The sequence below is a fragment of the Xiphophorus hellerii genome, chromosome 16 (assembly GCF_003331165.1).
Source record: "Xiphophorus hellerii strain 12219 chromosome 16, Xiphophorus_hellerii-4.1, whole genome shotgun sequence".
Taxonomy (NCBI): domain Eukaryota; kingdom Metazoa; phylum Chordata; class Actinopteri; order Cyprinodontiformes; family Poeciliidae; genus Xiphophorus; species Xiphophorus hellerii.
The window spans coordinates 23,877,301-23,999,948 of record NC_045687.1 but is presented as its reverse complement, the minus strand read 5'-3'; the positions used below and the strand labels follow the sequence as shown (position 1 = coordinate 23,999,948).

General features: G+C 40.0%; 4 protein-coding genes across 7 annotated transcripts; 2 read left to right on the top strand and 2 right to left on the bottom strand.

The window, feature by feature from the left end:
- The first annotated feature begins 37,942 nt into the window (after positions 1 to 37,942).
- Positions 37,943 to 101,426, top strand: LOC116735928 (syntaxin-binding protein 4). 4 transcript variants are annotated; one of them, XR_004342458.1, is made up of 22 exons: positions 37,943 to 38,354; positions 63,162 to 63,235; positions 69,778 to 69,873; positions 72,152 to 72,221; positions 72,324 to 72,398; positions 75,603 to 75,682; positions 76,919 to 77,039; positions 78,740 to 78,881; positions 84,730 to 84,836; positions 85,050 to 85,191; positions 85,499 to 85,571; positions 89,971 to 90,059; positions 93,159 to 93,255; positions 94,884 to 95,011; positions 95,840 to 95,932; positions 97,319 to 97,384; positions 97,539 to 97,733; positions 99,306 to 99,422; positions 99,810 to 99,859; positions 99,952 to 100,079; positions 100,164 to 100,230; positions 100,402 to 101,426. XR_004342458.1 is itself a non-coding variant. In XM_032588101.1 (21 exons), exons 1-21 carry the CDS (start codon positions 38,290 to 38,292, stop codon positions 100,434 to 100,436), a joined length of 2,043 nt encoding a protein of 680 aa, XP_032443992.1. In that variant the 5' UTR covers positions 37,944 to 38,289; the 3' UTR covers positions 100,437 to 101,426. The 4 variants fall into 4 exon arrangements, 3 of the variants coding, with proteins under 3 accessions (XP_032443992.1, XP_032443994.1, XP_032443993.1); XM_032588101.1 differs by lacking the exon at positions 100,164 to 100,230 and having other exon boundaries at positions 37,944 to 38,354; XM_032588103.1 differs by lacking the exons at positions 37,943 to 38,354; positions 100,164 to 100,230 and adding an exon at positions 54,122 to 54,251.
- A 2,464-nt stretch (positions 101,427 to 103,890) lies between these two features.
- LOC116735941 (lymphocyte antigen 75-like) lies at positions 103,891 to 106,412 on the bottom strand. The gene is made up of 3 exons (XM_032588122.1): positions 106,113 to 106,412; positions 104,477 to 104,733; positions 103,891 to 104,378 (listed from the first exon to the last, which is right to left on the bottom strand). The coding sequence occupies exons 1-3, from the start codon at positions 106,399 to 106,401 to the stop codon at positions 104,193 to 104,195; spliced, it is 732 nt and encodes a 243-aa protein (XP_032444013.1). The 5' UTR covers positions 106,402 to 106,412; the 3' UTR covers positions 103,891 to 104,192.
- Positions 106,413 to 111,063: 4,651 nt separating this feature from the next.
- LOC116735939 (multimerin-2-like) lies at positions 111,064 to 114,484 on the top strand. Its single transcript, XM_032588120.1, has 6 exons — positions 111,064 to 111,330; positions 111,444 to 111,485; positions 112,216 to 112,278; positions 112,473 to 112,556; positions 113,345 to 113,476; positions 113,583 to 114,484. The coding sequence occupies exons 1-6, from the start codon at positions 111,093 to 111,095 to the stop codon at positions 113,864 to 113,866; spliced, it is 843 nt and encodes a 280-aa protein (XP_032444011.1). The 5' UTR covers positions 111,064 to 111,092; the 3' UTR covers positions 113,867 to 114,484.
- Positions 114,485 to 116,005: 1,521 nt separating this feature from the next.
- Positions 116,006 to 117,990, bottom strand: LOC116735940 (C-type lectin galactose-binding isoform-like). The gene is made up of 3 exons (XM_032588121.1): positions 117,662 to 117,990; positions 117,089 to 117,345; positions 116,006 to 117,007 (listed from the first exon to the last, which is right to left on the bottom strand). The coding sequence occupies exons 1-3, from the start codon at positions 117,957 to 117,959 to the stop codon at positions 116,822 to 116,824; spliced, it is 741 nt and encodes a 246-aa protein (XP_032444012.1). The 5' UTR covers positions 117,960 to 117,990; the 3' UTR covers positions 116,006 to 116,821.
- Positions 117,991 to 122,648: the final 4,658 nt, after the last annotated feature.

Here is a 122,648-nt window from a genome sequence, read left to right as displayed (position 1 = left end):
CATTCAGGACTGCACTGGCCCAACCAGTCAGACTTGAAACATGGTGTATTTACTCTTTACTGAAAAATGTCCCTGTGTGTGTACATGTCACAGAGACTCTACAACACACATTGGTGAAAATATACCGCTAACACAGCAAAAGTTAAGTCAAAGCACTTTAAAGATCCAATTACAAACTCTTCCTCCAATTATTACACCAGTCAGATTCATGAGCTCACATGGATGTTTAAAGAGCTGATTGGATTAAAGTTTCCCTGTTGATAATCCCCCATCCTGCACAGAGCACTGAGAATGAGATGGCATGAAGGACTCCATTTTAACAGGAAGAGACTTCCACAGAATTGAAAGTAGGATTATTGGCCATCAGCTTTGAGGAGGTCAAGAGGTCAAAAGAGAGAGTTAGCTGTTTTTCAGTTGTGGAACCTCACCTGGCAATATTGTGATGTTTACTAAATTTTCAATGAGTATTAACTTAATTATTTTTTATATTCTGCTGAAAACCCCCCCCAGGTAATTCAACTTTTAAAAAGTTAGTTAATATGTTACAAGTTATCAATTTAAGTTTATTCAAGTAAATATGTCAAGCTTATTAAGTTGTCATGTTAAACAAATGTAAATAAATTTACTTTGATGAAACAAATTAACTTACTTTGATGAAACAAATTAACTAAAATGTATTTAAGTTGGAGCTCCATTCTGTCTGTTCAGTGTATTGTGTTTGAGATGTGGCATGTGGGTTTCCAGCCCACATGTGTCCTACTATGGCAGTATAATGAAACCTAAACTATAATTTTACACGGATTTAAAATTTCCCCCAGTCATCGCAACTTTTTTTTTGCAAATCTGACCAATTTCCATAATGTTTTCCATATTTCCTCTTTTTTTGACCAATCACTCCAACTCAGCTGAATTTGGACCAATCCCGTGACCCCTGTCTAATTGAACTTAATGACGTCTTTTGAAAACTGAACCTGCAAGAAGAAAGAAAGTGTGAGGCTAAGCTGTAACATTTGCCTTATTTTATTTTTGCAAAACCCATTTTGAGATGTTCTGTAGAATTTGCTTCTAACTGTGTAAACACTTCATTTTAACTTCAATGACCAATATGGAGTTCTGCTTTTGCACTTTAAAAATTCCTCAGTTCACGGTTTAATTTGTATTAAGTTGCGACTTCAAGAGGGTACTTGAAAATGCTATTTGCGATTTAAATATTAACTATGTTAAAATCCTGTCTTTTCTTTGAAAGGTAATTTGCAGCAATTTAATTATTTTGTAAGATCATATTATGGCAAAAGTAAAACTTTGCAACTTTGACTGCAACTTTTTGAAAAAAGTGCCACAAAATTTGGCATTTTAAGCCACAACCATTGCCAAAAAACAACAACGTTGCAACATCCTGGGTTGGCTGATTTATGGCAGCTATGGCCTCCCGACATTATGCCAATAATGTACAGGATGCCACACCTGAGACACTGTTCCAAGAGTTGAAATTAAGAATCAATTTGTGAAATTCAATTCTGTTTGAATATAAAAATTCGCTTGAAAGTTCCTTTATATAGGCGGTGTACACTTTGTCCTTGGTAGAGCTACTTGGCAGCACATTTCCACCACCATTACTTTGCTGCCATCGTAAAATGCAGAAGAAAAGCAGGCAAACAACATCGTAGATGCAGCGATCATGTTGCAGCAATAGGAGGAGGAAATATTGGCAAATGGCCACAGGCTGGATGGTGGGCCTGGCACTCTGTTCCTTTCTGTTTGGTGTAAAACACCAAGTCTGTTCAAGTCAAAGGGAACAAGTCAAAGTGAACCCACCACCAGGTAGTAAAGGCAAAGTCAAATTGACAGTGTTTTATGCAGCAAGTCGAGTCTGAAGTCATTAAATTTGTGTCTCCAACCAGACTGGATTCTAAGCCACATGACTCAAAAGAGGATTTTCCTACTTCTCCTCTTATGTTTCTGTTCTCTGTGCATTTTGGTTTTGACTCTGCTCATCTGAAGCTTTTCCCCTTTGGTTTGCACATCCTTCTGTGTAATTTAGTCTCCTTTTCTCTCTCTCCTTCACACGCTCCCACCGCCGCTCACCTGGTTTCAGTGTCGTTCTCCACCCTTGCCTCAGTATTTCAGCTCCCTGGTTTTCATTGTAACTTGCTAGATTCTTCCGTTACACTCCTGTGGGTTAAATGACCTGCTCTCCTCATGTTAAACCTGAAGGGTCTTCTTGTTTAAAATGGCTAGAGTCTCCACCAGAGACCGTTTCTGCTTTTGGGTCCTCCTTCACCAGTACAATCCATATTAGATCCAATATGGGCCATGTTTCAGCTGTCAGGCAGATGGCCACAACCTTTGACCCCAGAATAATTTTATAGGCAGTGAGTTCCTGATTTATTCAACAGCCTCACTAACAGAGTAGTCTCTTAATGGTCCCTAGAGTCACTTGGAACCAATGCTATTGCCCCCAAATTTGGGGCCTCTAGTGATGAGGGCTCAAGGCTCAGTATAAGCAGCCTCTGAGTATTTACAAAAAGGCTGATAGTATCCAACATTTAATCTTAATCCTTTGGAGTTTGGTGAAACTACCCATGGATAAAGTCCAACAATCTGCTCTGTCTTGGCACACATCCTGGCTAAAGTCTACAAAACGATGCACAGAACTCTAGTCCCAGGGAAGTTTTGTCTTAAATCTGCCAACCAGATGGATGCGCAGACCATGTCATTAGCTGCCTTTCCACTGGCCATAGAATTGCCAATTTCAAAAAAAAACTCTCGTTTTGGCACTTTTGGTTGTATCGAAATTGGTTTATCTTGCAAAACTGCAATGAAAACACATTATACTTGTGTGATATTTCACATCACGCAGGTCACATGACCAACAACCAGATGTTGCCACTGGCATAGAACATAGAAGAAGAAGACAACAGGAAGTGGTAAGAGGATAGTGGTGTGGCATGTTTTTCAATGACTTATCATGCGAACAAGATAATTCAGTTGTGATTTTAATTTCATTTCTTATTTAATGGAAACGCTGCAAATGCAAAACTGTCTTATCTCGACATTAGCAGAATATAGGCAAAGTTTTACACACAATTGTAATGGAAACACAGCTAGCGTTACATCATACCCTCAAGTCTTGAAGCCAACCAACCCTTACATTAGATGAGCATGACTTCCTCTTTTTGCAGCTGAAAGGCATGGCAGTGGTGGGTTGACTCCTTGTTTTCTCAAAACAATTTCCAGACTGATCAACAGCAACAATAGTGTGTCTTTTACATTATCACTTTTCAGTACTCTTTTACGTTGGTCGTTTTGTATGAAGGCGGGTTTTATTAGTACTTCCTGTGTCTTTGTTTTCTCTAATCTTGAATGTATGTATTTTTAACATGGAGCACTGTTAAAGAAGATTTTTTGTCACCTTTGGGTCAGACAATAAAGTATCTAATTGCTGTCTGAGTTCAGTCTGTTTCACAGTTTAACTAGCAGCACTTAGCTGCTACGTATTTACTTTATTCCACACTAAAGTTCAATACATTCTGTGCAAGAACAAAGAAATGAGTTATTTTACTCTTTTAGTAACTTCTAGAAAGACCTGAATCTCGTCAGCAGTCACTCTTTCCTGGATCTGAATGATTGGAAAGTTCCCCCAGAGAAGGCAGTGTTTATCCAACAGCTCCTGTTTCCATCCCACATCACAGATCCTGCAGAGTCATTTAGCTGCAGGCTCCTGAACCATGGAAACAATGACCATTATCAGCTGGAGGCAGGACAACCTCGCAAAGTCACACGTGTGTGTTTACGTGCATGTGTGTGTCCCCTTATTCTCATGTTTGGTTTAGAACATCTACAGTTTGATTGTAGAATCAACTTTTGTTGTCGTTGTCGTTTTGTTGTCAACAGGGACAGGAACAGGGAATCTGACAGTTGTGTGTTGGAACCTGTCATACATTGTTAGTGTGAATCCTGGGTAATAAATCCATTAAATTAATTTTTGGGTTTTGAGGATTTAATTTTTGGTAAATCTGGATTTTTTTCTTTACCAATGCTCTCCTTGTGTTCAAAAGCTCAGAGTGATGTCAGCATGCCCAAGGCTGCCATTTTTTTGACAAGCGTGGTTTACAGATTCTATTTATTTGGACTTTGAATTCAAGTCAACTCTATTGTGGAATAACATAGACAGGCTAAGCTTTTGTTTTAATTACAAAAATAAAGTCATAATAGCGTAGTTCACTTGTATGACAATGAAGTCATAATAATACAAAACTAAAGTTGTAATATTGTGCAATATTTGAAGGGGCAATGTTATGTAAAATTGACTTTTTTAACTTTACATTATGTTTTAATGTTATTCCATCAGAAACATACCTGGAGCGTTACCTTGCATGGTGGCGTTCCTTAATCTCCAAGGCAACCATCCATCTGTGCAAAACACCTGAAGGCGGGGCTAATTGACTTCCTGAAGGCAGAGTTTCAAAAAGGAAGGAGTTTTTAAAGAGACAGAGGCGCAATTTCAAGGTGTTAATTTGCAAAGTCAAATTTCTTTTAAGTCACATTTGATATATACAGCATTTTTATAATAACTGAAGGTAACATATTTGGTACATTTTGCTGTAAAATAGCCGTATGTGCCAGGAAAGTATGTGCCATGGATGCACAGACCACGTCATTAGTCATTTAGAAGACAGAGGGTCTTCTAAAGTAGACCCTCTGTCTACTTTGAAAGTAGACAGAGGGTCTGCCTGAGGAACTAAAAACTAGAAATTGGTTTTGCAGGAGAGGAGCCTGATGACTGAAATGTCGGCCTCCCATTCTACATTTAGAACCTGAAGGAACCAGCAGTACATAAAAAGACAAATCTGCAGTCTGAGAGCAAAATTGTCTTAAAATGTATTCCATCCATTCATCCATTTTCTGTACACCTTTGTCCCTAGATAGGGGTGCTGGTGCCTATCTCCAGCTAACGTTCCGGGCGAGAGGCGGGGTACACTGTGGACAGGTCGCCAGTCTATCGCAGGGCTCTTAAAATGTATTCTCCATTGTTAAGAAAGATTCCTGTTACCTTTCCTAGACTGATTGACAGCAACCATTGTTTCAACAGTGTCATTGTTGATCTGCTTCACAATTTGTTCCAGACCAAGATCATTTGAAACTTTTTTACCTTTTCATTTATAACATTTGCTGGGCAAATTACCCAAAAGTAGATAGAAAAGCATTGCATTATTGATGGAAAGGAATGTAACATTGCATGCAGACAGTAAACATTTCAGGGGTTAGGTCAGGTTTTAGAGAAGCAGTCGAGCGCAGAGAGGGCTGATTGTTGTGTTGGTCTTGTGAAAGGTCTGTATCTGTCCCTGATTTCATTATCTGACACTGTTCTACACAGGTAATGGTGATAATGTCTCTCCCCACCCACTTCCAGCATCATCAGTACATTCTTCCACCCCTCTACTGATAGTACAGCGAAAGTCAATGAATGTGTCAGATCAATGGAGAAAACAGTCCACTGTGCTTAAACATTAACAACATGCCTAACCCTTCCTGCTAACATACCTGCAGCTTAGAACCACATGAGAGAAACTCTGTTTATGGATGAATGGAAACCAGTAAGCAGAATAAATATGTTTAACAGTGAACTCAGTATAAAGAAATCTAAAAGTTGTTGCTCAGGGCAATGCTTGAGAAGGTGACACAACTCCATCATGGGTGTTTAAAAAAAGACCTAAATTTCATTTGTGGGTTAAAACAGGAACTGTCGGCATTGAAATAGGATGTGAGTTGTTGCAAATGAATGGAAGCTCTAGGACAAGGTGTAGCCTGATCAGGGAGCTCCACAATGGCTAGAATGTGTCTCAGCTGCTGAACTGGTCCAGCAGGATTCCGACTGGAAGCACAGAGATGATTCAGGCCAGGCTGTCAGTGCTGTCTGGGAGACAGACATACAGTGAGACAGGACAAAATGTGGACATGGTCTCATAACAAGGCAGTGAGGATATTGAGATAAACCTCAGACCCTGTTGAGATTTCTTCTCTAAACCCACTTCATAGCATTTGCAACATGAATGTTTCTCTAACTGAATAAATGGGTTTAGATCATCTAGGAAACAAGGTAAACTAAACATCCCACAACATTCTTTTGATGCTAAGCTAGCTTCTCCATTACGAAAACCGTTCAAGCTAAAAGTATAAAAATAAAAGCACTTTTGGTTCGGTTCATGCAGAAGTTATTTACTTCCAATACTTGTCATCTATGCTTTAAAGATGCAGTATGTAATTTTTATTTAAAAAAATATAGATTTTATGTATTTGTTGAAACTGTACCTGTGTTGTACGGCATGAGGCAGATGAAAGAAATTGCCTTCTCCCAGTGCTAACTAGAAACAACCAATCAGAGCCAGGAGGAGGGTCTTAGCGTTGTCAGTCATGGCTGTGTGCGCGCCGCTGCCCCCTTTTACCTTTACCCTATTTGCTCTCTACTACATTGCAGTTAGTATAGCTTATCATAAAGGCTAACGCTAGTTAGGATGGCCACTGATGGCAGCGGGTAAATGGTTTTTCTGTAAGGGTGGGATGTTTCTCCATTATTAACACTCAACTTTCAGGTACTTTGAAGAGGTCATGCTGCTGGGCAATGGTGTAATAAATTGCGTGGGTTAATACAGAAAAAAACAAATACTTTGACTGATCCACTTGCAGCTCCGGCATCCTTGAAGCAAAACAAAATGGCAGATTTGCAAAACTGGTCCATGATCTTGTTTATCGGTTCTGCAGCGAATACTGTGACGTCATCATAAAAAGAAATACATAAAAAATAGAAAAATGAAAACTGAATGGATTGAGAAATATGACTAAAATAGGAAATAAACATAACTATGTAGCAACGGGAGAGAATTAATTCATTTTCTGCTCTCGCAGAGACTCAAAGTGCACAACAAAATTTATTTAAGGGTAAAAAGTAAATGTTGCATGATACATCCTTGCTAAGAAAAGAAATAATCCTTGTTTTTATCAATTCAAACATTTAACAAAAAGCAGAAACATCTGTAACACCTTTCCACAACACTGTACCTGACTGTGAAAACATATGGACAGGGAAATGAGTGGCATATTGCTTTAAGGACGCAACATATATCCAAAGCAACACTGTAGGATTAATTAAACAGTTTAATGAACATATGTTTATACTGAATAGATGGTATTTAAAAATGATGTTTGCTGGTCTGACAAAGAAAAATATCCAGGGTTTGGTTATGCCCATATTCCGCATTCTTTTGTAAGGTGTGACACTGACAGGTGTGTCTGGCTGCCGCCCGAGTTTTTCTACCTGCAGCAGACTCAGCAGACTCATCCAGTGCTGGAATGACAAGTTTGACACCCATGGAGCTTAAAAAGACATTGTTTCACAGGGTGGTGCCATGAAAGAAAAATCAGTGACTGGCGTGGAGTTTTGCATTTTTCAGTTTCATGACTTGTTCAGGTAGCTCATGTTTTCTAGTATGTTGCCATGGCATTATTAACATTTTCCAGACGGAATCTCCATTTCTCCCGATCGTTAGGTTAGTGGGAAACAGCTGACACCAAACAAGTGTTTGGATTTTACAATGCAAGACAAATGGCCGACTTTCTGACCCACAACCGTCCAAAGGGCATTCTTTAACTGAATCTGGCATTTCATTTCACTATTATTTTGTTGCAGAATCAGACTATTTATATAATGACAACAGATGGTTTGGGGTTCACGCTGTTTTCTTGGCCAAGCTCATTTCTACGTTTGTAATGACATCATTGGTGTAAAACAGTAGCAGATCAGAGCAAGATTATTTTGGGAATAACTTTCAAGTTCATTTGAAAAGTGATTCATTGTGACTAATCACAATACATTTGTTAACAGATTTGCAATCAATTAGTTCATTTTTTATCAATCAATTAACAGCCCTAGTATACATACTGTATACCTACAAGGCAGTGTCTGATCAAAATAACTCTTTGACCATCAGATGCAAAGCACTTGTTTCTCTACGGTTAGAGCAGAACGGAGGGCGTATGCAGGCACCGCCTTTAAACAGTAGGAGTGGCCCACCATTCAGGTTTTAACAAACACATTTCTACTATGAGATATGCATTTGGCATTTGCACATGGACTTATTCTCTCTCTCTCTCTCTCTCTCTTTCTGACACACACACATCTAAGCAGACATTCCTAAGAGACAACACTCATGTTCAACTTAAAACGATGCCCTGCCCTTCTGCTGCTCTGCATTTTTGACATATTATGCAGGTAACCAGGTAACCCCACCTATCTATCAGTTTCTCCTGCTTAGGAGTATCTGTCCTTAAATGAGAATGGTCTTGTCACATTCAGAAACCACAGTCATCCACAATGGAATGCTACTCTTCAGCGTGGTTCACTCCTGGAAGTATCCATCTGAACACCATGACAAGGCATTAACACAAGCGCTGTACTGACCATACCTTCAGGCATGTTGTTATCTTGAATGCATGTGTATTGCTAATTACTAGTACAGCAACAGTTAGATAACACATCTTACTTGAGTAAAGGTGAAGCATACACAGATGGTAAGAAAAGAATATGGTAAAACAGTAAATTATTTAGCTGCAAAAACACAAAATCTTGGTGTGATTTCGAAAATTTCTCTGGTATTGGCTGCTTAAGATAGATAGATAGATAGATAGATAGATAGATAGATAGATAGATAGATAGATAGATAGATAGATAGATAGATAGATAGATAGATAGATAGATAGATAGATCTTTATTGTCACTGAAAGTGGCATATTAATTTAAAAGATGGGATGGCTTATGGAAATGATGATAATAATGTGACAAAAATCAATAGTTCTACCTTTAAAATACAGCATAGTTGTTGATGATATGTTCATCAGTGAATGGTAGCTTACTTTAGCATTGAAGCTAATTTTTAGCATCAGAACACTGGGCTCCAATCGATGGGCAGACTTTGGCTGGTCATGTTTAAATTTCTTCAGAAATTTTCTAGTTCCTTCTAAAATCCTGAGCCTTACATTACACTATTAACAGCGCAGGGAGAAAAATATCTTTTCTAACAATGTTTTTGGGTATAAAGTTAATTATGTCCTCCAACTCAGTTGAGGACAAGTCCTGCTGGTGGTGATGGACAAAGGGCAGGCGCAGAGGGAACGGGACTAAGTGATAACACCAAAACTGTATTTCTAAGGGACGACTTGTTAACTCAAAGGCTCATTATAACAGAATATGAGAGTCAGAAATGTCCTTTTCTGAGTCGAATTTAATTTCTTTTCGAAGCCGTCATGACATTTGGAATTTGTCCTTATCTGCCGTGCAGCCCTTCAAGGGAACTTTAAAATCACTCACCTGACACCTTCTGCTGCTCGGGCCTAAATATACAGTATCGCACACCTCTAGAGCAGACAGTGCCTCCCTAAAGTATTGAACTTATTAATGTAACATTTTGTAACATTCCAACTGCGGTCTTCAATGGATTTGATCACAGACCAACACAAAGAAGGATACTGACCCTTTACAGTTCGCAGCAGCCTTCTTTCAGTCATTTTTAACTTAAAAAGAATACATCATATTCCTTCCACTCTATAATTTTGCATTACTTTGTGTTGGTTTGCTGCTATGAATTCCAATAGACCACAGAGGTTTGAGGCTGTAACATGACACAAAGTTAAAAAGCTACAAAATTAAAGAACAGCACATGCCTGGTTCCTGTACTTAATCTTCATATGAGGATCCAATGGCTCTGCATGGAATTCAAAACAGATTCAAAGTCAAAATTCTCAGTGTACTTACCCATAAAACATAAACAAGAAAATTTGTTTTCCTTGGATTGCTTGTAAAATATTACTGTTCTGTGTGCTTTGTCCTGTGTGTGGGTGTGTGGGTGTGGGGGTGTGCGTGTGTGGGTGTGTGTTGGTGTGCACATGTATACACTACATATGAAGACCACTCTCACCGCTTTTACCCACAAAGGGAGGTCATCTGCAGAAAGCGAGGACTTTCCTGGTCCTCACTTTTTTCAGTTCTACTGAGCTCTACTAGTTTGGTTTAGAGGTGTGGCATGAATTAAGTTGTGAAAATGTCAGGGTTAGGCATAAATCCAGTCACTAAAATGAATGGAAGTCAGAACAAAGTTCTCAGTTTGGTGTTAGTACAAGGATGGGTGTATGTGTATGTGTGTGTGAGCACTTTTATCAACAGCTAACACTAAAGCTCCCAAACCCCTGCAAAGCCCCTCTTGACAGAAAACTGCTGCTCTGTCTGTTGGCTCTGTTAAGCCATGTAGAGCTGTCTCCGGTCACATCCTGATGTGACTGTTCTTGCTGTTTCCCAAGTTCCACACTTGGCTTCAGATTGTTTGAAAAATCTCCTTTCTCCAGTAAATTATTATCAGTAAAATTATTGGGACGCTTTCTGAGTCTGTCCAGAGGAGGGTGCTACAGTACCATCTGCTTCTGTGTCTGTGCTCACTTCTACAGGATTGAAGTCAATTAATTTAAACACATATTTAACTGAGACTGAAGTTGGACAACAGGGTCTAACCTGAAGAAGAACACATTTATTTGATTAACTCTGTTGTGTTTCCAAATTATATTCAATTTAGGTTAGATTTAGATTCATGGTTTAGTCAATATATAACTTAATCAGTAGAACATTTTTCTTAGATATAATGATTACGATTTGATTAAAATTAGTCTAATCAGTAGTTTTTATATTGTGTGTGGTTTTACAAAGAAAGATGAATAAATACAAATTACAATCCACCATGAACACAATACTCATTTTCTAGGTTACAAACATATTATAATCACATTACTTGTCTTTTGTTACTATTCAAGTTAAATAAAGTAAAAGAGAGCAACTAAACATAATATGTTTCACCATTTTAGAGTAGAAATTAGTTTGGCCTAGCCATCGCTTATTCTGGAAATCCAGCAACAGAAAATGTCCAAGGTACTAAAATACACATATAATGCTACTAAAACATAAATAGACTGTAGCTTACCACTTTTATGGACGCACACTCTAATAAAATCACAAAACTACCTGCGACCACAACGTCTGCTGACCTGTACGGCTTCCTGAACAGTATTTTTTGCATGTGAACAAAGTACACATGTAAAACGGTGTCAGGAATGAAGTCTTTAAGGTTGAGGATGAACCAGAAGGTACACTGCGACGTGGCATCTTGCTTTTATTTTCTTTAGTCGGAACACGAACAGGTCAACACTCGGAGCGACACTGGAATACATACATTAAACCCAGAGAAGAATCCCGCGCCACACATGGACGCAACTGAAACTTAAATCCTATGGGGAACAGGTGAGGGGAATAACTAATCAACGGACGCGGGTGACACACCAGGGCTAAATTAACGGGGAGCATTGGAGAATAACTTGGGTCAAAATAAGCCCTGACATCTGACAGGAAGCACATATGAAACAAAAAAACCCCACAACATACTGAGATCATGACAGAACTCTCCCTGCAAGGGCGGATACCAGAAACCCCAAAACACAACCCCACTACTCAAGAAAAGAAAAACCCAGCGCCAAAGGCCTATAAATCTGGGACCCCAGAGGGAGAGAGAGAATAAACTCAAAAACAACCGACCACGGGCGGGAGGGGGGGATCTTGGGCGGAGGGGGCGACCTGAAAATCAAAACCAAAGTTAACTGGGCAGCCAATAAATATTCACCCAACAGTCCAAAGGCCGGACGGCCGACCAGGCGGGTCCAGCAGACCACCATGCACACATGACCGGCAGCCCGAGGCATATCTGGAGGGCGACCGGAAAGCCGCAAGAGAGTCCGAAGCGCATCTGAGGGGTGACCGGATGGCTGCAACATTCCTCCACACCTATGCAGGAACCTTCTATGACCCCAAAGGCGACGAAGACAACGGCCATAGAGACCCCTTGTTGCAGGCCACCTGTGAGATCCTGGGACCCCTATGGTTTCTGATGCCGGAGCGAGGGCTGGAACCCCCAGAGCTCAAGCGAGGAGATCCTCTGGAACAACAGACACGACCAGTGGGACAGGATCTCACTGATCCTCCGACTGACAGTCTGCCATCCATCCATCCATTTTCTAACACCCTTGTCCCTGGTGGGGTCGGGAGGTGCTGGTGCTGGTGCCTATCTCCAGCAATAGTAGTTCAGGGAAGAGGTTGAGTAGATTGATTTTTTCACAGATGATCTGTCTCATAGCAACCGTCACGACATGGTGACAGCTTTAACAAATATGGAAAGAACATATTTTTTAAATGAAAGTTATATACTGCAGCTTAAACAAAATGCAACTACATTGGATTTTTGAGAAGTCTGGATTGCTTTATGTATATTTTGCACGTTATCTTTGACTGTTGTTGGTGGGGAGAGACATTTCAGTAAGCTAAAGCTATAATAATAAAAAAGAAACAACCTATTTGCATACAGTATGTGGACTGTTGCATTTAAAATTCACTAGCAATAAATATTGTGCTAGTATCAGTATTGGACCAAAGAAAGCAGGACAGTCACTTTTTTTAATTTTAAAAAGTCACAGGCCTTTAAAATTGTGGCTTTTGATGGGTCATATAGACTAAAAAAACTGTAACAGCAGGTGAGCAGGGGGCCCAATTTAATTTTTTGTCATGGGGCCCATGATTCCTGGCGGCACCCCTGGCTCTGACTCTCTGCTCGCTTACACATGGAACTGTCTTGTGGCACAGTCGCCTGGCAACCTCTCAACCAATAGAATGAAAGTGTTGTACATGGTGCGTTTGTTTCCTTCTAGCGGGTTTGCCTGTGTGGCTACTATCGACTGTAGCAACCTGCGCCACCCATCTGCTGTAACAATATGTTTTTAAAATTACCATAGATAATTAAACAATTTAAACATTTTTATTTAATATTGAATGGATCAAACTCAATGAGCTTGCTCTTTTCTGTTGTACCATCCATTAGTGTAGCTACTGTTTATGTTCTACAGTGTCCAGGTTTAAACGTTCCTGGCTGAACTTTACTACATATACCACTGAGCCTTTGATTGGGTGTTTTATTCTTTGTATGAACCAGTTTTAGTTTGAGTGTTGGGTTTAAAAGGACTGAAATATTGCACAAGGAAAATATTCTCCAGCCACATAAATGATGACAATGTTTTTCCTCCACTTCGTTTTTTCTCCTTCACTGGACTGAGCAGAAAGTTTTTATTTACTCTTGAAATCCTGAATCCTTTTCTCTTTAGGAAACATTTTTTGTATTGTGGCACAAGATTTGCAATGTGGGACGTTACATCCGTCCGTCCGTCCGTTCAATTAACTGACAACAAAATTAACTATTGATTACTATTACCGTAATTTTTGGACTATAAGCCGCTACTTTTTTCCCAAGCTTTGAACCATGCGGCACATAGCCTGGTGAGGCTTTTCTCTGGATTTTTCTTCAACCACCAGGGGGCTCTTTAGCAGGAAGTGAATCATTGGAAATTAAAATTGGAAATCAAAGAAGAAAGCTCTGATTTTCATTTAGAACAAGCACATGCTAGCAGCAGGCACGAAGGAGAAATTTATTCAAACTCATATGATGCAGCTTTTAAATTGAGGGCTATCGATCTGGCAGTACACAGAGCCGCTGTACGTAAACTCGGCGTGAACGAATCCATGGTTCGGGGTTGGAGACGCAGGGCTGCGTCCTTAATAGCAGATTTATTACGCTGCCCTCCGCTGTGTCCTTGAGAGCGGCGGAGATATCAGCGGCTTATAACCCAGTGCGGCTTATATATGTACGTTTCCGGTTTTTAAAAAAATTTTTTAGAAATTGTAAGTGCGGCTCATAGTATGGTGCGCTCTATAGTCCGGAAAATACAGTAGCTCATTCTAGTTTACGTCATTAGATAGAAGTGAGCCTGATTGGTTGGTGTTTGATGACATCATTTAGTGTGGCAACTGTTTGCTGCAACAGTTTTCTGGAACTTATGTAGTATGTTTGTTCACTATGAATTACATTTTAATAACAGGACTTTATTGTGTTAGACTTGTCACGTTCAGTAGTTTTTATTTAGAGGTTCATTGTTGAAGTACAAATGAACTGCTACTGTATCTTTGGACCTAAGTTTCAATAATTAGAAGTTCAGGGTTCTGCTTGAACTGCACTAAATATAAAGTACTACTGTAATTTCAATATTGACTAGTTGTCTCATATGTTTGTACATACAAATTAATAAACTTATTAACTAAGCAGGATTTTAGTCATTTTATGTATTTAAAGCTGCATTATGTTAAATCAACACAGAAATTCCATTGTGTTTGCTGATGCTGACATCACACCTATGGAACTTGTATGAATGCATGAAACATACATCACAAGCGTCTTGGAGTTTTTTCATCAAAGGAGAAATTTTTAACTGAATTTTCTCATTTTGCTTGCAGATTTCAGAGAAGAGACACGTCCAAGAGTTCAAGAGACTTTTACTACATTTCAACTGAAATACTGTAAAAATACAAGAATGAAACGTAAGTATTTTCTTTGAATATTTATCAAGGATAACTTGATCACCATTTTGGGAAGATATTATTTTTGGTTTGACAGAATTATTAGTGATTTGTTAATGAAGATTGTTGGTTAGAAAAAAGTTTTTTCAGTTTAAGATGGAATAGTTTTGCTTCTTGTTTTATGTAAAGATTCAAGATATCAGGACTGTTGTTTTTTAGTTTTTTTTGCATGTTTGATAAAGGTGAGATGGAAGAAATCTGGAAAAATTGGCCCCAACAGTTGACTTAAAGCTTTTTTGTTCAAAGTGATTTCATGTGAAAATGTGAAGATCACTGACTGTGATAATTGTCAGAAATAACACCGTGACTGGTTTGGCTCTAAACATGAAATAAATGAGAAATAAGTTTTTATAATTTAAAATTGAATAGTTTGTTTTCTATTTTATGCAAAAATATAAAAAAGATAGTTTTTAGTCTTGTATATTTGACAATTTGTTTGAAATGACCAAAACAGAAGGTCCAAATCTTGACAAATTTTCTCCAACTGTAGATTTAAAAGCTGTTTAAAGTTAAATTTAAATTTAAGATGGAACAGTTTGTTTTCAGTTGTATGCAAAGATAGAAGAAAAAAAAAATACATTTAAAAAAAAATAATTTTTTTTGCACGTTTGATAATGGTGACAAGAATCAAATCTGGAAAAATTGAAAAGCTGCTTAAAGTTATTTCATTTGAAGATCAATGACTGTGATAATTTCCAGAAATAATGCTTTGATTTGCATGGGAATAAAGTTCAAATAAATGATAGTTTTAAATTTCATGAATGGTTTTAGGACGCTGAAACTGATCAAAAGTTATGTGATCTTGTCATATGTTTGATCTGCTTTGTGTTAAAGTCACTGACCAACTTTCCATGCCTCTGTTTTGGTTTAGACATTTTGAGAAGAAGTGTTCGACTGGTGCTAAATGGTTACTATGGAGCTGATGGAAAACCAACGATCTCTTATCATGAGACCAGCATCAGGTAAACAGAATCAACAGAAGTATTAAATTCAAGACATGGCAAAAATATTTCTTCCCCTTTGAACTTTTTACTTCTTTTCATGTAAAAACCACAAACTCATGTGTACTATTTAGCAATTCAATCTGGAGAGACTCAGACGGAAAAACAGCGATTAAAAAGGTTTATTGACATGCATGAATTTAAAGTTCTTTGGCGCTCGGGCCCTGGCTGAGGACATTGAGCTGTGAATTGCGATTGTTACTGGCACCAGACCTAGGGGAATCTGAGCCAGTATCAAGCGGTGCAAAGGCACAGGAATCCTTTGCACCCAATTTCTGTGGATCACAGAGGAAGCGAGTTGAAACAATGTTACTCTGGCAGAGCTCATTTATTCTGAGCCGCGCATGCCCAGAGCCAGGAAACTCGTTCTCCTCGCTAGACCCACAGCGGCGCGAGAGCGCCCCCACTGGCAAGAAGACACACGCACACAACAAACACGTCTACACACACAGGAAAAAAACAAAGACAAAAGACAAGACCAACTCCGATAGAAAAATAGGGGGTGTATTTTCTATTTAGTTATTGATTTTTTTTAACCTTTTTTTCTCAACCCACTACACTCTCCCCCGTTTTAAAAGATGTCTCCAGACATCCGGAATAGAACTAACAAATATAACCATGAAAAGTCAGGTTTGTCGCTTGAAATGTCTATCATTTGTCAAAGTGTCACTGTCCTAAAATGTCCATATTGGCATACAGTCAGATGTAGCAGGGTAAGACAGTATGGGGCAAGGAAGACATGCAATCATCAGGTTTACTCCAGGTTGCAATGGGTGATAGGATGGTTGACCCAGATGGTCATATGTGAAGACCTCTCTAGGTTTTACAGCTCTGGCTGACCTCCTTACTGGCAGCACTTCTTCTGGTGTGTGCATGCCAGATTCAGAACTATCCCCTTGTTCCTCCAACCCTCCATTTTCCACCACATTCTGCATTAATTGTTCTCCATATAGTTCTTCAGTTAGTGGTGCCACTGGAGGTACAAATTCTTGTACCACCAACTGTGTTGAACTTTGATGTGGCATTTCAGCATTCTGTCCTAAATGTCCTGCAGGCTGGAACTCTGAAGCTCCTGCTCTGAGATTACGGTGGATATTTGGCTGAGGAACATAAACAGGAATAGTTCTGAGGACATAGTTGTACTCTTCTTCCTCGTCAGAATTTTCATATTTCTGCTCGACTGTCAGATTGTCATTATTCTGGCATTCAGTCTGTCTTCGTGTTTGGTTTGAGGATTTAATCTGTTCATCTTGATCAAAGGGCAATTCATTAACAGGTAGCAGTAGATTCCGATGCAAAACACGGAATGTTTTGTTTCCAGTTTCTGGTTGTACACGGTAGATGGGCCCATCACCGATCCTGTCAACAACTCGATGAATATTTTTCTCCCAATAAGCACGGAGTTTTCCTGGACCACCTCTCTCAGATAGATTTCTTACAAGAACCCGATCTCCTAGTTGTAATGCAACCCCTTTAGCATGGCGATCATAATATTGTTTCCCTTTTTCAGAGGATTTCGCACTGTTCTCTGAAGCAATTTTGTATGCCTCCTGCATCCGTGAAGCCCATTTTTGTGCATACTCATGTCTAGAATGTTGCTTCTCTTCAGATTTTAAATCAAAAAGCAAATCAATTGGCAAACGGGGATCTCTGCCATACAGAAGAAAGAAGGGTGAGTAACCTGTTGACTCGTGTTTAGTACAATTGTATGCATGAACTATGTGTGGCAGGTGGTCTTTCCACTCAGATTTTTTTTTTTCATGCAGGGTGCGAAGCATCTGAAGAAGAGTTCGGTTTAGACGCTCGACTGGGTTCCCCTGGGGATGATATGGAGTTGTTCGAGAATGGGTTATTCCTGCTAGTTGTTGGAGTCGGTGGAACAGATTGTTCTCAAACTCTTTTCCCTGGTCATGATGTAACTTTTCAGGGTAGCCAAAGCGGGGAATAAAGTCATAAAAAATCTTCTCCGCTGCCGTTTTGCCTGATTTGTTCTTAGTTGCATAGGCTTGTGCAAAGCGAGTAAAATGATCAACCAGTACCAGAATGTACTCATAACCACCTCTGCTTGGTTCAAGGTGCAAATAATCTACAGAAATGAGCTCAAAAGGACTGGTGGTTGTTATTGAACCCATTGGTGCTTTCTGGAGCTGGTTTGGTTGTTTCTGCTTGACACAACTGCACTGACGAATGACATAATCTTCAATGTCATTTTGCATAAAAGGCCAATAAAACCTCTCTCTGGCAAGCTGGATGACTTTGTCAGCACCAACATGCCCCATATCATCATGTAGCGTTTTTAACACAGTTTGCTTCAGTTTACTGGGTAAAACTAGCTGTTTTCTGTGTTCTGTCTGTCTGTACAACACTTCCCTGTCCAATGTTAGTCTTTTCCACTCATTTACAAGCCTGCGTGTCTCTCGACCCATCTGACTCTTATCTTTACTGTTTGGCTTCCACCCTTTCATTTTCAGGTTTATCACCTCACAGATGACAGAATCTTCCCTCTGTGCCGCACTAATATTATCTGGGGTAATAACTGGGGTGCCTTCAATGTTTGTGTCGTCATCAATGTGGTGCAAATTTAATGCAGCCACCCATGGTACATCACCATCTCTCATAGCTTTGTCCCCCTGCCAGGTTGCAGAGACCACCTCTGGGGGCATGACTTCTGTATATTCACTCGGATGATTCTCTAGAGGGACTGGGTAACGTGAGAGGGTGTCAGCATCAGCGTTAGTTTTTCCAGGCCTATACTTTATGGTGAAATGAAAGTCAGCTAGCTCCCCAACCCAGCGATGTCCAGTGGCATTTAACTTAGCTGTGCTCAGGACATAAGTAAGGGGATTGTTATCAGTGTACACAGTGAAGGTGGGTGCATAGTACAGATAATCCCTAAATTTGTCACAAATAGCCCACTTTAAAGCCAAAAATTCTAGCTTGCCGGAATGAAGATGGTAATTTTTCTCAGCAGGTGTGAGTGTTCTGGACCCATATGCGATAACACGGAGCTTGTTTTCCTGTTGCTGATAAAGTACTGCTCCCAGACCTTCATTTGATGCATCAGTGTGGAGGACAAAGGGTACATTAAAATCTGGGTAGGCCAATATGGGTGGACTTGTTAGCATGTCAACAAGCTGGGACACTACATTGCTGTGTGTTGTTGTCCACTTTACTGGGGTTTTGGATGGTAACTGGCCACCATTCTTAGACTTCGACCGGATTTCCGAACTAGCTGAGTCGGGTTTCTGATTACACTCTCTAGAGCTTTCTATGAGTTTGAACAGTGGTTTAGCTACCCTGGAAAAGTCCTGAATGAAAGTGCGGTAATAGCCTAGGAAACCTAGAAGGGCCCTAACCTCTCCCACGTTTTTTGGTTCTCTGTCTTTAAGTTGTCTCACCGCCTCAAGATCTTGTGGGTCAATCTGAACACCTTCACCAGTCACTAATCGGCCAACATATCTGACCTGACGTTTAAAAAACTCACATTTTTTTGGTCGCAGTTTGACACCGTGCTCTCGCAGGCGGCGAAGCACAAGCCTCAAATCATCAATGTGATCCTGGAAAGTTCTGGAAAAACAAAGCACATCATCCAAATATGGAGAGCAGCACTCATCCCTCAGACCATCGAGGATCCCTTCCATGCATCTTTGGAAAGCAGCTGGTGCATTAGTAAGGCCAAATGGGAGGCGGACCCACTCATACAAGCCCCAAGGTGTGCTGAATGCAGTCATGTGTCTTGAACTCCCATCAACAAAACCTTGATGATATGCACTGCCTTGGTCAAGTAGTGAAAACCACGAGTAACCCCCCAGATTGTCCAACAAATCTTGGATACGTGGAAGTGGGTGGCGGTCAGCAATAGTTCTTTGGTTCAGTTTCCTAAAATCAATACAAAGTCGTAAACTCTGGTCTTTCTTTCTGACGCAGACGACAGGGGACGAATATGGTGAGGTGGATTTCCTAATCCAATCATGGTCGAGAAGATTTTGTACATATTCTTTCACCTCCTTATATAAGGGTTTAGGAATTGCATTATAGGACATCTGGACAGGTGTTTCATCCTTAAGGTGAATTTTCAACTGCAAATTTGGAATGCAGCCAATGTCAGAGTCATGCTGAGCAAAGACTTCCGACTCCTCATACAACATATCCCTGACTAATTTCTGTTCATTCTTCCCCAAGTGAGACAAATCAACAGGAGGATGCCACCTCAGACACGTCTCATCTTGTGTCTCACTGGTTTCTGGTACTAACTGTACTGTGCATGAGGTTAAAGGAAGATGAGGGGTTGTCCATGAATCATTTTGGTTGTACTGAACTGGATTCACTTCTATGACCTCCTCTAAATTTCCTATAATTGTTCTCTTACCAAGGTAGATGTCACGTTTAGTGGGGTTTTGAATGGGGATTTTAACAACCGCTGTTAATCCACTGAGAACCTCAACAAGAGCTGGGAAAAGCTCTAGACCTTCAGGGCAATTATTCTCAACACTAGGCTGGAATAGCATTGAACCACCTCTTGGCCGTTCCCTAACTTTGCACTCCACTTCACAAATATGTCCTGCTGGGATGATCACACCTTTATTACCAGTCCTCACACTGCAATGGGTAGCCTCATCAGAGGTTGAAATCTGGAGGGCAGAAACCAAAGCCTCGACTGCTCTGTCAGTAACACTTAGAGTCTCTTTAAGTAAGGCAGTAATATCAGCTCCATTTCTTTCTTCTGTGTGGCTTTTAATAATCTCTGCAATTACATTACTGCCTAACAGAGGACAGTTAAGGCGGTCCTGACTAATTAATATTGGTACCTGTATGGTAACATGGCCATGGTTCACACTACAGATCTGAAGTTCAACATCAACCCAACCATCAAATGGGACATTGGTGCCATTTGCTGCTGCAATTTCTAAGTTCTTGTTAGAAATAAGGGACTCTAGAGGCTGAATCTGAACACCAGGAAGAGCTCTCTCTATCCATTCTTTCCCTATCATAGTTACTTGTGCTCCTGAGTCGAGCAGCATTTCAAGCGGCACCCCATTGATGGCACATGACACCATACATCTTTTACCAATGAGCTGTGCAAGATGTTTTCTTTGTGGAGGTTGACAGGTTTCATGAGGTTTGACAGGATGGGTGGTTTTAGAGTTGTGGAATGACTTTGGGGCCTCCTTTGTCATCCTGGTCACTGGTCGCCCCTCTTCAGTGACCTTTCTGCGTTTCCCGACATCTTTCTTTGCAGACAACCAACAGCACGATGGCCAGCTTGGCCACAGCTGAAACAATGAGGGCAGTTAACTCGGCCTTGCTCTACACAGTTGCTACATCTGCCTCTGGTGTCAGCTGGAGCTGCTGGGAGGTGATTTTTAGGTGGACAGGGAGGGTCAGACACGACCTTGTCATTAGTTTTCACAACCTGGGACAACTGTCTAGTTAAAGAAGACACCTGCGCAGTCAGCTCTTTAATTGCAGCACGATTAGCTTGCAATTCAATGTCAACTTTGTCCTGCTTTGAGTCAATATTTTCAAGTTGAACTGCACCTACAGTCACAGGCCGAGTCTTTGATGCTAACCCAAAACGTCTCAGTCTCTCTGCCTCTTCACTTGTAGACTTTGTGATCTGTTCTAACAGGAAGTCATCACTAACCTGCAAGTCACCGAGGAGAGGTTTAAGGTCATGCCTGACGTAACAGTTTTTTTCATTCAATCCTTGGTAGAGTGTGTGCAAAAATGTACCCTGTATCAATTTCTTATCATAGCTGAAATCTGCACCAGGTTGCTCTGACTCAAAAAGGACACGCTGTTTCAGTCCCATTATTCTGTACAGAAATTGCTGTGCACTTTCTTTCTCTTGTTGCCTTGCATTACTCAAATCTTGAAAAAGCTCAGTACTATTTTTATCTCTGATATGTGAGCGTAGGAACCTCTTAAGCTCATCGATGTTTAAATCACATTTGTTAGATAACATTTCTTTGAATGTACCTGGCTTCATTATCTTGAAGATTGTGCGGATTATTTCTGTCTCAGTAAAACCTTCCTGTAACCCTTCATCTATTTGTTTGCATAGATTACTGTATGACACATCAGAACCAAAATCAGAGATTTGTCCACCATAAAGCTTAAACTCTCTGCGTGGAAATAAAGCTGCAACATCATTTAACCTCAACATCTTGTCTCCTACGCTGGAAGAGGGGTTCCTCTTACCAACTTCACTTGCTGTCGGTGGTATGTCAGCAGTGGAGCCTCCTGCTGTCTGTGTTGGCTGGAGGGGAATGTCTGTTTCTGGAGTAGCTGTCTGCAGGCCTGAATCGATGAGGTCCAGCTGAAGAGAGGCAGGACCACCAGTCCGACCAGCTGACACATTATCAGTTCTTGAAAGTGTGGTTGGGTCATCTCCAGTTGCACCAACATCAGCGGCGAGCAGGTTACTAACCAGTTCATCCAAAAGGAGGAGCTGAGCCATGCCTTCATCCTCTGACGCTTTCAGTTTCTCACTTTTAACAAAGTCGACAATCCAATCATACAGTTCTGGTTCACTTAAATCGTGAACATGAATGGCACTTTCATCGTCAATCGAGGTCACGACTGTCTGCAGCTGCTGTGTACTCAATGTGCAAAGTTTTTTTTGTATCTTGAATATGAGTGCTCGCCGTGGATTGATGGTAGCCATGCTGACGTTTCACCGATTGCCTTAGCTCTCTGGATGACACACTCAATGCAGCCTTCCCTGAAGCCTCAGGAACCGTCTCTCGTCGTCTCCACACCAACCTCTCCTGGCAAGAAACTCGGGATCCCGGACGAGCCCCCAATTGTTACTGGCACCAGACCTAGGGGAATCTGAGCCAGTATCAAGCGGTGCAAAGGCACAGGAATCCTTTGCACCCAATTTCTGTGGATCACAGAGGAAGCGAGTTGAAACAATGTTACTCTGGCAGAGCTCATTTATTCTGAGCCGCGCATGCCCAGAGCCAGGAAACTCGTTCTCCTCGCTAGACCCACAGCGGCGCGAGAGCGCCCCCACTGGCAAGAAGACACACGCACACAACAAACACGTCTACACACACAGGAAAAAAACAAAGACAAAAGACAAGACCAACTCCGATAGAAAAATAGGGGGTGTATTTTCTATTTAGTTATTGATTTTTTTTAACCTTTTTTTCTCAACCCACTACACGATCAGCTCGGATGAGCATTCCCGATGTAGGTTAGGAATGTCATCCCCCGGGACCCGACACTGGTGGTGGGGGTCGGTGAAGGATGGGAGCCTGAAGAGTGGAGGTGGAGAAGGGGTGGAGGAGGGTTGAGCGCAGCTGGAAAGCGGAAGATGCCATGGATGGAGGTCCTTATCAACTGGGCCTTGGTCGGTGATTGGACGTGACGTGGCTTGGTCCGGCGTTGATAGGTCGGTGGTGATGAGCGGGACGCGCCGACTGGATGATGCAGGTGGGGCTAAAGAGTCTTCCAGTTTGAATTTGCGCCTAGGCTTCATTTTAGCAAATAAGAAAAAAAATTTTATTTTTTTGACAAATTTCTGTAGCAGTTTATTTTTCAGCCTTCCAATTGTGATGCCTCTAAATTATGATTGTGATGTATGTTCCATACACACATCACAACTGCCTTCTGATGTCACTAATTAGGATTCAGTTAGGAATAGACACAGTGGAGAAATTCAGTGTTCAGTGACTGTAAAAAGTATTTATCCCCTTGAATGTTTTACTGTTTTATTACTTTTGAAATAAATAATGTACAACAAAATTTGGATTGTGACAAAAAAAACAAAAAAAAAAACTTTAATGTTGGCTGGACCTTTGTTGAATTAGGTCAGTCACTTTTAAAAAGCGTGAATATTTATGCAGCCACTTTTTTTAGGTAAAATATTTTTTTTTGTTGCTATTATTTTTATATAGGTTAGTTTTCACTTTGACATTATAAGGTCTTTATTCTATTTTTTAGGTCAAAAATGCCCAATTTAGGTGAAAAAGCTTTAAAAAGATAAAACATACAGGGGGAGTGAGTATTTTTTATATGCACTTTACAGCAGTAAATTACAGGTAAAAGGACCTGAAGTACCTTAGTTTGAATGCAAATTCAAACTAACTTAAAAATATATGATGGGAAAAATAAAAATAAGAGGCTGTGCAGGAAGGGCTAATTTACAGCATAGGAAAATAATACTGTACATAAATTAAAATTGCAAACTCAGATCAAAAGAGATGTAGAACTAAGTATGACTGATAAAAATGTACAAAGTTTGTGTTTGTAATGTGATAACGTTGAATTATAACCCAAGTCTCCCTTGAATAATAGATTCTTATTCTCAATGGTGACTTCCTGGTTAAGTAAAGGGTAATTAAAAACAAGATGTGAAAAAGTTCAAGGGAAGTGAATACTTTTGCAAAAAGACTTTGCATATTTAACTCAATAATCGTAGGATCTATGAATCTGTTTACATATTTGTATTTGTTCTACCTTGGCTGAACAGGAAGTGGACATACCGTCGGTATAACCACGCAGCAACAAAAGAGACGTCTTCAGGAAACATCAGCTGCAGCAGCTGCAGCAGCAGCAGCAATGAGGACCTATTGAAGTTCACGCTGAAACGTTGTTTTGTCAGCGTCATATTTCTTGCCTTGTTTTATGGTAAATGATTTTCTTCTACAAACAGCAAAGCACCGATATTTCTAAGTTTTGTAGAGAGTTTTTAGTCTGAAAACAGTGTCACTAATCCTGCCACCTTCTTCTCATTTCTCCTCATTTGTCAGGATTTGCCTGCATTATTGCTCCTCTTTCCATGGACCCTCTGGTTTCTTCACCCCCCACCATAAACACAGTAAGCTTTCTGTTAATCAAAACCCATATATGAATGTCCTCTTTAGTGATATGACCCAACATCTAACTTCAATTGTGTTTAGGTTTTGGTCCCAGGATGTGAAGATAAAGGAAGACAAATACAAGAAGTGAAGGATGTTCTGATAGTCCTGCAGAATAAGATGGACTACCTTCTTCCATCTGCAGATTTGTTGCCCAACTTTGCTCTGAAATCACAAGGTAAGTCATTGCTATCATAAATCTGACTGAATGTTTTAAGCTTAGATGGTTTTAATTCACTTTCTGTGTGTATTTGAAAACAGGAGCAAAGGTTTTACAGTGGATGCCATTAGCCGCACATCCTGGCCAACTACAAAGATGCGGTTGGTTTGGGTTTGCACTAGAAGAGCCATTTATCCACCCAGACATTGTCATCCAGGTATGAACTGAACTGCAATCATAATGCAACATGAATACGAAGCAGAATGGTGTTTGTATGTGATGTAATAGTTAGAAGGTTGTTTGTTTATCATTTTAACATCCCACTGAAACTTTGAACTGGTTTTCTCTTCAGGGGAGGACTCGCCTAAATCCAGGAGAGTGCTGGGCTTTTGAAGGTTCCCAGGGACATTTAGCCATCGCCCTGTCCCACAGAGTCCTTATCAGTCACGTCACCTTGGGTCACCTGCCTAAAATGTTGTCCCCGACTGGTAACACCTGGAGTGCTCCCAAGGAGTTTTCTGTCTATGTAAGCCACAAGTATCTGAATATTAAACAGCAACACTCAGTCTAACTTTCAGACATATTTATAAGAATATTTGTCTAATTTTGTTTTGCAGGGAATGAGGGAACCTGAACAGGAGTGGACTCACCTGGGAACCTTCATCTATGAGGAGGATGGAGATTCGCTTCAGACCTTTGAGCTACCGGTATGTTTATCCCAGTTGCTTTTTTTTTATTGCTACTTTGCTTAATCACTTGCAACATATTTATACCCATTGAACTTTTCAGTGTTTTCATGTTAAAAATATAAACGTCATCATATTCTATTGGGACTTGATCAGAAAAACAAGCAAACAGAAAGAAGCTCATATTTGTGAACAAGAAAGAAAATTATACATGAAAAAAATAGCTCACGCTCAGTCAGTTTGAATATGGAGCATCTAAAAATTTAATTTTTAAAACCTTGCCAGATTCCGTTTTGTATTTAGGTCTGGACTTTGAGTATGAGGTGCTTGATCTAAACCTTCCCATTATATTGCTGGCTCTGTGTTTAGGGTGGAAGGTTTAACCTCTGACCCAGTTTTTAAAGTGTAACTTACCCCTTGACCCCTGGCAAATTTTGAAAAATAGCATCAAAGTGGGCGGGACAAGAGACACTTTCGAGTGTGGGGATGAGTGCTGAGCGGAGGGAGTGAGTGGGGCTGTAATCTGGCGAAAGAAGCGCTGTGGTAAACGTATCCACTTTGTTGCGATATTTCTAGATTTTTCAGGCTGGTCTAGGGACGTTTTCTCAAAACAGTTAGTGGTAAATCTAGAGAGTCTTTTTCTCTGTTGTTGGAGACTTTAATGGCGATAACTCTGTGTTGCTCGGCTGCAGACAGCTTGTCTGCCCTGAGCGAGCAACGAGAGCGGCCATTAGCTGCCAGAAGCTTCTCCGGCTTCCTCAGCTGGTCTCATACAGTCATCCTCAACACCAAACCCTCACCAACACTCAGAGCAGAGGAGACCCATCCCATTCTGTGTCCACATTGCAAACAAATCACACATTTGTAAAACTGAATAATGCTATCGGTCAATGCTTACCAATCGCCATGGCAACGCTGGCAACAACTCCTGAGTGCCACCGGTTTTAGGGGCGCTGTGCTTTGGTTACCTTAATGACAAAATTGTACCAAGCCCTACTGCTGCAACCAACAGAAAAATTTAATTCCCTAAGAGCCGATTGACCGATGACGATGAGACCAGTAATGAGATGATTTTAGGCAAATTAATGCCCAGTTGAAAGATTTGCACAAAAAATGTCCTTTTGCACAGAACATTCTATCTATTTAGATAGAATGCCAAATAACATATTTAGACAGTTTGTCAGCAAAAAAAAAGTTGATTTGGGGATGAGTTTCACTTTAAGTCTTCTGCAGGTTTTCTTCCAGGACTGATCTGTATTTATAGCTATTTCCATCAGCTGATGAAGATCACCCTCATCACCTTCCACTTCACAATTATATGCTTCTTTGTGTTGGACTATTACATAAAATACCAATTAAATACATGAACATTTGTGGACGTATGACAAAATGGGAAAACATTGAAGCAATGTTGGTGGTGCTCTAGCAATGCTTTGAAATCTCAAACTATTTTGCCTCTAATAAACTCCCTCTTAGCTCTACTGTACTATATTAAAACAATACATCATTTTATCATTACAGAGCCATGAAAAAATGGCCTTTAGCTCCATAAAGCTACAGATAAACAGTAACTGGGGCCACACAACGTACACCTGCCTCTACAACGTCAGAGTCCACGGAGAGATCGCATAATGAAGAGGTGGAGAAAGAGGATGGATAGAGGGTAAGTATGGACAGAGGTAAGTTTTGAGGCTTAAATTATTACATTTCTTTTGGAAAATTTTTATTTTTCAAAATGCCTGCCAATTAATTAAATTAATTGACAGACAACTTTTTCTACCCACAAAAACCTTTGTGAGTAGAAAACAATCATTTGTTAATGGGTAAAAATTAGAAGCAGAAGAAAGAATTAGGGTACAAAACAGGGGTTTAAAATTTCAACGGTGTAGACATCCATTTCATTCATACATATTTTGCATATCTGGACTACATGTGCCTGCATTTTATTATAACTACAACTAAATTATAGATATGTAGGCATGCACCTCATGTGGTCGCCGGGGCAGAAACACAATATCCATTGCTCTGGATATTGTGGGGTTGTGTTGGTAGACATGACTGCAACATTGCATGGACATCAGGGACATTTCCCCTGGATTGGCAGTCCGGGGTGGTGGTTCCCCTGTTCAAAAAGGGGGACTGCAGAGTGTATTCCAAATACAGTCGGATCACACTCTTATGCCTCCCTGGTAAGGTCTATTCAGTGGTTCTGGAGAGGAGGGTCCGTTGGATAGTTAAACTTTGGATTCAGGTCTTCATCCTGGTTGTGGAATACTGGACCAGCTCTACACCCACAGCAGGCTCTTAGAGGGTGCATGGAAGTTCGCTCAGCCAGTCTACATCTGCTTTGCGGACTTGGAAAAGGCGTTCGACTGTGTTCCTCTGGGAACCCTGTGGGAGGTTTGCTAGGCTCTCCCAGTGGGTGTCAGAGCTTGGTCTGCATTGCCGGCAGTAAGTCGGGCTTGTTTCTGGTGAGAGTTGGCCTCCGCAAAGATTGCCCAGATCCTGGATTCTGGACAGAATCCCTAGGTCCTTCTGTGGAGTTGAGGTATCCGTTTTGGTGGCCTTAGGATTGTGTCTCTGCTAGTTGCAGACGATGTGGTCCTATTGTCTTCATCAGGGCGTGACCTACAGCCTTCTCTGGAGCAGTTCGCAGCCGAGTGTGAAGCAGCCAGGATGAGGATCGGTGACCTGTTAGATCACTGTATGACCGGTGTCTGAGCTTGGTCTTCATTGCCGGCAGTAAGTCGGGCTTGCTTCTGGTGAAAGTTGGCCTCCGCAAAGGTTGCCCATATTCTGTTTCTAACTTTTATGGACAGAATCTCTTGGTCCTTCTGTGGAGTTGAGGTATCCGTTTTGGTGGCCTTAGGATTGTGTCTCTGCTATTTGCAGACGATGTGGTCCTATTGTCTTCATCAGGGCGTGACCTACAGCCTTCGCTGGAGCAGTTCGCAGCCGAGTGTGAAGCAGCTAGGATCGGGATCAGTGTCTCGTTAGGTCACTGTATGACCGGTGTCAGAGAAGTTTAAATATTGTGGGATTTTGCTCATAACTGAGGGAAAAGTGGAGCAGGCGATCAATAGGCAGATTGGTGCAGTGTCTACAGTAAAGAGGACATTATCTGCAAGCAAACCCAGATAAGCAAAAGAAAATGGATTGATGGATGGATGGATACAACTAAATTGAACATTCTCCACAGAATGTTAATATTTTTTATATAATTGGGTTGGGGCGGCGGGTTGGGGGTGGGGGCAACTGGGGAGGGGAGGGGGGTTATGCTCTTGGCAACCATTGGGCACTGTCTATGGTTGTGTGGGCTCTCGAGGCTGGTCGTCTTAGTTGGGGTATTTGGCCTGGTTTTTTCTCATGGTTGTTTGTCTACTCTGGTTGTTAATAGTTCTGGGTCCTGGAGGATGTTGCCTGGGTTATGTTTGTTGGCGTGTGTTTGTGTGTGTTGCATTAACTATTTTCAGGTTATGATGCTTTGGATCTGGAGCTGGCTGTTTTTTCTGTGCCATCCCTCTCTTCACCCCTCCACTGTGTGCTGCTCTGCTGCTGGATTTCTTCCTGTCCTTGTCATGCACAGTTGAGTTTTCTCTTTAATTTTGTATCTTGTGACTTACACACGCATCATGTATCAATATTCTTGCTAACTTTATGTTTTGTGTTTCTGCAGGTCCCTGTCTTTGTGTTTGTGTCTCTTTTCTATCATCTTTTTCTTCGGCCAGTCGAGGCAGACGGCTGCCCGTCCTGAGTCTGGTTCTGCTGGAGGTTTCTCTCAGCTCAAACTGAGATTTCCTCTCCACTGTCGCTATATGCTTGCTCAGGATGGGGGATGTCATCAAATTGGTTTCATGATCAATTTGATGGGGTTCGCCGAGGACCCCTCCGGGGAATCGTCACCTTAACGTGGTGGAGGGGTTTGAGTACTCCAGTGAACCTGATGGCTGTCTATTATTATTTTTATTGTATTTGAATTTTTGCTATTAGAGAACTTATGATCTCTAATGGCAAAAATTAGAGACCTAATGGTCCCTAATGTCAAAGATGGCTTCAGGGGTGGGGTCAACCAAGAACGATTCAAACTCTGTCCTCCCAAATGAATAAGGAGTTTTCAGCAGAAAATGATGCAAGCTTGAATTTATTCCTTAGGGGCCAAAATGAGGATCCCATGTTATTGACCATTCCTTTATGATATTTTGTGATCAAGATACCTTCTGCCTTTTCTAACAAAATTCTTCCTTCAATTGATAAATCGCTTTGAAGCCAAGAATTTAGTTTCTTTTGTACATTTTCTATAATAGGGTTAAAGTTCAGAGCACTTCTAGAGTTTTGATCTTTGTTGATCTTTATGCCGAGATACTGTAGGTGACAGAGTCTTTAACAGGAATATTATAAATGGAGGATGTGTTACAACTTTTAAGGGCTAAAAGTTCACATCTACTAATGTTAAGGTAGAGTCCAGAGGCTCTAGAAAATTTCTCAACTGTATTAATTGCTAAAGAAACGTGAGAAGTGTCTTTTAAGAATAAAGTATCTTTTTCAGCAATCGTGACACCTTTCAAATAGTTGAGTTTAATGAAATCTGAAAGTAATTGAGAGCAGATCAAAAAGAGGTATGGGGCGCCGGGCAACCTGGTCTGACTCCTCGCTTTAGATCAAATCTGGGAGAGGTACCAGTATGAAGCTTGATTGAACAATATATACATGGTTTTGATTGCTGCACAAAAGTGAGAGCCAAAACCAAATGTCTCTAATGTTTGAAAAATAAAATTATCTTCAATGGTGTTAAAAGCTTTACGGAAATCTAAAACTAATATAAGGCTGTCATCATGGCACAAACCTGCATAGTCAATCAGATCCAACACTAGCCTGATGTTGTTAGCTACATGTCTTTGGGTCATGAAACCATTTTGAGTTTCATCAATTATAAGGTTAAGAACACTTTTCATCCGCATCGCAAAAATTTGAGCTAGTATTTTATAGTCGTTAACACAAGAATTTTACGGTTGGTAAACTGCTCAAAAAACATAAGATTTCTTCTGCACTTTTGAAATGCTACTTATCTTACAGTGCTTACTACTTAACAAAAAATTTACAGGTAGTGAATTTTTCATTAAAATTAAAATGTTTTTAAATTGTCATTTTTCTAAATACATTATAAAACAGCCATTCAACAGAAAATTTAAAATCTGATTTATACTTCGTGGCAGTTTGTTATAAGAAAAAAAACGCTCATTGCTTAACATCAAATTAATAAGTAATATTGTTGTTTATAAAACATAAGCTCTTTTGAAATACTGCTCATCTACTTAGACACAAGAAATTTACAATTGGTAAATGTTGCAAAATTAAAAATCAGATGTTTACTTTATGGCACTTTACAAGGGAACATGCTCATCTCTTAGCAACAGATTAACAACCAATGGCCCTTACCTGACGGCCGCGTTTCATTGGCTGATGAACATTCTATTTTTAGCAGCTACCACGTGCGTGGCGTCTCACAAACACACTTAAGTCCAGCTTAATGGCAGAACTGATGCAACTTCTACACCTTGAAGCCTGTCTGCTACACAATCTTACGTTAGCTAAACAGATCAATATGCAATGTGTCTGTATCTGACTGTAAAATAGTGTGGTCAAGGAGCCACAAGGTGAACAAAAACAAACATCACCAGCCACCAGTTTCCAGAGTCTTCTGATTAATTTTTATTTGCTTCTTCACACTCTGATAACCACCTTTTTTTTTTTTTTGACCTTCCCAAAAACACTCTTTTTATAGCCAATTGGCAACACACCTGCACATGAGTGGACCAAGCCACAATTAAACAGGTAAAAAACAACAAAAAAACAAAGTCTAAACAGGAACAAACATACAATTATTAATCTAATTTACAAACTCATCTACATAATGAAATAGTCTGCAAAATAAACCCTGTAAGATAACTCAAAAAGCTACTTTAAAGAAAAACAAACAGATCAATATTCAAAGAAAACCCTCTAATTGGTAGAACCCAGCAAGGCAATCAGTGACATCATCTAGCCATATAAGCAGGAAATACTGGGCCGGCCCCTCCCATACTCCTGCCCTGCTGCAGATCTACAAGGGACAAACAATGGTAAGTAAAAACACAAATACCATGAATATATTCTGAAACAAAATAAACAAGTTCAACCAATAGCAAATGTATCAGAAATAAGAATAAGGGACACTAAAGATTTTATTTTAGCAGAAAAGGCTTTGGACTAAACTGTTACTCATGTTAGCCACTCTAGCACCAAGTACAGTGCATCAGGCCTAGGCACACTCACACATTTGCCAACAAACCACAGGAATCACCCACTGATTTCAAAAGTAGCCTACAAAAAGATGAATGCCCGACTTACCCAGCCTTGCAAGAACAATAGGCATCAGTGATCTTGTCCACAGCTATATTGATGTAGAGAGTGTGTGGATCTGCTGTTTTCCTCATCAAGCGAAAGCATTTTGCTGTGACGCGCACAATGTTCTTCCTTCTAGGCGCCATTCTGTTCGGTGGAACTAGCAGACCAGATGCATTTGGAACCAACACCTGATGAAGGATCTTGTTTATCCGAAACGTTGTGTAAGTTGGTTTTTTCATGTGACTTACCTTTAAATATTAAAGTTCCTTCGAACTGATTTATCGGTTTGTGTCTCTTTTCGCGTCACGGAAGTGATAGTTTTTTGTTATAGTTAGTTTTCGTTTGTCCACCATCCTACATAGATTTTATTTTTTCAGTTTTATTTCAGTTTTAGTGTATTTTAGTTTAGTTTGTACCCTTCCGGGTCTGCAATTGGGCAAAATTATGTCCATTTATTATGTTGAAGACCGGGAGGACTCGGGGTGGACGCGAGTAATTCGAAGGCCGCAGGCCCGTCCACTCCCCCACCGCCAATACTTCGATGACCCACGACGGGATTTTATGGAGCGGTTCCGGCATCGGCATTCTCCCACCTACGCCGACGCGGCCCGCGGGAACTGGACTCGCAGTACCGAACCTCTGAGGATGTCGCCGCAATGATGGCCGCCTCGACCCCTGAGGCCCGATCTTCAAGATGGCCGCGGATGGCCCAACGGCAACCTGGGCCACCAAAACAGACCGGTAGGCCATCAATAAGTTGGGCACAGACCGGGCCAGAATCGGAGATTGGCTCACGACCCTGTCCATGTAAACAGAACCGCACCAGGCCACCGCGCCATGAACCTGCGCCGCGACATGGATCTGCACCGCGCTATGCTAAGGGCTGGGAACCTGCACTGCGCAGGGAACCTGCACCGCGCCATGAACCGACATTGCACTGAGAGCTGGCACCGCGCCCTGAACAGCGCCGTGCACCTGCGCTGCGCAGAGCGCCTGTACTGCACCGGGAGCCAGCGGAGGAACCGGAGCTTACCGAAACACGGGGGACAGGAGCCGAGCGCGGCCCGCCCCTCTAAGGCCGGACGAGCGCTTCTCTGATGACCCGGGAAAAGGTTGCGGGAAAGGTCCGGATCATCCACCGGCTCATTAAAGTGGCTCACCACCTGGCGAACGTGGAAGCCGACAACACGCCCTCACTCCGTTGGCTTATGGACCACTTGGCCAGAGTGATTGTGTCGGCCTTCCTTTCGCCCGACACGGCCCTCAGGATCAGAGGGAATGCTAAGGACTGGACATGGACCACCTTATCAATCCTGAGGGACCACTATAAGGCCTGCCTCGACAGAGACCTGTTACTCCTGTTGGAGTCTGGACCAGGGGATTGGGCCCGTAGTAACTTGGGGCGTCGCCTCCAAGACACGACGGTGCTTCGCGCCGCACTTGGCTGGAGGAGAAGCTGCAGGCTCAGAGGCTGGAGCCTGAGTCTGTGGCCGGACCCTCCAGGGCCGACCTGCCTGCGGCCCCTGCTGGAGTTGCGGCGGTTCCTGCCCCCACGGAGGACAGTCGGGGACGTACCATGATGTCAGGTCGCGGTGATGAGCACCCAGTGCCGACTGGGTGGTCACCGTGGTCTGGGAGATCGGAGGACGAGGCGGCCGGGGACGCGGCTTCAGCCTCTCCGGACCTAGCGGAGGGTGTCCGGACGAGGCGCACCGCCCCAGGACAGAGGATGGAAGGACCCCGGACGCCTGAGGGACCGGTGGGATGCCGTCGTCCCACCAGACACATCTGCACCCCCAACAAACTGAGGGACTGGAGCCTCACCATCACGCGGAAGTGGGTGATTCTTGGCGATTTTAACGTTGCCCGTTTCCCGACGTTCGACGCCGAGGACCCCCAGGTGGACGCCTTTCCGGGGGCCAAGTGGAAACATGCTGAGGCGCTCCTGCAGGCAGCAACCATCTGGAGCCCTGTGGAAAGGCTCATTTTGTCCTTTGGCCTTAATAACAGGGGCCAGAGGGCAAAAGCAACACCCATCGTGGAGCTCAAGGCCGCCCTGCAGGTTCCTGGAGGCACAAATCCTGGTGCCGGAGGTGAACTTTGGTCCTCTCCTCAGCCACCGTGAGCAAGAAAAGCTGAGGCATTTGAACAGTTTTATCCCAGTAAAAATGATTAGTTCCTCAAGACAGTTGGGAGTAAAAATGAGTGTGCCTCACTTACACACTTTAGTAGAACAATTTCACACTGATTTTGAGTCATTGAACACCATGGCTGAATTGTGAATATATTTTATGTAATTGTTTACAACCGTTTCTGGCATGGTTTTTAATGACTTAGTCACATGTGATTTTAATTTAATTTCTTGTTTAATAAAAACACCCCAATTGCAAACTTGTGTTTTTTTGTTTGTTTGTTTTTTTATATTAGCGGAATATAAACAAAGCTAGCGAGGTCCATTAGAACCAGCCCTGTGGTTCTTCCACAGTCTGTATTTATGTGGATGTCATTGAACATTTTGACAAGGGTAGTCTGACTGTGGTGAGCATGGAAACCAGACTGAAAAACATCAAGGAGAAGGGTCATTAAGAAGCACTTCAACTGTTGAAACACAGCTTTGTCAGTATTTTTGATGATGAATTGAGGGATGAAGATTGGCCAGGAATTCTGTATTAGTGAATTGTCCAGATTGTTCTTCCAATCCATGGAAACTGCCCCAGATGTTAAAGCAGTATCGCAGAGTTTCTGACAATATTTTGACCTTACCTGGCCCAAGCAATATTGGTCTTATGGCATTACAACTATGAAACCAAATGTGTTGCCAAAGTGGTTCTGTGTTGCTCTTTATCATGCCAAAACCACTTTAGTGTCATTGGCAACCGTAGTTTTTCAGAAAATTAATTGGGGCCTGCCATGCAAAGCAATGGCAGGAACCTATTGCTATTCTCCCAATTCTTTATTTTTCATCCGTAACCGTTAATGCGGCTCGTACCGCTGCGTGCACACCTACAAATGAGGTATCAAAACGTGCAGAAAATTCACGCCATTGGAGCTATTACTTTTGGTGGGATTTGGGGTTAACATGGCGACATAATTCGCAAAAAACTACGAAAAAAACCCCATTATAAGTCAATGGGAAAAATCCTAGAAATACCCTATTTTTGAGGATTTTCTGTGTCGTCACGAATTCACGTAGAAATGCCATTCAAATTTCATTTTGTAGATACGTCTGTGATCTCTTCGAAAGTGAAGACGGCTCGTCGATACCAATTACGGTTTGTCCACAATTTGTCTCTAAGCGACCCAAAGTTTCTCATTTTTCCTAAAATTAGAGTGCGTCTCTCACTGATTAGAGTGAGAAATCAAGAGAACTTTTTCACCCCAAAATAATTTTGAAATCGCCATCACGCCCACAAATATCGCACGATTGGTATCAAAATCGGTCCTGACATTGATACGCATGTCTGCTCTGGTAAAATGTTTTCGAAATTTATCTAGATCGTACGGTTTTCTGTCACGGTGCTTCAGAGCAAAGTCATGCGACAGGATTTTCTAGGCTGTCTCAGGCTCTGTCACTAACAGTTCACACCTTGGTGAGAAACTTATTTAACATAGCAACGGAACTCAAGAGGCTATTGGCTGCTGATTAGGACTACAAATACGCATCACTGTAGTTCTAACTATAGTGGAACACACAGTTGAAACAGATCAGGACTGAACTGGACTTTAGAACTACTTGCTGCTATGGGCTGTATATAACTGATTTAACTCAGTAACTGTTACACATGGGATTAGTTTGGAACTTTAAAATTAAGCATAATAATAATTTCAAAATAAAAGCCTTGAATATAACAAAAATTCCTAAATAAAAGCCTTGAATATTTTTACATGACGTAATTGCTCTTTTTGGCTTTATTTGACTTTTTCATCCAAAGCACTGTTACACATGGTATTAGTTTGGAACTTTGAAATGAAGCATACTGAAAATTTCAAAATAAAAGCCTTGAGAATTTTTACATGAGATTATTGCTGTTTTGAGCATTATATAACTGATTTTATACAATGACTGTTATTCATGGGATTAGGTTGGCCCTTTGAAATGAAGTTTAACAAAAATTCCAAAATAAAAGCCTTTAATATTTTTACATCAACTACTTGCGTTTTCAGCATTATATAACTGATTTAACCCAATGACTATTACACATGGGATTAGTTTGGCCCTTTGAAATGAAGCATACTGAAAATTTCAAATTAAAAGCCTTGACAATTTTACATCGGGTATTTGCTCTTTTGGGCATTATGTGAATTTTTTATCCAAAGCACTGATAAACATGGGATTAGTTTGGCGCTTTGAAATGAAGCTTAACAAACATTTCAAAATAAAAGCCTTTAATATTTTTACATCAACTACTTGTGTTTTGAGCATTATATAACTATTTTAACCCAATGACTGTTACGCATGGGATTAGTTTGGCCCTTTCAAATGAAGTTGAACAAAACTTCCAAAATAAAAGCCTTGAGAAAATTTTAAATCTTACTGAATGGTGCACGTCCACCTTACTTAACGTTCTTGTGATTCTCCACATGCTATTGATTACGTTGCAGCGTTCTTTAGCATCGATGCTAATTTGTAGCGTGACAACGCCGGGCCCAAACCGACAGGCACGCCTTGGCAGGCCCCGGCTATATTTCTTCCGAAATTTTCTAGTTGTAATTTTTGCAATATTCTTTTAGCCACTATTTTCAGGGGGTGGGGGTTGGGGGTGAAATGGGGGGTTAGGAGCATGTCGCTGTCACAATTCCACTGATAAGCTGGGAATATGTCAAAAAGATTTGCACAGGACATACAAACCCCCATGCTTTCAAAGAGAAAATGTCTTTTAGATAAGTTCTATCAACCTGAGCTACTCTTAATGTTGTGGAATAGTGTAGACGTTTGAGCTAACACTGTCTGTCCAAATTTCCGTTTACACATGCGGACTGATTAGTCTGTGCCCTTGAAAACCTGTCCAGATGCTTCCAGATGGCGTCTCTGTAATGCTACAGGCGGCTCTGGAACACAGACGATTTGGCAGCACTTCCAGGATCTGTCCGAACAGAATGGGCGCATTACTGTGGAAGAGTTTCTGGTTATTTTAGGATTTGCAGAAACTCATACACCCCAGCTATCATCCCAAGACAGAAAAACAAAATCTGGGTTTTCTAACTCTGTTGTCATTTTTAGTTAAGTAAGACAAAATGAACTGCCACAACAATACTGGGCTAAAATACATAAAGATAGTAGAGCCTGCAGAGTGAAAATGTATTGAAATAATGCAGAATCATGAACCATAATCATGTAACAGGCACATGTTACATGATTATTTAATTTGCAGCATAAATTAAATATTAACAATACTTTATGTACATTAAAACAAACGGTTACAGTGAATTTCTGTCATCAGTATTTATCATACAGACCATTTTAAATCCATATAGTTAGTGGCACCAAGAAATATAATGAACACACTATTACCAGAGGGGCCAGGTCTTGATTGCCAACACACTTTATCCAACTTAAGAGTCATCATACCTGACCTGTTTCTGATCCGAGCATGTTTTCTTTTTCAGTGAGAATGAGTAATAAAACATGGTATATAATTTAGATGCATTTCATGTAGTTTGGCTCACAGACACGTCACATCAGTGACATCAAAGTTGGATAAAATGCGACACGGTCGTTCAGACTGAAGACGTTCTGAAGACAATCGGACTCATATCCGATCTATACCTGGGGCGAAAAGATTGTAATTGGGCCGCTCAGACTGTTGTGAAGAAAAAAATCGGATTTGGGTCACATTTGCTTGATGTGTGAACGTAGCCTAAGAATATGTGGCAAGACTTGAAAAGTAATATTTGCAGACAATGATCCAACCTGACTGAGCAGGAGTTGTTCTGCAAAGATCAAGAAAAAAATCTTTGTCTGTAGATTAATTTAGCTGGTGGAGTTTGTGGTTGTAAAGTCAACTGACAAGAAAGTTTTTCCTTCTGATGAAGTTTAGTTTGCTAAAGTGTTATTTTACCTATAGCTACAACATATCTGTTTAGTGTGGTACCTATGGGATACAATCTGTATCTTTGACCCAAAAGAAAGGAATAAATACACAAAAAAATTACAAAAAGTGTAAATTAGAAGTTTTGATTTTTTTCGTCATGAGGGTTCCAGCCACTCAGAGAAGGCAGCATTTGGTCTCCTTTTTTCTTTTTTTAGGAAGGACGAACTGTTTCTGTTTTCCCAGACTGGACAGTGATAGCAGCATGATGCGCGTGTCTCTACAGACCGAGCTAGGTTCCGCTTGCTGCGTGCACATTACTGAGGGCTGTCAGAACTGTCGAGCTGAGGTCAGTCAGCAGGAAGAAGCCACACGTGTGGGCCCTGTCCCCGTTACCAAACAGAGCAGTGGTCGTCGGCATTGATTTGAAGGGGAATGAGTGCTGACACATCCTGTCCGCGCGGAGAGACACGCGGCTCCCGCTCTGCCTCACAGCGCGAGGCCAGCTGAGAAGCGCGCGCGCGGACTGATGCGTCTCCAGGGCCGGGGCGCTTCATTTCCGCTCTGAGACTTGCCCTGTAGCAGCCGCCGCAGCAACTGGGCCACAGCTGGACATGTCTCTGCTGAAACAGCGGGGGAGAGAGCTCGAGCGCTTCGACGGACTGTCGCTCATCTACTGGTACGTGAGAACAAGTAGTCGCGTTCGCTCTCAGTTAGCGCTAAATTCTGACAATATTGATAGATTTTTTTATTGATGTATTAAACAGTTGGTTGTGTGAACTCAGGGGCGTGGTGACCCCCAGACCAGCAGGTGGCCCTGAGCAGTCGAAGTTCTTTCTCATGTGAAACATGAAAAAACGGTGTGGCATAATAGTGTATGTTCCACAAATCCCAGAGTCAGTTTTAAATCTGTAATTCATTCAGGGTTTGATCATTCTAAGTATGTTAGATTTGTATCTAGAGCTCCTTAAAAACTGTAACCCCCCGCCCCTTCATAAAGCTCATTTATGAAGTGTTCACAAGCTGTGAATCAGATGCAAACTTCAGATTCAGCAGAGGATGTAATTCTGAACTTGAGAGCTTTGTACACAAAATAATCTGCCAGATTATGTTTAAAGAAGAAAACAAAGATAAAAACATGCTTTTCAGCTTCAGTCTTACTATAACTTCGAATGACAAGATAAAAGTAGCATTATTACGACTTTTATTTACTGATACTGAATTTCGGGTTTCTTGGTAAACGTATCTACCATTTGTTTGATATTTACTTATTCTATTGTCTTTTTATAATTACTCTGACACTTAAAAACTATATGTGGTGCAGTAGTTTAAAATCTGAAAGGAAATGAATTAGGATATCTTGGTTTATTCATCCATCCAAACGAATACAATTTGTAGACGACAAGTTTTATAGAGCGAAAATGATTAATTTTGGTGTGTTTAATAGGAACTTTTCCAGGGTTTCACCTGTCAAATATGATCTACGGCTGCTTAATAGATGCACCATTAGCTAAAAATAGATATAATTAGGATCAACAACAGACTTTGCATGTCAGTTGAGGTAAACAGAAATAAAAATGAAGCTCAAAATGTTAAATTCAGCAGCATTTTCAAGTTGCAATCGAGAATGGGACCAGTGGATACATTAGACTGATGAAAACCAACTTGAGGCTTGTTACATCTGAAGGCCACATCACATTTCATGCAATCAGACGAGAGACATTCCCAAATAAAGTCAGTTAAATCAAATCAAATGTGATTGATGGTGGAGGTAGGGCAGATCGGAGAGCTGGGTTTGTGCTTGTGTTTTGTCCCGCGGGGCGTCCGTCAGCTGAATGTAGGTGCTGAGTGGACAGTTGAAGCTGGGTCAGCCAGGGGTGCTTAAAGGCGAGCTGGAGGGACGGGGCAACATTGCTCAGCGACCCCCCGTCCCCGTGCGACTCCCCGTCATCTTCCAGCGTTCTCTCCGCCCCACTAGCAGAAGCCGACGCTGACGCCACACTCATGATTCGCACCTCCAAGAAGTTACCCGAGCTCTGGGACTACTTTCTGATTTACGTCACAGGCGCCCTAGAGTTTAATCCTGATTGCAAAGACATAGACCTGGGACTGTTTCCTCTAAGGATGAATCCCACCATAAAACCATGGTAGGTGTGATCAGAGAAAAAGTCATCTTCAGGCTGTTGTCGTGATGGGTGTTCCTGCTTGACTGTTTCTATGTTAAGTCTGATCTTAGATGATTTATAGCATGGTATGATAATGTGAGCTTTCAGCATTGATGTCATGGAGTTGTGTACGTCAGGTGAGTGTGCATGGTTTTCAGAATTGAAAGTACTCGCTTTGTGAGGAGGCTCATGGAAGAGACTAGTCAAATAATTGGCAGAAGGGAAATTATTATATCATAAACTGTTGACATGCAACATACAATATGTTGTATTTCTATGTGTACAATATTCCAGACTCATTTCATTCCATTTGAGTAGATCCTTACAGTCAGTAAGGCCCTGTTTTCACATGGTGAAAATGTTTTGTTGTGTTTGTACTGTACATTTACACACAAATAGCGAATGTTTTCTCTGACAACGGCACAATTTGAGAACAGATTCCAAGACGTATGTGTAAATAGTAAGCACCTTGTCTGATTTGTTTTCTATAAGCAATATTAGTTCACATAGCTTTTTAGCTTAAATATATTAAGAAAAGCAGTAAAATTGAGTTGTGATTGAAATTGGTTTTGCAAAAACCTATAGCAAGGTTTTTGTGATGTGCAAATTCTTGTCAACTTAAATTGAACTTTTTCCACTGATCATCCTGAAGACGTTTTTTTTTTTTTTTTTCAGTTTAGATAGAGTCCAGTTGTATTAAGTTCAGTTGATTGGACTTGATTTCAATAGGCACACACCTGTCTATATTAGGTCCCACAACTGACAGTGTAGGTCAGAGGACAAACAGTAAGCATGAAGTCTAAGGAATTATTTGTAGAGCTCAGACACAGGATTGTCTTGAGGAACTAATCTGCTGAACGGATTGTGAACCAAAGCTGCGTTAATGGTTCTGTTTCAGAGAGGGAAAAATCACTAAAAGACTCAAAACCCTCTCCATGTCTACGTTGGAATCAGGTGAATAGCATTTTTATATTTAAAAAAAGAACGGCAATAATTGTGTGACTCAGAACCGCACACACAGATTTATGCTTGAATAATGCAACAAAAAAGAGGACTTATTCGTCATGAGAAATTCATCTTTAATTTTTTACAACATTGTTCAAGCCACATCAAAATTACATAAGTTAGTTATTTGGACTTGTTAAAATAGTTTTTCAGTTCTGTCCTTGGGTTCATCTTGACTATGATTTTCACCGTAGGCTGTGACAGTGGTGGCAGGTGGGACTTGATGCATGTTGACACATTATTTACTTGAATCCTGTCCTGTGTAATTTAGGCCGCTGGTGGCAACTAACATCACTTTAGTCCTGCTGTGACAGAGGAAAGCAACATGCTCTCATTAAGTCACCTGGCCTTAGCATCTTACACCTCTTTGACTGGGACCCACTATTTATTTGTGTTTTATTTAAGCAGGAACATGTTCCAAATGCAGGAGATGCACATCACCCTCAGTCTGCAGAGGGAAAATCAGTTCATCAGAAAAACAGGCAACAATCCTGCTTGGTATGCAGTCCAGCTGAACGCTTTGCCTGGGACTGAGACAGGCCCCCCCCTTCCACAGCATTCTGTAATTAGAAGAAAACTATTTACCATTTTAAAACATGACAAGGGTCTGAAATTTACATTGTAGATAGGAGATAGATAGTGAGAAGCACAGAAATCTGAGATAAAGCTCAAAACTTCAGTTTTTTTTTTTTTTTTTATTGCCTGGCAAATTTTCAGTTTTGTCAGAAATTGTCTTGTTTGTTCTAGAATTTTTTTGGTATAAATTTACTCCTTTTTTTCTTTCTACAATGACGCTAATACGCCATCGTAAAGATTTACTGTGGGTATTGTGCATCGGAGGTGGGACCAAGTCAGTATTTTAAAATTGCACCTCTGTATTGCACAGTTCAGTTAAACTTAGCTGCAAGACTAGTCATACTTTAAACTATAATTTTCCAGAATTTCCAGAAAGGCTCTTTCCTGAGTTCTGGTACAGAACCCCACTTTCTGATACGGACCCCTGCTCACTACCAGCCTGGGAAAGCAGCAGAGGAAGTCAGGCTTTCCTCTGCCTGGCTTTTCTGGGCAGAATAAAGCCATAACAAGAACTCAACCCTGAACGTCCCACCCATACCCAGTGGATGGATGTATTGCAGAAAATAATTTTGATGGAAAGAATGACCTTTATTCTAATACTGAAAAACTTTGAATTTAAAGAAAAATCAAGCAAGTGGATAACATATAGTATTTGTAAACATTTTGTATCCATGTTTTCGAGACCAATACATAAAGATATACAAGATTATTATGGATTGGTCTCTACTGCCACCTGGCTTGGCAGTCAATCAATCAATCAATCAATCAATCAATCAAATTTTATTTGTATAGCACATTTCAGCAACAAAGCATTTCAAAGTGCTTTACATCATTACAAACACAGAAACACAATCCCCCAAGAACATTAAAATGTTTTTGCACCATGTCCCCCACATCTTCAGCAAGTGTCCCCAGTTCCCTGATATCTACCACTAATGCCAGGTACTTACTACAGAAGAATAAATTAACAAATACTTAGCACATAGATAACAGTTGTAGCAAATGAATTCCTAAAAAAACCTTAAGAAGAATTCTGGTTAAAATGCACCAGAATTCATTCTCACCAGACATTCAAAATGTAATATTAAAAACTACAGTTCCAGGGCTTCCCCATAACATGCACACCCATTTTCTAAGTCCAAGTACCCCTGGAGCAGTCAGGCCTTCACAAAACTAAAGGAACTCAAGAAACTGTTCACCTCTGCACCTGTCCTCCGGTCACCAGATCCTTCTTGTTGCTTCATCGTGGAAGTTGACACTTCTGACTCTGGTGTCTATGCCATCCTAAATCTAAAGGTAATAACAAGCTTTTCTAAAAGCTTGTTTATGGCTTAACAGAACTTTGACATGGGGAATCAGGAACTCTTGTTGGTCAAACTGGCTAAGGAACCTTTAATTGTATGGACTGACCACAAAAAGCAAGTCAAGTTTACTTGTACAGCAAACTTCAACAACGAGGCAGTTCAAATTACTTACTGTGTAAACAGTAATTACTGTGCAAAGAACATCTGATATCTTCACTCTGTCAAGTTAAAACCCAGGCAGGTCAGGTGGGCATTATTATCTCTCTCCTACAGACCCAGGACTAAAAACACTAAATATGACACCCCCTCCAGAAGTCACAATAGACCTGAAGAGGGCCAGGCCCAGGCAAAAGAGGATTTCATACTATCTCAGTCAGTTTGACTGGCAGTTACCAATCTCAAATTGGAAAGTTGGATAAAGGTGACCTATTGACAGCACCCCATTACAGGATTATGCCAACAATCTCCTCTATGTCTTGAAGCACCTAGTAACAGAGATTCTCACATTTTACCATAGTTTATGTCATTCAGGAGTGATCAATACACTATCAGTTGTCCAGGCCCATTTCTGGTGGAAGATTCTTCACTGAGACGCCAAGGAATTCGTCTGACCATGATGCATATGCTGTCAAGCTAAATACTCCGATTGACCATAGACTTACTCCTGTGACCATCCCAGGCTGCCCTTGGTCCTAAGTATCTATGGATTTCCTCACTGATCTACCCTCTTCCAGCAGCTACACTCTGTTATTCAACATTGTTGACTGTTTCTAAAAGATGACTCATTTGGTCTGACTCATCAAACTTCTCTGCTCTAAAGAATTGGGAGAGATTCTTTCTCAAGAGATTTCTTCCCATTGTATCTGACAGGGGCTCACAGTTCATTTCCCATTTCTGGAGGGAGTTCTGCAAACTTCTTGGATCCAAGTGAGTCTCTCCTCTGGATTTTATGCACAAGCTGATGGACCGACCAAATGACTCAACAAGGAGGTCAAGACCAATTTGATTTGTAAACAGGACCCCACTAAATAGTTGCAGAACTTACTCTGGGTATAGCTTGTCCCCAGTTCTCTTCCCACCAGTGCCACAAGTCAGTCGCTAATTCTTCATATTTTATCAGAATCATTCCCCAGTTTTCTCTTTTCAAGAAGGATCAGCTAAAGTACCATTTATCCCCACAGCTGCACTAAGATGCCAGAGGGTATGGCAATGAGCCCATAGGGCTTTTGTCAAGACTTCTGCTGTCTGTTCTGGAGCTTCCACCAGCACCAGCAAACCAGGAAGGGCAGAGAATATGGTTGTCTAGAAAGGATCTTCCTCCTCATGTTAACTCCCGCAAGCTGGCCCCCTCTCTTCATTTTCCCATCTCCAAGGCCGTTAATCTTGGATAAATTTGCCTATGTCTTCCTAGGACTCTGAAGGTATGTCCCACCTTCTGTTTGTCCCTGATCAAACCTGTTTCCACGGCATGTCTTATGCAGTTCTCCAGATTCCCTCCACCTGCCTGGTACATCACCAGCAGCGTTTTCTACTCTTATCAGGCACCTCCTCCTGTCCAGAAGATGCAGCATTCTTGGGTTCCTGCTGAGCACATCATGGACAAATCTCTGACTTTTCAGTTTCATCGTAACTATCCTCAGCAACTGGGCAGCTACAGGAAGAGTCAGAGCAAACTCTATCTGTTGAGGAAGCTGAGGTCTTTTGGAGTGCAAGGGGCACTACTGAAGAACTTCTTTGACTCTTTCATAGACCCCAGATTGTATGGATGATGGAAGACCTCTTTCTATTTTATTTGGGTACCCCTGCTCTAGCTTGTTACCCAGGTCTCCCACTGTCTATGCATTCATAGGTACAATTAGTCTCAATGTCAGAAGTTGCTTTCATCATGTCTTCTCTACAGGGGAGTGGTATTTAAATAAAGAATTAAGAGCATTTCTTTATTTTTGTCTCTCCTACACTCATTGTACTGTTTAGACATCAAAACCTCAAACCTAAAAAAATCCCTGCTTTTCTCAACCCTTAATGGTTCACATGCATTTATTTTAATTTGAGATCTTCCCTTTATCAGTGTTTTCTCCCCATGCACTTGTTTTCATTTATTTATTTATTTGCAGACACTTGACAAGACAATCGGAATGTGGCCCATCCTTTCTTGTCAGAAAAAGTCAATATGCAGTAATGACATTCCAGTTGCCTCATTTTCGCCCACTCTCTTCTCCATTCCCTCTGGTGACTATCGATTTGTGAAGAAGGACTTCACAAATCGATAATCTGAATCTACTGATTTTCTCTTCACAGAAGATGTGGATTGTGAGGCATATTGCTGACTGGTTTTCTCTCCAGGGAAGTATTCTTGTTGCTGATGTTTTATTTGTCCTCCTTAGTACCCTTGATATTTCCTTGCAAAGCTGACTGCTGTGTTAGGTCTGTGTAGGACTCAGAGGCATCGTACTCTTATTCGTTTATTAATTTTAAATTAGCACTTGGAATTCAGGTTCAAAGTTATTTTGCTCTTTGGACTAAAAAAATGAATGCAATCTTGTTTGAGTTGCACATAAAAAAAGAAACTTGATAGAAAGGTGCTGATGAGCAAAATGCTTGATAGTGAGCAAAGCGTTTTCCTCTAGAGGTCAGCCTTGCAGCGGAAAAAACTCAGACACGGATCAGCATTTTTTTTTCTTGCTCTTTGTATTGTGCTGGATTCTGCAAAACACGCATGAAAGAACCAGATTTAAAACTTTGTGTGTGCAGTCGCACGCGTCCATGTGTGTCACTTTATGATTGGGCCTGAGCCTGTTTGATTTCTCCGTGTGGACTGGGTAATCCCGTAATCTGATAATGACACACTGTGCAGATTTAGTGATTAAAGTTGGGAGGCAAATGGTTGTTGCTATGGCTTCCAAATAAAGGAAGATGTGAGTAAATCTGTGTGTGTATGAGGACAATGTGTTTGCAGTTTTAGAGAAACTAGGGATGTGAAATGTGTATGATTTATCAGACTGTTTTTTTTTTAACAAAGAGATAATTAGAAAATGTTTACATCTTGTATTGTAGATTATAGCACACAGTGCATTAGCAGTTAGACCGCTTCTTTGCAGGAGTTGGTGCAATGTTTGTATTGTAATAATGATGCAATTATTTATCTCTTTAGGCTAACTGTTGCTGATGTAAGTGTTGGAAATAAACTAATCTGTCATATTTTTACATGTTGCAATGGAACAGGTCATTTTGTTAGAAGTAGAGATATGGACAAGCCATCAGCGGCCCCACTGCTATCTGGGAATTTGTACATATTGTGGATTTAAGAGTTTTTATAAAAAAAATACTTTGGCAAATTGTTTAAAAAATGTATCGTACATACACACGAGATTGGTTTCAGTTTCCATCTACATGAACCCACAAATCTCCCCCTTATTCTTGTTTTAAACATACCAAACCCTTAGGGGGCAGTGTGGCGCAAAGCTAAAGCCTATGTTAGTCAATAAACCACTACTTCCTGTTAGGAATTAAACATGGTGCCAGTAGGTTAATTTGTGTCAACATATATACTTTTAAATAATGTTTCAGACTATAAAGTTATTAAAACACAAGATTGTTGATTGAGAATCATGTCAACGAAAGTAAGTAGATATATTAGCACATTATTTGTCACAGATCCTAATCTTTTTTCTCATGTAGACACACAAACATAAACACTGAGTTTTCTCAAATCTCCATTTTGGTCAGAGTTTATATATATATATATATATATATATATATATATATATATATATAAGGTTATGACAATTCCAAGGGCCCTGACCAACAGGGAGCCCTCCACAATGTTTTTTTTTCTTTTGTTCATAGAAATAAAAAAAGGAGCCCTGTCAATTAAAAACTTATTATATTGTGTTTTCTTTTTAGCAGTAAAAATTAAATGTTACCACTCCCAGACCAAAAACCATACATTTGCCCTGAACACCACCCTGGATCTGCATGAAATGGTTTGTTCCTTCTTGGAGCTTGACGGTGACGACGTTCAGCAGCAGACAGTGGAAGACAAGAATGACTGTGACAGTTACTGCTAAGAAAAATAATAAAGTAGGTTTTCAAAAAATAGAGAGAGAAAAAGGTAAAAGTGTCAATTTGTAACCCAGTTTTTCTCCGAGAGGTGGGTAGACTGTGTGAGATTATCAACCATTCAGCATATTTAGCTTAGCTACAGGCTACTGTTTGCCTCCATTTCACTAGCATTTAATGAATTAAGGAAAAAAATTACCAAGATATTCATATATTTAATGTACTTAACAACAGATGAGTCAGCAGCAGCAGCTCTAGTCCCTCCTGACCCGTCCTCTCCTGAGTGAAATTAAAGCTCCAGTATGTAACTTTTATAAAAAATATTTTTACATATTTGTTAAAACTGTCATTATGTTGTGAGTATGGCATGAGAGATAATCTGTGGAAAATCTATTTCCTCTGCCTTCTCCCAGTACTATCTAGAAACAACCAATCAGAGGCAGGAGAGTTTTAGCGCTGTCAATCACAGACTAATGTGGCTGCTCATCCTCCTCCCCCTTGCTCTGTGCTATGCTGCAGCTAGCATAGCCTGTTGTGAATGCTCAGTCTAGGCAGATAAACAGTTTGCCTGTAAAAATAAGTTGTTTGTCAACCATTAGCACATTTAGCAGTGAGTGAATGAAGTTGATTGACAGTGATAAGACCCTCTTTTTCTGATTGGTTGTTTTGGCTGGAATGTTGCATTACTTTAGCCAGTAATAGTAGCTCAGGGAGCAAGTGAAGGAAATTCATTGTTTTCACAGATTATCTGTCTCATAACAAACTGGGACGGCATGTTGACAGCTTTAACAAATATGGAGAAAACATATTTTTGATTAAAGTTATATAGTGCAGCTTGAAGAAGTCTGGATTGCGTCATGTACATTTTGCATGTTGCCTATGACTGTTGCTCATGGTGAGAGACATTTCAGTAATCTAAAACTAATAGAAAAAATGTAAGCAACCTACTTCCCTACTGTATGTGAACTGTAAGCAAGCCCGAGAGCGGGGGGGGGGCAATTAAATTTTTTGTCATGGGGCCCAAGATTCCTGGTGGCGCCCCTATATATATATATATATCTATATATATATATATACATTCTTTTTTATTCCGATAAGAGACGCATCCAATTTGAAAAGTAAGAAGAAAATCTGCTATAGACAACCATAAAAAAACAACCAAGAAAACATACCAAAGACCAAGCTTGCATAACTTGGTCAAATCAATTCCCCAATACTCCTGGACACACTGATAAAATGAAACAAGATACAATATGTTTTTAAATGGTGCCTACCTTATTTAAAGAGAAGGTCACTCTGGCGACTTTTCTGGGATGCAAAAAGGTTAAATAATCCACTTCTTTATGCTAATATTGCTCGCCATCGCACCTACTCAGTTTACGCCAAACCACGCCCACACACACTCGAGCTCGAGGCCAGTCCATCCTGATTGGATGAATCCTGTGGCCCTGGGCTGACCAAAATTAGCCCCAATGAGCCGCAAACCGAGGGCTCGGTTTCATTTATATATATATATATATACTGTATGTACACACACATATATATATATATATATATATATATATATATATATATATTTTTTTTTTTTTTTTCCTCAGATGTCTGGCCACGTATGATCTAGGCCTAGGACATTAGGTGCCTTACAAGTTGTACAATGAGCATTAGCTAATCCTCATATAATTTGCTTTCATTAATTATTGTCAAGCAGAATTACTTTCATAACTATGTAATTGAAATTTTCATTTGTAAAATGACATTTAGGCATAGTCATGTTGATATATTTTAATTAATTAATTTTTTTTTTTTTAGAAAATTGTGTCTGTATGATCTTAAGCTAATATTTTTCAGTTTCATTTATAGAATTTATGAATACATTACTTTGTGGACATGCTTAGCAGTCATTCTGTACACACAGTTCAAACAGAAAGGTCTTGGTGACGGTATTCATGGTTTCAAAAACAGCACGGTTCTTGCAGGTTTTTAAAACCAGATTTCAGTCCTTTTTTTCTCTCATCCTCAGAGTATATTTCTTTTTAAAGCCAAGGATTTCCACAACAATATAAATTGAAAACATCCCCTCGAATATTGTAGAGGAATATCTTGCCGTCTCAAGATGAGAAGAAGGAAAACTATTGTGCAGCTAAGGTGCCCTGGAGAAAATTAGCTGAACAAAAAATACAGTCCAATTTAAGCAGTCACGTTGCAAATATATGCCAATAACCTTCAGCCTTCTGCATTTTGATTCAGGTTCAAAGCAGCCTGCGGTTTTTGAAAGCATCCTGCAAATATGCTTTGAAGAGCTGCTAAGCCTCTCTAGGTATTAGATTTAAAAAAATGCAGGATTTCATATGTTATGTAATCCTGCAACTGATCAAAGAAAATACCAGTCACCCAAATCAAAATGTTCAATGAACGCCTTTTTAGGTGGATTAGCCCAAACACTGGAAAACATGCAAACAACTGACACATGAATATGGAAGAGCAGCAGATGAATGTAGCGCTTTAGGTCCAAAGATGGTGAGTCACAAAAACAGACCGCAGCTTTTCTGTAAGACACAGAACTCCAGCTATCTGTACACTGAATAGGACGCGTTTCCACTGTGAGAGCAGCAAGCTCAGGTTCAGGTTTCCACCTCAGTGATCAACCACACAGCTCAGCCGCTGACACCCATGACAAACAACAACAGATTCCCCATAATGCTAAATGCAGATGTGCCAAATCTGCACAAGATGGCAGCATACACCATCGACCTTTCCCAAACCCAGTTCTAATCCGCATTAACCTTCTAATGAACGATTATCACTAAATTACTGAAAGTTGTTTTTCTCTTTGATTCCTATATGAACATTTCTTTGCATTTCTGTCTAAAACTCACAGTTGGTGGTTTCATGTCAGGGGAGGAAGCTGCATGATCAGCATCAGAAGTGAAATAACAATAAGGGGAATTCTGCTGCAGACTAGAATCACATGGTGAGGGGCTCTTGTTGTTGTGGGCAGGCGGGTTGAAAGGGAGGACTGGGTAACTTCTACATAGAACTAATCAGACATGAGATGCGATGCAAATGGGAGGTTTGTTGGTAAGGGAAAATAAATATCCATATTTATAGTGGCAAAAACACAATATCAATTGGAGTAATAAAAAAACCATGTGTTCCAGCAAAAACAACTACTGAGGATAACTATTGCTGCAGATGATCCTCAGCAATAAGTTATTTACCCTGGAAAATTGATTTGATTTGGATGTAATTTGATCCCCATGCAGAGCTGCAGTCGGTGTGTTTGTGGTTCCATCATATACCTAGAACAGAGATGTCCAAACATTTTGTCATAAGGACCAAACTTATAAAGTTGAAAGCATTTGGAGGCCACAATATATCAGACATGAATCTGTATATACTGTATATCTATCTTCAACATTTTGGGTCGATTGTTTTCGTTTTTGGAAAGTGAGATTTGGTGTGTGAGAAAAAGCAGGTCGATGTTTGTTGTTCTAGTTACTCCAGAATTAAGATGGATGCAAAAATGTTAATAAAATGGAATCTATTTTTTGTACCTAATAATGTTATGTAAAAAAAAAGAGAGAAAAATGCCTCAAAAGACGAAAAGTGTCTTTCTGCTTCAACTACCTGCTTACATGCCAGATTTGCTACATTCTGAGTCTGCTGAGTGCTGCTCATCATTCCCTGGTTAATGTCTTCTTGAGCAGGAACATGTAAAGTGGTAAATCTACAACCCCATGTAGGATCAGTCTCTGATTCTTTCAGATGAGATTGTTTTGCACTTTCTTTGTTTGAATTTGCTTCTTTATAATCATATTTATGTTTTAAATGTTTCATAGTCTAGAATATTTAGAGACTGCCCTGATTTAGGGTGACAGACCAGGTCAACAGTACCAGCGGTATTTCTTTTTTTGACAGCAACTTTCCAGCCGCTCTTGATTAGAACCTGTAAAATTTATATAACTTCCTGCAGCTGTACTGAGATTTACAGCATCTTCCAGGTTTTATGTGTGTGTCAATGCATGAATGTAGGAGTCAGAGTTCTAGTTATTTCACTGTGAGGAGTTCCCAGTTGTTGCGTAAATGTTGCATTTATAATGATGAAATTGAGCTGTAAAGTCTGTCACCCTGCTGTACTCAAACACACACAGACAACCAGTCAATCAAGTTAAATTACTCTGTACCCTGCAACATTGCCAATCAATGGCAGCGTTGCAGGCTTCCTTGGATTTAAGTCTAAGCACAAAAGTCACCATGATGGCTGTTCGTCTCTGCAGTATTTCATTCTTTTTCGATAAAAGGACTTTTTTGGAAAACTGAACATGCAAGAAAGGAAACAAATTGTATTTAAAGTGACAGTACTATGTAGAATCTGCTTTTTTGAGCATTATGTCATGTTATAATATTGTTCCCTCACCAGAAACATACATGGAGTGTTGCTTTGATTCTGTCATGCATGTTTGAGAAATCCTCTAATATCAAGTGGCAACCATTCATGATACAAAACGCCTTGGTGGACCTAGCCCCAAGCTTCCAAGCTTCAACTTCACAGAGCAGACCCTCCCTCACTCAGCTTCTTCAGACTATCCATCCATCCAGTTTTTTACACTCTTGTCTCTAGTGGGGTCAGGAGGGGTGCTGGTGCCTATATCCAGCAAGAGATTTCGAGCGAGAGGCGGGGTACACCCTGGACAAGATGCCAGTCTGTTGCAGGAAGGACAAACAACCATGCACGCATCCTAGCAGCCATGTTTTTGGACTGTGATAGGAAGCCAGAGTACCCGGAGAGAATCCACGCATGCACAGGGAGAGCATGCAAACATCATGCAGAAAGACCTGGGGCCGGGAATCGAACCCAGGACCTTCTTACTGCAAGGCAACAGTGCGACCAGCTGATCCACTGTACAGCCTCCTTCAGACTGGCCAGCAGCAAATAGCAAACACCTGGTAGAACTCTGTTCCCAGTGCAACTCTGGTAAAAACATTGTTAAATAGTTAATAGACGAGCCATGTTGTGATGATTTCCTGAGTTTCAGAAAGAGCAGAAGAAATTTTTATAACAACTGAAGGTAACATAGTTACTTGATCGTGCTACAAAATAACAGCATATGCCTGGAAAATACAGAATACTGCCTCTTTAAAAGTGAGAATGGCAAAAATGATCAACAGCGCCCCCTACGGTGCAGCCTCTGAGCCAGTTTCAGAGGCTGCACCTCTGAAACTGGTGCAGCCTCTGCACCAGTTTCAGACCCAACTGATTCTGTTCAGTTGGGTTGAACAGAATCTGCAGGGATGTGCAGGGACTTCTTAAGCTTAAAATGTCATAAATCCAGTGTTTGTGTCAAGTGTGCGGGGTATCTATTTCATATTAGTTTGAAAACTGGAGACAGAACCTTGAAGTCTGCTGTTCTGGATGGTTCCTGTTAAAGTCTTAGTCTGTGAACCCAGAGCCTGTTACTGGAGCCAGTGCTGGGTCTCCTCCAACGCTGTGTAATCCCAACAGATGGACAACTATTAGAACCTTTAGCTCTACATTAGGAGATCTTTAAAATTTTCCCTTATTTACACATCAGTCACAACCTTAACATCCTCACCTAATATTAAATAGAGCAGTTTTTCATCTTCAAAGAGCCACAAATTAAAACTACGGTTATAGTTGAGAGAAAACCAGTGATTTTTCTGTTTTACTTAGTCTGGGAACAGTCAAAGTTTGAAAGAGTTCTGTTTACAGAATACGTTTTTAGGATATATGATTGATTGTAAGGCTGCATAGTGGCACAGTTGGTAGAGCTGTTGCCTTGTAGCAAGAAGTTCCTGGGTCCAGGGTCTTTCTGCATGGAGTTTGCATGTTCTCCCTGTGCAGGCATGGGTTCTCTCTGGGTTCTCCGGCTTCCTCCCACAGTCCAAAAACATGGCTGTTAGGTTAATTTTTCTCTCTAAATTCTCCCTATTTGTGAGTGTGTGTGTGCATGGTTGTGTGTCCTGTCTGTCTCTGTGTTGCTCTGCGACAGACTGGCGATGGGTCCAGATCCAGGTGTACTCCGCCTCTCGCCCGGAACGTTGGCTGGAGATAGACACCAGCACCCCTCCAATCCCACTAAGGGGTTAGAAAATGTTAGAAAATGAATGGATGATTGATTGTAAAAATACAAGACACAACAAAAAAAACATCTGCTGACCAACTAATGTATTTAAATAAGATATACTAACAAATGCAGGTTTAGCAATTTAAAAAAAAAAAATGAAATAGAATGACTCCAAAACAACCAGTAATATTTTTTAGTCATAAGTAATTTTTATTTAGCTTTATTGGGGGCAAAATGGCTTTTGCCAATCAATCAATCAAGTATATTTGTATAGTACACTTCAGCAACAAGGCATTTCAAAATGTGTTTTTTGCATCATAAAAACACAAAAATAAAAAGTCGGAAAAACATCATATACTGTAGTCACCAATTGAGAAACCAGAAACAAACATTATATTTTGTCAAATGGCATCATCAAAATCATGAATGCACATCATAAATGTTCATTAATGTTCCACTTATTATGGTTCAAAGCAACTCTAAACAGCTGGTTTTTAGTCTAAATTTAAAGGAACTCAGTGTTCAGCGTTGTTGCAGTTTAAGTACATAAATTTGATCTGTATCCTAAAAGATTCCTCTTTTATATATATATATTTTTAATTGTACACAGGAGTTAAGAAAGGATTAAAAATGGTTCACATTAATACATTATGAAAAAGCTGTTCATATCTGATGCCCCTTATGGTGGAACACCTCCAGCGCTCTCATTCTGATAAGCTCTGCAGAACTTTCTAGATCCTTTCATTTATTTCTTTGCTTTACCTTCCAACTTTAACATTTGTTGATTCTTAAAGCCAGAAATGTGAGAGATGTTGCACTCTATTTCTCCTGTATGTGTTCCTCGGTTTTAAGGACATGATGTTTTAATTTCAGGTTTGAGTCTAATGGTTCTCTAGCAACAATAAAGGCAGCTTTAAAAGCATGCATTAAGTAGATTTTACTGTGTGCAGTGGTGGGGGGCTGACCAGGGGGATGAGGGGGCTGTAACAGATGTACGTTCCTGAAGCCAAGGCACTTTACAGAGCTACATCTGCCTCTGGAAACCAAAAATAACCCAAAGAACAGAATTCAGATAGATGGCAAAACGTGCATGGTAGCATAATCTGTTCCCGCTGTTTGGAGCATTTGAGTGGCCCTCTTACGGTGGCCTATATTTAGCATGTCTGCATGTCTTATGGATTTAGGTGCATTATCCTTTTGCCATAAGCTCATCTTCTCTTCATCAATTGGCAGTCTTCGTGTCTGCTTGGCAGCTGTGGCGCAGCGTTTACGGGGGGAATGCACAGGGACAATGACAGCAGCCAGTGAGTGATGACCGGGCGTTCTCGCAGACCGCAGCGAACATGTTCCAAAGGCTCAAAGTGCCTTTCGGCTTCGCCAGGTACGCTTCGAACGGCTTTACCATCAGTTGGGTTGAACAGAATCTGCAGGGATGTGCAGGGACTTCTTAAGCTTAAAATGTCATAAATCCAGTGTTTGTGTCAAGTGTGCGGGGTATCTACGTGTTGGTACAATGAATATACAACATTTGAGCCTCGATATAGAAATTTGAACCATTGTGAGTTTCAGAAAATCTGCAGTAAATTCAAGCTAGTGTACCTAAATTTTTGTTTTTAGAATTTGCTGTACTTGTTTGTTTTTTTTTGTGTTGTTTTTCTGCAGTGAAAAAAGTTTAAATGTTAAAAGGCCTTTGATTGATGTGAAAACAATGCCCATGATTAGTGGATGTGAATCTCTGATCAGCACTTGCTCAACATTAGATGTGTTAGGTGTTCATGTTTCTCAGCATATGATTGGTTGGGTATGCTATAGTCTCTAAGTAAGAACATTTGATCCCTTTTTGGTACAGTGCAAACGTCTACATTAGAGAAACATAATTAGAGCCTATTAAGTTTCCGTCTGCAGCTGGAATTGTTTTTTTTTTAGATGAGGAGTAATCTAAAAAGATTGCTATTGCTTTTCTTTGGGTTCATATCTTATGACTTATGGCTTGCTGTATTTTCTTTCCTCAAGACCCAAAACAGTCGTATGGAATTTTTGTATAGGATTATAATGAATTAAAGGGATTGAAGGGAAATACAGATACATGTTGAATCAGCAGACCTGTAATAAAAAGTGACATGTAGCTGGAGTTTAGCAACGCGGCGCAGATGTTTGCTGAATAGCAAATGGGAATTCTCTTTAATGGATATCTGTTGTGGATTAGTTTGCAGTTTCTAAATTGAGATCGAGGCACTTATGCATACCATGTGTTTAACGGCATCTAAGGACATCTTTCTGTGGTCTGCTTCAACAGGCAGCCAGAGCTTGCTGGAGGAATAACCTAACTTCCTGCCAGCAGGTGGTCCTCAAGATAATTTGACTTCTCACACAGAAACTAAGATCCCAATTCCCCCCACCCCCAAGTTTATAAAAATATGGGCAGAATATAAAGAATTTCTTGGACATTTTAGTGTAACTAATTATTTTGGGTGAAAACAAACCCCATTTAGCATTTGACAGATTTCCTATTTGTAATCCTTCTTGTTTTCATTCTATCTGTTCATGGTTCACTGGCCTCATGTAGTTCTTGAACATCAACAGTCAAAATCTATCTTTCGCTCTGAATGTAGCAGTGAATAGCAAAACATCGAATTTTGTTCACTAATACCCTGCTTCGTTAAACTTCAACTCCCAAAGTAACTCTTAAAAAGGTAAATAGATTTGTCATAAGTAGATTTAGCAATGTCACTTCCTGTCATGAAAAGGGGTGTTGATCTATGTACCAGCACAAATTTTAACTACTTGAGTAAAATTGGCACAAACACCCTTAAAATGAATAAAAAAAATATGAATCCTCCACAGAACGAACTGTACAGGACAAAAGATGGGTTAGTCAATTAACCACTAACTGCACTGTCTTAGCGCTGACAGTCAACCTCCTGTAAACGCAGAGAAACAACTTACCATTACTGTAAAACTTTTTATCCGCCCGTCCTCAGTGTCCATGCTAACTAGCTTTAGCATTCATGACAGGATAGGCAATTAGCAAACACCTGGTGAAACTGCACATCAGCTGAGCTCATTATAGGAGCTATTTCTCGGTGCAGCGCTGGTAAAAATGGATAAAAGGGTAAATAGAGGAGTGATGTTGTGATAACTTACTGAATGCCGAGCTTCAGAAAGAGTAGGAGCTTCTTAAAGCGAGAATACCTTGAAATTGGTGGCTTACTAAGTCAAATTTCTTTGAAGTCATGTTTGATATATACAGGATTTTATAACACCTGAAGATAACATAGATACTTGATTGTGCTACACAATGTTACTAAGCGCCTGGAAAAAGGTGAGTGACAAGAAGTGAGAACCTGATTAAATCCTGCGTAGAGTTCCCCAAAAACAACCTGATTCCAGCTCTACAGTTTCTTTTCTGCCAGATGTGTTGCTAACATGAAATTTTTAATGACTCCAGTAAGATTGTGTTTGTCAGCTTAAGTGTTATAATCATATTCAGTTTGATGTTTCCGTTGGACCTTATTTTACACCACAGTTCCAAACAAGGACTGAAATGTGAGGAATTTTGCCCAGTAGTGGAAAATGTGTGACAGATAATCCGCCCGCACAATCACTTCAAGCCTCAATGCCCCGCTTTGTTTCAATGTTTTATTTTTTTTATTTTTTTTTTCCCGGTGACTTTAGTTATGTAAGAGATTAAACGTGTGGGAGAAGGTGGAGATGTTTTGAGCGGGCAGTCTGTCTTAGTGGAATTAGAGGCTGGCTGTGCGCAGACAGGGAGCATCATGTGGCTGGAGGCTGAGGGCTGAGGAAGCTGCTGCCGACCCGCCGTCCGACTCAAACCACCGGGGCTCCATGTAATGATGCCCACCTTCTCGGTCATGTATAAAGGAGCTGTGATCATTAGCAGGTAAGAACCGCTGGAAGCCTCCCGAGCCTCGCGGGGCGGCGGGTTTCGCCGAGGAGCGCTCGGCGGAGGAGCGAGCGGCGCGGCATTAGCCGGAGACCGGAGCTGATGGAAGTTGGGTTCTGGATGTGGGGAGCAGTCCGGAAAAGTGGGAACGATGCTTTTTGCTGCGGTCGTTTTTAGTGAGAGAGTCCTCACTGTCTGCGCAGGCTAGTGGGGAACATGCGGATTCACAGGTGTCTCTGTTCTGGTAACCATGAACTTTCTGTGCTGCCTGTCACTGAACCTGAAGCTGCGTGGATTTCCTTCACGTGGAATAACAGCCGTTGTAAACTGCGTGGTTGACTAGGAGCCACTCCAGCCCTGCTTCTTTTTCCAAATGTGGGGCTGTTCTTCCAATTAGAATAAATTCATTATCACTTACTGAAAATGTAACATTTTCTTATTTCCGTTTTAAAGTTACTAGCCAGATGTTCTTTAAAATCAATCAAGTTAGTTTTAGTTTTCTGTTTATCACATGTAGGAAATTATATTAGCTAGTTTTTTTTTTTGTTTTATGTTGTATAATTAATTGTATTCACAGTCTCGTAAATGCTTCCTATAAATCTGGTGACATCACATAAAGTACACTTATAGAAACTTTTTCCCCCACACTAAACTCTTGATTTTAATTACAACTTTTCCTAAGTTAGTGAAGTAACTAAAAGACATGAAAAATAATTGTAACATTTTAGTCCCACCCTCTTAAATCTCTGAGCTGGCTCACCCGAACTCGACCTGTGCCACAGTCTGATTTGGATTTAATAGCCTTTGGATTTAATAGCCATCACTTTCCTGCAATTCCACTCATTTCTCAAAGTCCTTCAGTGCTTCGTCTGACCTTTCTTCCATTGAGTTGGATTTCTCTGGTAGACGTTTAAATGCGCCAGTCAGTGAACAGAAGGAGAAGCTGTGAATGATGACATCAATTTTCTGAGCTGTTTTAGATTTGCAGTTGAATTAGCATTAACAGCTGCCTGCTAAGCCTCGGCACTTCTCTCTTGGCCGTGGGGAATGGTTGTTTACAATGAGAAATTGTTGGTTAGCTAATGTAGCTAACGTATACGGTTAACTTCATAACGTCAGACTGGCACACAACATGCATTAGCGACTGGATAAAATGATATCCAATTAATCTGACCTTCAATAGAGTCCACACCTCCAGGAAACAATCACTTCTCAACAGCTGAGGGTCCAGAGCTTCTGGACGAAGCGAAACGTAGAGCAAGAGGCTGGTTAATCTCAACAATGTCCGTCTCTCATTTGTACAAGCAGCAGATATCCAAGACAACTAGCAATGTCATGATAAATGTGAGGATCTCTCACACCAAAACATTTGCGTTCTATCCTTCACAACGTGTACGTATTGTGTTTTGGAGGTTTTAATCATCAGGAAAATGTTCACTACAAATATTGAATCATGCGCCTTATTAGCTTAGCTTAAGACATTTTGTTGTCTGATATATGAATGTAAATGTGTTTATGTCAATTGGTTTGTGTGGATTGTGTCCGGCAGGAACATCTACTGTTGTGATACACCGTCCAACAGTCTAAATATTTTTATTGAAATACTAATTCATAACATTTATAACATATTAGCCAATATTTATTTGACCCAAGGAGGCCTTTACAAGATAAATATTGCACACTCTGATATTAGGAGGACCATATATTTGTAATGGACGTATTCTACCTCTGAACAAACTTAATCCAATTCTTTTCCATCTATATGTTGTCAGATGTGACATTTGTAACGTCTGAAGGACTCTGGACTGATTCAAGACTTTTGTGATGTTGAATTTGTGGCAGTGTTCGTCGCCAAAGAAGTGTTGGACTCACATTACGTAATGTAATCCTCCTACATCATGTAACTGGATGGAAAAGACAAATCCAGTTTTTAAACCCAGCCAAAACAGAAAGTTTAAAAAAGAATTAGGAGAAAATCTTGGCTCCTCCCTGTGTTTACAAATCTGTCGCCAAACCGTCCCGATTAAACCGGGTAAAAATAATCTTCTCAGAGGAGAAGACGCACCAGATCCAGACCCAGAACTTCTCCTGGGGTTAGAGATGACGTCTTTCTTCTCATGGCAACTTGTAAGATAAGTGAATTCATCCACTCTGCCTTTTTCAAACTGTTAGCTCCAGTAAACATGTTGTACTTACGGCAATGTTCAAGTCTGAACACTTATTCATATTGTCAAGAAAGTTTTAATTCAGACAGAGGAATTTTCAGTGTTGGACTCTAATGTGGCTGGTTGTAATTGGCCTCAGTCTTTTTTTTCTTTCTAACAGTATTCATAAAACCAATAATGAGGGAATGAAAATTAATTCACTGGATAATTCAAGTCAATGAGTTCCGCTGTTTTTCAACTTTCACAAGTTTAACAAAGCGCTGGGATTCTTCAAGACATTGAGCGTTTGGGGCAAAGTACTTCAAAATATTTCCCTGTCAATGTTCAGTCTTATAGTTAATGTGTGTGTTTGGGCATTTCTGAAAATATAGCTGTGATCCTGTATCAAATTAAAATAGGAAATCCAATAGTACCGACAGTTTTTCATTATCTCCACCAAACTGGTGTGTGCCTTACACAGAATCAAGCACACCCCACCCCTTTCATTAGTGAAGCTCAGCAGCCAAATCTAAAAATGAACCCTGCTTATCTGTGCTAACATGGTGAGCTGTCTTCATACAAAGAACTAGGCACTGTTTGTAATATAATTTGTTTAAATGTTTCATTCACTGTTAAGTTAAATCTAATTTACATCCTGATTAAAGAAACTGGTGAAATGACTAAAAACAGCTCTTGGTTATTCAGGGTGTTTAACATTTATCTCATCTGTTTGTTGTTTATGAACTTCCTCATGTTGCACCGCTGGTGAGATTCATCGAGAAGGAAAAAAACGTGACTGAGTTGGGTTTTTCCTGCGTCTTTTGAGGAAACAAACCTTTTCACGTTTTGGCACACAAGTTGAAGTGACTCGAGAGAGGAAGAACTTGACACTGTGCATCCTGAGTGAACAAGGTCTTGGTTAGGAAGAGCAAACACTTTGCAAGATTTTATAACGTTACTCTGTCATCGAAAACTTTTGCGTCTAGAGGCAGCCTAATTAAAGAAGAGGTAGGTTATGGGGTTGCGTTGAAGAGAGTTGCTTTATTAATCAGATATCTACAACTGAATAGTACCTTTCTTTCATTTGTCACATTGAATCAAACCCAATCACATCACACAGTTTACCTCAAAATAAGTGAGTCTGACTGAATTATGATAGAGGGTGAGTCCCCTCGTAGTGTTATGATCTACAGTGAGTGTAAAAGTGTTAGCCTTCTTTCTGATTTTTGTATCATTTTGCATGATTGTCACACTTCAGTGTTTCAGAACAAACCTAGTTAAATATGAGTCAAAAGCAACACAAGTAAACGCAAAATGCAGTTTTAAAACAAAGTCTTTATTATTAAGAAGATTCAAACCTGCATTGCCCTGTGTGGGAAAGTGATCGCCCTCTAATCCTGATAACAGGTTGCGCCACCATTACAGCAGCAACTGAAGTAGAGGAATTTTGGTCGACTCGCCAAACACATCGGAAGGTTCGTGAGCGACCTTTTCACTGACACATTACAGCATCTCAATGACATGCAGGTCAGGACTTTGACTAGGTCATTCCAAAGTCTTTGTTTTGCTTTTCTTCAGCCAATCAGAGGTGGACTTGTTGGTGTGTTTTGGATCATTTTCCTCCTGCAGAAGCCAAGTTGGTTTCAGTTTGAGACCCAGCAACAGACGGCCAAACGGACTCCTTCAGGACGTTTTTTGTTGACAGCAGAATTTATGGCTCCGTTTGACACAGCCAGTCTTCCAGGTCCTGAAGCAACTTATAACGAGGCGGCCTTTTGCGGCTGGATTTACAGTGGAGATGGAAGTCGAGGCAGAGGAAGGTGGAAACAGCAATGATTTACTCTTCACACACACAAAAATCAAGAACAAAACCACAGGTGCAATTGCAGCCTTAAATAGTCCCGGCTGTGAGGGACCAAACCACCTTTAATTCACGGGGGATCTCTAATATACTAATTTCCACCTACTTGAATAAAATCACTTTTACCAAATACAAACATTTCTATTTACTTTTTATAAATATTTTATGTTTTATCCTCACACCATAAGCATCATTAAGAAACACCACAAAGACCACAAACATTCCCCCCACACACACACTTTTCCATGGCCTCTCCTGGAACCTATAAATGGTGTCTTGACCCCCGGGGAAGTATTTGTCCAAACACCGAGGACGACACACCGAGGACGTCTTTCGTCTATGGAGATAGACGAAAGACGGGTGAGTCAGCCATCTTGGCACCTTCAACCTTAACAGATTACGCACAAACATTTGCTCAAGGTTTACCCACCAGTAGCTCCTTGCTCTGAGTAACAATTACCTCCCTTCACAAGCAAACACCTCACCTCTCGATAAGGAGCAGCTGTGCTGAGTCTAGGACAAAAGGCTACATGCTAACCACTAAAAATACTCAATAAATACAGTTAAAATCTCTTGTGTGCAAATTGTTATTGATGTGCAAATCTATTCTTAAGGTGCAGAGCTAAATACAGTGTTTGTTAATAAAGTGCTCTTAAAGTGTTATACAGTGACTTAAGTAAAAATAGTTCCAGTAATGAAGATCTCTTCATTACGCAGCTAAACGGCCCCAGACCATCACACTGCCACCACCTTGCTTTACTGTTGATGTGATGTTTTTCTGACATGGGGTGTTTAACGCCAGACGGAACGAGACACACACCTTCCAAAGAGTTCAGCTTTTTTTCTCATCAATCAATCAATCAATCAATCAATCAATCAAGTTTATCTCTGTAGCACTTTTCAGCAACAAGGCAGTTCAAAGTGCTTTACAACATAAAAACACAAAGAATACAAAGTTGCACAACATACAGTCAACAATTGTCAAGGGCCATTGTTACACATTGAAATGTTTAACATTTCATTTATAATGTTTCAAAAGCAACTCTAAACGTCTGGGTTTTTATTCTTGTTTTAAAGGAGATCAGTGTTTCAGCTGTTTTTCAGTTTTCTGGAAATTTGTTCCAGATTTGTGGTGCATAGAAGCTGAATGCTGCTTCTCCATGTTTGGATCTGATTTTGAAGATGCAGAGCAGAATCAGAACCAGGAGACCCGAGAGGTCTGGAAGGTTCATACAAACCAGCAGATCTTTAATGTATTGTGGTGCTAAGCAGTTCAGTGATTTATAAATTAGCAACAGTATTTTAAAGTCTATTCTCTCAGTGAAGGACTGTAGAACTGGGTGATGTTCTCTACCTTCCTGGTTTTGGTCAGAACTCCAGCAGCAGCGTTCTGGATCAGCTGCAGCTGGAGGATTGATTTGTTAGGCAGACCTGTGAAGATGCTGTTTAATAATCAATGTGACCAAAGATAATCCACAGAATGTTTTTCCCAGAAGTTTTGGGAATCATCAGGAGGTTCTGGAAAAACTGAGATGATTTTTAATGTTCCTTTTGCTCAGCAGTGGCTTTCGCCTTTGAACTCTGCCATGCAGGCCACTTGTGCCCTGTCTCTTTGTTATAGTGGAGGTGTGACCTCTGACCTCTACTGTTGTTGTTGTGGGGTCTTTTGGTGACCTTTTGGATGAGTTGGGTTCAACTTGGTCGGCTGTCCACTCCTAAACCACTGTTCCATGTTTTCTCCATTTATCTGATGTCTTGATTGAGATGGTGAACTCATTAGCTCTGTATGCGCGTTTCATTTTGTTCAGGTATGATAGACGAGTCAAATTTGAACAAGGGGGCAATCACTTTTTCACACAGGACCTTGTAGGTTTGGAATGTTTTCTCAATATAAAAACCTTCATTTAAAAACTGCATTTCGAGTTTACTTGTGTTGTCTCTGACTAATATTTAAAAGGAAATCAGTTGGAGGACACACTCTGTTTCACACTCTGCATGCACTGAAATGGATCGGACCGCTGGCAGTGTACCAAGATGAGCACAGACCAGAGACGAAGTCACAAATGTTGATGCGTACAAAAACATAACGGGTGACATGCTTCCTAGAGTTCATTGAAAAGAACTGGAGGATGTTCCAATAAAAAAAATAAATAAATAAATCACCATAACACAAATATAAATGAATAGAATCAAATGACATTAACACATCTAAAGTTTTAAAGACAATGATACCATGACTTTAAGGAGATGGTCTAATTCTCTGTTCCGTTTCTTTAAACACCCTGCAGACAGAATTGCTGATCTGTCTGCAGGTATTCCTATTTTTGCTCGAATGCGTTTCACTTTATTCACCTGTTTTCTGTTGTCCTCCATCTCTTCCAGGACTCTAATGGGTCCATATGGAGTCGACAGAGCTGTTCATTCCATGGAGTTCACAGACTGTGAAAATGGCCTAGGTAAGTTACCTTTTTTTTTTTTTTCTGTCTTCAGCAACCAAGAACACGTTGCTGTAGCTCTATATCTGTATCCTCTTTTGCTGTTTCTTTTTAGCGTCAGAGTTCTCAAAATAAACCTGCAGCATCACTCAGTGCTTCCCTTCCTCTGTGTGGTTTATGATGGGCTGCATCTCAGCATGTCACAGACTTCAGTCTGCTCTGGCTTCAGACAGGAGGAGGACGCGTCGTTCCAGTCAAATAAACGTCTGTGCTGCGAAAGCAGGCGTCGCCAACAATACATATATGTAAAATTTCACACAAAGTCCAGAATATATATCATCCTGGTTAAAACTTCTTTCTCTTAATGTCTGGACTGTTTCTGTCATCGTCAGCGGTTTACTGATGCTGCATCCAAATGAATCCTGAAATAAGAAAACAAATGCTACTTTTAAAGGGATTTTCTGTGCAGGGAAGCACCTCTGCTGCTGTTGGTGTGTTTGTCTGATGGGGGGGGGTGGCGAAGTGGGTCATGTGGCAAAGCCCTAACCCACTTAACTCAGATGGGCTAAGAATGCAGGAGCCGCTCTTCTTTTTATCCTCACTTTATTTCCTCATCCTCGTGTTTGTGCCTTCATACGGACAACAAATCACAGCCACAAGTGCAGAAAAACACAGTGGCAAAGGTTTGCAGTAGAGATTTGTTGAAAAGTCACGCTTCAGTGCGTTTGTACTTACAATTGTAAGTGTGGTTACATTAGAACCGTTAGTGGGAGATGTGGAAATACTGGAAACTAGGATTCACATAACATCATCACCGGTTAATGTGTTAGCATTGTTCTACTCCTGATTACGTAATGAGTAATAACTACCAGGACATTATTTAGATGTTTGCAACACTGTTAGTTTGTCGTGTTGTAGTCAGAACATAATTAAAGATGCACCAGGATCTGTATTTGTAGAGAATAAACTGGACTCTGTTGAAACTGCACAAGTTTAACTTGCTTTTTATTTACAAATGCAACAATCGATTTGGTAGTTTTTTTTTTTTAAATAAAGCTTGATGAACAAGAAAAAAAATATTTTAGCCAGTTTGGAGGTAACTCATACATTTATCATGATATTTTGTGGCACTGTTGTGATAACAAGAAGAACTATTTATTAAATCTTTTTTAGGTAAATGTATGGCTGACACAGCAAACACAAATACTGCTGTTGAAAAACATACTGGTACAAATCACCCATAAAGAAGTGTGTACAAGTTAGCGGCATGCAGAAGTAACTGCATTTTATCATTCTTTTATATGTGTTGATATTTGTTGATACTGTCATTGAACAAACGTTGGAGAAAATAGTGAAACTAACAATTCCAGCAAAATGGGCAGTTATTTTTTTTGGGTGGGTGTTAAACATCATGAATCGAGATTTATTGTGACAACGATGAATCAAAACTCTTATCGTGATAAAAGATTTATCACAATAACTGATCATCGATGCGATAAATGTCCACCCCTAAACAGACAACAGTTAGCACATCGTTAGCTCTTATCCATTCTACCTAGCCTGAGCATTCACAGCAGGCTCTGCTGTTGCGCAGCAGTGAGCAAGGAGGGCTGGGGGAAGTGCAGCACACACGAATGACTGACAGCGCTAAGACCCTCCCCCTGGCTCTGATTGGTTGTTTGCGACGGAGTGGCCTGTTTCTGTCACAGGATCACAGGGAGAAGGAAGAAGAGCTTGATGTTTTTCACAGATTATCTGTCCCATGCTATACTGCCAGTTTTAACAAACATGTGAAAATCATAATGTTTATAAACGTTACATTCAGCAAATTTTAAAGAATTATTGGGTTAAGCACCTAATATTAGCAGTCAGTGCTGCCTGCATGGCTAGCCTCTGTGTGTGTTGGACTGGAATACATCTGGAGTCGACTTTACATGCAGAAGGTAGATTCTAACTCTAACTTTGATTCCTCCTGAAGGCTGCCAGCTTTTCCAAATCCAGCAGGTTAAATTACAGTCAGAAGCTCAAAAGAATAAAGCAGAACAACCTTCCTGTCATCTGTTCAGTCTTCCAGCTATCTGCTGAAACCGGTGCTGTTTCCTCGCTGCCTGATTGAACCGTAGACATGTGGCAGGAGACACAGCCGCCTTCTAATTGATGTCTCTCATATAGGAGTTTTCCTCTGACTTTTTTCAAGCACCTTACTGATATTACAAGTAGCTGAGTTTGAGTCTTCATCACTCTCTTTGCCATCCACCATTGGGAGCTGAATAATGTGAGCATTTTCAGGAATCCCGTCACCAGCTGCATCTGAAGTTTAACCTCATGAATTCGATTTTATTGGAACCCAACCGATCAGTCATCATCTGGACGAGCTATGAGGCTTTTTTTTTTCTTTTTACAGCAATTTAATATTTAAAAGGGAAAGTCTAAAAGCATCTGTCAAACTTGAGTGCAACATATTTGTACACCCAGCGAGCAGCGGGGAACATTTGTGCTCAAGCACTGAAGTCATGTAACAGGAAATCCAGTATCTGATTAAGAAAACATGGAGTTAAACTGTTGGAACAGAAAAACAAGCTCTCAATGAAACTCACCCAGGTTCAACAGGCGCAAGTTATTCTTTACAAGCTCTCAGAGTGGGGAAGTGTTTTGTCCTTGGGTAACAAACATTCCCTTCATCCCTTTTTATAGCATTTGGAAGACATGTGAATGTAGAGGAGAAGGGAGGCACTGCTTCACATGTACCGGAATAATGTTTTTCTTATCTTGCGATAGGCGAGCGCAGGGTGGGAGTCAGAGTGGGGAAGAGGCTGTTTTCCTCTGAGAGGAGAACAAAAGGAGGGAGGACAGCGACATGGAAGTGCATCGCCCCAATTTTTTAAGCATTTTTTTTTTTCCAACAGGCGGTAATTAGCTGGTGCCCCTTCGCTCCAGACCCAATTAGTGTTGCCACTCTGTCGCTGTGGCGACAGAACAGCAGCAGCCTGGAGCTGCAGAAGTTTAATGTATCGCATTCGGTGGAAGTATGGCGATGGGAAATGTAAGTGGAAGAGTTTAGAGATGCAGACGCTTAAATGCTGCGCTGATCAGGGAGCAGAGATACGCTGGCTCCAGCTGCTCCCACACTATCACTTCATTTCCTACGTCTTTGTTCTCTTGAATCTCACAGCTATCTGCATGTTGAACTGTCGGGCCTGTTTCATCTTACATTACATAAAATGAAATGTTATTCGTAGCAGTCCCCCACCCCCAGCTCTTGATCAACATTCAGCGCAGCCTTGACGGGTGGTTTTCAGTTTTTTTTTAGTTTTCTCTTTAATCCGTATCACCATGATCACAATGAAACATAAAACATATACAAACATTAACAAGGTTTCCCCCCAGAAGACTAGGCCTGGTGGTAGGTGTGCTTAGCAAGTCTACCAGTTGCCCCACTGTGTTTCTGTGTTTAAAAAAAGGCTAAAAATTGAGAAATTTGAGAACTAAAATATCAACTACAAAGAAAATATAGCAGTGCACTAAGTAAAATGAGCCTTTATACAGTATAAACCCATCTTTGCTATCACTGTAACTCAGGGGTCTCAAACTCCAGTCCTCAAGGGCCGCAGTCCTGCAACTTTTAGATGTGCCTCTGCTGCACCACACCTGAATAGAATAATTAGATCATTAGCAAGGCTCTGGAGAACTGATCTACACAAGGAGGAGGTAATTAAGCCATTTCATTCCAGTGTTCTGTACCTGTGGCACATCTAAAAACTGTAGGTCTGCGGCCCTCGAGGACTGGAGTTTGAGACCCCTGCTGTAACTGATGTATTAAAATAAATACACAAACATTTAGTCTGGTGGGGGGTCAAGTAAGGCCTGGTGGCCCACCAGGCTTATCATACACTGTGGGAAACTACATAATGTAAGATGAAACAGGCCCGACAGTTCAACATGCAGATAGCTGTGAGATTCAAGAGAACAAAGACGTAGGAAATGAAGTGATAGTGTGGGAGCAGCTGGAGCCAGCGTATCTCTGCTCCCTGATCAGCGCAGCATTTAAGCGTCTGCATCTCTAAACTCTTCCATTTATGATTGAGCTGAACATTGTCCCTTTTAAAATAGTTATATATATATTTATATATATAGTCCCCCACCCCCAGCTATATATATATAACTATTTTATAGTTATATATATGAAATTTTGTTATTCTGATTTAGTTATAAAACAAAAAACATCAATATTGTGCTTTTACTCATTTTATTTTGAAATGGAAAAAACAAAGCAATGACCCATGTACTGATCTATACGGCCGTATAAGTCTAATGATTGCTGTCGTAAATATTCCTCACTGCCCAGAGTTGCTGTAAGTCACAATAAGTTGTTGGTTCACCCTATATTTTTTTGCAAAAGTTGACCGTTGTCTGATTGCTTTAGTTTAAATGTTCCACCGTTAAGAACTGCAGTTCCACCTCGGTGTTCTGAAGGCGTGGTGAGTTCGGTCCCTCAGCTCTAATTGTATTCCTCCTGAGTCGTCGCTCTGCGTTGTGGTAGACGTTGGGCTCGGTGGAGCAATGGCTAATTGAACCCTCAGGTTGAACAACAAGACAAAAGTCCAACAAAGACAGGCTTACACAGGCTGCCTTTGTACTTGGCTTAGACATGGAAAATCACGTGTTCTTTACCATCAGCTCACAAGGTCAGTCAGTTCCAGGAACAAAGCAGAGAAGACTTCCTTAGCAGTGTTGCCTTCAGAAGTAATAAGACTCTGCCCTTTGACGAGCTGAGTAGAGGGAGGGATAAAGACAGAGATTTTTAGAATAACATCAATTTTTTTTATTATTATTTTTCCAAAATACCAGACAACAAAACAAAACCTGACCCTTCTCTTGTCCCTCACTCTTAGCCCTGGACCCACATTTGTGTTTAAAAAAGCAATAAAAAGCAAAGATTTGGAAACATTTGCAAATCCCCTGACAAATGAAAAAAATAAAATAAATTACTTGTATCTCTGATTAGAATATGTTATTGCAGGAACATGAAGAGAAAATACAATGCAAGTGTATTTGGATGTATCTCACAGTATATAAGTGAATAAAGTTTTTGTTGGGATCCTGTGTTTTGAACAGCAGAGCTAAAGAGGGCAGTCGCTGATTTTTATGCCTTTGCTGAGGCAGATAATATCAGTGGATAAGATCGGCTTCACATTGGCCAAACTCCCAAAATTAAAGAAACAGGCGCAGATAAATCGGTGCACCCCTAATCTTAATGCAAATATCTGGGGGTGAAAACTGTTCGAATGGGGATCAAAATCACAACTTTTTAAAAAGTTTTTTTCCATTTTCAGCTGCTTTCAAACTGTTCTGTGTTAAACAAAACAAACCCTTTGATAAACCCGTTTATTGTGGAGATACTGCACCAAGAACCACTGAAGGAAATAATAGAAAAACCTCAAGGGTTTGGCAAGAAAAAAGTCAATGTTGGAGGAAAACTATCAGCAGTGTCCAGTAATGTTGACCAACTCATGTTTAGTAGAACATGACTTTTGTTTGAATTGTAGATTAAGGTGCTCTGGTCAGAGGAGACCAGAAATGACGAGCAGACTTCTCTGTTGGGTGGAGAATAAAACTGAATATCACCCTGAAAACAGCAGGATGAAACATATCGGCAGCGTTAGTCTTTAGATTGATTTTTATACAGGTAATGGGAAGCTGACCAGAGTTCACAGGAAGATGGATAGATAGAGCAAAATCCAAAAAAAAAAGAAAACCTGCTGGAGGTTTCAAAAAGAACAGACGTTCACTGTAAGCTCACAGCCAGAGCCACAACAGACGGTTCATATCAGAAGGTTTTCAGGTGTTTCACGTTCTGGAATCACCGTCGGCTTGAGGTTGCTGCTCTGCCCGCAACCGACCTCTGTGTTGTCAGAAAGTTTCTCTCCATAGAGACGGTTTTCTGTCCAACACAGACAGCATCTGCCAGCCAGAAAATTCCCTGACTCTGCATGGTGGCAAGTGTCGTTTGTCCGGTTTACCTTCTCAGCCATGCTACAAAAACTCTGTGTTTTTTTTTTTTTTTGTTCTCATCTAAACACAGGCACATCTCTTAAGGTATTTAACAGCATGGGGCTACGCTCCGGTGATGGAAGAGGAATAATGACCTCACAGCTGACTCATGTGACTTTCCCATTGTTTCCTGTCAGCAGGATACCTTAAAACTGTGACAGCTGCTGACCGGTGACCTTCCGTTTCTTCCCTGGAGCTCACAATATTGCAAATCCCATCTGTACACAATTATTCATCGTTTCATTCATTATTCATTTATGCACCCGTATTAACATTGCTTATATTTGGAGTTGCCAGTCAAATATGGTGGAGCAGCCAAACAGCAGCCCCTAGCCGTGTTAAACGGAGAGAAATGAATCCTATTGAGTTCTTAGTTACGTAACTAAGGAGCTGCTCGCCTAGACTTTTGAATTTGCGTTACATTTAGCCTGTCTGGATCAGCTTGCAAAAAAAAAAAAAGCTAAAGCTGGAGGAGCTTTACTTAGAGGAGATTTTTCTACTTCTCTGCCCAGGAATCAAAGTGATTGGCGGAGTGAAAGAGCTAACGGGAGAGGAGTTCGGAGTCTACGTCAAGCGGATTTTACCTGGTGGCCTTGCTGCAGCTGATGGTGAGTGGAGTCACTGCAGCCTAAAGCGCTCTAAGCGGTGATGCAAGGTGACTCCTTATTAGAACTGATTAAAATGAATTTGAAGTTAAGGAGAGGACACTTTGCAGAGTAATAAAAGTCAGTGGTACAATTGTAGAGGCATTGGTTAAAACAAACATCTACATTCATTTCATGTGTAAAGACGTTGACAGGCTGAGCAACAACACGCGAACAAATTGTGCTAAACTTGAACAAATGTGACTTGATAAAAACAAACTTCCTGTCAGGCTGAAATCTTTGTTTATTTTATTCTTCCCCATTCCATCTTTTGGACGCTCCTCATCCTGTCACTATGGCAACCACTGAGCAAGTAAAGCCCAAGTGCAGGTTTATGTGTTCCTATTGAGCACCCTAGTGAACTCAGCACCTGTAACATCACATTTATCAGATTATTAGAACACTATTCAGTTTTCTTACTTCTTGAGTTCATTTGTAGGTTTTGGGTTCTTTACTACGTCAACATATTTCAACAATTTATATATCAAAGCATCCAGTTTTTTCTCAAGCTTGAATATTTCTGGTAATTTCAGCTATTATAGTTTTTGAAATATTTAACTTTTTTTTGTTGCATTGAAATGCATAAAAAACCCTTCCTCCATTGGGCTCCATGTAAAATCTTTTCAGCGACTCTCAGTTCAAAGGGTCATTTTCAAATTGCTTCCTCTCCTAAATGGCAGCATGGAGAGGCATGAGCCCAAGCAGATTTTTAGGTCAGTGAGTCATGGCTCTCACAGTTCAAGAATGTTTTGGATACTAGTTACCGCTTTTAAATGATAGGAGTCTGTTCAACTCCATGTTAGTCAGTGGAACTCTGTTCATTTCTCTCAAACATTCTCATGACTGTTTCGCATCTTTAACCCTATCCCACTGTAAAAAATATCCTAGAATAAATGTTTCATGCTTTTCTAGATTTGATTTCTACGGTTCCTTCACCTGTTTTAATGCGGCTCAATATGGAGCCTGGAAAAACTATAAAGTGGACTAATGAATGGATTCTTTAAGGAAAATAATTAGACTTTATGAATAGATTAGTACTGGTAGTGGTCATGTTGATACTCTGGGTAAAATTCGAATGCATCAATGAACATCATTTAAACTGTGGGAAACAAGAAATACGTTTCTGTAGCTTCTTTCCATATGCGTTTGGCAACATCTCAAAAGCTAAACCATTTATTTAGCTTTTTAAAGCGGTGACATTTAAAATGAGCCGCTTCTGATTTCCCCATGAATCAAAACAATTGATTGCTTTTGTCAGTGGAATGTTTCCTCTTTTTATGTCCATGTTGTGAATAAGAAAAAAGCACAAGTAAAGGGAACGTAGACGCAGCGGTCAGAGTTGTCAGGATGAATACCTCTGGAGTGAAGGAACTGGTACTTTTGGAGATTCTCTTGTGAGTGCAACATGAATAAAACACAACACAGCATTGTCACGACCTACTTTCTCCGCAATAAATGATAGATACCAGGCCCAGATTTGCAAGTGAAACTGTAGTACCATGTCATGTTTTTGTGAGAATTACCTCATTCATATACAATACAATGAAGGTGTTATTTAAAAAAATAAAGACAGACATCAGTCCCTCTCAAACTTTTTCCACATAATGATTATTTCATTAATATTTGAGGTTATAATACAACACCTGTGCATCTACAGTCTCTGATGTTTGCTTGTTGGTTGTGCTAGATGGCACGCTGTCGTTATGTTTCTCTGTACAGTTCAAAAAGGTTTCTAATGTTATGACTCTTATAATGTATAGAATCATCTGTAAGGAACAGAGTTTAGATATCATGGAACAATGACTTTGGACTTAAATTTGTTAGTTTATGCGTGACATTATTATTTTTTTAATCGATGTAAAATGTTTAAAACTGTGCGGGACAGAGCAGCATAGTTTTGTTTCTGAAATATAGCCTATGTTTCATTTATAAAACCATTGTTTCATTATATTCCACTTAATCTGGGATGAAGTAGGGCCAGCAGCCTCCTCTGTCTGAGACCTGACTGTCAGGCAGACCCTCCTCAGGCAGACGCTCAGGAGGGGTACATGTCACGGTCGGACCATGGGGGATTGTCCCCTCAGACCGTCAGTTCTCGAAACGACACACAAAAATAAACCTCAAATGACCCCATCTCTTAAGACCGCAGGAGGGTCAAAAACAAAAAATAAATCCCTTGTGTTGAACTGATCATCCACCTGATTAACCCAGCATTGACAACAGGGCTATCAACCGTTTACAGGAAACCTGTTGCCGGGAGACCAGATCCTGGAAGTAAACGGGGATACTCTTGTTGGAGTCACAAGTGAAAGGTAAGGTTTTTTTTTTACACTTCCTGCTGGCTGTAAACTCCTGATACTGAAACAGTGATATTATTCAAACATTGACTTCACGTTTTCATGTCTGTCTCACAGAGCTGTGGACATCTTGAGAACAGCATCTGCCACAAATCACATGCGCCTTCTTATAGCCAGAGATGAAGAAGCAAAGTAAGGAAACCAAAATGTGTCACAGTTGATTTAGTCGCCTGCAGGTTTGAACTAAACCTGAATTCATTTATTGTTTTATTTGTGGCATGAAACCAGGTCAGATTAAATAAAAATATTGAGTAATAATGCACATTTATCACTAAACGGGTTTGGTTTGGGCAAATGTTTTTCAAATTAGAATGAAAGGACTTGGAAGTTGTTAATTAATGTTCACAAACTAGTTTAGAGCTAATAAACCTGTAAAATTAAACTGTAGACCATTTATCGTATCGTTTATCAGTTATCATGGTAAATTTCTTGTCACGATAAAACTTTTGATTCATTGCTATGATAAATTCCAATGAATGTTCAAAATGTTGTTAAATGGTCAATGGAGGAGCGATGTTACGATGACTTCCTGAAGGCGGAGTTTCTTAAAGAAACAGAGGCCTAATTTTAAGGCATTAAATTACAAAGTCAAATTTCTGCCAAGTCAAATTTGATACAAATAGCTTTTTTTAAATAAAAACTGAAGGTAAAATAATTATGTGCTATAATTATTGATCTGGAAAACACAGAATTTTGCCACTTTAGATCAGTACAAACAATAATGAGAAAAAAAAACGGATTTCAGCAAAAAATCTGAATTGAACATCAAGACTTGCTGAGCAAACGTCGCCCTTTTTGTCTGAATGAAAGTGTGTCTGACAATTTCTTCAGCTTTCTGCCTGCTTTTAGTCACAGTGCTGCCTGCTAGCTAGAGGGTAAACATGCAGAAGCACCTGAACCACATTTATAATGCAGTCATAGCATTAGCGAATAAGGAGGAGGGTAGTATTAGTGCCGAACCGGCTTTCTAATCTGACTACAACCAGTTTGGGTAAAAACAAGGTCAGCCCCAGCTGTCAGCATCACAGGCGTCGCCCTTCCTTCAAATCCACCGCACGCAATCTGATCCAGAACTGTGTGCTGAAAAAGCTCTGTTGGAGAGCCACGTTTTCTACAAAAGCCATTACCAGCCTTGGTATTTGCTGCTTGTAATGTCTTTAATGGAGAAGGGTGGGATATGGTTAGAGAGGAGCCATGTCAGCGGAGACCCAGAGGAAATATGGAGTGAAGATGCAGGGAGCTAAAAATCAGATGGTGGCTCCCAAAAATAGTTAATTTCCCTCAGTGCAGTGAGGCAGCCTTACACTCCTGCTTTGTCCCGCATGCAGAAGAGTAACGGGGGGAGGGCTTGACCTAAGGCACTGCTCCTGACGAGATGAGCCTTGTCTGTTAATCTGTGCTCTGTACTTTAACTATCCTGCCATGCAGAGGGAAGAGAGACAGTCAGGAGGTGGGATTACGGCCGTCTTACTAGCCGTACCCCCGTCCACTTTTCCCACTTAGACTCTGTTTGATCAACACTAGACCTCTTCCAACTTTGCGGGACTGTTACACTGGGGGCATACACACAATGCAGAAGACTATCAGGAAACAAAAGGATCAGACACTGTGAGGAAGATCAGGACAATCAGCTTAGAGGAAAAGAAGCACAAATAGATGTCTGGATTTAAATGACAATAGGTTTAGTGAGGAGACGCAGGTACAGGAACGGAACTGAAGGATTTCTCTCACACTTCAAGTTTTTGAGAAACTGTTGCATGATCATGTGTTTTTCGAGAGCTGAGTGTACATGAGCGCCTGCATCAACTTCAGAGTTCTAGCATTTCACAGCCGTCATACACGTGAACAGCACTCTGGGTTTTGACCATGTCCTCCATCCGATTGAAAGTTCTGCCCTCCTATGAAGGTCAAGGTATTATTAGTCCAGCATGGCAGACGAGCTAACCCCCGCCCTGCCACGGTTACAAACACTAAATATCATTGAAGCTCTGATCCCAAATAATCCTGTCACAATGTTGAGAAGTACAAATGATTCTTTAGGTTATTGAGCCGTAATTCTTGCAGTTAATTCACAGATCATTCATCAATGTGGAGGAAACATACTTACCATATCATTTCTGCTTCCTTATATTGGCCCTGTTGCAATTCAGTGTTTTATTTTATGCCATTAGTGTGAACTGTTTGGACTTGCAAATTAACTAGCAAATGTCAATTCTATTCCTTGTTTGCTCATTTGGTGGAGGTATGGCACACACAATTTATTCATTGTGACTGAACTTGTGGTCTGTTGAAGAAAGTTCTGAACTTGCCTGAATTACTTAAACCTGGGTAGATATAAACTGCGTTTGCATTATGACTGTGCGCAAAACTGTCAGTATTTGAAACCCCCCCACAATTTCACAATTCTGTTTCCATTAAATAAGAAACAAAATTAAAAGCATACATGTGTACATTTGTTCACACCATAAGGAATTAAAAACCTACTTCCTGTTGTCTTCTGCTTCATGGTTTGTGTCAGTGGTGACATCCCGTTGTTGATCATGTGTGTGATGCGAAAAAAAGTGTTTCCGTTGATGTTTTGTGAAATAAACCAATTTTGAGTTGGACAATAAAACCTCATCCTCATTCTATCACTAACTCTTTTAATCAAAAAAAAATTTTTTTTGTCAAAATTGGTGTGTTTATATTAAGCAATTTTCTTTCAAATTGTCAAATTGCTCAATTATATGGTCAAAAGAAATGCAGCTACTGTCGTTTTCCTGAGCCTGGTTGGAAAGGATCAAGCCAGGATGAACAGATCGCATTACGGCAAGCCTGACTTTATCTCTTATCCTGGATTTCTGAATTCTGCTTCTGTGAAACAGCCCTCTCATCTAATACAATAAACCAAGAAGGTAAACACAGAGAGGATGAAGACAAGATATAAGTAAACAATACACATGAAACTAAAAGTCCATACACTTATGGATCGCTGTCCCACGAGATCTCAGTGAACCACAAACAGATGGGTGTCCAGCTCCAGTCCTCAAGAGTCAGTCAGTGTCCTGACACTTTTTTTGATGCGTCTTTGCTCCACCAGAGCTGATTCAAATTGACCAACTATCAACTCTGCATATAAAGGTGTGCAGAGGTTCTGTTTATGAACCATCATTGGATTAGTTCTTTCTGTTGAGCCGCGAAAAAGAACTAAAACGTTGGTGATACTGGCCCTGGAGGATTGGCTTTTTACAACACTGTTCAACACCTTATCCTGAAAGAAATCCCCTCAGTGTTCTTGTAGCTGTCTTATATTCGTCTCCCTCCAATGTTCTTGACTTTCTTTTTTTCTTTCTCAAGGAGAGAATTTGCTGAGCTGCTGGAGAAATATGGCTCCAACGGTAGTACCGGATCAACCCGCAACTCTCCCATTCAGCAAGGTAGGCTGATCACTATACGGCCCTCTACAACTTCAGCAAACACACAAAAAAGTGACAAACCAAGCATTATAAGTTCGTTATATATGTCTTCTACCACTTTCTTAATGAGTCTTCTACATTTAGGAAAGGAATAAAGGTCCCCACATACTCAGGGGTGCTTCATTCAGCAGAACTCTGTCCGTACTCAATGCCAGACCCGTGTGCGCCAAGATCAGTTTTTACAACTGAGTGTGTACTCTGTGTCGCACAGTAAATAGTATCGCAGGAAACGGAATTCTCATCAAAATGTTTTGGATGCAACATCTAGCTGTTAATGCCGAGAATCTGTGAATCAGTCTCAAGGAGGTGTAGTGTGCCAGTCTCTAGACAACCGACTATCTCATCAAACTTGCTAGCTTCCTTTCAGATTGTGCGAAATGAAGGACTTGGTCAAAAGAAATGTAAGCAATCGGTACATTTGACATCTGCGGACAGTGTGGATGTGTATTCTGTTAGTCTGAGCGGCTAATTGAATACACACAGTACTCCTCAGTATGTGGGAGCCTTAAGCCTAAAAGCTGGGTGCAGATAGTTGAACTTAAAATATTGGCATAGGACAAATACACTTAGCATTTGTCCTATGCCACATTTAGCCAGCTGGTAAAGATTTCCTAAATAATTTTGCCGTGATGAGCATCTGTCTCCAGGTTTAAGCAAAAAGCTTCAATCTGGAGACATTTTGTTCCTGAGTTGTTCTGGGAGAGTTTGGCACAGTGCTGATCTGGGATGAAGCTCAAAGTATCTAGAGCCTGTTGGTGATATTACTGTACAGTAGTGCTTGCACAGGCAGTTGGACCAACTGGAAACAGTGACACTGTACGTAGCTATACAAAAACCTGTTTTTTGTTCAAACCTCTGTGAAAGTCCTGCGTGTCACCCTCCACAGAAACATGTCTTTGGCAGAGAGTACATGAAAGAAGCGTGGTGGAAAAGTAAACTCTGAAGGATGCTTTGGTTGGTCAGCATGTTGGGTATTATTCTGTGCTTAGCATCGCTCAGGCCTAAGAGGCAGGGTGGTGCATTCTACCAGAGGAGCAATGTAGTGATCTGTAGCTGTGGCAAAATGATAAGAGTTTATGGTTTAAGTATCTTAGAAGGTTCATTCCTTTCAAAGCTCATTAATACACAACTCCTGCCTGAAGTCCCTGTTCTTGTTCCTCTTGGTGTGAAACACACACGTTTGTTCTTTTTGTAAAGGAGGTCGCCTCTTGGACAGCACATCATCCGGTTCCTCATCTCGATCTCAGAGCCCGTTGTTGCTGAGCCCTGCAAACTCTCAGAACATGTACAATGGTGGGCCCATGATGCGCTCCCTCAGGTGAGACTGATTCTGTTTCTCCATTTCTGGACCAGCATCAATCCAAACTACACACTGCTGGCAGTGCTGAGTTCATATGGATGTTCAGATTGATTTTTTTTTTCTCTCATTTGCCTGCTTTTGGTGCAACATACCTCTTATTTTGATCATTTTGATATTTTATCAGCCTCTTAAAATCGTTTTTTTGACTATATAGATACAGTTTTGATTATTTTTTATTTTTATGTATGAAATTGTATGAACGTTTATAGATTTTGCTATGTCTGATATATTTACAACAACATTGCAGTAATATGCAGTTTAGGTTCCTGCGAAGGTTTATTTCAGACCTTCGTAAAAACAAAAAAAATTTATGAGTGAGATAGCATGGTCCAAAAAAAAAGGAGAATGGAGGTGGAAGAAAACTGCATGATTAGTATCTCTGTGTCAAGAATAGACAAATTTGAAGTCATACCGAATTGGGAGAGTACTGAGGAGGCTTTGGCAGAGAATGCTCTGTGATACTGATATAATATAGATCTACTGTATTTAAGGTGAAGATCAGGGATGAGAGTCATGCAAGCATCGAATCTGATTCTGTGATGAGGACAGATGCAACAAGTCACGTCTCTGAAAAATGCTGAACACTGCCACATACTTCCTGATTGAAAGGTTTTTAGAAAGACGTGGCTTGGACGATTTGAGAATGGCAGAAAAGCTGTTACAGTTGATGTGACTCCTTGATAGACTTCAGGGGAAGGTAAAACAATAGACAGAAGGGTAATATACTGTCTCTGAAAGACTTCTGAGCACAGTGTCGGGGAAATGTTTGAGTGCATGGCCATGTAAGTCTTACCTGATTAGGGAAGGGAGGAAGTAGCAATGGAAAAGCTTGTGAGCCGACTAGAATTATGAAAAAGAGAGGGATGAGTCATGACTGGCTACATCTTACCAGTCAGATGTACCCGTTCACTCTTACTAATGCTGGAGTGTGCATTAGCCAGTGAGGTGGCTGGGGATGTGGCAGTGCCGGCGGTACCGCACTCTTACATTGGAACTGAGACAGTGGTTATAGAGCGCTGGACAGTGTCCATGGAGGCGACAAGAGCAGAGGAGTGGGGATGAACATGGGTGGAAGGAAGGAAGACCGATGACATGTAGAGGGGACGGCAGCCCTGAAGGTGGAGGTCAGAGTTGCGACGGATGATGTGGGAGGAGGGCTTTGAGCTGGAGGTGATGATCTCGGAGCAATTCCTTGGATCTGAGGAGGGTGAGAGGGGAATGAGGGTCCGAGTGTGCAGGACCAGGATCCTCGAAGAAATGGATTGGACCTGGCTGGGTTTTCGGACTCGAAGTCTGACATTTTTGAAATGCATCCCAACTTGCTTAAAGCTTGGTTGGTGAGCAGTTCAAGCCTTATAAATGAATGCTTGATCTGTGATTGGCTTTGACATGACACGGTCCAACGCTGATAGGCAGCGATAGAAGCACATGACACAGTGACTGGATGATGCAGGTGAGCCTGAAGAGAAGTTTCCCATTTGAATTTATGCCCAGACTTCACATCATGGACATGATTCCTGGTTTTCTAAATTTCACACGCTACTTCACTTAGGAGCATATGGGATCATTAAGTTTGTTTTACTCCAGGTGCCATAAAAGTTTGGAATTTATGTAACTCAAGGCATTTTTCATTGTTGTAATGTATCTTATGTTCTCAGTCACCCAGGTGAAGGAGTGATCCAGCTCATTTCTGTGGCTCGGTCCAGCAGTTTAGGGATTACGATTGGAGGAGGCTCCAACAGGCCCGACGGCCCCGCTGTGTTCATCCAGGAAGTGCTGTCTGGAGGAGACTGTCACAGGGTGAGACACGGAAATGACTGTCGCAAATACATCAACACTAATCTCCACATAAAAAAAATAAAAAAAATCATTAAAAGTTTTATATTTTGTTGTCATTTCAGAAAGTAAAACTTATATGGGTTCATTACGAAAAGATTGAAATATTCAATGTTTTCTGCTAATGGCCATCTTTGCTGTATGGCTTAAGACAAAATGTCATCATGCATGTTTAGCAGCAAATACACAACTCAGTGAAACTCCAAAGACCACTGTGTATTAAAATGATTTGTCTTCTCTAAGAAAATCAATAGAAACATCATCAAGTGTTTTCAAGTGTTTTCTACACTTGAAAACACTTGATGTTTTCAATTTTGTTCTTTTCAATAGCTGCCTTATCCTTTCATTTAAACTTTGATAAGACTTACACCAAGACCAATAACAGAGACAGAGCAGTAGGGGAAGGCATTTATTGTATCGCTTATATTTATTGTGATGAATTTCTTTTTATTATAAAAATTTTGATTCATCGTTGTCACGATAAATTCCAATTAAAAATACGTGAAAGGCCCAAAGTATTACTATTTTCTCCACTGTTTGTTAAACGAGAGCCATAATAAAAATCAAAACATTTGAAAATATGATAAAACCCAATTACTGTGTGCCGCTTAGTGACACAAATCACACTTCCTTATGTGACCGGTGTCCTAAAGAAGACAAACAGAATATTTTTTAAGAGCAGTACTTGTGTTTGTCGAGCTATGATTGTCATGCCATGCAGTCACAGCTACAGAGTTCACAAAAAAAAGTTATAAATAATACTAGATAATACTGTGATAAAAATTTAAGTCCATTTTGCCCACCCCTATGGAGCAGAACTTCTCCCAAATGACATCGCTAGCAGTCAGCTTCCTGTGATAGTCTCTCATAGTTGGAGCTTCCTTTAGTTCCCTATAGACAGCTGGTCACAGCCAAAACTTTGTTTCTACAAACTGACATCTTGCTACTTGAGGAAACTGATACATTGGGCAAGATTTGCCAACTGTATCCATTGAGCCTTGACTTGGACCCATGACAGCAGCTGGGCGAAGCCTGACTGAGATGGATGCATCGCAGCCATGAGGGACCTCTTTTTGTGCAAAGATTATTTTTTTACCATTGCGGATGGAAGAGACACTCAGGGAGTACAGGAGAGGAAAGATGGAGTGCAGGTGCAGACCTCTGCAGCTATTGCCTCAGATTAGTGTAAACTCTGCTGAGCAACGCTCCGGTCAAAGACTGCTGAGTCTGACCCTCCCACTCTGACTGGCCAAACCCACTTCCATCACTCATCCAGCCTGAGATCACAGGGCTTATTTACAGTCAATAGTGATTTGTACTAATAATGTAGCAGTAAGTGTTACTGAACCATAGCCACACTCACAAAAGAAATACTTGAAATGTGTGTAATTTATTCCTAAAGCCCTGGTAGTCTGTTAGGTTCCGCCCACACAGAGATCACATCAGGTGAGTTATGTTTTCAGTATGATAAGATGATTTTTTTCCCTCAAGAGTTTCTAAATGTAAACTACAGACTTGAAGTTAGTGGAAGGAAGACTCCAACACTCGACTTTCCTGTCAGGGTTTATTTGTGAACGAAAGTTTAATCAGCCCCAGAGATTCAACCTCTCAGATAATTCATGCCTCGGTCTCGGGCTTTAATGAGCTCATTATGACTGCGGCCCGTTCAAAATTAGGATTACGAAAAGCCTGCTGATGCAAATTGCTGTGCTTTGTAAACATCAGACTCTTAAATTTTGTTATAACAAAAAGGTGCCAAAGGCTGAAAACGAGTCGACTGAAATGAACTCTGGAAGCAAACTGGACCAGCAGAACCACGAAGCTGTTTCAACCTGCTCAGCATGGGTTGGAAATAAAACACATTAGTTATGTTTGTAATAAAATAAGACACAAGAAGGAACATATTGTGTCACTAAATAAAGCTTTTTTAAATGTTATTTATTTCTTATATATGAGCATAAAAGGCAAAGAATGTGAGTTTGAGGCAGGACCAAAATGCAAACAGGAAGAAGAGACTTTAAAGAGACACAAGGGAAAAATATAGTTAAAGAAAAAGCAAAGATTCCTAAAAAAAAAGAACAAATAAACAAGAATAAACTAAGCAGAAAACAACAGAGTGAACTGGGTGAAGCATAAATAACGATACAAACACAGAAAAACCCCAAACAGGTTTTAACGATAACATTAACTCAGGTTCTCCTCTCGCATCCAGGAATCCTCCTTATTTCTTAAACTACAGTGGCAAACATGTTTACATTTTCCACATTTTGACATGCTACGACAACAAACTTCAATATATGTTATTCTGACTTCATGTAACAGACCAACAAAGTAGCACATAATGACAGATTTTTAGTTTTGTGGCTCTTCACTGACTGATTGGGTTTTTAATATTTAACTTTTTCACAATGTCCAAATTTTCCCGTGTTAGCCATAATCATCTTAATTACAAGTCATAAATATTTGAAACATTTCCCTCTATGCACATTGAATCTATATAAAATTTGAGTTTCAGTTAATTAAAAACTAACCTTTTCTTTTCAAGATGTATCACTATTGCCACCAGTAGTAAAATGGTAACCATGGCAGCGGGGCTCACATTGCAGGAGCCCTTCTGACCTCTGCAGGTTCAGAAGGGTTTGTCTCGTTGCTCTGACTCTGCAGAAGGTGACAGATCGTTAAAGGAAGACTCCACTGTCAAACTTTACTTATCTCTGGATCTCAGAATTTCCCCCCTCATTTAAAGCAGACATCCCATAATAAAGAGCAGTGACTGGAGCTACGACTTGAAGCAATCCCAGGCACTCTCAGGATTTGCACATATCACCCCTTTTCTGCAGCCTCCCCTGCTGCTCTCATGTTAATCCCATCCTCCTCGCCTCTCTGTCCACCCACTCTGTCAAATGTGGGCAATATGACAAGCAAGAGGGAGGAGAATAAAGGAGAAGAGAGAGGAAGAGAGTGTACAGGGATCTGTGCTTGTGTGTATACTGTATGTGCGTTAAAGAAGCTGTTTCTTCTCGTTTTGATCTTTGCCAAATATATTAGTTTTTTTTTGGTGGGGGGGGGGGGGAGGATTCAAGACACAAAGAGGATCAGAATCAGTTTTTAAAGCAGTGTTTACCTCCAAAAACATGTTCCCTTCAGTTAGGTGGAAATAAGGAACGTTTCTTGAGAATTGTGTTTTTATTGCGCTTTTGTGTCAAACAGTCTTGAGATGAGAACATTCACACCACAGCTGAATGGGTCAGGGGCGTCCACAGTCCCTCCTTCATGGCCCTGGCATGCCTTTAGGTTGGGGACCTGGCTTGTATTCAGAATATTTTGAGTTCGACTGAACAGCCATGCTCCACTCAGAAATGGACCGTCTCCTCAACAGCCTGCTGACTGCTTGGAGCAAGAGATGCAGAAAAGAACTGAAACAAAGTTATAAAGTGATTTCTCACCAGAATATCAAGGCAGTTGTTGCATCCTTGATATCTCAGGGAGATAAATTATCCTCACTGATAAAACAGAAGGTCTCTCATCATTTGATTCCTAAAAGAAAAACAAGATTTATTGTTTATTTTATATTTTTGCTAAGGCTGCACAAATACATTGGCCCTAATTTCCTTAATTTTAGACGATGGGCCAATACTTACATGCTCTCCTCTTAGAGGTTTGGCTGACTGACCGACCCACCAGGCCATGTCGAAATGTTTGCAGTTAACAACAGTCACCTCACTGTTACCAACTCAGCGACTTTCTTTCTACATTTAGTAACATTTCAGACAAAAACAAATAAATAAATCTGCATCGGTCAAAACTGGGAACCTCAAATCAGGCTTTTTAAAGATAGTATTTGACGATCGGCCAGAAAACGACATTCGGTTTCAGCCCCAATTTTTGCCTTACAATTTTGCATGCTCAGGATAAGCAACACAGTTACTGATAAGTCAACACAACTCTGTTGAGGAGATGCTGGTCAATCAGATGCAGATTTAGCCAGAAAGCTTTGAAAGCGTTTTTTCTTTTGTTGTTTTTTTTTTACTGAAAGCAGATGTCACGACACATTTTTGAATGGAGAAAATCTCCTAAGCTTAGTTTGTTTTTATCCTCCGGTCATAGTGCTGCAGAGCTTTGGATTTCTTTCACAGCATTTTTTTTTTTTCCCCATCTGACCTACAAATTCAAAATCTTCCATCTCCAGCTGGACAGGCCAAAACAAATCAAAGCTGCACGTCAACACTCATCCATGAAGTCCCTTAAACTCAAGCAGGGCGTTTTCCTGAGAACGAGACCGAGCTGCGATTGGGTTTCCTCCCTGATGTGAGCCAGCGTCCCATGACATGTGACGATGTGTGTGATGAGTCAGCAGAAAGATCATGAAATGATGCATTTATTTAAACTGTAGTCATCCTGTTGTGGCGTGATCATCATGTTTGTACTATGAATGTTTACTGGAGTCTGAACTCTAGTAAACTTTAGAGTGCAGTTGTGTAACTCTAAGAGTGTAACAAGTTGCTGTCTGAATCGACTTTAGTCAAAGAAACACTAAACCATTTCGGATGTTGGGTAAATAAATTCTTCAAGTGAGAACCCTCTGACAGGGTTCTAGGTTGTTCTGCATTTCTGAACATTCCTCACATCCTTTGGACGTTTTCACAGTTTGCCGCATTACAAACACAAACTTTAAAATACTTCTTTTTGTGGCAGATCAACACAGAGTGTGCTACTCTGTGCCATTTTATAGTTCAGTCAAGTAGCTTTCTTACTTTCAGTTGTTATAAAAATGCTGTATATGTCAAATGTGACTTAGAGATTTGACTTTGCATTGCAGCTGTATTTGTGACCTTGAAATTGGCAACTGCCTCTGTTTCACATCTGCTTACACACAAAAAAATCTGTTCTGTAGCTTTCACCAAAAAAATCTTGATTAGTTTGTTATGGATCAGATAAGAATGAAAAATGCCTCAAGAATTTTAGTTTCATTTTTTTCATTTCTGAATTAAAAATAAATAATATAATTAATTAATTTTCACAAGGGTTTTCAAGTGGACGATTTTTGCCCTTTTCACAAAACGCTTGGACACCTCTGGTTTAGAGTGGTCTAGTCAAAGTTCAGATCTAAATCCACTGCATTTAATTTTAACATTTTCCTCCAGGTTCACAATTATACAGTCCTTTGTGTTGTTCTGGTACAAATTCAGTGTACCAGAATTTTATGTACAGTGAAACATAAAATTCATTGTTCAGACGACCGAGTTCAGTTCAGTTTGATTTAACAGAACTTTTTTTGTTGTTTTTTTAATTGGAGATCCATTCTCATTTTTCAGTAAGCCTTGAATTCATTTTGTTCTTTATCTCTTTAAAAGGCCCAAAAAATCATTTAATTTCCCACATGTATGACATTTACGTTTCTTAACATGACAACTTAATAAATGTAACACATTTTCTTGGATTTAATTACTTTTGACCAGTTAAGACAGTGTATTTTAGTTGGCTCACTTCTTTTCTCTTTCCAGTGAAGTTGAACTAATCAGAAACTGCTGTTTCCCTAAATAGAGTTAATCTGAGATAATCTCCACACTCAAGATCTCCCAGATCCAAATGAATTAAAGTGCAAACATACTCGACAATAAAGACATTAAGACACAGGAACACCTACATGTTAACTTTAGCATGTATGCTCTGTAGCATCCTGCAGGGCCAGTGCAGGCACTGCTGAAGGAATGAGAGGAAATCCATTTGAACAGAACCAGCCGTCAAAGTAAAAGACCTTATAAATATCCACCCACTCCCCTGGATTTAAAGTGTCTTTCTCTTTGTGCAGGACGGCCGCCTGAGGCCGGGAGATCAGCTCATTGCCATCAACAAGGAGTCTTTGATTGGTGTAACTCATGAGGAGGCAAAAGGCATGCTGAACAAAGTGAAATGCAGGTGGGTTCAGACAACATTTGTCCAAAAATAAGGAAGCCTTGCAGTAACTGCAGCTAGTAATCACATAAATGGAGGTCAAAGTATTCTCATCAAAGTAGACATGCAGTTAGTATAGATCCAGTTATTAAAATTCAGTTGTCTGTGCCTTTACGCTGATGTTTGCAGTCACCTCCTTTTATAACTACTTCTAACTTTTTTTTTTTCCATCTCCAGCCAAGACAACACAGTGGAAATCGCCTTCATCCCTGGAAAAGGTCTTTTTCCCAGCAGCACATCGCTCCACAACGGAGTCCAGCGAGCCGCCGGCAACAGCTACAACTCTGGACGCCTAAAAGTTCACATCAGGTCACCTGAGGTCAGCTCCACGACATGCCACTGTTCTGTCAGGGTGTTGCCACATAACAAAATGAAAATTCTAGAATCAGATTTTTAGGGATCATCAGACGTTTTCAGAAATTATAGGACATAAACATGGACAGCTTGAAAATATCTTCTGATTCTCTTTCCACTGATACAGCAATGAGCTCCTGATGTTCGGGGCTGTTAGAATAGGGCTTTTTAATCATGTTTGAGGCATTACTCTCAAATGCACTAATGTCTTTTTACGATTCATCACTGTAATGGTTCCATTCAGTGTGCTTTGTTTGGTTGTTTTGGTGCAGATCTGTGCAGAGGAGCCAGCTCTAGTGTCTTCACCCTCTCCAGACATCTGTCCTCCAGATATTCATATTTCAGGTAAAACTGAAGCGACATTTACTTTCAGTTTTGCACTGTTTTACTTTTCGTCACCTTTCTAAAAATAATGGCATAAGTCTTTTTTTTTTGTGCTAAAAGATGATTTTGAAAGAAAAAAAAGTCCTTTGAGGGATTTTAGGAAGGTGGTGTTTGGTAACAACTGTAATATCTTTCAAACTGGACATTTCAACCCTATGAGGCATCCTTGTGGTGGTGACGTTGCAACTTATAATATCTCATAAGTGAAAGCTGCACAGATGACTGTATTAACAGCACAAACACATCACTAAAAAAGCATCTCACTTTGGTTTGTTTTGGAGAAAGAAGGGGGGGATGATGACGACCTCTGGATGACCCTAAAAAAATACTTTTTAACATCTCAGAAACCGAAGCGGCACAAAAGAAAATTTTAAAGGCACAAACGGAGCACTAACCACTCAGTCTATTTGCTGGAATTTTTCTCGTGGGTTTGGTGTCAGCTTCACTCGACACCCCAGAGAAATTAGCACCTACCAAAGCACCGCTTGTGTAAAGAGGCAGAGCTTTAGTCCGCAAACATGCATGAAAGAATCAAAGCAACGCTCCAGGTGCGTCTGATGAGGGAAGGGCATTGTAACTTCATATAAAGCTCAAAAAAAGTCAATTTTGCTTAATTAATACACCCCTTTAACAAAGAAACTGTGCACCCGTTTTTTAGATTGTATTAAACATCTGTCAAATCTGAGATGTGGTTTCCAGTCACCATCTACAAGAACTCTTTGAAGAATTTGAATGAATATGATTTACAACATTTGATTTCCCATTGGGATCAACAAAGACTTTTTGAATTTAAATTGATTTTTAATTTGAATTGATTTCTAATCCCCTGCAAGCAGACGGTTATTAGATTAACTGTCTGATCTGAGCATCAAAAACATTCCCACACACAGATGCTGGACTAGATTGAATCGAGAGATTTGTCTTTAAATTAAACTGCATCACAGTGGGGGACCTTAAAGTAATCAACGATGAGGCAATAAAAAATGTATAGTAATAGAATATGATTAAACTTTGCTCTTAAAAGTCCTTTTTACTAGAGATTTAATATAGGAAGAATTAAGATGCAAGCTGTGTACATGTTACCATGCTCAGAGGCAACAGTTAATTAATTAGATACAGCAGCATAATTAATATAATTATCTCTTATTAAGGACAATGAAAGTGGAAGTTAACAGCCATTATTACATGAATGCCTATTGAGTATAGTTCAATCAATCAGTATGTAAACAAACAAAATGTACCAGATCAGAGCGGAAGCATCAGTTCCGGTGAGGGATTTCTAGTCATGTGCTTGTGCTGTAATTGGATTATGTTTCACAAACACAAATATTCAGTAGGATTTATGGTATACTGCCCTAAAAACAGACAGATCCCATGCAGAGCAGGCAATGTTGTGCGCAACCACGTTCAAACAATTTCATGCACAAGTGCCACTATTTTTCTTTTCTTTTTGAACTTTATAAATGTAGTAGTGTCAGCAGTAAAACTACATATAACTTTAACTTACCCATCAGTCTGTGTTCTTTTCATCTGACATTTGAACTAAATAAAAAAATCTAAACATTAGAGCTCCAACCAATGAAAAGCTTGAAAATGGTTTCTGATCAAATGTTTACTTGTTTACCATGCAATTTCTAGCAATACCATACTATACCACATCATCCATAGCATATCATACCATATGGTTTGATATGATATGGTACAATTCCACTTCATACAACATCATACCGTAACGTACCATACTATACATATCATATTGTACCATACCATATAATATAAAGCCCAATTCTGAAATCTCTTCAATAATATGTCATAGTTAACAGTGTAGGATGCTGCACCAACTGCAACCAACACTGTGGTTCTCCCTCAGTGTGTATTGATGTAGATGTCGTTGAACGCTTTGGTGATGTTAGTCTCAGTAATGTGGTGAGCACAGAAACTATAGATGGGCGGATCAATACAAAATATTGAAATGATTGATACCAAGTCGCTATCAGTATTGGATCAATATGTGCTAAGACTGATACCTTAGTTTCAGATTCCTTCTGAAGGTGGCATGGTGGTTGTTTATATTTCTGGATTGTATTTGCAATACTGCATATAATCAAAGAGCACCAGTCAGGCCTGCACAGCCTATGCCAGGAACCAGCTGTAAATATACAGTACGTTTCCATATGACAAACTCTGACTGCAGTAAGGAACATATATTGGACAAGATCTTTTAATTGGAGCGAAGAATTTTAATTGGAGAAAATGTGCTTCATAATTCAAAATAATTCAAATATTTGCCACAGAGCAGAAGCTTGATTGTGAAGTGTGTGGCCTATGGTCGGTGGCTGGAAGCCATCCAACAGCTTGCTCCAATCCTATTGCCTGGGATTACCCCAGCCAAGGTTATATCCTAAGTGCATTGTCCACTTAGCACCCTTGCAGCCTCTTATTGGAGGAGCCAGTTGCTAGCTGAGACAGATGTCACTAGGTGGTCCCACATGGCTACTACGGGATTTCCCTGCCCTGTCTTAGCTTTGAGGTTTTCAGACTTATTAGTCAGTTCAGTGGAAAACACTGATGTGATCTTTCGGGTTATATAAATACCTCTGATGGAGTGTTATTACTGTAGCAATGGAAACGTTTGCTCAGATTTCTAGTATTTTGGCTTTAGGTGAAAAGTTTAAATGCAGGTCTGTGCAACTCGGCGTTATATGAATAATATTGAGTCTAAAAAATATACTACAAAAAACATGTTTAGTTACAGCTAAAACAAAATCTGAATTTAATGTTGATACTTAATCTAACATGGGACCAGTGCTTTCATGCAAGCATGGTGGTAAGGTTAAAGTTTTGTTGTTAAAAGTTTTTTTTGTTGTTGTTCTTGTTGAAGGGTTTATCCTTTCCACTCTAACCTACATTCCTTCTCATTATGGGTATTTCTGCAAAGTTAACTAGGAATTCACTGATTCACTTTTTGTCACTTTCAGTACCTATGCGGATATCAGAGCTTTAGTATCGGCGGATACCGATCCGATACAGAAAAACAGCGCTGAATTGACAAAACATTTTTTTTGTACCTATATTTTTCCACATATAGGATCATTAATTTGCTGGATTACAAATGTATTTGATAATCTGCAGCAGTGCACCAAGCTTAAACACACCAATAGCTTACAAGCTTGGTCAAACATGTAAAAAATAAACTGTAACAAACCTTTCAAATAACACTTGACCCATTATAACACTTGAATTATTCATTCTAAATATAATGTGAAATAAATAATAAAGCATGAAGCTGCTCAGACCACTAGGCATAGATTTACTTTGAGTAGATTTGCCCTCATCAATCGGGCACATCGTCACTGACACCCAATCTAATTTAATTGAAATTTAAGTATTGGGCCCTGTGAACATTAAAATCACATACTCGTTAGTTACACATGCATAAGAATGTAAGTAGTTCATGTTCAAAAATTAGTTCACCAAGAATATGAAAAATGTAAATGGAAGCTAATAGGAATTTAAGAACTAAACATCTCAACCAAACTACTCTAATAATTAATGCTCTATTGTTACTAAGAGAACTGCTATTATTTGTTCTGTTTCAAAAGATTTTAGGCCTTTAAATTTGTTCACCAGAATTTTTTCACATATAGGTTCAAACTTATGTATTTCTTCACTCTTGTAACATTGGATATGTGATCAGTTAGTCTCTAAACTTTCAGTAACAAACCATAAATATCACCAGACCTTGTTGAGCTTATAGACTCGGGTCAAAACATGGATCCTCTGAGTAGAGGGTAAAGTTTAAGTTGCCTATACAGCCAGCCTCTCTCTCTCTTTTTCTCTCTCTCTCTCACAGTGTTACTACTTTCATATTCAGCTTCACATATCTGGGACAAAGTCATCAAATTAATATTAGGCATTGGCCCTTTGCCCTCCCTCCCTACTCATGTTGTTTTGCTCTCTCTCATCTGTATAATCATCCATCTTTCTTCCACTCTCCTCCTTTTAATCATCTGCTTTTATTCCAACCCCCCTTCTCTCTCTCTCTCTCTCTCTCTCTCTCTCTCTCTCACGCACACCCCCACATGCACACACAGATGTCTATTGGTGTGTGCGTGTTTGTGTAAACCACAGCCAGCTACCTCCCTGCTGATTTTGCAGATAATCCAATGATATTTTTTCTCCCATTGTTTACAAAGTGTCCCATGTCCTCACATACACTTTCTTTATTCTGCCTAAAAGCCACCAGCTCATGTATTTATTTTTTTGGTGTGTGTGCATATTTCCATAGCCTAGAGATTGCTGTGTTATAGACTCAGGTCTGCCATCTATTTTTAATTGATCTTCATGTTTCTTTGTACAGGTTCCACCAGCCAAAGGTCTCCAACAGGGACGAAACCCAGAATAACACTTGACCCATACATTCGCCTCAAATTGGACAAGTTAGACTTGGTGAGTGCTGTCATCTGGTTAGAAAATGTGTTTGAGTTAAATAGAGGTAAAATTCTCTCACGAGTTTTACACAAGTGTTCACATCCTGAACTTTCCAACATTTTGTCAGATTATAACCACAAACCTTTTTGCATGCTACTGGAACTTGATGTGACATGCCAACACAAAGTGATCCATCCTTCCATCCATCCATCTCTTCAATCAGTCTTTCAATCTGGTTGTGGGTGTGTTTGTGAGTGTGAGTGGGGCTCTAATGAACCTTATAGGTTCAGTCCATTTACTATTAACCAGTGGTGAACAAAGTGCTGAGCTCTAGTACTTTAGTAAAAGTATTGATACTCATCATCAAATCTACAAGTAAAAGTTCCTCGGTCAAATGTTTACTTCAGTTACATTCCTGAAGTACTTACTTTTGAAAATACTTAAGTATTCAAATCATATTTACTAGTATCAGTTCATCGCTGTATTGTTTTCTGAGTGACTTTTACAGAACCTTGTAACTCGCTGAAACCAGATGATGATGTACTGACATGAAGTCTACACCACCTGTAAAAACTTCAGAATGAAACTGTAATAAAGCAAATGACAGCTGTTTTATTTATTTTTGTATTTAAAATGTTACAATCTCCCCCTCCCCCAAAAATAAGAAAAGAAAAACAGCAGAGACCTTTTCTCCATGCAAACAGCAACGTTGGGAACTACAATTAATGCCATACTTACCATAAAAGCATCAAACATGGATGCGCTGGTTTCTGGAGTTTCTCCAACCGTCTCCATTGCTGAGTTCAGCTTGACTGTGGTGAACCCCCGTCCAGCTCGCCACACTTATGACATAATTCCAAATCCCAGGTGTGAGCGGCGGCTGTGATTGGTTCTCCTTGTTGGCAGCATGTGGCCAATTGCATTTCAGTAAAGAGAAACAGCAACAGTGAACTGAAAGGCTAAGCTGAGTCGACAGGAACGAGAAACGATAAGCTTCCTAGAAACGTCGAAGGTTCAATATATGTCTTTGAAATATAGTGAATTGAAAGTCATAATTTCCCCCAAAAATAAATACTAAAAAAATATATATACTTAAGTACAGTACTTAAGTATATATATTCTGTTACTGACTACCATCAGCCATGCTGAGACTGATGCTGTATTAATTCAGTTCTCAACAGAGACGTTCAGGTTAATAAATACAAGTGATGTGGATAGAATGGGATCTTACCTATATGGCTACATGTAGTCATCAAGATAGACTTAGACTTAGACTGACTTTATTGTCATTTTGCATGCACAGGGTGTATACAGAACGAAATTTCGTTGCACACGGCTCAGGACAATGTTTTGAGCTTTCAATTGTGAGGTTACTCCAGAATAAAATAAAATACAGTATAAAATATGAATATAAAATATAAAGTGCAGGGATGACAGTAAAATATAAGTTATTTATAACTTAAGATCTAATATAATAATAATAATAATAATAATATAATAATAATAATAATAATAATAATAATAATAATAATAATAATAATAATAATAATATCACAATAGTGTAAATCATAAATTTAATGGAAAATGTATTAAAATTTCTGAACTTCTGCTTGCATCTGTATGGAAGTAAATATGTCCATACATCTGCTGTTAACACTTTATTTGGATCCATGTTCTGCAGAGAACAAAGAATGAAGAAACATGTCACATAGACAGCCTTCTTTCAATACATTTTAACTTATTTTGACAGATGTAGCACTTTAGTGCCTCTCTACCCTCAGAACTGTCTTTATCTCATAATTGTCATCTAATGCACAGTGTCTCTTTTTTTTCTCTCTATCGATTTTTCTCTCTCTCATTGCTTCTTGGGTTATATTTGCACTGTTCTTTTTTAGGCTCTTTTTACACCATCAGCACATTTTCTCTGTTTCTCTCTTTCCTTTCTGCTGCCCTTCAGCAGCCCAAGTCCAACTGACGAGTTCTGTTCTCTGCTTCTCTCTGCAGCTGTCTGCCGTCTGTACAGTTTGTTACCGATATTTAGCTTTGATTTTAATGTTGCCCAGATGCTGCTCAGCTGTAGCCTGACCCTAATCTACCAATTCATTAGTGGGATTATAAAGAAAAGGAAGAGATTAAACACAGAATACAAGAAGAATTCTCTCTTGATCAAGTGGATCCTTTGCAAAAATAATAAATAGCACATAGTTTATAGATTGCTGTGGGGGAAAGACACCATATTGGTGAGAAAAATGACAGTTTGCAAGACTTATGTGGAATAATGCTGTTGGGATTCCCTGTTTCTACAATTGGTGTGTAAAGTAATGAAAATGTAAATGTGAAGTGGTTTTATAAGCATACCTACAGAGAACCACCAAAACCACATTTCTTCATAAATAGCATCAGTTACATTACATATAAAAACATTTCCCACTGCACCAAATACAACCCAATCTGGAAAAATGTTGACGTGAACTATTCTGAAAGTCTGCATTAGGGTTGTGCCAAAAAAAAGAAATCTGTTCACATAAGAATCCCGATTTTCATTTATTACAATTCAGAATCGATTTGAGATGTCCCAAAATCCACTTTAAGCAAATATTGGTTTTGCTAATGTTAGCCTGCTGTTTCCTCTCAAATGCTGCCTAAAGTGTCTTGTGGCACTTTAAGTTCAGTTTATGTTCCTTTGTGCTTGTGTATGAAAATGAAGAGATTTCATTTAGGAAAATGTGAAAGTTATTATGTTAATATTTCTAATTCAATTTGTGTAATTTATTCTTTTCTGACACAATTTAAAGTAACAATTAAATTCCTAAAGTTATTTTTTGTTTGTTCGACTTCAGCTAATTGATTTGAAAGGATTTGCTCATTATTAGACTAGTTATTCCAGACATATTTGAACCTGTTTTGAAAATCCCAGCTCTAGCCGTTTATTCAACGGCACACATCCATCACAAACAGAAACACCTGACGGCCGTCTGCTATTGTTCCTGTCATGGAATGTCCTTTATTCCTTTAAAGATAAGAAAGCAGATTATTCCCAGATTTACTCAGCATATAAGCCTTCATGCTGTGTGTGAATTTTTGGTCTGTGTTTACTTTCCTGTCTCTCTGTCTCAGGTTTTGTCCTTTCTTGGATTGGACGTCAGTGAAGAGAAGAGGAAGACGCTGAGGCACAGCCTGACCCCTGACCCCCAAGGCACCGTGGCTTATGGAGGTGAGGCGCTTGCACACGCCCACTCACACTGAAGTCAGCGATGAGTGCATCCAGGCTCGTCGATGTGTGTGTGGGGGGATGCTGTCAGATCACTGGCCCTGTGTGACCTTACCATGCTGCTGATTGGCTGTGACATCGCTGTTCGGTGACACGCTGAGGAAGCATGATGTGTCTGTGTCCAGGTGGTCAGTCAAAGGGAAATGTTCTCGTAGACTCTTGATGAATTTCCTGTGTTGTATTAAAAACTCCTAACTGCATTATCTGAGCCATTTGAAAGAAGGTTTGATGTTTATTTAACATGTTTGACCAAAGTAGTTTTCGTCGGTTTCTCCATCACTTCTCTTCCATTGATTGTTCTCCTAATTGCACTGTCTGAACAAATGAAAGTTGTGATTTAACATGTTTTTGTAGCTATTGATATATTTAAGTGTGCTGTACTGGTGCGGAGATATCAACAGATTGTAATTCAGCACATTCATGTCTATATTTAAAAAAAAACAAAAAAAACCCCATTTTAATTCAATTCAGCTGTTTTTCCATTTCGGATCTGTACCAGGCGACACTAAACCTCTTAGATTTTTTTTCCCCCACTAAGCATCTGAAATATTCCTCTTCCAATCCACTTTCCATGACTCCCATCTGGCAATGTTGTTTCCAAAGAGTCAGTTCTGAAATAATGAAATTAAACCTCTTGTCAGCAAATCCCTTGGAGATGTAAGCAGCGGTCTATGGAAGGGTTGGTTTTGTGTTAGAGATAAAGCTTTTTATTCATAAAAATTGTTGACTTGATAAATTTCAAAACAATTGACTGAAAAGACACCAAGAACCCTTCACTAATGAGGTCACATATTTTATAAAGCTCTTTTTTTGCTGCTCCAGTCACTCTTGTGAAACAATGGGATTTTTATCTTGGTAAAAAAAAAAGGTTTAATGATAAAAATAAAACCACATAAACTCACTTCAGTCTAGCATTTGTTAAGATTAAAGACATATTGGATCATCCATAATTTGGTGTCCCTAGAACCGTCGAAGAGTCTGAATAGAATGATCAGGGGCAAATAGACTAGACAGTCATCAGCATATAAACGGAGTGGAATCCCATATTTCCTCGAGATAATTCCCAGTTGTAAAAGATAAAAGGAAAAAAGAAGAATAGAGCCTTGTGGTCCTTCTGATTACAGGTAGAGACTCCTCTACCACTGAGCTACAGTACCCTTTAAACCATAAATCATCTTAATTTAATGACAATATTTACCTATGAGTACTGTTATCAGTGCGACCTGGTGTTGCGTAGGTATGGTGGGTTCTGATCCGAAGAACTTCCAGCCTTGAAATCATTGAGCAGCACTGAACGAGCTGAGAACAGACCGATTCGTTTCATCAGCTGATTTTTATCTGTTCATCTTTGATTTGCATGCTCTATGAAAAGAACACTGCAGTTTATGAGATACTGAATATTTCTGATGTTAAGCTAATTAAAGTTTCTTCTGAAGCTAAAGTTTGGACACGTGTCAGAACACAGGAGATGAACGCGTGAATCAGAATGTAAATGCATGTTCACACTTCTCCCTGTTCTCTTGCTCTCTCTGTGTTTTCAGCAGCAATGCTTTTTATCTTTTCGGTCTTAGATTTTGTGGAAGCTTGTCGGAACATCTTCCAGGAGGACCTGGAGGACTTGGGGTTAGGATCGGGCCCCTTCACCTTCTCCTACCATGAAGCAGCCAGTTTGATGGACACATCGGCGTTTCATTCACCGGTAAGTTTCTCTGAAGAGTCTTTCAGACCAGCAGCAACCCAAGGCTATGGGTAATAAGCTGGACCATTAATGTCTCAAGTTCTCCAGGGTTCTGCTAATAACCTCATTATATGGCTCAAGTGTGTTGAAGCAGAAACACATCAAGGTCACATCAAACCAACCCTGTTTAGTTCGCTTCGACTCCTGCTTGTTTGTCCAGACGTCCGATTCATTTGTGAGGCCAGAATGAATAATTCAACTCTGATGCAGACCAAATAAGGAAACTCCGATTCGGTTGAAGTGAATTCTGGTGTGGTTGAACACATATGTGAACACCAAATGGACCATGGACCACTCCGGACTATGTCACAGTGCATCTTGGGTAAATACAACCAAAAAAAACCATCACAGTTTAGCTCTGGTGGGGAATGGCTCGAGATCTTTGCAAATAACAAAAGAGAAATACTCCAACTTCTAAAAACCTGACACCTCTCCATTTTTGTTAGCATTTGGTGAAGAAGGAAGTTGTACTCCGTGTCTTCTTCAGAGGTTTTCATGTCGTTGTCTTCCATAGTTCTTGGTGCAGCGCCCCCACAGGTGAGGTGGTGAACAGGTTTTCATAAGGGTTTGGTTGGTTTGACGCAATGCCGTGTGAAATGGAACAAATGTTGCAACTTTGGTCCACAATTGAAGCGAGTACCGGACTATCAGCTGGGACTCCGGCTCTTGAGGCCTGGACTTGGAAGATCCTTGTGTTAAAGTCTAGAGAACACACACTAAGTCACTGTTAAACACACATGCAAAGAACTGTCTCATGCTGTGTATGCTTGACTGTGTGTTCATCTGCAGACTTATGAATCAGAGTGCAGCTACAGCAGTGAGGAGATGGAGCAGTTCCAGACCGAGGTGAAGCAACTGCAGACCCAAATGAAGCAACTCAAGGTGAACTTGATTTCTCTGCAAACCCAACTTCATATTGTCAATGTTCCTTTGATAGAAGCATATGATCTATCACCAGCTGCGCTGCTTAGTGACAGTAAAGAGTTAATCAGTTCAGTACACACACACACACCCCAAGCTTTTGTCTTGTTTTGTCAAATTACAACCACAGACCTTTGTGTATTCTATAGGGATTTTCTATGGCCCACTGTTGCTAGATAGAGAAGCCACTGTTTTAACCAAAAACACAAACATAAAAATCACAGATTCTTTAGGATCACCCTGAATGTTTTAGGTGTTTCCCTGCTAACACACACCTGACCTAAAAGAATGTGTGTTTAACTTCACCTGATAGTGTGCTGAGGAGGTAATGTGATCGTTGAAACAGGTGGCCCATCAGAACCGAGCTGTAGAGCCCCTGCATTACTTTGTGTTGGACTACGACCCAAAACCCCAATGAAACGTGTTGTGAAAAGGTTTCGTTTTTCTGTAATTGAGCTCTTTCTGAGAAAAACTAACATTTTGAACTGGGAATTTACTTGATTTGAAGGAAGAGAAATCTATCATCCCTGGAGTTCAAGTCTATTTGTGTAGCACATTTCAGCAACAAGGCAGTTCAACATCATTAAGTCACCGGTTGCGAAACAGGCAATAAACATTACATTTTGTCAAATGCCATCATCAAAATCATCATTACACATCAAATATATTCACCAGGATTCCATCTACTACTAATCAAAAGCTGCTCCAAACAGCTGGGTTTTAGACTAGATTTAACGGAACTCAGTGTTTCAGCTAATTTGCAGTTTCCTGGAAGTTTGTTCCACATTAGTGGTGCTTCTCTCACAGCAGCAGCAGATCTTTAATATATTGTGGTTTTAAGCCTTTCAGGGTTTAATAACTAACAGTATCTTAAAGTCTGTTCTTTCAGTGAAGGACTGTAGAACTGGGTGATGTTCTTTGGCTTCCTGGTTTTAGTCAGAACACCAGCAGCAGCGTTCTGGATCAGCTGCAGCTGGAGGATTGATTTTTACAGTCAGACCTGTGAAGACGCTGCTGCAGTAATTAATGCGACTAAATAAACGCCTGGATGAGTTTCTCTAGATCTTACTGAGACATTAGTCCTCTAATCCTGGAAAAGTTCTGCAGGTGACAGAGGGGCAACTTTGTAAATGTCTTTATGTGGCCCTGAAGGTTCAGGTCTTGCTAGTTTCCAGTTGTAATAACTGAAGCTGTGTGTTGACTCTAGATCATTGCTCTTTAGGACTAAAGATAATAACTTCAGTTTTGTTTCTGTTCAGCAAAGAAAGCCAAACTTTTTTTATAAACTCCTGCTTCATGAAGGAAAGAAGAACATGATTGGACTGATTTGCTGTTTCTCTTTCCCAGGTGATTCTGAAAGACACAGAACAGAGCAAAAAAAGCCTGGAGGAGGAGCTGCAGAAAACATCTGAAGTAAGAAGACGCTGCATCTCCCGTGTTTGAAGCTGATAGCATGCTCGAGCAGTTATTTGTTAAACATGTTACAGAGTGTAATTTCTGACTAGTTACCGCCGATACATCAGAACATGAAAACTGTAACTGCAACACATTGCTTTAATCTGTGCAGAAAGCCTGCCTGACTGTGGAGGAGAACACTCGCCTCAAGAGTCGCCTGCAGGCTGCCGAGGCCGAGGCGGAGCAGCGGCAGGCCACCAGCGCTGAGCAGGACTACGAGGAAGTCATCCAGCTGCTGGAGGCCGAGATCAGAGACCTGAAGAACCAGCTGGCCGCCAAGAGGCAAGCCTGTGGAGCAGGCGCTAAAGTGAGTCCAAATACTCGATGTACAGTCTCTTACTGTTGGGAGGAAGGAGAAAAACCAGCCAATTCTCAGAAGTGTCTGATTAATAAAGGAGAAAAGGTGACCCAAAAATATAGAATAGAAAAAATAACACCTTATGACAAAATAAAAAAAATAAGCACATAGAAATTTTATTTCTATGTGCACATATACACTGTGTAGCCAAAAAGAATAGTTGCCACCAAATAGACAAAAATCAAAGTCTCATATTTTGTTGGACAGCCTTTAACTTTGATTATAGCACACATTGTTTTGATCAGCATTTGGGATATGACAAGGTTTATTTACATCCAGTGTTGCATTCATTTTCCACCAAGATCTCTTTCTGATGATGGGAATGTTGTACAGCAAAGGAACTGGGGAAGAAACTGTCCACTGATGGAATAATCAGGTCATTCAGTATCTTCAGCTGTTCAGTCCCAGCCAGTTGAGTTTTCTACATGTTGTAATGTGGAAATGCTCCTACTGTTGTTTTTTCTTCTATTTGATGTGGCCAAACGGTTCAGTGATCACTGACGACGGTCGTTCAGGGGTTTTATTCCAACCACATTTCTGACTCAAAGACAATGGTTTCCCACAATCCTTTCAGTTTTTAAGAACGGGTTGGAAAGTTCTCAACCCAGTTTTAGTAGTGTCTGCAATCTCCTTAGGTGTTCTCTGTGATTGATGCACTCTAATTAAACATACTGACATTTCTTCCACTTCCAAGGGATGCATTTCCTCACAGTTGTTTAAGAAACGAGAAGCTGTTCATTTTGAGTAATTATCCAATAGAAGGCTCATACCAATGTTCTCAATTAAATACAGGTGTTAATCTTTTTTCTTTCTTTTTTTTGACAAAGCAGTCTATATCTCACCTAGTGTCCTGGATCCCCGTTGCCATGGCATTCAAATGTTTTATCTCCTGGGTCTGGATTTGGTGGATTGGAGAAATCCATCCCATGTCCAGTATCCACAGGCTGTACATAAAGTGCACAGAACAAGGCAGAGGTTTAGTGTGCATCACAGCCACCATTAAAAGATAAAATGTTGAAGCTCCAAGAATACATCAGGAAGATGGTCCTGATGATGAAGCTCAGACTGACAATGGAAACTGTCAGTTCCATGGAGGAAAGACCCCTCCACTGTAGATAGCGACAGACACCTGCCAGTAGCTGCAGAGGTTGAACTGAACGACTGAAATCAGGACTCAGGGTTGTGCTTATATTTTCTTTTTCCATAGACATGATTATCCGTATGTTCAAGAGTGTTAAAACGATACAGATTTGTCAAAAAGTGCACAAAATATGTTTGTAGCGGTGCCAAAGCATTAACAGTGAACTGTGTGGGAGGAGAGCTGGTGTTTTTATTCAGCATGTTAACTTGATTTGGCAACAACCAGTGCAATAAAATCACAGGTGGCGTTTCAACATGACATCAACGAATGTGAAAGACGTTCGCCATTTTGGACTAACGTCCCATCGTTTTGTGAGTCTCGGTGTCGTTAAGCGCTTCTAAAATGCTCCGAGTTGACAGAGTGTGTGTTGCGTTTGTCAGGAGGAAGTGGTCGAGCTCAACAGGAAGCTGACCTCCATCGACTCCCAGCTGAGGAAGTCGGAGCTGAGCAGAAAACACCTGGAGATCTCCAACAAGAAGCTGCTGGGCTTCGCTCAGGTAGAGCTGCTGTCAGGCCTGATCGCCAACATGGCAACCATTGAGTATAAACTGATCACATGACTGCTGCTGTCACTGCCAGGTAGTACAGTAAAGAGACGAGCAGCAGACAGAACAGAGTCTTAGCCATTTTTACTGTCAGGCCTCCTCCTCATATATTAATGGAGCCAGCCTGCCCCCAAGTGGACACCAGTGGTATAGGAAGCTGCTGTGCTTTGAAAACTGAACAGTCTTATAGAGAATGTCGGTAGTGAGACTGTTCATGATTCCTAGAGGATCCAGTGTTAAAGATCCAGTTTGTTTAACAAAGCAAGTTATAATTCTGTTTGTTCTGGTTCCGTTCCGTTAGGCTCCCTCAGTCATGAGCTCCATTATCTCTCTCAACAGAACGTGCACAAGGTGCTGACTAAGCCCAGCCTGTTTGGAGGGGATGATGGGTAAGAGACCCCGAATGCTACGTTCAGGTCACCCTACAGTCTCATGTAAATGTCCCACCGTAACCAACCTCTTTCTCTGTTGTGTGTTTCAGGAGCAACAGGTCGTCTCCAGCCACTGACAGTCCTGACACCCTGTCACCCCTTCCTGACCCTGCCGTCCAGCTGGCTGTGGAGGCCAAAGAGCTTGTGGAGGGAGTGTGTTGTGTTTCTGCTAATAAAGGTACATGAAATAAAACACAACTCTGTGCATCTTATTATTACAGTCCAAATATTGTAGATCTCATTGTTCATTTACACATGTAAGGTCCGAAACTATGAGAACTAGGCGACGTGCAGAAGAGAGATGGGTGCGAGTGCTTCTGCTTGGCATGGTACTTGGCACTTTTTTTTTATATTTCCATTTTCTTTCTCATGTTCCCTCCAACTTTCTGAACCCTCAGGTGTTTTGAAACCCCCGCCCCCCCGTTTTAGCCTTTAGAACTATCCTAGCAAGACCCCATTCAGTAAACAAGCGTCTGTCCTGATCTATGTTTGGCCTGCAGATTCCATATCGGATGTCAACTCCCATCAGGTGTGAGCGACAGAGAAGTGGAGGACTGAAGGAGGTCCTGCCCCGTCACCAAAGAAGCCCACCGAGCCCAAACCGACGACAACGACGACGTTCTTCACCAACCGACAGGACACAGGCCCCCTGTTCCCTCCTTCAGCCAGTGCCGACCCTCTCCTCCCAGTACAGCAAAGGGACAGGTGGCATCTCTCATGAGACCCCCGCTTGTTAGAGACTGCAGCCGAAGAACTGCCCGGCGTCTCAGCAGCAAACGTTGCTGTATGTCCTGTGGCGGATGATGTTGAAGGCACTGCATGACCAAGTGCACAACACTGAAAACCTTGTTAATACTCCTCTCATGTATTTTGTAAATTATCCACTCACAGGCAGATTGAGCCCTCCTCCCCCCGTACTGCATGTGAAGGAGAGCTACGTCCTGCTTAGGTGGGACAATCCAGAGCTGAGCAGTCCTCTGTCCATCATCCGCTCCATCCCGTTTCCCTGGGCTGCTTGCTCTGCCACAAACATCAACATAGTTACTGTCGAGAAAAAGTGTAGAAACATGTTACCTCTCCTTGTGCTCTTTCTTGTTAAAAAGCTAGAAGGTGAAGGCTTCAGAGGTTCTGGACCTGAGGGCGGAGTGTCATGTCCAGCTTGGTTTCACTGCAGTGGTTCATGTTGGCTCCAGCTGTGTGCTCTTGTTTTACAGCGTGAACAGAAGCAGGTCATAGGCTACATGTCAAACTTTTGTTTTATTTCTGCCAACAGCTGCAAGCCCATTCATGGAGTGTTTTTGAACTGAACTGCATCTTCAGTGTGGCCTCATACTCTTTATTATGTTTTATATTAAAGGGATAACTTTGTGTATGTTGTCTGTTTCCGCAACAACAACAAGCTTCTGTCTTTTCCCACAGATTCTTTATTTTTTGTTGATCTAACTTGTGTTTCTTTTTGTTGTTGTTGTTGCTGGTGGGGACCTGTTACAGCCATGGAAAAATATTAAATAAGTTCTTTATTAAAGGGGCAGTATTATGTGTTTTCTAACCACATAGTGTCATTTTATAGCACTGTTACCTTCTGTTGTTCTAAAAATGCTGTTTATCACATATGACTTAAGAAATATTACTTGAAATTGGGCTTCTGTCTGTCTAAAAATCTCCTGCTCTTTCTGAAACTCCGCCTTCAGGAAGTCATCACAACACGGCTCCTCTTTTAACCCTTTAACAACATTTTCACCTGCGATGCTCTGAGAAGTAGCTCCTATAATGAGCTCAGCAGATGAGCAGTTCCACCAGGTGTTTGCTAATTGCTGCTGGCTAGTCTGAAGGAGCTGAGTGGAGGAAGGCTGCTCTGTGAGGCCGAAGCTCTGAGGTGGAGTTGCATCTGAAGGCGGGTCTAGGCCCACCCTGGTGTTTTGCACAGCTCAGTGGTTTAGGATTTCCTAAACATCCATGCATGAATCAAGGCAACACTCCTGGCATATTTTTGATGAGGGAATCAAAATTCCCTCATCAATATGTGGGAATCGACAGTGTTGCAATATGTGCATTTTCTACAAGCCAATGACATGAACACTGAACAATCCACAAGCCTTTGGATAAGATCCTTGTCAACAACAGAACGCAATGTTCACATTAAACATATTCATTTCTATAAAACTTGCAAAACTGAACTATTTATACAAAACATTGCAAAGCTTAATAGACTACACTATAACTAGTGTGTAATGTAATAATTGAGAGTCTTAAAGATTGTACCTTTCACAACAAAGCTTCATCTTTGACAACAGGCACTTCTCAAATCTTCAAACAGAACCGCATGTCACACTTACAAAAATATGGCAGCAGGTGGGGCGATGCCACCTTCTCCCTTAATGACCAGACAGTCATGAAATGCCTGTAGTTACTCCCATTTGATCAACAGCTGTAAGCTGTATGTTGGTCATTTTGCTTGACACTATTCTGGCTTTCATTGCCTTCTCCCCAGACCTTATCTCCTCTCCTCCATACAACAGTTTGTATCTATGTTCCTGTCCTCCATGCTGTCTGAACCAGGGTGGTGTATTGGGCCTGACATGGTCGGGCAATCAACCCCTCGACAGTCACCATCTTTTCCTGCTGCATAACAGAGCAGGAAAGATCTACAGCTACTTTATAGTCGGGACGTCCAGGCATTCAAGAACGGTTGCTAGCTTTAAATTATATGTAATGTAGGAAAATGCCTGCGCTTAAATTTGTAAAGTTTGCCACTTTAGACAGTATCAAGTTAATAAATAAATTTCATTACAAATGTTAAACTAGGACTATGGGTTTATTTATTGTGCATGTGGTGGAAAAGTGGAAAATGGAACTGTCTAAAATAAGACACTTTGTATGTTTTTAAGTTAATATTAATGCCATCCTACACACAAGTCCCTGTTGCAGAGGTCCATAAGGTGTCTGATCCAATAAACAGCAAATTCCTCTATGAGACTGTATTGATTCCTTGATTGATTCTTATCAAGAAACGTGACTCTTTCTGGTACCTCTTGGTTCAGGCTAGTGGTTCTGCTTTTTTTTTTTTTTTTTTTTTGCATGAATAGAGTTCATTAATCTTATATTTAAAAGTCTCTGTAGAGTTTTTCCCTTTTGTTCCCTCGGTGCATCTTTTAGGTACGTCAGCACTGGCCGCGTTTTGCTTTTCCTCTCAAAAAGCAGAGACACAAACATCACGAGGAAAAAGGACGACGGGCTTGATTGACGGCGCATCTGTTTATCAAATTAAGTCGTTTGGATATTAGTGAGTCGTAGATGTATTTGAATGTTCCCTTGTTTTAGAGCGCCACATTCAAAACGGAGAATGACATCGTTTGTCTTTCAAAAGCAGAAAGGGCAGAGACGAGGCAGGTGAGGAGACGAGACAGGTGAGGAGACAAGGCAGGTGAGACGAGGCAGGTGAGGAGACAAGACAGGTGAGGAGACAAGGCAGGTGAGGAGACAAGGCAGGTGAAGAGACAAGGACGAGGCAGGTGAGGAGCCGCCCGACAGAGTCGGCAGGAACTTCACAGAGAAACAAGCTTTATGTTTGACGTCAGTTAAACTAAATCATTAATCCTGTAATTAAAAACAAGTTCAGATTCTTCAATTCAAAATGCACAACAGCATTAGCATATGAATACATCAGACATAAACACAGAAACCTAATACATAACTCAATGAGGTATTTATACATAATGCAAAACATCATTTCTTTAAACTAGATGTTTTCATGACTATTCAAGACTATTATTACTCAGGAGTTCCTCGTATTGAGAAAAAAGCTTAAAAAAAAGCTTAACTTTACTGGTGTTATCCAGTAATCCTTAAACTGCCGCACAATAAATAAGTAATGAATTGATATTAGGAGATTTAAAAAAAGTACAGATCTTTTTTCATTCATTTATTTGGAATGTTTGTTCATCTGCAACTCAAAGTGCTCTTTAAATAAAGACCCTAAGAGGTAATGATTTAATTCCTAATAGGTGAGTATTTTTCATAAAAACAGTAAGAGGAGATGACGTCATCAGGCTTTCAGGGGTTTTCAGGATTTTTGTAACAGAGGAAGCTCCTATGAAAATATAGATTTTAACCATCAAACGGCTGCAAAGATTCTAGTGTTTCTAAGATATATATGTATACATTAATACAGCAACTAGAGTTCTTTGAATAGAAAGCTTCTAACATGGCTTATTCTTGCCATCCATCCATCCAGCTAGTTTAAGTTAATGAATGAAGAGCCTCTTTTCATCAGATAGTTTTTCTACGGGATTTAAGGTTTTATGTAACAGAAGAAGTTCCTCCTCTCATTGCAGTCTCTGATGCCGAAGGATGAGTTCCTGTTCTTCTCCAGGACTCCACACCTCTCAGCCGGGCAGCTTGGAAAATCCTGGTACTGCACCGGTTCTCCACCCACCCAGACCCACTCATCACCAAGGTAACGCAGGCCCGTCCACACCTACCAACATGCAGCAGAGAGGTCAACACAAAAACACAGGGTGAGTCAGTCCTTGTCTTGGTACAATCCAAATGTTTACAGAGTAAACAGCAGCCCACCTCCTCAGTGGTAGCAGTTTGAGCTTTCTCTCGTGCGAAGTCGTGGTCGTCGTTGGTGACGAGGGTTGCCAGGTCGTAGCTTTGTGCTCCGCTCAGAGACCTGCAGCGCTCTAATGCCTCTTCCCAGGTTTTGTTTTCCTTCACCAGAACCAGCGTCTCTTCATAACATATGTAGGAGCGTTCAAAACTACACAAGTCGTCCTCCCACCTGTTGGTCGAAGACCTTATATAGCCGCAGTTTTGGTTTGGATCGTGTGCTAGGAGGAAAAGTAAAATAATTAAAATTCTGCGAAACAAATTGTATTGTTAACGTAAGTTATCATATCAAGATGATACATTTGTTTGCAAATTAAAATCTCTCGGTGTTTGATCATGATGGGCACCAGGCCCTTTCACGACCCTGCGAGGATTCGAGTGTTTAGATAATGGATGGATGGGTGTTTGATTATCGGCAGTCAAAGAGGACAACATTGATTAAATGCAAACATCAAAGGGATGTCATAATTTTTCTTTTGGTTTTGGCTTTGGGACCAAAAGACAGACTAGTGGACTAAGCAGGGGCGACCCTGAAAAAGTAGCTGCTGTGATGGCAGCATATGTTGCTGGAAAACCTCTATGTACCTTTCAGCACCTTCACAGATGTTCAAGATACCCATGCTTGCAGGGACAGAAAAATATTCTAGGTTACTGTCAGATAATTGTCAAATAAAGGAACATAGTGCCAAAAATATTCCTCAAAAAAAAAAAAAAGATGCTGGGCTTTGCACTATGTGTTGATTACAATCCGGACTGTCCTTTCCGTCTTTGCTCCAGAGGACACAACGCCCATGATTTTCAAAAACAATTAGAAATTTGGACCACAGGACACTTTTCCTCTTTGCATCGGTCTGTCTCAGAGTAGCAGAGAGAGGCCAGTGGCCTTTCTGGATGTTTTTGAAATATTGCTTTTGCTTTGCATGGCAGAGTTTTAACTTGTAGATGTAGTGCCGAACTGTCTTGACTGACAACGGTTTTCTGAAGTCTTCAGAATGATTTTGGATTTTAAGGCAGTACCGCCTGAGGGACAAATGCTGGCCGGCATTCAGTGTTGGTTTCTGCCTTGCTGCCTTGCTGCTTACTCGCAGAGATTTCTCCATATTCTCTGAGTCCGTTGATGATATTACAGACTGTAGACAAATTCCTTCCAATCGTACATAGAGAAACATTGTTCATAATTTGTTGGACTATTTGCTCACACAGTTGTTCACCAAGCAGTGAACTTTGCCTAATCCTTGCTTGTGAACGGCTGAGCCCTTTGGGGATTCTCCCTTTATAACTAATCATGACACACACCTGTTCCCAAATAAGCTGTTCACCTGTGGTATGCTCCACACAAATGTTCTTTTGAGTGTTCCTCAACTTTCCTGATGTTTTGTTGCCCCTGTCCTCACTTTTTAAAAAAATGTGTCGTAGGTATCAATTTCCAAACGAGGGAATATTTACAAAACCACAATAAAGTTTTACATTTGTTCATCAAACAGCAAGTATTTGTAGTGGTAGGTGTAATTAAGAAAAATGTAATCTCCAAAGCAAATTTGAAATGAACTGAGGTCAAATATTTACAAAATGTAGATATTTTCCTCAGTTACTGACTCACCTGGAGTCCTCCATTTGAAAAACGTGGGCCTTTCGTCTCTAAAGGACCATTTCCATGGGCTTCCATCCTTGTCTTGGTACAATCCAATCCAGCCACTGTATGGAGCCAATGCCAGATTTTCATCTTCATTTCTGACTGTGACCAGATCAAGGTGCTTCTTCCTGCAGCTGGACTGGGCTTCTCCCCAACTCTTTGATTCACCATGGTGTATAACTTTCCACTCTCTTAGACCACAGATGTAGTGGAAGATGAGCAGCAGGAAGACGCAGACACATGTCTTCCTTGTCATGTTTTTACCAAAGATACCTGTGACAATATAAGTGAGTTTCATTGAACATGCATTTGAATAGGACCTTCATAATCTGAATAGAGGTTAACACTTCACACAGCTGATGAAATATTCTACAGATTTAGACTTTGGTTCAGTCCAGATGAATAGAACCAAGTCAAGCTTCACATTTTGATGCTGCAGCTGCTTCAGGTTAAACCTTCTTATCAGATGTTTTCATACACTCAGCTTGAAATTAGTTTTCATTTTGCAAATATGAATTTGAACCAGTTTCCTCAGAGATGGATTGATTAAAAAACAAGACCCAGATACATGTTATTTTCTAGCCAACAAAACGTCCAGATTGATATCACAGATAATATCATTATGTTATTATCATTGTTAGACTTCAAACAATTAAGTCATAAAAATGGCTGCATTAAATAAAACTGATTATAACTGGATGATTATAAATGATTCCTTAGTTGTAAATTATATGGATCCCAGCAGTCAGATCAGACATGGAGAATCAGTATTCAGTTTTCACACTCCTGTAATTTATAACAAACTCCACAAAACTGCAAAAATGTTGAAACACTGAGTTCCTTTAAATGACGAGCTCTTTGAACTGCCTGGTTTCCGTTGTGTGATATACAGACAAACCTGACTTTAAAAAAAATAAAATAAATCAATACATCAGCAGATCAAATCGGTTAAAATACACCGAATAGTTGAAAATGCAAGAGAAGAAAAGACAAATAGGCTTAAAAAAAAAGCATTTACAAGCCAGGAGGTAAAATGGATTAGTCCCAAAAATTAAATCCATCTGTACTTACTGACTTACTTTGAGGTGCTGAAGCAGGCAGACACTTGCTCAGCTGGACCTCAAGCAATATTAATTTCCCGTCAGACAACACAGAGCTTTTAAAACTCTGCCCTTGCTGAATATTCAGAGTAATCCACCTATATGTTATCCAGCAGGCTGAAGTCGCCTCCCTGCCTGCCATTTTCCCTGAGTTCCTATTTGCATCTTTCTGCCTGCAACCTGCAAAAAACAAAACAAGGCATGAACAATCGGAAGAACTAGAAATAACTTGTGTTAGCCAGCGACTGCATTATCAAACTCATGTCAAGACATCGGTTATTAAGTTACTGATCTAAATCTGAAAACCGGCAAACAGTTAGAGGGATGTTAGCTGAGCTTAAAAATGCAAAAAAAGAAACAAGAGCAAAACAGCAAACAGTTTGCTACTTACCCACAATGACGTCACAGTATTTTTTTCCCGATAAAGCAAAATTAAAGCTTAATTATAAACATTTCTTGTCAAAGAATTTAATATTTAACAGGGATGTTTTGGTTATTTGGTGTTTTATTGATATCACCAGATTTAACATTTTCTTCAATTTAAATAGTAGCAAACAAATGAAAGAAAAACTGAAAGGAACAAGTGCTGTTCTTATTTTACTATTTCCTTTATTCTGTGTTCAGTTCAGGTCTAAATCAGACTAGCTAATAAACACAAGCTCCCATAAGAGTCCAGGCTGTTGACAGTGAAGGCTGCTGGTGGAGCAGTGGGACAGTCCAGATGAGAAGGTTCATGTCAACAGAAGGACGGAGTGAAAAACAAAAGCTGGACCTTCAGATACTCAGCTGGTGTAAAAACATGTAACAATGAAGAGACTTAATCTGCAGATTCAAGTAAGTTTCAAAGCACTAATTCTTGCTTTGAAACCAAGAATCAGTAGTAACAGCAACATACAGCACAGTTTAAGCTCAACTTTAGGACAAGGAACACAAAAAAAAGGTGAAACCGAAGAAATCCAGTTAGAACAGCTTCTAAATACTTTTAATATATGAAAAGTCTACTAATATATTAAAGACTTTTATATTATATAAAAAGTCTTTAATACATTAAAAGACTTTTCACAGCACAATTGTTTCTAATCTCTCTAACAAACCAAAACCTTTTCTAGCAGTTGTGAAAGTTTTGTTTGATAAAACCACACGCTGCTCATTTTGTCATATTTTATACAGATTTTTTAAATTTTTTTTCTCCTGGATTCATTTGTCACAGTGACTTTATGTCTAACCATGTCAGCTCACATTGCTTACATGGCTGGATTCAACATGCAAAAAACATTTTTTTAAAATCCTGACTCAGATCAACAGTAAAAACCATTCCTGAACTTCTGACCTTCACACACAGAAGTGAAATGAGATCATCTCCAGACCGTAAATATGTCGATACTTACTTAGTGCTGGAGCAGCAGGGAGAAGCCATTGTAACTGTTTTCTCTTTGAGTAATGTCAATTTGCAGGGCTTTCCACCATCACGGAGTGACACATGAAAACAGTCTGGATAGTCTTGAGCACGCTGTAGGCGCTAGCTATCTGACAGTTTGTTGACATCTGGAGTGTCCAAGTCATGACAGTAGCCTTTGTGAGAGCATTCAGATAGATGGGAGTCATTAGACCAAGCTCTTTGTCAATGCACAGCTTCAGTTATTACAATTAAACTTAGCAATCAGGCCCGAAACCTGGGAGTAGTGATGGACTCTGACCTGAACCTCCAGAGCCACATAAAGACAGTTACAAAGTCGGCCTTCTATCACCTGAAGAACATTTCCAGGATTAAAGGACTAATGTCTCAGCAAGATCTAGAGAAACTCATCCATGCGTTCATCTTCAGTCGTATTGATTATTGCAACAGCGTCTTCACAAGTCTGTCCAACAAATCAATCAAACAGCTGCAGCTGATCCAGAATGCTGCTGCTAGCGTTCTGACTAAAACCAGGAAGATAGAGCACATAACACCAGTTTTAAAGTCCCTCCACTGGCTCCCTGTAGCTCAAAGAATAGACTTTAAAATACTGTTGTTGGTTTATAAATCACTGAACGGCTTAGCACCACAATACATTAAAGATCTGCTTTTATTGTATCAACCTTCCAGACCTCTGAGGTCTTCCGGTTCTGGTCTGCTCTGCATCCCCAGAACCAGAACCAAACGAGGAGAAGCAGCTTTCAGCTTCTATGCACCACAAATTTGGAACAAACTTCCAGAAAACTGTAAAACAGCTGAAACACTGACTTCCTTTAAATCTCGACTAAAACCCCACCTGTTTAGAGCTGTACTTGAAACATAATCAATTAAGAATTTAATGATGAAACTTGACTTAATGTTGTGTTTTGATTGTTGATTCTATGTTGCATGACTTTGTGTTTTTGTGTCTGTTATGATTGCTGCTCCTTGCTGCTGAAATGAGCTATACAAATAAATTTTGATTGATTGATTAAAGTTTCACCAAGTTCTACGTCATGTACATGTAAAGTGAACATTGTGTCATTGTGTAAAATTCTCCGTCTCTTCTCTCTCCTGATGGAATCTCTCCTCCTGCTCTTCACTCATTGATCCAGATTCTCAGCAAACTGATCCAGATGTGAGAACAAGTCGTGCATTTTGATGCTCATGTTGCTCCACAGTTCAGAGAGTTGATCTGATTGAGCAAAACCAAGGTGATTTTTGGATTCAGCTCATCAACATGACCATAAAACAGTTGAAAAACCAAAGACATTCTTTGGCTGTTGACCAGTGTAATTATTTTGCTAAAAAAAATTTGATTTCTGTTCTTAAACTTTATGATCTAATAAAGTTTGATCATAAACTGTGATTTATGCTGTAATTCTTTTTCAGCAGGTCTCAAATGTTGAGAGCATCTTTGAATAGACAAACAAACACTGAGACGTTCCTGTGGTTCACTGACAAACAAAACAGGAGATTTGCTAAACAGATACATGTTGCACTAACATCACTTCTACTCTCCAGTATTTGTGTGGAGATGCATGAGTAAGCAACTCAGAATCACTGCGTTCCACATCAAAGAAGGTTCTGATAAGAAAAATCCACAAAGGAAAAGTCCAGAACCATTAATCAGAACCATGACAGGGAACAAATCCTGTCAGTGAACTGACATGATTGCTGATGCTATTGCTGGACTGAGTTCCAGCAATAGAATCAGCTTACATAAGTCTAGATTAATTAAAGGCTAAGAAATCATGAAATGCCCCGATGAATAATTATAACTTTCCATGTTGGCACAATCAAAGACTTGTGGGGATGAAATGTTGCTTGAAATCAAAACCCAAAAATGTTGGCACTGAAGAGCAATAGATACCGAGTCAGGAACAAACTCCTGCCGGTGTCCTGCAACTTTTAGATGTGCCTCTGCTGCAGCACCTGAATAGAATAATTAGGTCATTAGCAAGGCTCTGGAGAACTGGTTCTGGTTCTGGTCTGCTCTGCTCTGCTCTGCATTCCCAGAACCAGAACCAGCAGACTTGAGATGGCAGAATCTCCTTCTGTGTGCAGGTGGGCTTCATACACAACCAGTTCTGTACAGTGTCATTTAAATCTTTTACTGATATTTTGGGCCCATAGACTTTGATACAGATCTGACCTAATGTCTCCTAGCTGTATTCCTTCTAACTTCCTCTCCACCCTCCAGATCCTGTCAGTGGACACTTTCAACATAATTTTATGTTTATATGATCCAATATTCTCCTTTTTATTGGAAGAGGCTAAAGTAACAAGTTTTATCACCTTTTATTATACTCTGGTAATAATTTGCCACAAACAATAAAATTCAATATTTAAGGCTTGAGGAAGTTCAAGTCACAATCATTAAGAGTTGACCCACATAGACCAATACTGAGGATGGAAATAAGAATGTTGCTTCCATTGCTGCTGCTGCTGGTGGTCTGCTCCGTCTCTGCAGCTCAACCTCAAGCGGCGTCTGAAAATGACATTCTTTCACATCTAAGGCAGACTGGGGGACAGGTGGAACCGGACCAGCAGACCTGCACACAGGACATCAACGCCGTCCTGAGGGAGATGAGCGCCTGGTTGGCCGGACTGAAGGTGGAGGTGCAGCACCTGCAGAGAGATAATGAAGGTATGTTAACAAAGAGAGTTAAAGTATTGGAAGCACTACTTCTGATTAACTAAATGCTCATATTGCACAACCATTTCAATTCTGTGTCTTATGTTTTTTTTTTCTGTTCATAGTGAAGACGAAAGAGCTGGAATCACTGAACCAACGGTACCAAGGTACTGTCTGATATAAGACGATGTGCAAAGGTTTGGTATTAAGCTTACTTTGGATCACAGGTGTCGAACTCCAGTCCTCAAGGGCCGCTGTCCTGCAACTTTTAGATGTGCCTCTGCTGGACCACCTGAACAGAATAATTAGGTCATTAAGGCTCTGGAGAACTGATCTACACAAGGAGGAGGTCATTAAGCCATTTCATTCCAGTGTTTTGTATCTGTGGCACATCTAAAAACTGTAGGACAGCGGCCCTCGAGGACTGGAGTTGACACCTGTGCTTTGGATATATCACAAGTATTAACTAAAAAATACTAATGGAATAACTGGGAACAGTAAGCTACACACATGACTGTATAGACAGTATAAGCAAATCTTTCTCCTGATTCTGTCAATCTGGAGTCGACTGGTGAGAAAATAGAGCACATGATTCATGTTAATGCAATGACTTGACCTTTATTAAAGTCAAACAAAGTAAAGATGAATAAGTACAAATGTATACAACTCTGATATTTAACGTTTTTGAACATATTTGTGGTTGTAATGTACAGAAATTTTGAAAAAGTTGAAGAAATATTGTTGTTAAGGTACCTGCATTATTCTATGACAATATCTATGTATTAAAAACAGATTTAGCTTATCCAAAACAAATGTAGATTTTCAATCCACTAAGAAATACCTAAAATAACAGAAGATCTCATTTTACATATATTTTTGGTATTCCTTCTTTTTCAGCTCAGGCGGCAGAGCTTGCTGCTGTTAAAGCCAAGGCAGTCGGCACCGAAAACCAAGTAGAAGGTTTGTGAACTCTGAAGGAAACACTCAGCCTGTTTGAATGTCCATATCCATATCAGTGACATCAATATCTCACTTTGAAACGTAAAGTTTTTACAGCTGGTCATATTTGTACAATATATATCAGATGTGGGAAGACATATGATACTCTGAACATATCAACGAATGTTTTATTTCACTGAATCCTTTCATTGCAGCTCAGGTATCAGAACTGGCTGCAGTTAAAGCCAAGGCTAACGTCACTGAGAGCCGAGTGGAGGCTCTGAGGAGAGAAGGAGAAGGTTTGTGAACTCTGAAGGAAACACTTATATCAGCAGTTCACTATCAATGACTTCAGTGTCCAAGTTCAATGAAAATATTTATGCGAGAAAATTCTTATCCCAAGACTGGATCAGGAAGTTCTGAAATCTGAATCTGGACATGAACAGAGCTAAATGAGCATTTAGAACAAAGATGACATCCTATAATATTTGCAGGTCTTAACCTTTCAACATTAAAATGATATACAGGCCATAAGATTTAAGCAAAGTAGATTAGTTGATTATTACCAAGTAAAATCTGTTGTCTAGTCGTCCAAATATAAGATCAAGAAAATAAAAATAGAACTTCCTGTAGTGATAGCGAGTTTTCTTAAACCTCAACCCCCCATTGTTGCTCTCAAAAACTCAGAAATAGATTTAATAGATTTCTCCCTTCCTGTCAGTAAATGGGACATTAATCTATCTACCGGTACAGATCTTTACTTTTGGAGTCAAATTTGCACAAACACATTTAAAATGACCTAAAAATCCTGCCTTTGATTTATTGAATATGAAATGCGCTCTGAGAGACGTTGGGACATTTTCCTGTCTCCCATCTACAGTACATGAGCTCCAGCACTGCTGTAATTCTATAAAGTATATGAAGACATCAACATGCTTAAGGAAATAAATGAATGTAAATATGTGTATCTTTTTTGCATGTGTGAATTTGTTGCATTCATAAGAAACAACAAATTCACAAACGTTGAGATGTTTCAAACTCTTGCTGTGTGACTGAATTTCGCTGATGTCCAGTTTCTGTCTCTCAGCCAAGCGACTGGCTTTCTCCGCCGCTCTGTTGGAGTCGGGTTCAGGAAACCATGGGCCGTTCAACACACACACAACCATGGTCTTCAGACATGTTACCACTAATATTGGAAATGCCTACAGTCCAAGTACAGGTGATTAAATTTACACTTTATATTTTTGCATTTATATTTACAATATTAACAAAATGTAGTACTTTTCTTATGAAATGAGAGTTAATTGCAATTCTTGATAATTCAGGGCTGTTTACTGCACCAGTAAGAGGAGTGTATCACTTTGAGTTCCACATCTACGGACATGGAAGTTCTACAAATCCCACAGCTGCGATGTTGGTCAAGAATGGAGTGCAAATCTTTGCAACGTATGAAAAACAGTCAGAAGGCGGTCAGAAGACTTCTAATGGCGTTACACTGCTGTTAAACATCGGAGACGTTGTATTTATGCGTTTGCTGGCTAACTCATGGGTTCATGACAATCAAGAGCATCACACTACCTTCAGTGGCCATCTACTGTTCACCATGTAGGGATGTAACAGGGTTTTACTTTGAAATTAAAATCTGTGGTAGAAACCAGGCAGCACAGATCTGCATCAAAGATTATCATTTCAAAAAATAATAAACAGTTGATTACATTTTGGTTTAAATGTGCATTTTCTAAATCACACATAATTGAAATTATTAAAAATAATTTTTTGCATAATATTTTATTCAAATAACACTGCAGAGCAGCAATCTGCTGTAACCTGTATAATGTCAGTGTCAGATTTTTTTTTATTCCTGATGGGGTTTTTTTTGGAGAATTTGTAATACAGTTGAGAGAAAATGTATTTCTCCAACTTGAATTGAAATCACAACATGAGTACTGAACAGAGCAGACCCAAGGCATATGCAAACTAAGCAGCTGCTTAGAGCCCCGTGGCTCCTAGTGGCCCCCCTAAGTAGAACAGATTTCTGTGTGTGTGTGGGGGGGAGGGGGTGTGTGAGGTCCACGCAGCACCAACGCCCCCTTCTGTCCAGTTTGGCACATTGTTACACATCTGAACATGTTCTAAAATCAAATTGAGCATTCTTATATAGAATAATTTCAATAAATAAACTTATTTTTTATATCACAAGATTAATAAAGGTGTGTACATTACAGTCTTCAGTGTTTTTAATTTGTAGCACATAAGCTCTACTTTTTAATGGTTGTAATGTACAGTGTCAGAATGAATTATTGCCTGAGTCGTTTCATCTGAAACATCCAGTGATTTACTGATAGTGTTTTTGTTCAATTTATTCATGAACTGCTTTATAAAAGGCTTGTTCTTATAGGAATATATTTTTGAACAATCATTATAGTGGGCGACAATAGAATACTTCCACCCAGTGGGCAAAATGTGTTATACACCTCTGTTCTGGAAGACATTCAGAGAGACTTGGAGACGGATGTGTGGGAGGTGCAGGAACTGGGTTTATGTAGATAGAACATCCAGCAGGCATGAGAGGCCCCATGGGACAAACATTCACCGACACAAAGACGACCAAACCCTCTGACCAACACTATAAGAGACTATAATGGTGTTTGTGTGAGACATTGGGATCATGGTAGTGATTGTGAGAGAGTTTGGTCATCTGTATGCAAGTGAATGATTGTGTAAGTATGTAGTAAGTTTCGTCCCATCAGGCCACTCTAACAGTTCAACTTCTATCACTTACAGTAGGAAAAGCCTCGTATCATATAAGCAAATATTATATGGAAGCACTATGCCACATCGTAGTCAGAGGTATATCTCATTTTGCTAATCTGCTTCCGCATATCTGTTGCATTTGCTATATTCAAATTAGCAATCTTTGTGTTGTCAAAATATTTTGTACTTTTTTGTGTAAAAAAAAACATCAATGAAATAAAGTTAGCTACTCAACAAAAGTAAAGAAAAAGAAGGTATCAGGTCAGCATTGCACTTTATGCTCTCTGGATTGAAATGAAATGATGTCAGACTTGCGTAGCTTTTTTCAGGGTCAGTGTTGGTGCGTAGGGCACCAAAAAAATCAAGCTCAATCAGAAATTAATCGCAATCATTATATGTGTGAGAATCTGTTACATGCAATGGGATATTAAGATATTCGCACAGTGGAGGTAAGCGATGGAGAAACGTGGCAGGAGCACAAAGCAAATGACTGATGAGGATCCGTCCATGTACAAGTCAAAAACACAGGAGTGAGTAAAAAGTGAGGAAGGTAGAAAGCCTGTTTAAGGTCAGATATGTTGATCAGTGAGATGAATGCTGAGGTTGAATTGAGAGAAAGGAGATTTATTTAAAGATCATTTTTATTTATAAATGCAACAGCAAACCTGCATGAATTCATAAAGCTATGAAAAGCAGAAAAAAAAGACAAATTATCAAAGGTGCTCACTAAAAGTGCACAAGTACACTTAAGTAATATGAACTTATATAACTAATGAATAGACCAGTGGTTCCCAAAGATTTTCTGGGTCCCCCATGCATAACCCCCCCTCACCACCTAAAAAAATAAAAAAATAAACTGGGCACACACATTAATAAGCCTATACACATATTTTGTTTTCAAACTCCACTGAAGTTTAATTCACACTTCAGGTTGCAACAAAACAAACTACAAACCGTCTACAAACACGTTTGTGTGACTGTTTTTTCTTTCTTTATTCATCCATACCGCTTCCTGTGCCCCCCTGCAATGACACGGCGCCCCCTCTAGGGGGCGCACCCCACACTTTGGGAACCACTGGAATAGACAAACTGAGGGTATACTAAATTGTAAGTAATTGGAAAAATTTCCAACAAAGTGAATAGCCATAGTCAGAAGAATATGGAAGATATAATGTTTCTGAAATTCACTTCATGTAAAGATGTGAAAGAGCAAATGTAAAATTTTCGAGCAAGAACAGTTTCACGTATTACAAAAATGAAACATAAATAAATCACAATCAGCAGCAGGGAGAAGTTTTGAAAGCTGATTGGTGGACATGCTAACTAGCCTTAGCATTCTTGACAGATTCCGTTGTGAGAAACTGGCAGCATGGACACAAACATGATTGACAGCACTAAAACCCTCCTTCTAGCTCAGACTGGTTGTTTCTGTGTATTTCTGCACATGGCAGTAAGGAAGCAGAGGAGCTCGACATATTCTTTTTTTCACACATCATCAGTTGCATATTCTACTGTCATGACAAAGTGACACTTTTAACAAATATGTAAAAAGCAAATATTTTCTAAACGTTACCTACTACAGCTCTAAAGTCATTTAAGTGAATTGTGTTGGTTACTTCCAGCTGCAGATTTGACAAATGGAAAGAAAACAACAAATCAGCAAATGGGTCAAAAATGATTCATAATAGCTTATGCTAATCTTCATCTATGTTTGAATAGATTTAAACTATAAAAGACAGTAGAGTTTGTAAAAGATCATAATTATATTTAACAACAGGATTAATGAGGTGAAGGTTAACTGTATGTATATTTAAGGTTTTATGTAACAGAAGAAGTTCCTTCTCTCATTGCAGTCTCTGATCCCAAAGGATGAGTTGCCGTTCTTCTCCAGGACTCCACACCTCTCAGCCGGGCAACTTGGAATGTTCTGGTACTGCACCGGTTCTCCACCCACCCAGAACCACTCATCACCAAGGTAACGCAGGCCCGTCCACATCTACCGACATGTAGCAGAGAGGTCAACACAAACACTGAGGATGAGTTGGTAAAGAACACCAGAGTGTAAACAGCGACCCACCTCCTCAGTGGTTGCCAGGTGGGCTTTCTCTTTTGCAAAGTCGTGGTCGTCGTCTGTGATGAGGGTTGCCAGGTCGTAGCTGTTGGCCTTGTTCAGGGTCCTGCAGTACTCCAACGCCTCGTCCCATGTTTTATTCTCCTTCACCAGAGTCAGTGACTCATCATAACACATGAACATATGTCTCTGATCACACCCATCATTCCTCCACTCATTGGTGAACGACACCTTATAAGCGCAGTGTTGGTTTGAGTCTGGTTCTACAAGAAACAGTGGAGAAATATATTCCACCCATGAAATCCGGAGATCATTCGGCAAATTATAACACTGATATGAAGACGGCTCCATTTCATGTTAAACTCCAAAGGCAGTGGAGAGCACAGTCACCCGTTAACGTATGAGAAAATGAAATGAGAAATTTTATTTCAGATTTAAACCTTCCCTCATACTTTTGCATTTCCAATTTTAAAAGATTTCTTGGACGGAACAAACAGAAAAGCGTTTTGTTAAAAATAAACGATTTTCAAGTTTTCTAACTAGTCTCTATCATTACATGAACTGTGATGTTTTCCTTACCGTTGAAGTCCCAGTTGAAGAAGGTTGCTATTTTGTCCTGTTTGGACCACTTCCATGGGCTCGTGTCATCGTCTCGGTACAGTCCAAGCCAGCCTTGGTACTTGTAGAACTCCCAGATTTCCGTTTGATTTCTGATTGTGATCAGATCATCGTGTTTCTCCCTGCAGAAAGACTGGGCTCCTCTCCATGTCTCCATGTGATTGTAGTAAGAAAACGTTCTCTGTCTGAGGCCCGACAGCTGCGCACAGGCAAGATGGGAGGAGAGTAGCAGGAAGAAAAAGATGCAGATGTTCCTCATCTTGAATCTGCTGCGCTGATCTCCAAGTACCTGGAGCCACATAACCAGTTCTATTAAATCATTTCAGTGAAATATTCAGCTTCTTTCACAGAAAGAGAGAAATACTGAATTGCTGCAAGCAGCTGAATTTGAAAAAGGAAGCTGGTTTCCTATCATACAAAACATTTATCTGCTGTCAACTGACTATTTTTAATTGCTATGATGAATAAAAAATGTGTGGAATTGGACAGTGTATACAAAGATTGAACTATATTCTTTTGAACCAAATTGGATTAGTGTTATTTGGGCATAATTTAGACCGATTTGTGCAAATCGGTCTAAAAAACCTTATAATATAAACCACCCAACCGTCCATGTGCCATAAATTAGCTGCGTTTCCATTACAAATCTTCACAAAACTTTGTAACTATTCAGCCAATGTCAAAAAACACAATTTTCACAATTGCGGTGTTTCCTAGATAAGAAACACAATTAGAAATCCCACATGAAAAAGTTTGTTAAAGCAATAAGCCATTAAAAAACATGCTGCACCATTATTCTCCAGCCACTTCCTGTCGTCTTTTTCTTTCTTTTGAATTTTTGATTTTACAACATCACCCTATAACAGTATAAAGAATAAACGTTTCTATCCAATGTAAGTATTAATATATCTTCCCAACATATGGAAATGTTAAAATAAAGAAGAAATTATTAGGGGGGTAAAATAGTAAATGCAAACATATTTGTGGCTAATTTAAACAGGATTTAACTTTGAACAGTTCTTATCTAAAAACAACCATACTCACCTCAAGGTGCAACAGAAAAGCAGCTTTGAATCTCAACTTCAGGTAATGGTGATGCTCAGTCTGTTGACTCAGTTTAAGAAGCTCCACCAACCAATCAAAGCAAAGCATTAAACCTATCAGTCATTAGGGTGAGGTCACCACCCTGCTTCCTTCGCTCCTCATGATTCTGCTTTGCATCTTGTCCTGAATCTTCTCACAGTGGCAGATGTAGAAAAAGACTACAAACTGCTCTGTCATCACATTAGCTAGTGGCTAATGCTCTGTTACAGCTGGAACTGCCTTGGATAATGAGCTGGGTTTCTTGTTTTCTAGCCATCTTTTTTTGCTTTTTATTTGGTGGGGTATGTACACTAATGGATCTGCTGCTTTTTGTTTTACTTTTTACTTATTATTATTTTATCTCTAATAATCCTTTGACTAAACTCATTGTGTGTTATTGTATTTTTATACAAATGCTTTTTCAATTGCCTGTGAAGTTACGTTTGAATGGAACACATTCAAATTCATGTCTGTGTCTTCCCTCTCCCTAAGTTGTCAAAATTTGGTTTCTTGCTTGACCCAAGTGCTGCCACACCCAGCGGCAAAAAGGTGGAGAGTTTTAATAATAATTAAAAAAGTAAACTTGCACAGCTTTCACACAGGGAACAGGACATGGAACCAAAGGAGGAGAAACAGGTAGTGTAACAGCAGAATCCAGTGAAAAACGGGAACGTTCCTCAGTTTTACAGCGCGAGTTACAGAAAAAGAAAGTTAGCTAGTCTACATTCAGTCAGAGAAGAAATCACAAATATTTTCTTCTTGGCACCAAGTAGAGACAAGAACATCACACAAACAAACATGTTTCTTCATCTGAACAATTAGACGAGCTTGTCCACAGACAAGCTAACTAGCAGCTTGCCTGTTTGTTAACCAAGCTAAGCTTAGACTTAGCTTGTTTGTTAGCTTGTCTACCAAATTGTCTACAGACAAATTGTTAGCTTGCCAATAACAGCTTAAATGTTTGTTAGCAACAGTTTGTTTGTTTGTTAGCCAAGCTAAGTTTAGATAAGCTAACAGATAATTCTGGTAACTCCAAGAGAAAAGATTAAATTAAACTTTAGCTCAACTTTGAGAAGTATCCAACAAAACTGAGAAGGTATTTCAGCTTCTGCACAAGTCAAACCAAAGACGACTCAGTCATTGACAGGATCTTTAGTGAAGTTGATGGAAGAACTGGTGAAAGTTTTCAAATGGCAGCTAGAAACGCCTTTTAGAACTTGGAAAGTAATTTTTGAGGACTACCCTGACCTTGGTGACTTGTGTAATGGATTGACATTGGCTACGGTCTAAATTTACAGTATTTGCATACGTGATAATAATCATTTGGCTTCCAGTTTCCGGCACATTTGCTTAATGGGATCTAAGGAGACATTAAACAGGAGGTTTGCATTTGGCTAATGAACTTTTGCTCAAAGAAATCTCCTCATTTTATTTCTTAACCACTCTTGGGTTCACATCCTCACCCATCTACCCCGCAATATTTGTGGGGTAGATGGGTGAGGATTGCTTCTATCCAGAGGTGGGTAGAGTTCTCAAAAATTGTACTCAAGTAAGAGAAGCACTGCTTCAATATATTTTTACTCAAGTAAAAGTAAAAAGTAGCCATCCAAGACATTATTCAAGTAAGAGTAAAACAGTATTTGGTAAAAAAAAAAAAAAAAAAGCTACCGAAGTACTGAGTATCAAAACATCATATAAAGTGTAAAAAATAAATAATTTTAAAAAATACATCATCAAATGAACCAAAATATAAAGTTATGTGGAAAGTTATGTTGGTATTTTAAGGACCAAAATGAAACTAGTTCATATAAATAACATAATTGCAAAATAACATTATCTGAAAAAGAAGAAAATTTTGAAATCAATTTATTTCAGTATAAAACTTATGAAACTTGAAGAAAAACTCCAGGTCTGTGTCTGGTGAATATTTGGCTAAAACATGTTTGTTCTTCACTCAGTGGAGTTACCCACAGTGGGTCGAGTATCCAAAAATTTTACCCAAGTAAGTGTAGTGATACTTCAGAATAAAATTACTCAAGTAAAAGTAAAAAGTACAGGGTAGTAAAAATACTCCTAGAAGTACATTTTTTTTCTCCAAAAGGTTATTCTAATAAATGTCACTGAGTAAATGTAATGTGTAGCTACAACTCAACTCTGCTCCATTCCATTCATAAATCTTTCAACTCAACCAGGAAAATCCTGTCTCACTACATTATTAGTTATGCTGAATGTATATAAAAATGTAACTCAATTTGATCCATGAAAACAAAAGTTACCGTAGTTTCTGCCAGTAGATGGCAGTAGTGGTTTAGCTTTGGGAGCTACTGACTGATGCTAGGATGCAGACTAACTAATGCTAAAATTTAAATTAAAGTTCAAACAACAGAGCAAAACCAAATGAAAGCTAATGACGAACCATAATAAAAGGCTGAGTAAACTACGTAAGAATAGAATAGAATAGAATAGAATACTTTGTTTTTCTTCCAAGGGGGAAATTCAACAATATCAGCAGGAAAGTGAGTGACAGGTGGAAGCATGTAGATACACATAAAAATAAAAATGACGATAAAAAATGAAAAAAAGAAAGAAAAACTATACAGTGATAAAAAAAAAAAACATTTGATAAAGACTATAGATGAAGAAATCAACATATGCATTTTAAATCTGCATTAAAATAATAATAAAAAAAAGTATGCTTCATACACTGGGATGAAAACTATTTAGAAAAATATGGACGTGTGCAAAATGTTATTTTTATTTAACTGATCAATGGCACATTCATGCATTGATTTGTTCTAAGGATTTCCTGAATGCTTCGATGAGTTGATAGTCATCTGGTGACATTGTATTGTAGCTGTTTATGAACTGCACAGTTATGCCTGTGTGTGTGTGTGAGGGCGTGCGGGGGTGCGTGCATGTGTGCGTGTTTGCATGCGTGTGTGGGCGTGTGTTGTTTGTGTGTGTGAAAAAGGGGCCAGGATGGTTTGAATATCTTTTCATAATTGGAAAACAGCCTTTTTGTATTTATTTAGATTATATTTTTTCAATCCAGTGTTATTTTTCTTTGGATTTACCAAAACATTTATTTGTGCAACAAAAGCAAAAACTAGAGAAATGTGTCCAGGGTCAAACCACAGGTTGTTAAAAGCTTTCCCAGACTTCTCTTTTTGGTGTTTTGTTGGAGTTTTGTTAACACGTCATGTAGTGACCTATGCACAAGCATGAAATAAAACTCAGACCACTACTCAAGAACGATTAAGAGTATTTACTGAAAAATGAAGGGATGTGTGTGGTCTTTGGGCTCCAGCAGTTTATTCGTCCTACTAATCCATGTCTATTTTGCACTGGATTTTTCAAGCTTCGCCCACTTCAGACAAACATCAAACAATGCTTATTTCTGCCAGCAGATGGCAGTAGTGGTTTAGCTTTGAGAGCGACTGACTGATGCTAGGCTACAGACTAAAGCTAAGCTGTTTACTTGGTATTGATCTGATACCCAGATGACTAGTATCACTAATATTTATGCTGACTTTTTTCATTAATGTCATGATCATTGATTTGATTTCATTTAGTTGATTATAACAAAATACAGAACAGCGACTTTAGACACATAAGTGTTTTTTATTTATTAAATTCCTTGTTTATCAGGATAACCGAGTCTTTACCTCTAATCTTTATGCAGCCTACATGGGAAGCAATTTTTCCATCAATAGCTAACACAAAAAGGTTGCTTTTCATATTTCAGGTTCCAGTAAGATTTTTTTTTCTGCCTGAATTGATGATAACAACTTATTCAGCTAGCTCAAATTTCATCTCTGATCACAGATTACAACAAGAAAAGCATTCATTGCTATGTTGATATTCC

Excerpts from the sequence above, each read along its gene's own strand:
- LOC116735928 (XM_032588101.1), top strand. The coding sequence starts at position 38,290 with ATGTCTCTGCTGAAACAGCGGGGGAGAGAGCTCGAGCGCTTCGACGGA. Across the intron at positions 78,882-84,729 it reads CTGGAGGAGACTGTCACAGG|GACGGCCGCCTGAGGCCGGG; the intron begins GTGAGACACGGA and ends CTCTTTGTGCAG. Across the intron at positions 97,734-99,305 it reads CCTGTGGAGCAGGCGCTAAA|GAGGAAGTGGTCGAGCTCAA; the intron begins GTGAGTCCAAAT and ends TGCGTTTGTCAG.
- LOC116735941 (XM_032588122.1), bottom strand. The coding sequence starts at position 106,401 with ATGACAAGGAAGACATGTGTCTGCGTCTTCCTGCTGCTCATCTTCCAC. Across the intron at positions 104,734-106,112 it reads TTTCAAATGGAGGACTCCAG|CACACGATCCAAACCAAAAC; the intron begins GTGAGTCAGTAA and ends TTTTCCTCCTAG. Across the intron at positions 104,379-104,476 it reads AAACTGCTACCACTGAGGAG|GTGTGGACGGGCCTGCGTTA; the intron begins GTGGGCTGCTGT and ends GCATGTTGGTAG.
- LOC116735939 (XM_032588120.1), top strand. The coding sequence starts at position 111,093 with ATGGAAATAAGAATGTTGCTTCCATTGCTGCTGCTGCTGGTGGTCTGC. Across the intron at positions 112,279-112,472 it reads CACCGAAAACCAAGTAGAAG|CTCAGGTATCAGAACTGGCT; the intron begins GTTTGTGAACTC and ends CTTTCATTGCAG. Across the intron at positions 112,557-113,344 it reads TCTGAGGAGAGAAGGAGAAG|CCAAGCGACTGGCTTTCTCC; the intron begins GTTTGTGAACTC and ends TCTGTCTCTCAG.
- LOC116735940 (XM_032588121.1), bottom strand. The coding sequence starts at position 117,959 with ATGAGGAACATCTGCATCTTTTTCTTCCTGCTACTCTCCTCCCATCTT. Across the intron at positions 117,346-117,661 it reads CTTCAACTGGGACTTCAACG|AACCAGACTCAAACCAACAC; the intron begins GTAAGGAAAACA and ends TGTTTCTTGTAG. Across the intron at positions 117,008-117,088 it reads ACCTGGCAACCACTGAGGAG|ATGTGGACGGGCCTGCGTTA; the intron begins GTGGGTCGCTGT and ends ACATGTCGGTAG.